The 144179-nt window shown below is 52.3% G+C and overlaps 1 protein-coding gene across 7 annotated transcripts; it reads left to right on the top strand.

The window, feature by feature from the left end:
• Nucleotides 1-24536: 24536 nt before the first annotated feature.
• Nucleotides 24537-138695, top strand: NUP98 (nucleoporin 98 and 96 precursor). 7 transcript variants are annotated; one of them, XM_075580566.1, is made up of 33 exons: nt 24537-24677; nt 43780-43884; nt 44584-44685; nt 47479-47658; nt 49027-49166; nt 56306-56413; nt 57061-57244; nt 58419-58588; nt 58897-59040; nt 65069-65153; nt 67334-67426; nt 68814-68951; nt 69638-69771; nt 70647-70831; nt 72427-72540; nt 85022-85293; nt 86884-86997; nt 88729-88867; nt 89341-89518; nt 91814-91975; nt 93870-94049; nt 96277-96421; nt 97139-97568; nt 109739-109962; nt 117521-117790; nt 118408-118565; nt 119064-119207; nt 120392-120540; nt 127927-128148; nt 130896-131137; nt 134035-134189; nt 134344-134455; nt 136898-138695. In XM_075580566.1, exons 2-33 carry the CDS (start codon nt 43809-43811, stop codon nt 137107-137109), a joined length of 5361 nt encoding a protein of 1786 aa, XP_075436681.1. In that variant the 5' UTR covers nt 24537-24677; nt 43780-43808; the 3' UTR covers nt 137110-138695. The 7 variants fall into 7 exon arrangements, with proteins under 7 accessions (XP_075436681.1, XP_075436680.1, XP_075436679.1 ...); XM_075580565.1 differs by having other exon boundaries at nt 96277-96433; XM_075580564.1 differs by having other exon boundaries at nt 65069-65204.
• Nucleotides 138696-144179: the final 5484 nt, after the last annotated feature.

The raw sequence follows: 144179 nt of genomic DNA, 5'->3' as shown, positions 1-144179 counted from the left end.
TCCGCTCCCCACCGGAACTGCCCGGACACAGCGTCACACAGCCACCCAACTTCCGCTCCCCACCGGAACTGCCCGGACACAGCCTCACACTGCCACCCAACTTCCGCTTCCCACCGGAACTGCCCGCACACAGCGTCACACAGCCACCCAACTTCCGCTCCCAACCGGAACTGCCCGCACACAGCCTCACACTGCCACCCAACTTCCGCTTCCCACCGGAACTGCCCGCACACAGCGTCACACAGCCACCCAACTTCCGCTCCCCACCGGAACTGCCCGGACACAGCCTCACACTGCCACCCAACTTCCGCTTCCCACCGGAACTGCCCGCACACAGCGTCACACAGCCACCCAACTTCCGCTCCCAACCGGAACTGCCCGCACACAGCCTCACACTGCCACCCAACTTCCGCTTCCCACCGGAACTGCCCGCACACAGCGCCACACTGCCACCCAACTTCCACTTCCCACCGGAACTGCCCGCACACAGCCTCACACTGCCACCCAACTTCCACAACCCACCGGAACTGCCCGCACACAGCGTCACACTGCCACCCAACTTCCGCTCCCCACCGGAACTGCCCGCACACAGCGTCACACTGCCACCCAACTTCCGCTCCCCACCGGAACTGCCCGCACACAGCGTCACACTGCCACCCAACTTCCACAACCCACCGGAACTGCCCAGACACAGCGCCACACAGCCACCCAACGTCCACTCCCCACCGGAACTGCCCGCACACAGCGTCACACAGCCACCCAACGTCCGCTCCCCACCGGAACTGCCCGCACACAGCGTCACACTGCCACCCAACTTCCGCTCCCCACCGGAACTGCCCGCACACAGCGTCACACAGCCACCCAACTTCCGCTCTCCACCGGAACTGCCCGCACACAGCCTCACACTGCCACCCAACTTCCGCTTCCCACCGGAACTGCCCGCACACAGCCTTACACTGCCACCCAACTTCCGCTTCCCACCGGAACTGCCCGCACACAGCCTCACACTGCCACCCAACTTCCACAACCCACCGGAACTGCCCGCACACAGCCTCACACTGCCACCCAACTTCCACAACCCACCGGAACTGCCCGCACACAGCCTCACACAGCCACCCAACTTCCACAACCCACCGGAACTGCCCGCACACAGCGTCACACTGCCACCCAACTTCCACAACCCACCGGAACTGCCCGCACACAGCGCCACACTGCCACCCAACTTCCACTTCCCACCGGAACTGCCCGCACACAGCCTCACACTGCCACCCAACTTCTACAACCCACCGGAACTGCCCGCACACAGCGTCACACTGCCACCCAACTTCCGCTTCCCACCGGAACTGCTCGCACACAGCGTCACACTGCCACCCAACTTCCACTCCCCACCGGAACTGCCCGGACACAGAGTCACACTGCCACCCAACTTCCACTCCCCACCGGAACTGCCCGCACACAGCGTCACACTGTCACCCAACTTCCACAACCCACCGGAACTGCCCGGACACAGCGTCACACTGCCACCCAACTTCCGCTCCCCACCGGAACTGCCCGCACACAGCGTCACACTGCCACCCAACTTCCACAACCCACCGGAACTGCCCGCACACAGCCTCACACTGCCACCCAACTTCCGCTCCCCACCGGAACTGCCCGGACACAGCCTCACACTGCCACCCAACTTCCGCTTCCCACCGGAACTGCCCGCACACAGCGTCACACTGCCACCCAACTTCCACAACCCACCGGAACTGCCCGCACACAGCGCCACACTGCCACCCAACTTCCACAACCCACCGGAACTGCCCAGACACAGCGTCACACTGCCACCCAACTTCCACTTCCCACCGGAACTGCCCGCACACAGCCTCACACTGCCACCCAACTTCCACAACCCACCGGAACTGCCCGCACACAGCATCACACTGCCACCCAACTTCCACAACCCACCGGAACTGCCCGGACACAGAGTCACACTGCCACCCAACTTCCACTCCCCACCGGAACTGCCCGCACACAGCGTCACACTGTCACCCAACTTCCACAACCCACCGGAACTGCCCGGACACAGCGTCACACTGCCACCCAACTTCCGCTCCCCACCGGAACTGCCCGCACACAGCGTCACACTGCCACCCAACTTCCACAACCCACCGGAACTGCCCGCACACAGCCTCACACTGCCACCCAACTTCCGCTCCCCACCGGAACTGCCCGGACACAGCCTCACACTGCCACCCAACTTCCGCTCCCCACCGGAACTGCCCGGACACAGCGTCACACTGCCACCCAACTTCCGCTCCCCACCGGAACTGCCCGCACACAGTGTCACACTGCCACCCAACTTCCGCTCCCCACCGGAACTGCCCGCACACAGTGTCACACTGCCACCCAACTTCCACAACCCACAGGAACTGCCCGCACACAGCGTCACACTGCCACCCAACTTCCACAACCCACCGGAACTGCCCGCACACAGCGTCACACTGCCACCCAACTTCCGCTCTCCACCGGAACTGCCCGCACACAGCCTCACACTGCCACCCAACTTCCGCTTCCCACCGGAACTGCCCGCACACAGCATCACACTGCCACCCAACTTCCGCTCCCCACCGGAACTGCCCGCACACAGCGTCACACTGCTACCCAACTTCCGCTATCCACCGGAACTGCCCGCACACAGCGTCACACTGCCACCCAACTTCCGCTTCCCACCGGAACTGCCCGCACACAGCGTCACACTGCCACCCAACTTCCACAACCCACCGGAACTGCCCGCACACAGCGTCACACTGCCACCCAACTTCCGCTCCCCACCGGAACTGCCCGCACACAGCGCCACACTGCCACCCAACTTCCACTTCCCACCGGAACTGCCCGCACACAGCCTCACACTGCCACCCAACTTCCACAACCCACCGGAACTGCCCGCACACAGCCTCACACAGCCACCCAACTTCCGCTCCCCACCGGAACTGCCCGCACACAGCCTCACACTGCCACCCAACTTCCGCTCCCCACCGGAACTGCCCGGACACAGCATCACACTGCCACCCAACTTCCGCTTCCCACCGGAACTGCCCGGACACAGCATCACACTGCCACCCAACTTCCGCTCCCCACCGGAACTGCCCGCACACAGCATCACACTGCCACTCAACTTCCGCTTCCCACCGGAACTGCCTGCACACAGCGTCACACTGCCACCCAACTTCCACAACCCACCGGAACTGCCCGGACACAGCGTCACACTGCCACCCAACTTCCGCTCCCCACCGGAACTGCCCGGACACAGCCTCACACTGCCACCCAACTTCCGCTTCCCACCGGAACTGCCCGCACACAGCGTCACACAGCCACCCAACTTCCGCTCTCCACCGGAACTGCCCGCACACAGCCTCACACTGCCACCCAACTTCCGCTTCCCACCGGAACTGCCCGCACACAGCGTCACACTGCCACCCAACTTCCACAACCCACCGGAACTGCCCGCACACAGCGTCACACAGCCACCCAACTTCCGCTCCCCACCGGAACTGCCCGCACACAGCGCCACACTGCCACCCAACTTCCACTTCCCACCGGAACTGCCCGCACACAGCGTCACACTGCCACCCAACTTCCACAACCCACCGGAACTGCCCGCACACAGCGTCACACTGCCACCCAACTTCCGCTCCCCACCGGAACTGCCCGCACACAGCATCACACTGCCACCCAACTTCCGCTCCCCACCGGAACTGCCCGCACACAGCGTCACACTGCCACCCAATTCCACAACCCACCGGAACTGCCCGGACACAGCGTCACACTGCCACCCAACTTCCGCTCCCCACCGGAACTGCCCGCACACAGCGTCACACTGCCACCCAACTTCCGCTCCCCACCGGAACTGCCCGGACACAGCCTCACACTGCCACCCAACTTCCGCTTCCCACCGGAACTGCCCGCACACAGCGTCACACTGCCACCCAACTTCCGCTCCCCACCGGAACTTCCCACACACAGCGTCACACTGCCACCCAACTTCCGCTTCCCACCGGAACTGCCCGCACACAGCGTCACACTGCCACCCAACTTCCACAACCCACCGGAACTGCCTGCACACAACGTCACACTGCCACCCAACTTCCGCTCCCCACCGGAACTGCCCGCACACAGCGTCACACTGCCACCCAACTTCCGCTCCCCACCGGAACTGCCCGCACACAGCGTCACACTGCCACCCAACTTCCACAACCCACCGGAACTGCCCGCACACAGCCTCACACTGCCACCCAACTTCCGCTTCCCACCGGAACTGCCCGCACACAGCATCACACTGCCACCCAACTTCCGCTCCCCACCGGAACTGCCCGCACACAGCGTCACACTGCCACCCAACTTCCGCTTCCCACCGGAACTGCCCGGACACAGCGTCACACTGCCACCCAACTTCCACAACCCACCGGAACTGCCCGCACACAGCGTCACACTGCCACCCAACTTCCGCTCCCCACCGGAACTGCCCGCACACAGCGTCACACAGCCACCCAACTTACACTTCCCACCGGAACTGCCCGCACACAGCGTCACACTGCCACCCAACTTCCACAACCCACCGGAACTGCCCGCACACAGCGTCACACTGCCACCCAACTTCCACAACCCACCGGAACTGCCCGCACACAGCGTCACCCAGCCACCCAACTTCCACTCCCCACCGGAACTGCCAGCACACAGCGTCACACTGCCACCCAACTTCCGCTCCCCACCGGAACTGCCCGCACACAGCGTCACACTGCCACCCAACTTCCACAACCCACCGGAACTGCCCGCACACAGCGCCACACTGCCACCCAACTTCCACAACCCACCGGAACTGCCCAGACACAGCGTCACACTGCCACCCAACTTCCACTTCCCACCGGAACTGCCCGCACACAGCCTCACACTGCCACCCAACTTCCACAACCCACCGGAACTGCCCGCACACAGCATCACACTGCCACCCAACTTCCACAACCCACCGGAACTGCCCGGACACAGAGTCACACTGCCACCCAACTTCCACTCCCCACCGGAACTGCCCGCACACAGCGTCACACTGTCACCCAACTTCCACAACCCACCGGAACTGCCCGGACACAGCGTCACACTGCCACCCAACTTCCGCTCCCCACCGGAACTGCCCGCACACAGCGTCACACTGCCACCCAACTTCCACAACCCACCGGAACTGCCCGCACACAGCCTCACACTGCCACCCAACTTCCGCTCCCCACCGGAACTGCCCGGACACAGCCTCACACTGCCACCCAACTTCCGCTCCCCACCGGAACTGCCCGGACACAGCGTCACACTGCCACCCAACTTCCGCTCCCCACCGGAACTGCCCGCACACAGTGTCACACTGCCACCCAACTTCCGCTCCCCACCGGAACTGCCCGCACACAGTGTCACACTGCCACCCAACTTCCACAACCCACAGGAACTGCCCGCACACAGCGTCACACTGCCACCCAACTTCCACAACCCACCGGAACTGCCCGCACACAGCGTCACACTGCCACCCAACTTCCGCTCTCCACCGGAACTGCCCGCACACAGCCTCACACTGCCACCCAACTTCCGCTTCCCACCGGAACTGCCCGCACACAGCATCACACTGCCACCCAACTTCCGCTCCCCACCGGAACTGCCCGCACACAGCGTCACACTGCTACCCAACTTCCGCTATCCACCGGAACTGCCCGCACACAGCGTCACACTGCCACCCAACTTCCGCTTCCCACCGGAACTGCCCGCACACAGCGTCACACTGCCACCCAACTTCCACAACCCACCGGAACTGCCCGCACACAGCGTCACACTGCCACCCAACTTCCGCTCCCCACCGGAACTGCCCGCACACAGCGCCACACTGCCACCCAACTTCCACTTCCCACCGGAACTGCCCGCACACAGCCTCACACTGCCACCCAACTTCCACAACCCACCGGAACTGCCCGCACACAGCCTCACACAGCCACCCAACTTCCGCTCCCCACCGGAACTGCCCGCACACAGCCTCACACTGCCACCCAACTTCCGCTCCCCACCGGAACTGCCCGGACACAGCATCACACTGCCACCCAACTTCCGCTTCCCACCGGAACTGCCCGGACACAGCATCACACTGCCACCCAACTTCCGCTCCCCACCGGAACTGCCCGCACACAGCATCACACTGCCACTCAACTTCCGCTTCCCACCGGAACTGCCTGCACACAGCGTCACACTGCCACCCAACTTCCACAACCCACCGGAACTGCCCGGACACAGCGTCACACTGCCACCCAACTTCCGCTCCCCACCGGAACTGCCCGGACACAGCCTCACACTGCCACCCAACTTCCGCTTCCCACCGGAACTGCCCGCACACAGCGTCACACAGCCACCCAACTTCCGCTCTCCACCGGAACTGCCCGCACACAGCCTCACACTGCCACCCAACTTCCGCTTCCCACCGGAACTGCCCGCACACAGCGTCACACTGCCACCCAACTTCCACAACCCACCGGAACTGCCCGCACACAGCGTCACACAGCCACCCAACTTCCGCTCCCCACCGGAACTGCCCGCACACAGCGCCACACTGCCACCCAACTTCCACTTCCCACCGGAACTGCCCGCACACAGCGTCACACTGCCACCCAACTTCCACAACCCACCGGAACTGCCCGCACACAGCGTCACACTGCCACCCAACTTCCGCTCCCCACCGGAACTGCCCGCACACAGCATCACACTGCCACCCAACTTCCGCTCCCCACCGGAACTGCCCGCACACAGCGTCACACTGCCACCCAACTTCCACAACCCACCGGAACTGCCCGGACACAGCGTCACACTGCCACCCAACTTCCGCTCCCCACCGGAACTGCCCGCACACAGCGTCACACTGCCACCCAACTTCCGCTCCCCACCGGAACTGCCCGGACACAGCCTCACACTGCCACCCAACTTCCGCTTCCCACCGGAACTGCCCGCACACAGCGTCACACTGCCACCCAACTTCCGCTCCCCACCGGAACTTCCCACACACAGCGTCACACTGCCACCCAACTTCCGCTTCCCACCGGAACTGCCCGCACACAGCGTCACACTGCCACCCAACTTCCACAACCCACCGGAACTGCCTACACACAACGTCACACTGCCACCCAACTTCCGCTCCCCACCGGAACTGCCCGCACACAGCGTCACACTGCCACCCAACTTCCGCTCCCCACCGGAACTGCCCGCACACAGCGTCACACTGCCACCCAACTTCCACAACCCACCGGAACTGCCCGCACACAGCCTCACACTGCCACCCAACTTCCGCTTCCCACCGGAACTGCCCGCACACAGCATCACACTGCCACCCAACTTCCGCTCCCCACCGGAACTGCCCGCACACAGCGTCACACTGCCACCCAACTTCCGCTTCCCACCGGAACTGCCCGGACACAGCGTCACACTGCCACCCAACTTCCACAACCCACCGGAACTGCCCGCACACAGCGTCACACTGCCACCCAACTTCCGCTCCCCACCGGAACTGCCCGCACACAGCGTCACACAGCCACCCAACTTACACTTCCCACCGGAACTGCCCGCACACAGCGTCACACTGCCACCCAACTTCCACAACCCACCGGAACTGCCCGCACACAGCGTCACACTGCCACCCAACTTCCACAACCCACCGGAACTGCCCGCACACAGCGTCACCCAGCCACCCAACTTCCACTCCCCACCGGAACTGCCAGCACACAGCGTCACACTGCCACCCAACTTCCGCTCCCCACCGGAACTGCCCGCACACAGCGTCACACAGCCACCCAACTTCCGCTCCCCACCGGAACTGCCCGCACACAGCGTCACACTGCCACCCAACTTCCACAACCCACCGGAACTGCCCGCACACAGCGTCACACTGCCACCCAACTTCCGCTCCCCACCGGAACTGCCCGCACACAGCGTCACACTGCCACCCAACTTCCGCTCCCCACCGGAACTGCCCGCACACAGCGTCACACAGCCACCCAACTTCCACTCCCCACCGGAACTGCCCGCACACAGCGTCACACTGCCACCCAACTTCCACTCCCCACCGGAACTGCCCGCACACAGCGTCACACAGCCACCCAACTTCCACAACCCACCGGAACTGCCCGCACACAGCGTCACACAGCCACCCAACTTCCGCTTCCCACCGGAACTGCCCGCACACAGCGTCACACTGCCACCCAACTTCCACTCCCCACCGGAACTGCCCGCACACAGCGTCACACTGCCACCCAACTTCCGCTTCCCACCGGAACTGCCCGGACACAGCGTCACACTGCCACTCAACTTCCACAACCCACCGGAACTGCCCGCACACAGCGTCACACAGCCACCCAACTTCCGCTCCCCACCGGAACTGCCCGCACACAGCGTCACACTGCCACGCAACTTCCACTCCCCACCGGAACTGCCCGCACACAGCGTCACACTGCCACCCAACTTCCACAACCCACCGGAACTGCCCGCACACAGCGTCACACTGCCACCCAACTTCCACAACCCACCGGAACTGCCCGCACACGGTGCCACACAGCCACCCAACTTCCGCTCCCCACCGGAACTGCCCGGACACAGCGTCACACTGCCACCCAACTTCCACAACCCACCGGAACTGCCCGCACACAGCGTCACACTGCCACCCAACTTCCGCTCCCCACCGGAACTGCCCGCACACAGCCTCACACTGCCACCCAACTTCCGCTTCCCACCGGAACTGCCCGCACACAGCGTCACACTGCCACCCAACTTCCACAACCCACCGGAACTGCCCGCACACAGCGTCACACAGCCACCCAACTTCCACAACCCACCGGAACTGCCCGCACACAGCGTCACACTGCCACCCAACTTCCGCTCCCCACCGGAACTGCCCGCACACAGCCTCACACTGCCACCCAACTTCCACAACCCACCGGAACTGCCCGCACACAGCGTCACACTGCCACCCAACTTCCACAACTCACCGGAACTGCCCAGACACAGCGTCACACTGCCACCCAACTTCCGCTCCCCACCGGAACTGCCCGCACACTGCCACCCAACTTCCGCTCCCCACCGGAACTGGCCGGACACAGCCTCACACTGCCACCCAACTTCCACAACCCACCGGAACTGCCCGCACACCGCGTCACACTGCCACCCAACTTCCACAACCCACCGGAACTGCCCAGACACAGCGCCACACTGCCACCCAACTTCCGCTCCCCACCGGAACTGCCCGCACACTGCCACCCAACTTCCGCTCCCCACCAGAACTGCCCGGACACAGCCTCACACTGCCACCCAACTTCCACAACCCACCGGAACTGCCCGCACACCGCGTCACACTGCCACCCAACTTCCACAACCCACCGGAACTGCCCAGACACAGCGTCACACTGCCACCCAACTTCCGCTCCCCACCGGAACTGCCCGCACACAGCGTCACACAGCCACCCAACGTCCGCTCCCCACCGGAACTGCCCGCACACAGCGTCACACTGCCACCCAACGTCCGCTCCCCACCGGAACTGCCCGCACACAGCGTCACACTGCCACCCAACTTCCGCTCCCCACCGGAACTGCCCGCACACAGCGTCACACAGCCACCCAACGTCCGCTCCCCACCGGAACTGCCCGCACACAGCGTCACACAGCCACCCAACTTCCACTCCCCACCGGAACTGCCCGCACACAGCGTCACACTGCCACCCAACTTCCACAACCCACCGGAACTGCCCGCACACAGCGTCACACTGCCACCCAACTTCCGCTCCCCACCGGAACTGCCCGCACACCGCGTCACACAGCCACCCAACGTCCACTCCCCACCGGAACTGCCCGCACACAGCGTCACACAGCCACCCAACGTCCGCTCCTCACCGGAACTGCCCGCACACAGCGTCACACTGCCACCCAACTTCCGCTCCCCACCGGAACTGCCCGGACACAGCCTCACACTGCCACCCAACTTCCGCTTCCCACCGGAACTGCCCGCACACAGCGTCACACAGCCACCCAACTTCCGCTCCCAACCGGAACTGCCCGCACACAGCCTCACACTGCCACCCAACTTCCGCTTCCCACCGGAACTGCCCGCACACAGCGTCACACAGCCACCCAACTTCCGCTCCCCACCGGAACTGCCCGGACACAGCCTCACACTGCCACCCAACTTCCGCTTCCCACCGGAACTGCCCGCACACAGCGTCACACAGCCACCCAACTTCCGCTCCCAACCGGAACTGCCCGCACACAGCCTCACACTGCCACCCAACTTCCGCTTCCCACCGGAACTGCCCGCACACAGCGCCACACTGCCACCCAACTTCCACTTCCCACCGGAACTGCCCGCACACAGCCTCACACTGCCACCCAACTTCCACAACCCACCGGAACTGCCCGCACACAGCGTCACACTGCCACCCAACTTCCGCTCCCCACCGGAACTGCCCGCACACAGCGTCACACTGCCACCCAACTTCCGCTCCCCACCGGAACTGCCCGCACACAGCGTCACACTGCCACCCAACTTCCACAACCCACCGGAACTGCCCAGACACAGCGCCACACAGCCACCCAACGTCCACTCCCCACCGGAACTGCCCGCACACAGCGTCACACAGCCACCCAACGTCCGCTCCCCACCGGAACTGCCCGCACACAGCGTCACACTGCCACCCAACTTCCGCTCCCCACCGGAACTGCCCGCACACAGCGTCACACAGCCACCCAACTTCCGCTCTCCACCGGAACTGCCCGCACACAGCCTCACACTGCCACCCAACTTCCGCTTCCCACCGGAACTGCCCGCACACAGCCTTACACTGCCACCCAACTTCCGCTTCCCACCGGAACTGCCCGCACACAGCCTCACACTGCCACCCAACTTCCACAACCCACCGGAACTGCCCGCACACAGCCTCACACTGCCACCCAACTTCCACAACCCACCGGAACTGCCCGCACACAGCCTCACACAGCCACCCAACTTCCACAACCCACCGGAACTGCCCGCACACAGCGTCACACTGCCACCCAACTTCCACAACCCACCGGAACTGCCCGCACACAGCGCCACACTGCCACCCAACTTCCACTTCCCACCGGAACTGCCCGCACACAGCCTCACACTGCCACCCAACTTCCACAACCCACCGGAACTGCCCGCACACAGCGTCACACTGCCACCCAACTTCCGCTTCCCACCGGAACTGCTCGCACACAGCGTCACACTGCCACCCAACTTCCACTCCCCACCGGAACTGCCCGGACACAGAGTCACACTGCCACCCAACTTCCACTCCCCACCGGAACTGCCCGCACACAGCGTCACACTGTCACCCAACTTCCACAACCCACCGGAACTGCCCGGACACAGCGTCACACTGCCACCCAACTTCCGCTCCCCACCGGCACTGCCCGCACACAGCGTCACACTGCCACCCAACTTCCACAACCCACCGGAACTGCCCGCACACAGCCTCACACTGCCACCCAACTTCCGCTCCCCACCGGAACTGCCCGGACACAGCCTCACACTGCCACCCAACTTCCGCTTCCCACCGGAACTGCCCGCACACAGCGTCACACTGCCACCCAACTTCCACAACCCACCGGAACTGCCCGCACACAGCGCCACACTGCCACCCAACTTCCACAACCCACCGGAACTGCCCAGACACAGCGTCACACTGCCACCCAACTTCCACTTCCCACCGGAACTGCCCGCACACAGCCTCACACTGCCACCCAACTTCCACAACCCACCGGAACTGCCCGCACACAGCATCACACTGCCACCCAACTTCCACAACCCACCGGAACTGCCCGGACACAGAGTCACACTGCCACCCAACTTCCACTCCCCACCGGAACTGCCCGCACACAGCGTCACACTGTCACCCAACTTCCACAACCCACCGGAACTGCCCGGACACAGCGTCACACTGCCACCCAACTTCCGCTCCCCACCGGAACTGCCCGCACACAGCGTCACACTGCCACCCAACTTCCACAACCCACCGGAACTGCCCGCACACAGCCTCACACTGCCACCCAACTTCCGCTACCCACCGGAACTGCCCGGACACAGCCTCACACTGCCACCCAACTTCCGCTCCCCACCGGAACTGCCCGGACACAGCGTCACACTGCCACCCAACTTCCGCTCCCCACCGGAACTGCCCGCACACAGTGTCACACTGCCACCCAACTTCCGCTCCCCACCGGAACTGCCCGCACACAGTGTCACACTGCCACCCAACTTCCACAACCCACAGGAACTGCCCGCACACAGCGTCACACTGCCACCCAACTTCCACAACCCACCGGAACTGCCCGCACACAGCGTCACACTGCCACCCAACTTCCGCTCTCCACCGGAACTGCCCGCACACAGCCTCACACTGCCACCCAACTTCCGCTTCCCACCGGAACTGCCCGCACACAGCATCACACTGCCACCCAACTTCCGCTCCCCACCGGAACTGCCCGCACACAGCGTCACACTGCTACCCAACTTCCGCTATCCACCGGAACTGCCCGCACACAGCGTCACACTGCCACCCAACTTCCGCTTCCCACCGGAACTGCCCGCACACAGCGTCACACTGCCACCCAACTTCCACAACCCACCGGAACTGCCCGCACACAGCGTCACACTGCCACCCAACTTCCGCTCCCCACCGGAACTGCCCGCACACAGCGCCACACTGCCACCCAACTTCCGCTCCCCACCGGAACTGCCCGGACACAGCATCACACTGCCACCCAACTTCCGCTTCCCACCGGAACTGCCCGGACACAGCATCACACTGCCACCCAACTTCCGCTCCCCACCGGAACTGCCCGCACACAGCATCACACTGCCACTCAACTTCCGCTTCCCACCGGAACTGCCCGCACACAGCGTCACACTGCCACCCAACTTCCACAACCCACCGGAACTGCCCGGACACAGCGTCACACTGCCACCCAACTTCCGCTCCCCACCGGAACTGCCCGGACACAGCCTCACACTGCCACCCAACTTCCGCTTCCCACCGGAACTGCCCGCACACAGCGTCACACAGCCACCCAACTTCCGCTCTCCACCGGAACTGCCCGCACACAGCCTCACACTGCCACCCAACTTCCGCTTCCCACCGGAACTGCCCGCACACAGCATCACACTGCCACCCAACTTCCGCTCCCCACCGGAACTGCCCGCACACAGCGTCACACTGCCACCCAACTTCCACAACCCACCGGAACTGCCCGCACACAGCGTCACACTGCCACCCAACTTCCGCTCCCCACCGGAACTGCCCGCACACAGCATCACACTGCCACCCAACTTCCGCTCCCCACCGGAACTGCCCGCACACAGCGTCACACTGCCACCCAACTTCCACAACCCACCGGAACTGCCCGGACACAGCGTCACACTGCCACCCAACTTCCGCTCCCCACCGGAACTGCCCGCACACAGCGTCACACTGCCACCCAACTTCCGCTCCCCACCGGAACTGCCCGGACACAGCCTCACACTGCCACCCAACTTCCGCTTCCCACCGGAACTGCCCGCACACAGCGTCACACTGCCACCCAACTTCCACAACCCACCGGAACTGCCTGCACACAACGTCACACTGCCACCCAACTTCCGCTCCCCACCGGAACTGCCCGCACACAGCGTCACACTGCCACCCAACTTCCGCTCCCCACCGGAACTGCCCGCACACAGCGTCACACTGCCACCCAACTTCCACAACCCACCGGAACTGCCCGCACACAGCCTCACACTGCCACCCAACTTCCGCTTCCCACCGGAACTGCCCGCACACAGCATCACACTGCCACCCAACTTCCGCTCCCCACCGGAACTGCCCGCACACAGCGTCACACTGCCACCCAACTTCCGCTTCCCACCGGAACTGCCCGGACACAGCGTCACACTGCCACCCAACTTCCACAACCCACCGGAACTGCCCGCACACAGCCTCACACTGCCACCCAACTTCCGCTTCCCATCGGAACTGCCCGCACACAGCGTCACACTGCCACCCAACTTCCGCTTCCCACCGGAACTGCCCGCACACAGCCTCACACTGCCACCCAACTTCCGCTCCCCACCGGAACTGCCCGCACACAGCCTCACACTGCCACCCAACTTCCGCTCCCCACCGGAACTGCCCGCACACAGCCTCACACTGCCACCCAACATCCGCTCCCCACCGGAACTGTCCGCACACAGCGTCACACTGCCACCCAACTTCCACAACCCACCGGAACTGCCCGCACACAGCGTCACACAGCCACCCAACTTCCGCTCCCCACCGGAACTGCCCGCACACAGCGTCACACTGCCACCCAACTTCCGCTTCCCACCGGAACTGCCCGCACACAGCGTCACACTGCCACCCAACTTCCGCTCCCCACCGGAACTGCCCGGACACAGCGTCACACTGCCACCCAACTTCCACAACCCACCGGAACTGCCCGCACACAGCCTCACACTGCCACCCAACTTCCGCTCCCCACCGGAACTGCCCGCACACAGCGTCACACTGCCACCCAACTTCCGCTCCCCACCGGAACTGCCCGCACACCGCCACCCAACTTCCGCTCCCCACCGGAACTGCCCGCACACAGCGTCACACTGCCACCCAACTTCCGCTCCCCACCGGAACTGCCCGCACACAGCCTCACACTGCCACCCAACTTCCGCTTCCCCCCGGACATAGCGTCACACCCGCACAGCGTGCCACCCAACTTCCGCTCCCCACCGGAACTGCCCGGACACAGCGTCACACTGCCACCCAACTTCCGCTCCCCACCGGACATAGCGTCACAAGCAACTTCCTCTCCACACCGGAAATAGCGTCACAAGCAACTTCCGCTAACCACCAGACATAGCGTCACACTGCACCTAACTTCCGCTTCCCCCCGGACATAGCGTCACACCCGCACAGCGTGCCACCCAACTTCCGCTCCCCACCGGAACTGCCCGCACACAGCGTCACACTGCCACCCAACTTCCGCTCCCCACCGGAACTGCCCGCACACAGCGTCACACTGCCACCCAACTTCCGCTCCCCACCGGAACTGCCCGGACACAGCGTCACACTACCACCCAACTTCCACAACCCACCGGAACTGCCCGGACACAGCGTCACACTGCCACCCAACTTCCGCTTCCCACCGGAAATGCCCGGACACAGCCTCACACTGCCACCCAACTTCCACTTCCCACCGGAACTGCCCGGACACAGCGTCACACTGCCACCCAACTTCCGCTTCCCACCGGAAATGCCCGGACACAGCGTCACACTGCCACCCAACTTCCACTCCCCACCGGAACTGCCCGGACACAGCGTCACACTGCCACCCAACTTCCACAACCCACCGGAACTGCCCGCACACAGCCTCACACTGCCACCCAACTTCCACAACCCACCGGAACTGCCCGCACACAGCATCACACTGCCACCCAACTTCCACTCCCCACCGGAACTGCCCGCACACAGCCTCACACTGCCACCCAACTTCCACTCCCCACCGGAACTGCCCGCACACAGCCTCACACTGCCACCCAACTTCCGCTCCCCACCGGAACTGCCCGCACACAGCCTCACACTGCCACCCAACTTCCGCTCCCCACCGGAACTGCCCGGACACAGCCTCACACTGCCACCCAACTTCCGCTCCCCACCGGAACTGCCCGGACACAGCGTCACACTGCCACCCAACTTCCACTCCCCACCGGAACTGCCCGGACACCGTATTTCGACTTGAAATTTCTGTAGCCGGCTCGCTACTATTTCTCCAAGAGTATCTTTTGGTCTTTTCAAATTTGCCGCTGCTGTTCTCGCGCTTAGAATCTGGTGTCCGGATTGGCTGAGGCATCCTTATAGTATTTCAGAGTTCATTCATGAAATGCGTCAGGCATTCCGAGCGTGAGAAGAATCCTACCAGCCTATCAGAGCACTGCCAGTCTATCTAAGCTGTGTAAGCGTGGATTCAGATTCTGACAAGGGCATGCGCCAACCTGGCACCTCTGCCACTTGTCAGGCAGAAGCCACCCGCTGAGTTAGGCTCCTCACAGTCTGGACTGGGGCAAATAGTGGTCCGATGACTTCTATTTATCCCAGGACGTGAGTACTTGAGGCTAACTCCGGTACCCAAATGGCTTTCACATCTTGGCAACCTCTGAGGCTTTCATGTCCGGGACCCGAGCAGACTTGATGGCACCAAGCCTGGTAGCCACATGGTCTCTCGGAACCGTGGACCTGGAAGTCCCAGCTCATGTACCGTGCACAATCACATTTGAAACATACCTGTTTAATAAAATATGCTTTACACTGCTATACTGTGTAAGTCTTTTGGTTATGAGAGAGAGAATGAGAATCTTTACTTTTATTCCCACTAGCCATATCCCTCACGCACTGTAAACCTGACTTAGACTTTCAAAATCCGCACAGCCATATGTATAGCTGGAGCACTCCCAGAACCTCTTTACCAGGCTGTGGGTGATCAGGGCATTAACTGGGTATCCCACCTTATACTAGGGACCCCTTTACTGTTCTGAGGATACCTTGCACCCCTATGCCCCACTTACCTTTCTGGTCTGTGCTGAAGCAGGGAATCCTAGAAGTGAGTCGCGCAAGCGTTTTCAAGGCAGGATTTTGACCGGAGCATTGTGCCTATTTGTATCCGGGATTCCAACCTGATTCCCGGGTACATTTTTGGGGTATCCAGTAACTGGCCCCCACTACCTAGGCACAATCTGATAAAACTTTCTCCACAAAACCCACCCTGAAACTCATAGCCCAGCAATCTCTGCTCGCTGGCACCCCCCCCCCCCCCCCCCCAGCGATCTCTGCTCGCAGGCACCCCCCCGCCCAGCGATCTCTGCTCGCTGGCAACCCCCCCCCCCTCCCAGCAATCTCTGCTCGCTGGCACCCCCCCCCCCCCCCAGCAATCTCTGCTCGCTGGCACCCCCCCCCCCCCCCAGCAATCTCTGCTCGCTGGCTCCCCCCCCCTCCCCCAGCAATCTCTGCTCGCTGGCTGACCCCCCCCCGTCCCCCAGGAATCTCTGCTCGCTGGCTCCCCCCCCCCTCCCCCAGGAATCTCTGCTCTCTGGGACTCCAAGAAAGGTAAAACACAGAAAATTATTTATTGTCGCATAATTTTACACAATGCATTGACACTCCCGAACCCCAATACATGAGTCAGGGGTAACCAAACAGGCTTAACCTTTATTGTGAGCCTGGTTACCCCCTCACCGTCACAATACCGCATCAAAAACCACTAATTAATAAAGATCTACCAAAACCACAAATACTGCAAATAACACAGGTGGCGGTGCTATGAGGGAAGGATATGTCACAGCTCAAAAAGAGAGGAAACCCACAGCAAGCTCTCGGAATGATCAATAAGTACATTCAAAATCATTTATTTAAACCAAATCGCAAGAAAAGCAAGTTATAAATGTAGCCACGTGAAAAAGAAGTTAAGCGCTACAGTGAAACATATCAATACGTGTATATCTTAAACCACAATACAAATAATACAAACTTTGTATTGAACAATCTATATAGGGAGGTGTACCCCGTGTCTGACCTTTCCCTGATTAATGCAGCCAATTAGGTCCACGACCCCACAAAAGCCGAGGTGTAGAACTGTGAAAGAATGACGTAGGCGCAGAAAAAAGGGGGGCGGGAAACAAACACAGAGTAGTGTGTCTGGTAAAGTGTCGCGTGTGAATGGTGAGAGGTACACTCGCAATTAGGCTGCGTCCTTAGAGGGGGGGAGCAATGCTGAACAGCGCTGACGCGGAGGCTCGCCTGCTGAAGCTGTGCGATTTCATGCACATGCAGGCGAGCCAGCAGGCGCGATCGGGAGGCGGGGTGAGGTGGGGGGGGGGGGGGGCAGTGATGTTGCTGGGCCAACCGCCCGTGACTTCTATTTATCCCACGGCGCCGTGACGTTGACGCTGCTCTGCGCTGATTGGATGTTTTCAGCCGACAGCGCGCTGAAAAACATCTTGGCTGTCGGCTGAAAAATCCAGCGCCTCAGCACGCCTGCGGACACTTGCGTGAGCCCCCTCTAAAGACATCCTCATTGAGGATGCAGGGGCTCAGCGCTGCTTGTCCTTCTATGGACACAGCCTTAGATGGATAAAATGAGCCTGTATCCAAATTAGTTGGATCTGCAACATTGTCTTGTTGTCAGGAAATTTGGGACTGGATCTTTCTCCTCCACATCTGTCCTTTGCTGTAGGGTCTCCACCATCTTAGATTAACTGGCTCTCAATTGAACACCATGGAGGGATACAGATAATAGGAAACAGATATAGTGTAACACAGTTTATTTTAAATATATAAAACCCTACAAACATATAGGTTATCCACTCACATTTCGTAAGTCATAAAAAGGCAGTTGGAGAGTTTTTAATCAAACTGAGTCTCTCACACTCAGTTTGTGCCCCGATCAGCTAGAGTCCGATCTATATCCTCAGTTTATATCCAGTTTTGAAGATCCGCTGGAGACTTTACTGCTCTGTGTACCGGTGTCTGTTCTCCGTGACCGCCGAACACTTCCTAGGCATGTGTCCTCCAGGTATCGCGAGATCTCGCCTGTACACTGCTCTGCTCCCGGTCTGTTCGTGGTTGGGACTCTCTCTCCTCGATCCTCCTGCTGCGTTATCGCCAATCACTATTCACCCCCAAGCCCTGGTAAGAGCAGGCAGTGTCAGGACCAATTATGGGTTTTCCCCACACAGGCAGCTCCTTTGAGTGACAGGGGAGGAGGTGGGACTAGGTCTGTGTTCTGCCCAATCCTGGGTTCAGACCTGGTGCCTTCCCCCTTGCACCACCCAAATTTAGTAGTGTCTCTACCGTTGAGAGAGACAGGTAACACGCAGGATTGCTGTGCACTGGCATACCCTGTTCCTCTCCCCTTAGTGGGGGAGGGGAGTGATTACATTTCCCCTGGCCCTGCTAGAGGGTCGGGGAAGAGTAGGGACTGCTGCAGGGGCCCTTGACCCATAGTGTAGGTCCAGGGACCATCTGGGCGTTGGAGACCTACAGTGGACTGCATTGGGCAAAGGCCAACGTGTTACTGTGTGAGCAGAAGAACAATAAACCAGTTCCAGTTGAATATGCCTCCTGCCTAGAGTGTGATCTTTCTGGGGGGAGAGGAACTGTTTCTACCGTAGGAGATCGCCTCCACACATCGGGAGCCTGCGGCAGATGGTGTCGCTGTGTACCCAGTGATAAGCAACTATAATGCACCCTAGAAACCAGTCCTGTTCTCCCCAACAACATCGGCAGAGACTCAGATCTACTGTGAGCTAGCAGGTATGCACCAACCTACACCGTGTAATGGCGACATCTCCCAAGGGGTGGGGAAAACAGCGTTACATAAAGAGGACAGTTTAAAAATAAACAGGGACCTCAAAGAAAACCTCCAATGAAAAACATACCCACCAAACAAAGGGAGGTACAAATAATGCAAACCACACTGCAAAACACAAGAGGTAAATGTATGTGAACCTACAAAATATACTCAAGGACTCATCAAAACATGATATCATAGAGCAAAGGAGAAAATATCAAATAACTCTGACAAAATTAGGGGAGCTAAATAGTTCCCTTAAAATGTCATGACCGGCCGGTCAGAGCACAGTTACAGAGGCAAGACCCTTGGTGTAATAGAACTGCCCAAGCCACAGTAAATGTATACCTTAGAGCAGAGGATGAGCAGTGAGCTCTACTCGTGAGTTAGAAAATAGGGAGTTGCTATGTGAAAACCCTATAATGCAGTGCTACGGTCCAAAAATATGAACAGGAAGCATGATAATGCTTTAAATAGGACTGGCTGGTAGGGTAATGAGAATGGCAAGATGTAGATGTACTTGAACACAGATCCCGGATAATGTGCATGTGAAGGCAGTGTGGTTAATACGCAACCAACAACCCCAAGGCTGTGGCAGGCAGGCAGTGACGATACAACTGCTAGCGATCGGACAAAGTGGAGCCCAAACGGAGGAGGCTGAAGATCTTACATCAGGCGTCTGATAAGAATAAGGGCTCAAATGCAGAAGCAGGAATAAAGCCTCAGTATCACGACAACACAGTGTTCAGTGTGGTGCAGAGATAAGCCCTCAGCAGGTCAGGTGTGCCTACAAAAAGTGGTGAGTAGCCGCCGCCAGTAGTACCGCGTGTCCACAGCCTTAGTTACATAGTAGATGAGGTTGAAAAAAGACGTACGTCCATCAAGTTCAACCTATGCTAAATTTAGACAACAGATACTTTATTCTATATCTATACTTACTTATTGATCCAGAGGAAGGCAAACAAAAAACCCCATTAAGGGGAAAAATTTATTCCTTCCTGACTCCAAGAATTGGCAATCGGATTAATCCCTGGATCAACATCCTTCCCATGTATACTTATTTGGTATATCCCTGTATACCTTTCCCATCTAAAAAGATGTCCAACCTTTTTTTGAACAAATCTATTGTATCTTCAGCGAGTAGAGAGTACAGAGCGAGGTGAGGTCCTGGCAGCAAACACCCCAACGACCGTTTCGCCTGTTTTCGGCTTCCAGAAGTGATTCTCGCAGGCAGCAGCAAAAAATGTAAATCATCCGCCTCTCCTGACGTCACAGGTGTGCAATTTTGGCCAACCCAGCTCATGAGAGAGAGTATGTATCCACTCATTGATTCCCTGTGCAAGCCTGTAACTAAATAAAAAGATGTTACACAAGACAAAAAGGACCAGAATTTCCAGCTACGATAAAAATATAACCAAACTCCAAGGTGGCTCAAAGATGACTAAAACTATAGAGAAACATGATTTCTCTTCTACACAGATATAAGATTAAAGCAATAAATGAAGTGCTATATAAAACCATAGATTAGAGGAACATGGCACAGCCTAAGTAGTTGTTAAGACCAGCTGGCATCATGGAGCCAAGCAGGACGATCCACCTACACTCCTTTTTGAGCAGGGATTTTTCCAGGTCACCACCTCTGATGCCCAGCGAGACTTTGTCTATAGCAAATGCAGATAGAAATGGTGGGTCAGAATGATGTTTTATTAGGAAATGTCTTGCGACGGTTGAAATCTTTTTACATGACCCAAGGTCTCGCTTGGCTTCCGTGATATTTCTGGTGGGTTCCAGGACGCGGAACCTAATTTCCCTGGCCGTCATCCCTACGTAGGTGAAATGGTGTCACGGGAGACCAGGTTTATCAACACCTTTTTATACCGGGATCTTTGATTGAGCAAAGCAAGAAGGTAAAATAAATTGTAATTTATTTCAGGAATAGACATACACATAATGTAACACAATTATAGGGTTAACACACTTACTGGGAACGGGGCTAACGAATAAATCTATCCTCTAAACGAAATTCACAAAAAAATGACCTCTTTCCAATGACTGGTAGGTATTCACGAAAGTCCAGGAACTGATTTTGGCATGCAATGCCAGCCGCAACCGCTATGTTCTCAAAAGCGGGACTTAGAAACTTTTCTGAGTTGAAAATCCTTGAAGCCGGCTCGCGTCTATTCAGCACAGAGCATCTTTGAATTTGCTGCTGTTGGTTTGGCGCTTGGAATCTCCTCTTCTCATTGGCTGCATGGGTTTCAGTGTCCCATTCACAGATCTCTACAGCCTATCAGAGCATGGGAATTCTCCTGCCAGCCAATCACCGATTTGCCGGTATTGTAAAGCCGGGTGAGCACCTTTTCTCAGTCTGTCAAGGGGCGTGCGCCAACCTGGCACCTCTGCCTCTTTGCATACTGAGCCCACCAGCTGTCCAGGCTCCACAGAGTCTGGGGTTGGGCAAATGGTGGCCGGATAGCCATGTGTTCGCACAAGATGCGGGTACTCAAGCAGAACTGCAGTACCACTCCTGTTCAACACTTTGGCATCTCTGAGGCTTTCAAGTCAGGACTTCGCATAGACCCATAAGCACCAGGAATGGTAGCCATCTGTTCTCTTGGAATCCATGACTTGGAAATCCCACAGTTCATTTACAGGTTATCAGTACATATGCCTATTAAATACAGTTAGGTCCGGAAATAATTGGACAGTGACACAATTCTCATAATTTTGGCTCTGTACACCACCACAATGGATTTGAAATGAAACAACCGAGATGCAATAGAAGTGCAGACTTTCAGCTTTTATTCAAGCGGTTATAATACAACAAAATATCGTATGAAAGGTTTAGGAATTGCGACCATTTTCATACACAGTCCCCTTATTTCAAATTCACAAATGTAATTGGACAAATGAACACAGTCATAAATAAAATGTTCATTTTTAATACTTTGTCGAGAATCCTTTGCAGGCAATGACTGCTTGAAGTCTGGAACGTATGGATATCACCAAACGCTGGTTTTCCTCCTTTGTGATGCTTTGCCAGGCCTTTACTGCAGCTGTCTTCAGTTGTTGTTTGTTCGTGGGTCTTTCTGCCTTAAGTTTTGTCTTCAGCAAGTGAAATGCATGCTCGATCGGGTTGAGATCAGGTGATTGACTCGGCCACTGCAGAATATTCCACTTATTTGCCTTAAAAACTCATGGGTTGCTTTGGGTCATTGTCCATCTGTAAAGTGAAGCGCCGTCCAATCAACTTCGCTGAATTTGGCTGAATCTTAGCAGACAATATATCTCTATACACTTCAGAATTCATCCGGCTGCTTCTGTCTTCTGTCATATCATCAATAAACACTAGTGACCCAGTGCCATTGTAAGCCATGCATGCCCATGCCATCACACTGCCTCCACCGTGTTTTACAGATAATGTGGTATGCTTCGGATCATGAGCCGTTCCAAGCCTTCTCCATACTTTTTTCTTCCCATAATTCTGGTACAGGTTGATCTTAGTTTCATCTGTCCAAAGAATGCTGTTCCAGAACTGGGCTGGCTTTTTTAGATATTGTTTGGCAAAATCTAATCTGGCCTTTCTATTCTTGAGGCTTATGAATGGTTTGCACCTTGTGGTGAACCCTCTGTATTTGCTCTCGTGAAGTCTTCTCTTTATGGTAGACTTGGATAATTATGTGCCTAACTCCTGGAGAGTGTTCTTCACTTGGCTGGATATTGTGAAGGGGTTTTTCTTTACCATGGAAAGGATCCTACGATCATCCACCACTGTTGTCTTCCATGGACGTCCAGGCCTTTTTGTGTTGCAGAGCTCACCAGTGCATTCTTTTTTTCTCAGAATGTCCCAAACTGTGGATTTGGCCGCTCCTAATGTTCCTGCTATCTCTCTGATGGATTTTCTTTTTTTTTGCAGCCTAAGGATGCCCTGTTTCACTTGCATTGAGAGCAGCTTTGACCGCATGTTGTGGGTTCACAGCAACAGCTTGAAAATGTGAATGCCACACCTGGAATCAACTCCAGACCTTTTACCTGCTTAATTGATGATGAAAGGAATAGCCCACACCTGTCCATGAAAGAGCTTTTGAGTCAATTGTCCAATTACTTTTGGTCCCTTGAAAAAGAGGGGGCTACATATTAAAGAGATGTAATTCCTAAACCCTTCCTCCAATTTGGATGTGAATACCCTCAAATTAAAGCTGATAGACTGAACTTTAAGCCCATATTCATTATGTAACTGTAACTTGAATTTATTTTGGTACACAGCCGAAATAACAAAACTTGTATCAGTGTCCAATTATTTCCGGACCTAACTGTATAACTCTTTAATAAAATGTACTGTTTTATGTGTGCTAAAATATATGTCTCTGTTCTGGTGTCAGGGATGGAGTGGGAGTATAATTTGCCTACACTCACTAGCCTCATTCTTGGCACACTTTATAAATGTGTACGCGCTGCTGGCGCGGGCCCTTTTGTGTATACCCGATCGGCGCGGGCCCGTTTGCGTATACGCGATCGGTGCGGCCCGTTTGCGCACACGTGATCGGTGCGGCCCGTTTGCGCACACGTGATCGGTGCGGCCCGTTTGCGCACACGTGATCGGTGCGGCCCGTTTGCGCACGCGCGATCGGTGCGGGCTGCTGGCATAGGCAAGGCTGGCGCAGGCCTTTTGCGCATGCGCAACAGTTGGCCCGGTTTTTCCCTGGGAATATATGGTCAACCTACTATAGTGAGACGGGGCGCACACGTAGCGGAGCTCCCCCCAGCACCCACCATCCTGCTCTGCACCTCACATTCATCCCGCCCTATTATTGCAGGTGTGAATGGCTTAGTTTAACCCCAATTAAGTGGCCTTCCGGCCTTAGTGGGACTGACTCACAACACTGGAGTGGCCTTCCGGCCTTAGTGGGACTGACTCACAACACTGGCCTGGCTGCGGTTGCTAAGCACCCCGTTACTAAGAGAAAAGGTGATTGACAGCTCTCACGTCACCAATGAGAAGCCAAGTTGCGTGGCGGGAACCAATGGGAGAGGCGGGAGCGCCTTGGTCCCGCCTACTGGAGAAGAAAAAAAACTGCGCAATTTTAAATACAGTGATTGACAGCCAGGAAGGCAAATAGCTTCGCGCCGTTGCGTGGAGGGGCGGGGAGTGGACGCACGTCTCCTGTGCGTGCTGTCCTTGACGTCAGCGCCATATTGATCGATGACGCAGTTGGCTGGTCTGCGAGGAAGCGACGTTACCGGTAAGCGGCAAGAGGGGTGGGGGAGCGGAGTGTCCGGTAAGCGGCAAGAGGGGTGGGGGAGCGGAGTGTCCGGTAAGCGGCACGGGGGCGGGTACGGAGAGGCCCCGTAGTGTGTGTGTGTGTGTGTGTGTGTGTGTGTGTGCGCACGCGCGCGCGCCGCCTGTCCCTTAGTGTGTGTGTGTGTGTGTGTGTGTGTGCACCAGTCCCGCCGCCTGTCCCTTAGTGTGTGTGTGTGTGTGTGTGCACCAGTCCCGCCGCCTGTCCCTTAGTGTGTGTGTGTGTGTGTGCACCAGTCCCGCCGCCTGTCCCTTAGTGTGTGTGTGTGTGCACCAGTCCCGCCGCCTGCCCCTTAGTGTGTGTGTGTGTGTGTGTGTCTCTCTCGCCTGTCCCGTACTGTGTGTGTGTCTCTCTCTCGCCTGTCCCGTAGTGTGTGTGTGCACCAGTCCCGCCCCCTGTCCCTTAGTGTGTGTGTGTGTGTGCACCAGTCCCACCTCCTGTCCCTTAGTGTGTGTGTGTGTGCACCAGTCCCGCCGCCTGTCCCTTAGTGTGTGTGTGTGTGTGCACCAGTCCTGCCGCCTGTCCCTTAGTGTGTGTGCGCGCCTGTCCCTTAGTGTGTGTGTGCGCACCAGTCCCGCCCCCTGTCCCTTAGTGTGTGTGTGTGCGCACCAGTCCCGCCCCCTGTCCCTTAGTGTGTGTGTGTGTGCACCAGTCCCGCCGCCTGTCCCTTAGTGTGTGTGTGTGCACCAGTCCCGCCGCCTGTCCCTTAGTGTGTGTGTGTGTGTGTGTGTGTGTGTGTGTGTGTGTGTGTGTGTGTGTGTGTGTGTGTGTGTGTGTGTGTGCACCAGTCCCGCCGCCTGTCCCTTAGTGTGTGTGTGTGTGTGTGTGTGTGTGTGCACCAGTCCCGCCGCCTGTCCCTTAGTGTGTGTGTGCACCAGTCCCGCCGCCTGTCCCTTAGTGTGTGTGTGCACCAGTCCCGCCGCCTGTCCCTTAGTGTGTGTGTGCACCAGTCCCGCCGCCTGTCCCTTAGTGTGTGTGTGTGTGTGTGTGTGTGTGTGTGCACCAGTCCCGCCGCCTGTCCCTTAGTGTGTGTGTGTGTGTGTGTGTGTGTGTGTGTGCACCAGTCCCGTCGCCTGTCCCTTAGTGTGTGTGCACCAGTCCCGCCGCCTGTCCCTTAGTGTGTGTGCACCAGTCCCGCCGCCTGTCCCTTAGTGTGTGTGTGTGTGCACCACCCCCGCCGCCTGTCCCTTAGTGTGTGTGTGTGTGTGTGCACCAGTCCCGCCGCCTGTCCCGTAGTGTGTGTGTGCACCAGTCCCGCCGCCTGTCCCTTAGTGTGTGTGTGTGTGTGCACCAGTCCCGCCGCCTGTCCCGTAGTGTGTGTGTGTGTACCAGTCCCGCCGCCTGTCCCGTAGTGTGTGTGTGTGTGTGCACCAGTCCCGCCGCCTGTCCCGTAGTGTGTGTGTGTGTGCACCAGTCCCGCCGCCTGTCCCGTAGTGTGTGTGTGTGCACCAGTCCCGCCGCCTGTCCCGTAGTGTGTGTGTGTGCACCAGTCCCGCCGCCTGTCCCGTAGTGTGTGTGTGCACCAGTCCCGCCGCCTGTCCCGTAGTGTGTGTGTGCACCAGTCCCGCCGCCTGTCCCTTAGTGTGTGTGTGTGTGCACCAGTCCCGCCACCTGTCCCTTAGTGTGTGTGTGTGTGTGTGTGTGCACCAGTCCCGCCGCCTGTCCCTTAGTGTGTGTGTGCACCAGTCCCGCCGCCTGTCCCTTAGTGTGTGTGTGCACCAGTCCCGCCGCCTGTCCCTTAGTGTGTGTGTGCACCAGTCCCGCCGCCTGTCCCTTAGTGTGTGTGTGCACCAGTCCCGCCGCCTGTCTCTTAGTGTGTGTGTGTGTGTGTGTGTGTGTGTGTGTGTGTGTGCACCAGTCCCGCCGCCTGTCCCTTAGTGTGTGTGTGCACCAGTCCCGCCGCCTGTCCCTTAGTGTGTGTGTGTGTGTGTGCACCAGTCCCGCCGCCTGTCCCGTAGTGTGTGTGTGCACCAGTCCCGCCGCCTGTCCCGTAGTGTGTGTGTGCACCAGTCCCGCCGCCTGTCCCGTAGTGTGTGTGTGCACCAGTCCCGCCGCCTGTCCCGTAGTGTGTGTGTACCAGTCCCGCCGCCTGTCCCGTAGTGTGTGTGTACCAGTCCCGCCGCCTGTCCCTTAGTGTGTGTGTGTGTGCACCAGTCCCGCCGCCTGTCCCTTAGTGTGTGTGTGTGTGTGTGCACCAGTCCCGCCGCCTGTCCCTTAGTGTGTGTGTGCACCAGTCCCACCTCCTGTCCCTTAGTGTGTGTGTGTGTGTGTGTGTGTGTGTGTGTGCGTGCACGTGTGCACCAGTCCCGCCGCCTGTCCCTTAGTGTGTGTGTGTGTGTGTGTGCACCAGTCCCGCCGCCTGTCCCTTAGTGTGTGTGTGCGCACCAGTCCTGCCGCCTGTCCCTTAGTGTGTGTGTGCGCACCAGTCCCGCCGCCTGTCCCTTAGTGTGTGTGTGCGCACCAGTCCCGCCGCCTGTCCCTTAGTGTGTGTGTGTGTGTGTGTGCACCAGTCCCGCCCCCTGTCCCTTAGTGTGTGTGTGTGTGTGTGTGCACCAGTCCCGCCGCCTATCCCTTGGTGTGTGTGTGCACCAGTCCCGCCGCCTGTCCCTTAGTGTGTGTGTGTGTGTGTGTGTGTGTGTGTGTGTGTGTGTGTGTGTGTGTGCACCAGTCCCGCCGCCTGTCCCTTAGTGTGTGTGTGTGTGTGTGTGCACCAGTCCCACCTCCTGTCCCTTAGTGTGTGTGTGTGTGTGTGTGCACCAGTCCCGCCGCCTGTCCCTTAGTGTGTGTGTGCACCAGTCCCGCCGCCTGTCCCTTAGTGTGTGTGTGCACCAGTCCCGCCGCCTGTCCCTTAGTGTGTGTGTGTGTGTGTGTGCACCACCCCCGCCGCTTGTCCCTTAGTGTGTGTGTGTGCACCAGTCCCGCCGCCTGTCCCTTAGTGTGTGTGTGCACCAGTCCCGCCGCCTGTCCCTTAGTGTGTGTGTGCACCAGTCCCGCCGCCTGTCCCTTAGTGTGTGTGTGTGCACCAGTCCCGCCGCCTGTCCCTTAGTGTGTGTGTGTGCACCAGTCCCGCCGCCTGTCCCGTAGTGTGTGTGTGTGTGTGTGCACCAGTCCCGCCGCCTGTCCCGTAGTGTGTGTGTGTGTGTGTGTGTGCACCAGTCCCGCCGCCTGTCCCGTAGTGTGTGTGTGCACCAGTCCCGCCGCCTGTCCCTTAGTGTGTGTGTGTGTGTGTGTGTGTGTGCACCAGTCCCGCCGCCTGTCCCATAGTGTGTGTGTGCAACAGTCCCGCCGCCTGACCCGTAGTGTGTGTGTGCACCACTCCCGCCGCCTGTCCCGTAGTGTGTGTGTGTGCACCACCCCCGCCGCTTGTCCCTTAGTGTGTGTGTGTGCACCAGTCCCGCCGCCTGTCCCTTAGTGTGTGTGTGCACCAGTCCCGCCGCCTGTCCCTTAGTGTGTGTGTGTGCACCAGTCCCGCCGCCTGTCCCTTAGTGTGTGTGTGTGCACCAGTCCCGCCGCCTGTCCCGTAGTGTGTGTGTGTGTGTGTGCACCAGTCCCGCCGCCTGTCCCGTAGTGTGTGTGTGCACCAGTCCCGCCGCCTGTCCCATAGTGTGTGTGTGCAACAGTCCCGCCGCCTGACCCGTAGTGTGTGTGTGCACCACTCCGCCGCCTGTCCCGTAGTGTGTGTGTGTGCACCAGTCCTGCCGCCTGACCTGTAGTGTGTGTGTGCACCAGTCCTGCCGCCTGTCCCGCAGTGTGTGTGTGTGCACCAGTCCCGCCGCCTGTCCCGTAGTGTGTGTGTGTGTGTGTGTGTGTGTGTGTGTATATGTACCAGTCCCGCCTGTCCCGTCGTGTGTGTGTGCACCAGTTCTGCCGCCTGTCCCTTAGTGTGTGTGTGTGTGTGTGTGTGTGTGTGTGTGCACCTGTCCCGTAGTGTGTGTGTGTGTGTGCACCAGTCCCGCCGCCTGTCCCGTAGTGTGTGTGTGCACCAGTCCTGCCGCCTGTCCCGTAGTGTGTGTGTGCACCAGTCCTGCCGCCTGTCCCGTAGCGTGTGTGTGCACCAGTCCCGCCGCCTGTCCCGTAGTGTGTGTGTGTGCACCAGTCCCGCCGCCTGTCCCGTAGTGTGTGTGTGTGCACCAGTCCCGCCGCCTGTCCCGTAGTGTGTGTGTGGGCACCAGTCCCGCCGCCTGTCCCTTAGTGTGTGTGTGCACCAGTCCCGCCGCCTGTCCCTTAGTGTGTGTGTGCACCAGTCCCGCCGCCTGTCCCTTAGTGTGTGTGTGCACCAGTCCCGCCGCCTGTCTCTTAGTGTGTGTGTGTGTGTGTGTGTGTGTGTGTGTGTGTGTGTGCACCAGTCCCGCCGCCTGTCCCTTAGTGTGTGTGTGTGCACTAGTCCCGCCGCCTGTCCCTTAGTGTGTGTGTGTGTGTGCACCAGTCCCGCCGCCTGTCCCGTAGTGTGTGTGTGCACCAGTCCCGCCGCCTGTCCCGTAGTGTGTGTGTACCAGTCCCGCCGCCTGTCCCTTAGTGTGTGTGTGCACCAGTCCCGCCGCCTGTCCCTTAGTGTGTGTGTGTGTGTGTGTGTGCACCAGTCCCGCCGCCTGTCCCTTAGTGTGTGTGTGCACCAGTCCCACCTCCAGTCCCTTAGTGTGTGTGTGTGTGTGTGTGTGTGTGTGTGCACCAGTCCCGCCGCCTGTCCCTTAGTGTGTGTGTGTGTGCACCAGTCCCGCCGCCTGTCCCTTAGTGTGTGTGTGTGTGTGTGTGTGTGCACCAGTCCTGCCGCCTGTCCCTTAGTGTGTGTGTGCGCACCAGTCCTGCCGCCTGTCCCTTAGTGTGTGTGTGCGCACCAGTCCCGCCGCCTGTCCCTTAGTGTGTGTGTGTGTGTGTGTGTGTGTGTGTGTGCACCAGTCCCGCCGCCTATCCCTTGGTGTGTGTGTGCACCAGTCCCGCCGCCTGTCCCTTAGTGTGTGTGTGTGTGTGTGTGTGTGTGTGTGTGTGCACCAGTCCCGCCGCCTGTCCCTTAGTGTGTGTGTGTGCACCAGTCCCACCTCCTGTCCCTTAGTGTGTGTGTGTGTGTGTGTGTGCACCAGTCCCGCCGCCTGTCCCTTAGTGTGTGTGTGCACCAGTCCCGCCGCCTGTCCCTTAGTGTGTGTGTGCACCAGTCCCGCCGCCTGTCCCTTAGTGTGTGTGTGTGTGTGCACCAGTCCCGCCGCCTGTCCCTTAGTGTGTGTGCACCAGTCCCGCCGCCTGTCCCTTAGTGTGTGTGCACCAGTCCCGCCGCCTGTCCCTTAGTGTGTGTGCACCAGTCCCGCCGCCTGTCCCTTAGTGTGTGTGCACCACCCCCGCCGCTTGTCCCTTAGTGTGTGTGTGTGTGTGTGTGTGCACCAGTCCCGCCGCCTGTCCCTTAGTGTGTGTGTGCACCAGTCCCGCCGCCTGTCCCTTAGTGTGTGTGTGCACCAGTCCCGCCGCCTGTCCCGTAGTGTGTGTGTGTGTGTGCACCAGTCCCGCCGCCTGTCCCGTAGTGTGTGTGTGCACCAGTCCCGCCGCCTGTCCCTTAGTGTGTGTGTGTGTGTGCACCAGTCCCGCCGCCTGTCCCTTAGTGTGTGTGTGCAACAGTCCCGCCGCCTGACCCGTAGTGTGTGTGTGCACCACTCCCGCCGCCTGTCCCGTAGTGTGTGCGCACCAGTCCTGCCGCCTGTCCCGCAGTGTGTGTGTGTGCACCTGTCCCGCCGCCTGTCCCGTAGTGTGTGTGTGCACCAGTCCTGCCGCCTGTCCCGCAGTGTGTGTGTGCACCAGTCCTGCCGCCTGACCTGTAGTGTGTGTGTGCACCAGTCCTGCCGCCTGTCCCGCAGTGTGTGTGTGTGCACCAGTCCCGCCGCCTGTCCCGTAGTGTGTGTGTGTGTGTATATGTACCAGTCCCGCCTGTCCCGTAGTGTGTGTGTGCACCAGTTCCGCCGCCTGTCCCTTAGTGTGTGTGTGTGTGTGTGTGTGTGTGTGTGTGTGCACCTGTCCCGTAGTGTGTGTGTGTGTGCACCAGTCCCGCCGCCTGTCCCGTAGTGTGTGTGTGCACCAGTCCTGCCGCCTGTCCCGTAGTGTGTGTGTGCACCAGTCCTGCCGCCTGTCCCGTAGCGTGTGTGTGCACCAGTCCCGCCGCCTGTCCCGTAGTGTGTGTGTGTGCACCAGTCCCGCCGCCTGTCCCGTAGTGTGTGTGTGCACCAGTCCCGCCGCCTGTCCCGTAGTGTGTGTGGGCACCAGTCCCGCCGCCTGTTCCGTAGTGTGTGTGTGTGCACCAGTCCCTCCGCCTGTCCCGTAGTGTGTGTGTGCACCAGTCCCGCCGCCTGTCCCGTAGTGTGTGTGTGTGCACCAGTCCCGCCGCCTGTCCCGTAGTGTGTGTGCACCAGTCCCGCCGCCTGTCCCGTAGTGTGCGTGTGTGCACCAGTCCCGCCGCCTGTCCCGTAGTGTGTGCACCAGTCCCGCCGCCTGTCCCGCAGTGTGTGTGTGTGTACCAGTCCCGCCGCCTGTCCCGTAGTGTGTGTGTGTGTGTGTGTGTGTGTGTGTGTGCACCAGTCCCGCCGCCTGTCCCGCAATGTGTGTGTGCACCAGTCCTGCCGCCTGTCCCGCAATGTGTGTGTGTGCACCAGTCCTGCCGCCTGACCCGTAGTGTGTGTGTGCACCAGTCCCGCCGCCTGACCCGTAGTGTGTGTGTGCACCAGTCCTGCCGCCTGACCCGTAGTGTGTGTGTGGACCAGTCCTGACGTGTGTGCGCCTGTCCCGCCGCAGGTCCGGGCAGCACGAAGCGCTTCCTTCCCCGGCTGTGAGCGCGCTGTGCCCGGGCCCGGCCTGCGAGGGGCTCTGTGTGAGAGTCTCTATACACTGTGTGTGTGTGTGTGTGTGTGTGTGTGTGTGTGTGTGTGTGTGTGTGTATATTCCGCACATACCTGCTCCCATGCGTATATAGGTGTGTATGTTTGTATGTGTGACATTTTTGCATTCCTACTCCCATGCCTGTATAGGTGTGTTCTTAAGGCTGCGCTTATAGTGACGGCGACATGATACTGTGTCAAAACAAATGCATTGCTGCCGTCGCTTGCGCTTATAGTAGACACGACGGCTTGGTCGCAATCGCTGGAAGTCATCTCAATTTGATTTTTCCAGCGACTGCGGCCTGCCGTCGCCGGCACTATACGCGCGGCCTGCCGGCACTATAAGCGCGGCCTGTCGTCGCCGGCACTTTAAGCGCGGCCTTACTCTCCTGCATTCCTTGACTCTTTTCTGCTGTCACAGAGGAGGATGTCTTTGTTGATCTCCTCTTCTCTCCTCTAGACCTGTGGGGGTGGTGGGATGTTTTTGGGGCGGGCGGTTGCAGAGGCCGCTCTCTTCCCCGTGGCATTTAAATGCATGGGGATTGCGTGAGGCCTCTGCAACTCACTTAGGCTGCGCTTATAGTGGCTGGCGACCGCGACGTCGCTCCAAAACAAATCAATTGGCTCCGTCGCAAGCGCTTATAGTAAGGCCGTGCTTATAGTGCCGGCGACGCGATGTCGCCCAAAAGCATTGCCGCCGCCGCACAAGCGACGGAGCGCCCTCGCGAAAACTTGACGCCGATAGAATTTGATTTTTCAAGGGCCGTCGTGTCACGTGACGGCCCTTGAACAAATCAAATTGTGGGAATCCCGCGATGCCGCCGAGTTGCGAAACACAACTTTCGCCAGTGGCGGCACTATAGGCAAAGCCTAAGAGCGACGGGGCGACCAAAAATGTTGAAGCCGGGTAAATTTGATTTTTTTAATTTTATTATTTTTTTTTTTTAGAGACAGTCGCCACATGTGACTGTCTCCAAACCAATCAAAGAGCGCTGGCCGCCCCCTTCGTGACGTTACTGGCCTTGTCGCTGAAAACCAAATTACAACTTTTGCTAATGGCGACGGTGGCGTCATCGGTCGCGTCGCCGTTGCCTGCACTATAAGCGCGGTCTTAGCGGGGTTCAGACCTGTTGCTGTGACGTGTCACCATGGCAACGCAACATCAAAATACGCTGCGGAGGGACTTTACACATCCATCTCCATGGTGCGGCGTCATTAGACGGCGCCAAACCAGGTGAGGGGGAGCAGGCTGTGGGGTGTAGCTCCAAAAGTTTGCGCTCCCCTGCTCAAAACCCTATTCTCTCCCATCTTCTAAAATCTCTTGCTCCTACTATAACCCCTACGCTCTCACACATTTTTAACTCCTCCCTCTGCTCTGGAACCTTTCCATCCTCCTTCAAACATGCAACAGTTCTACCATTACTCAAAAACAGCAAGCTTGACCCTACCTGTCTTTCTAACTATCGACCTGTCTCCCTCCTGCCTTTTGCCTCTAAACTCCTTGAACGTCTTGAATTCTCTCGCTTGCTCCATTTTCCCAACCCCTATTCTTTCCTAGACCCTCTAGAATCTGGCTTCCGCACTGCTCACTCCACTGAAACAGCCCTCACTAAAATAACTAATGACCTCCATGCTGCCAAAGACAGAGGTCATTACACTCTGCTCATGTTACTCAACCTCTCTGCAACATTTGATACTGTGGACCACCCTCTTCTCCTTCACATTCTCCATACTCTTGGTATCCGTAACAAAGCTCTATCCTGGATCTCCTCCTACCTCTCCCATCGTACTTTCAGTGTCTTTTGCTAACACCTCCACCTCCTCTATCGATCTCTCTGGGGAAGGGATACCCCAGGGCTCTGTCCTGGGACCTTTTCTCTTTACACACTCTCTCTAGGTGACCTAATCACATCTCTGGGGTTCAAATATCACCTCTACGCTGACGACACGCAAATTTACTTTTCAACCCCTGACCTTACCTGTACAGACCAAAGTCTCAGAATGTCTCTCTGCTATATCATCCTGGATGGCCCTCCGCCGACTTAAACTAAAACATGGCAAAAACAGAGTTCATCATACTTCCTCCCAAACCTGGCCTTACTACCACCTTCCACATTACTATTGGAAGTACTATCATTCACCCAGTAGCCCAAAGCACGCTGCCTAGGGGTCACACTCGACTCCTCTCTCACATTCTTCTTTCACATTCAAAACGTAGCTAAAACCTGTTTTTTTTCCCTCCGCAATATTACAGATACGCCCGTTCTTCTGTTGCTCAACTACTAAAACTCTGAGTCAGGCCCTCATGCTCTCCCTTCCCGATTACTGCAACGTCCTGCTGCCCGGCCTTTCTGCCTCTCACCTGTCTCCCCTACAGTCTATTCTAAATGCTGCTGTCAGAATCACTCTACACTCTTCCTATATCTGTCTGTGTCTCCCCTGCTGAAATCCCTCTCCTGGCTTCCTATCAAATTCCGCATCTTGCACTCAATTCTCCGCCACACTTTTAAAGCTTTACACTCCCCTGCCCCTCCCGCCCATCTCGCCCATCTCGGCCCTAATTTCTCGTTATGCACCATCCCGACTCTTGCGTTCTGCTCCAGGATGTCTCCTCTCTACCCCCTTTGTATCTTAAGCCCTCTCCTGCCTTAAACCTTTCTTACTGACTGCCCCGCACCTCTGGAAAGACCTTCCCCTTAATATCCGACTAGCAGTCTCTCTATCCACCCTCTCTATCCACCCTCTCTATCCACCCTCTCTATCCACCCTCTCTATCCACCCTCTCTATCCACCCTCTCTATCCACCCTCTCTATCCACCCTCTCTATCCACCCTCTCTATCCACCCTCTCGATCCACCCTCTCGATCCACCCTCTCGATCCACCCTCTCGATCCACCCTCTCGGCATATAGCCAATAAAGAATATCACTTGTGAGCACATTCTTAGACAGGTCTGCAACCCTGACTTTCACCATTATCACCTAGCATACAGTGCTCCCACTGCAGCAAGGGATTCTGGGAAATGATATCTATCTATTTTTGTTTGTTGTGTAACAATTCTTCGTGTTTACTCCCATTCTTATGTAATTTTACATAAAATGTATAGATGTTTACTTTGTGTCTATATAGAGATTTCTATATCTACAACCATGTCTATGTACTTATATGCTTGTATGTATGTTGGACAAACCTATACAGGTAGTCCTCGCTTTTCCGACACAATGCGTCGGATGCAGGACAGTCGGAAAGCGGGGACCCATGTTAGGCTTTGTCCCCGCTGGCGCTGAGCGCGCTCATGCTTGAAGAGCAGTGGAAGCCGAGCGCGCTGGAAAGCTTAAATAATTTGTTTATTTGAGCGTGTGTGCGCGTGCATCGCGTGAGCAGGGATTTGCATGTATGTGTATGTATGCAAGTCGCATCGCCCGCTCAGCGCTAGTGGGGACGCAGCCTTAACCGGCGGCGTTTTCCATCAGATAAGCGAAACCCGCAGCGAATAATGAGTTTTAATACTGCAATATGCAATGTCAGAAAACGCATCCGACGGAAAGCGAAACGTCGTAAAACGAGGACTACCGGTACATGTGGTATAGGTATGCATGGGAGACTCCGTGTAATAGTAAGAGATCGCCGTAATGTTCTTTCTACAACAGGGAACCGTTTTCAATCTAAACTTAAATCCACGTTCATGTATGTCATGCTTTTGTCACATACCTGAATCCAGTGGCTGCAAAATAATAATAATAATATGCTCTGGAGATATAGCGCTGTGAAGTGACAGGGGTCTCTCTCTAACAGGGAAGCAAGACACTAAACATGTAATATTTATCTCCGAATGAAAAGCCGAACCCTTGGTAACTTGGGTTAGGGCTTCTGTAATGCCACGATTTCCGTAAGATGTTTTACCAGCAAACACACAGCAGGCGTTTAGGGATCTTTAACGCAAGCGTAAATAAATCTCTGGGAGAGAGGAATGGGGCGCTCCCCAGGCCCATCGCAGCACAACGGAGAAGTCGTGAAAGGGGGCGGGCCGCCGTCTCTGGTTTAGAGACAGTCCCATGTGGCGACTGTCTCTAAAAAATCAAATAGACCCAGGCTTCAACATTTTTGGTCGCAGTCGCGCTTACTATAAGCTCGTGCAACGGAGTCAATGTATTTTTTTTCCGGGGCGTCGTCGTCGCGAGGCACTGTAAGCGCGGCCTAATACTTCTATCTATTGCTGCTTGTCCACCAGAGATGATCAATATCTTGTTCTGATTCACTGTGCCATGGCAGGACTCCTTCAAGCTTTTTCGTGCTAATTATTTATACAATGTGTTACCAGGAAGCAGTACATTGAGTTACCGCTCGTTTTCACGTATATGTCCTGGGCACAGAGTTATGATGACAAATTAATGGTGTGACCAGTTCTTTATAAGGTTTGTATGGTATTTGTTCGAGCACTTTGTGGCCCTTTAAGATGGGTTCTGTTTTACAGTTACGTGGTAGCTTAGGATTTCAGATGGATGTACTGTAATAGTGGGACTTTGACTTCTTCCTATAGGAACGTTGTGTGATGCGAGGTACTATTGTACGGTAATAGTGGGACTTTGACCTCTTCCTATAGGAACATTGTGTGACGCGAGGTACTACGGCTTTGACCTCTTCCTAGAGGAACGTTGTGTGATGCGAGGTACTATTGTACGGTAATAGTGCGGCTTTGACCTCTTCCTATAGGAACGTTGTGTGATGCGAGGTACTATTGTACGGTAATAGTGGGACTTTGACCTCTTCCTATAGGAACGTTGTGTGACGCGAGGTACTATTGTACGGTAATAGTGCGGCTTTGACCTCTTCCTATAGGAACGTTGTGTGATGCGAGGTACTATTGTACGGTAATAGTGGGACTTTGACCTCTTCCTAGAGGAACGTTGTGTGACGCGAGGTACTATTGTACGGTAATAGTGCGGCTTTGACCTCTTCCTATAGGAACGTTGTGTGATGCGAGGTACTATTGTACGGTAATAGTGCGGCTTTGACTTCTTCTTATAGGAACGTTGTGATGCGAGGTACTATTGTACGGTAATAGTGGGACTTTGACCTCTTCCTATAGGAACGTTGTGTGACGCGAGGTACTATTGTATGGTAATAGTGAGACTTTGACCTCTTCCTATAGGAACGTTGTGTGACGCGAGGTACTATTGTACGGTAATAGTGGGACTTTGACCTCTTCCTATTGGAACGTTGTGTGACGTGAGGTACTATTGTACGGTAATAGTGCGGCTTTGACTTCTTCCTATAGGAACGTTGTGTGACGCGAGGTACTATTGTACGGTAATAGTGGGACTTTGACCTCTTCCTATAGGAATGTTGTGTGACGCGAGGTACTATTGTACGGTAATAGTGGGACTTTGACTTCTTCCTATAGGAACGTTGTGTGATGCGAGGTACTATTGTACGGTAATAGTGGGACTTTGACTTCTTCCTATAGGAACGTTGTGTGATGCGAGGTACTATTGTACGGTAATAGTGGGACTTTGACCTCTTCCTATAGGAACGTTGTGTGACGCGAGGTACTATTGTACGGTAATAGTGGGACTTTGACCTCTTCCTATAGGAACGTTGTGTGATGCGAGGTACTATTGTACGGTAATAGTGGGACTTTGACCTCTTCCTATAGGAACGTTGTGTGATGCGAGGTACTATTGTACGGTAATAGTGGGACTTTGACCTCTTCCTATAGGAACGTTGTGTGACGCGAGGTACTATTGTACGGTAATAGTGGGACTTTGACCTCTTCCTATAGGAACGTTGTGTGATGCGAGGTACTATTGTACGGTAATAGTGCGGCTTTGACTTCTTCCTATAGGAACGTTGTGATGTGAGGTACTATTGTACGGTAATAGTGGGACTTTGACCTCTTCCTATAGGAACGTTGTGTGACGCGAGGTACTATTGTACGGTAATAGTGGGACTTTGACCTCTTCCTATAGGAACGTTGTGATGTGAGGTACTATTGTACGGTAATAGTGGGACTTTGACTTCTTCCTACTGCTGCGGCACAGTTTATTCGAGCATTTGCCCGTTCTGTGCCGCAGCAGTAGCCTGGCGCGCGCCCGAGTGTGACGGGCGCGCGCCGAAGCAGCGGAAGAGCGCCCTCCGATCGGGGCGCTCTCCCTACCGCTGCCGGGTCCGCCGGGTCCCCCGGAACCCCCTGCCGCTGTCCCGCGATCGCGGGACACCAGGGCTCCCTCGGGGAGCCCTGGACGCGCGTGCAGGGGGCGCAGGCTCCTGAAGACGCGTGACCGCGCGTCTATGACGCGCGGCACGCCGAGGGGCGGCCACTAGCAAGCCGGGAAATCTCCCGGCTTGCGGATCTGGCCGCACTGCGATAAAGTGTGTCGCCAGTGTATAGGAACGTTGTGTGACGCGAGGTACTATTGTACGGTAATAGTGGGACTTTGACCTCTTCCTATAGGAATGTTGTGTGACGCGAGGTACTATTGTACGGTAATAGTGGGACTTTGACTTCTTCCTATAGGAACGTTGTGTGATGCGAGGTACTATTGTACGGTAATAGTGGGACTTTGACCTCTTCCTATAGGAACGTTGTGTGACGCGAGGTACTATTGTACGGTAATAGTGGGACTTTGACCTCTTCCTATAGGAACGTTGTGATGTGAGGTACTATTGTACGGTAATAGTGGGACTTTGACTTCTTCCTATAGGAATGTTGAAGACCTTGATTTTAGTTAAATATTGCATTTTAACAGTAAAATAACTAGTGGGAATATTTGGCTCAGTCTTTGCCCACTTCACCCTATCCGCCAACAAGCCGGATGCTTGCAAGAGTTCTTAGTGCTGCTCTATACGGCGTCTCTTATACATGTGACCTAAGGGTAATAACTTTATTTCATATAGCGCTTATCTCCCAATGGGACTGGAAGCGCGTCAGTTACAGTACAGCGCGTTACGCAGCACGTAGGATGTTAGACAGTCCCTGCCCAGATAATCTCCCAATCTGTGTGTTTTGGTGCCTGAGGCACAGGGTGAGAAAGTGACTTGCCTAAGGCCACAAGGATCCGACATCAGCACTTGATCCAGGTTCCCCTGATCCAAACTCTCATTGTTTACATCAGCGGTGCGCAAACTGGAGGGCGGGAGATTTTTCTGTGTGACGCGTCGCCATGGCAACGCGGCGTCAAATGACACAGCGGGGTCATGGTGTGACGTCATGACCCCCGCACGCTGGAAAGGAAGGTCGGGGGGGGGGGGAGGTGTTGGACGCGAGCACCGTGGGGAGTAGGTGTGGGTGCAGCACGAATAGTTTGTGTACCCCAGGTTGCAGGGGCAGTGTCTCTGCTCACTGAGATCCTGTTCAACATTTCTGGGTTTAATACTTATAAAAAATGTTTAATGCTGGATGGTTTGCAGTATTTTGTAGTCTTGTAGTAGCCCAGGAAGTACTGAAAGTAGCGTTGCTGTGAGCAGTTAACTCGCCCTTAGGCCGCGGCAATGCTGAGAGCGACACTGTGCTGCTAACAAAAGGCCGCACCTCAATGAGGATGGCATGGAGAGCGACACTGTGCCGCTAACAAAAGGCCGCACCTCAATGAGGACGGCCATAGAGAGCAACACTGTGCCGCTAACAAAAGGCCGCACCTCAATGAGGACGGCCATAGAGAGCAACACTATGCCGCTAACAAAATTCCGCACCTCAATGAGGACGGCCACGGAGAGCGACACTGTGCCGCTAACAAAAGGCCGCATCTCAATGAGGACGGCCACGGAGAGCGACACTGTGCCGCTAACAAAAGGCCGCACCTCAATGAGGACGGCCATAGAGAGCAACACTGTGCCGCTAACAAAAGGCCGCACCTCAATGAGGACGGCCATAGAGAGCGACGTTTTTTTTGTGACAAAATATTCGATTTTGTCACATGAGCGGTTCCGCCAATGAAGTCGAACCAGCTCTGTGACGTCATGGCCACGCCTCCGCCGCGTCTCCCCCTTGGCCGCAAATCTCCTATATGGCGTCGTTGTCGCCTGAGAAATCCTTGCACTGTGATCCGAGGTAACGGAGTCGTGACCGTGACATCACAAGGCTGGTTTGCTCTCATTGGCTGAACCGCTCATGTGACAGTCGCCTGAAAAGACAAATGAATTTGTCTTTTTAAAAAAAAATCTGTTGTGCGCACTATGGGCGGCCTCATAGCAGTCTTGCATTTTGTTTGGCCTGTCTCGCCGGCAAGTGGGGGAATTTTAAATTCCCCTACGATCTGCACTTCCGGAAGCGCAGGTGAGCCCCTACTAAAGCCGCTCTAATTGCGGCTGTAGGGGCTCAGTCAGTGCTGAGCGGGAGCGCGCCTCAGCACGCTTCCGCCAGCAAGCACTTAACATGGCCGAGGCCTAACATTGTTGCACTTGATTTTGAGCATCTTTGTGAACATTGCACTGTGTGATTACACAGAGCAGAGGGTTTTTTTTTAACTTATTTTTTTAATTTTATATAAGGTAACCTATAATTATATTGTGACATTCTGAGCAACCCCAACCCTCTCTAATAGCGCTTCTGAGATCAGATACATTGTAAGGAACCCCAACCTTCTCTAATAGCGCGTCTGAGATCAGATGCATTGTAAGGAACCCCAACCCTCTCTAATAGCGCGTCTGAGATCAGATGCATTGTAAGGAACCCCAACCCTCTCTAATAGCGGGTCTGAGATCAGATGCATTGTAAGGAACCCCAACCCTCTCTAATAGCGGGTCTGAGATCAGATGCATTGTAAGGAACCCCAACCATAGACACAAACATTGAAAAATAAATAAATGTGTGAACCATGTCGGAGCGATCTTTCCTAGCTGTGCTCCAGCCATTCCTCTTTCCTTTTACAGGTTTATATATGCTCATATTTTGGATATACACACTTGATATAATGGAGCGCAGACTATTGCCCGGCAGTGCGTTTTATGCTCTGCGTGGAAAAGTGAATAGCGTCAGTTTCATGAATCCGTCTTGGTTTTTCCGTTTTACAGCACTAAACCCGGGAACACCTGCTCTTTATTAAAGTATTACTGTCGCTGCGTGACCAGTCCAGGGGTGGGCGTGTGATCCGGCTGAAGCCGGCGGTTCTCACGGTAGCAGGGTTGTGTACGCTGAACTTGCGTCCTGCTGTGCAGCGCCATTTTATTAGCTAGGTTAATGGGGTGATTGTAATCATGACCTGGATTGGTGTCTTGGCCGTACTAAGCGCCACATTGTACTTTCACCTAATGTGAGTAGCTAATAATTATAGCCGTGGAGCATTAGAGCCTGAATTAATACAAAAACAACAATTTCAACTGTTTAAATCTAGTGTGGAGACTATATTAATTTCTGCTGAGTATGTATGTTTTCTATGTAGAACTTAAGCTGTTTTGACCTGTTATCAGAATATCATACGATCCATCACAGTATATCTGCGGTATTACTGTCGTGATATCTGATTAGAGATGTTCTTCATGGTAATAACGATTACTGATTCTAGTGTTGCTATTGTTTTGGTTGTTTTATTAATGCTAGGTTACATCCTACTTTTTTTTTTAACTCTAGGATGTAACCTAGCAGTAACAAACGTCCAAAACAAAGTGTTTAACATTAGTAGCGCAAAGAGATGAATCCAGTTCATGATTACAATCGCTCTGCCTCAATAAAATGGCGCGGCAAGTTCAGCATACACAAACCTACTACCCTGGCAATATCAGTCGGAGCACACGCCCATCCCCGAAGAAGTCCGGGTTGGACGAAGCGCCCGTCGGGTTATTCTAACGTCCACGAGTTTGGGACGCAGGGAGTGCGACTAGCTCGAGCAGGGGCAGCGTGTGGAGGCCCATGTATGCCCTTGTATTAACCACCCGAGGTCTGCACAATGCCAGCACTAGTATGGCACGAGCGCCGGCACCTCACAGTATCCACTCTTGTGGATATATTAATATATTCCCACCTGTTTTGTTCACTTTCCACTATTCACTGATGTTTCTTCCTTTTGTGCTTGTTCACTTTAATCACTTGTGTCCATAAGGACTTTATGCTACATTGCTGAGCACTTTATTATAAGTTTCACACCTAGTGTCCTAATATTGAAGTGGTCCCTCATTACTATAAGAGCAGAGGTCCTCTCCAGGTGAGACACTGAGATTTCTCCTTTTCATTAGCTCTACGTTTGGTTCCTGCACCAATGTTCGGTAACACTTATTAAATATAAGTGTTATTGTTTTATAGCGGTACCTGGGGTGCTGCAGTAGGGATGTAGCTTTTAGAGTTTGCTAATCATCCCTGACAGCGCCCCTGTAGCAACTGCACCAATAGGTAAACTTCATTTCCTACATAGTCCAGGGTTGGGCAGCTCCAGCCCTCAAGACTCCCCAACAGGTCAGGTTTTCAGGATATCCCTGGGGCTTCAGCACAGGTGATGCAGTCTTCGACTGAGCCACTGATTGAACCACCTGTGCTGGAGCCTGGAAATCCTTAACCTGACCTGTTGGTGGCCCTTGATGACTGGAGATGCCCATCCCTGGACTAGTGGGCGAGTCCTTGCAGTTGTCATAATGTGTCATCCTTGTCACTTGGTAACGTGATGTGACCAGCAGGCTGGTGCTCTGAGTTCAGCTCACTTGTGCGAGCTTGTGCGAGCCTGTGCCGTGCACGCAGAGCACAGTGCTGCAAACCAGATCTGCAGCCTTAGTCTCTAGAAGGGTTGCTGTGAAAACCTCTCCACCAGACTGAAATAACGTCCACCTTAAATATTTGGGAACAGTTAAAGCACTCACTTGCCAAAAGGGGAGTTCTGTATGTGGAGTGTAGCTTTCGGCGTGTAATATAGTGCGCGCACGCGTCAATTACAATTGGCTGTGGGAGGCTGACGTTGATAGTCGAGACGCGCGGGCGCGGCTGGGCGGTGGCGCAGCAGATCACAGCAAACACATGAAAATTTTAATTTTCGCGCTGCTGCTGCTGCGCCAAGTGACACTGCCAAGCCAATCACAGTATGGCTGGGTGGGGGGAGGGGGAGTGGTTCCCGGGCTATGGAGGAGCAGGGCAAGTTCTGCATCTTGAGGTGTAAAGGTCTGTGGTAGTCGGTCCCGAGTCCCGGACATGACAGGTGGGGTGTGAGAGGAGGCAACGCAAGGAAGAAAAATACATCTGATAGAATGAGACGCACAGTGAGCAGGTCTCTACCGCCGGGATTCACTAACCGCCGACGCAGCTTGATTCATCTACCCCTTGGGGGTGGAGGCATCGAAGGGGTGGTAGGAATCAGAGGGAGAAAGGGGGAGAAGAGGTTGTAAAGAGTGGGACTGGTATTGATGTGCAGGTTGAGCTTGTGGTTGTGTGAAGCCGGGTGTGACGTCATAGCCACGCCCACCTGTCGCTCACAGCACAGACCTCTACACACACCGTGTGCTGCATGAGCGAGCGTGCCAACTATAAACAAGCCTTGGGTATCAGTTTCTGTAAATAGTTTGCCATCCCTCCCAGGGAGTGAACTAATTCCCCTGACATGGTTAAGGGATTGCATCTGGTTTTATTTTTTATACTAACTGCTACATGTAAAAAAAAAATGTTTTTGTTTTAAGGTTAGACTTGGGAGGGGTTTAATTTCCTCTGGCTACTTCCCTTTTTGTGTGTCCCTACATCAGAGGTGTGCAAACTGGGGGGCGGGGGGCGCAAGATTGTTTAGGGGGGGCACAGGCAGCGGGGGCGATTTTGCAGAGAGAAAAGCAGACGGTAGCTGCAATTTCTCGTGTGTGTGTTCTCATTACAAGGCCCTCTGGCAGGAATTATTAGTACATATTGGTTTCTTGGTTCATCACAGCCACCTCATACAGAGAGTATGTAAAGGAAGTGACACTTCTCCCCATGTTTCAGGCTGCCTTGTGGCCATTGTGTCGCTGTAACATTGAGAAATGTCAAATGCTTAGTCAGACTTACATTTATTGCATAAAATAGAAGCGTCCATCACAAAGCTGCTGCGGTTATAGGTTTCCCTGACTGCTGCAGGCGAGGGCACTGGTTTTATATACCTACTCTATATACATCGAGACAGAATGTGCCGGAAGATCAGAACTGTCTGACCATATACGTATCCAAATGCTTTCCTTTGTATCGCATGTCCGCTTTCTGACCTGAAATCTGCAAAAACACGACTGTGATGTTTCATTTCCACTTGTTTCCTTTAGTTTTATGAAGCTTTGTGTACCCTGTGAAGATGTTCAATAAATCATTTGGAAGCCCTTTCGGAGGAGGTACTGGTGGGTTTGGTGCCACTTCAACCTTTGGACAAAGTAAGTGGTTTCTTACCCTCTTGCAGAAATATTGACTTATTCCAATGTAAATTAAACCCGTGCAGATCTACAAAGTGCACACGTGCTCAATAAGCAGCATTACTGCAGCACAGTGGCACTTCTCACACAGCTCAGCTAGGCTTCACTTGCTTATTTCTCTGTTATACAGAACAGGTGACAATTCTATGCCATGGAATATTTTGTACTATTCTATGTGACTGTATAAAACGTTTAGCGCAGGACTCATACTGTACTAATGTGGCCAATAAATCAGAACGTGTGCAGATCAAAAATAAAATTCACCAACAGCATCTTAATATAGCACTTACGTGTCTACACAACACGATTTTGCTCCCTGTTATGAAAGGAGCTGGTTGGATGAACTAGAAATTATTTTATTTTTTTAAGTCTTCCTTATTTTAACCAAGTGGCGAACATTTTGGAGTATTTCAAATATTCCCATTTGTCGTTTATTTCCCTAATCACATGCATCAGTGTGACTGGAGCCTCTGGGATTGGTTCCCCGGTTCATGTCCATTTCTGAACAAATACTAAAGTGCTAAATATCATCAGCAAACTTGTCTTTACCGCAGTAAGGCTGTGCCAAAGATTGCTCGCTATATCATGATAGTAATACATGGACCCAAAGCTTTTTCTCTTGAATGCTCTTTGTGAATGCTCTGAACCTTATTTTAACAGCTGCCGGCTTTGGCACTACTCCTGCAACTGGTTTTGGAACTTCAGCCTTTGGCACAAACAATAATAGTGGTGGTCTTTTTGGGAATACACAGAACAAGCCAGGTACGAGTTATATATCTAATTGGGATCCATTTCTGTGGATGCCGTTAGTTTTCTGGTGTAAAGGGTATGTGCTAATACTGGCACTTTCTGATGCCACCATGTCTGCCTTTCTACTTTAACCATATTTGCAGGGAGTCAAAAGGCCTGTTTGGGTGACCTATTTCTGAACAACTTTTGTTTGCTCAAATGTACTGGGCAGCTTTAGGTCTCTGCTTCTTTACTTGTGGAGTTTCCAAGCAACTTGAAAAGCACGAGACGGATTTCAGAGAAGCGATTGTAACCCTGGGGGGCTCGACCTCAGTCCCTAAGAGCCCCAACCCCACCCAGGTTTTAAGGATATCGCGGATTCAGCACAGGTGGCTCAATCGGTAGCTCAGTAGAAAACTGCATCGCCTGTGCTGTAGCAGGGATATCCTTAACTTGGCCGGTTTGGGGGAGTCTTAAGGATGGAAGTTGAGCACCGCTGCTCTAACTAAGTACATTTCCTTGAAGGGGCAGTGCCCTTAAGACCAAAGTGAGCTTATGGCAATGGCATGTTTCAGAGGTTATGTGCAGGTCACTGATTTCTTAAAAGAAAAGTCAGAGAAGTAGAAGTGTTTTTACGTGTTGTGATTTCTCTGGAGTGCTTTTATTATCTTTCCAAACGTTACGGGAGATGGGAATCTCCTCTCTATACAGACTGTTAATCCACGCTGCTTTTGCATTGTATAAACTAATTATGCACACAGTGGAAATAACTGATTACCGGATAGGATACATCCTACCGTTCTTACTTTGGAGATTCAGTCCTTACCATGGACGCTAGTTTGTATTGGCTCTTGTATTTTCTTAAAGGAGATGTCCTTTCTAGAGCGATTGTAAACAAACGATGGTGGCATGTTTAATGAATTAAAATTAGGACACTGCCATCATGACTGTTTGTACTATATTGTATAGAAGTCTTTTAGTGATTAGTTTGTCCTTCAAATTGCGGGCCAACAGTGTGTTTATTTTTGGCAAAGTAATTATGAAGCCAGTCACCTTTAACCATAAGCTTAAGACACTAATGTGATATTTATACAACCCAATATAATTACCAATTAGGTGGGGAATACTCGGGGATAGATTAGAACATAAGAACCAACGTGGTGCGTAATTCCCACAGATACGCACTCTTCCTTTTAGTATATTTTATTAGTATTAATAATTTAATATGGTTGCGTGCAGATGCACATTAATTCACAGCGGCGAGCGTTTGCTATATGAAGAGCGTTTGCTAAATGAAGAGTGCATATCTATGAATCTCTGGTTCATAATTATGAAGCCAGCCAGCATTGTTCAGAGCGCTGCTGTATAAGCAGCTGCTGGGCCGGCGGCGCTCAGGGCACCCCCGAGAGGACACCTTTCCTTAGAAGATGGTTACAGTAAGAGTGGCTGCGTCTTACTGCTGAGAAGTTAATTTAAATAACGATCTGTTGTGTCACTGTCCTGGATGTCTTAACCTTTTTAATAAAAAACAAACCTGCAGAGCAAATTGACCTCATCCTTACGTATTCCTATTTGTTTTATTTAAAACATAATGTAGATTTGGTATAGATAATGAAGCCTTTTTTAAGGAACACTGTTTTAGGTGTCTAGCTTTTCAAACCAATGCACAGTGTGTGCCTGCATTGCTTCACCACATGGGGCACTCCCGAGTTGTCCTGTATGTGAATGAGTTGTAATGTATTTAAACATCATAAAACAGTGAGTTTAGCAAACGTTCATCTCATTTATATATAAGAATGGCAGCAATGCGGCTTTAACCCCTTCAGTGCTAATGGTAGCTGTACTAGTGCCCCCAGCCCTTTTAGCACGGAGGGGTATATCTGATCACACTGCCGTACGAGGGTGGCACACCGCGGCCCCCGATTATTCCTTTGTCTTTGTTTTGGTGCTTCCATGTGTGGTAACGCTTCTCTCCGTGAGGTGGAATTGAAATCCTATTTAACTATCCCTACTGTATTTTGTGGTTAGGGCTGAGAACACGTACCAACTACATGTTTTGTGATTGGGGCTGAGAACACGTACCAACTACATGTTTGGTGATTGGGGCTGAGAACACAAACCAACTACATGTTTTGTGATTGGGGCTGAGAACACGTACCAACTACATGTTTTGTGATTGGGGCTGAGAACACATACCAACTACATGTTTTGTGATTGGGGCTGTGAACACATACCAACTACATGTTTTGTGATTGGGGCTGAGAACACATACCAACTACATGTTTTGTGATTGGGGCTGAGAACACGTACCAACTACATGTTTTGTGATTGGGGCTGAGAACACGTACCAACTACATGTTTGGTGATTGGGGCTGAGAACACGTACCAACTACATGTTTGGTGATTGGGGCTGAGCACACAAACCAACTACATGTTTGGTGATTGGGGCTGAGAACACGTACCAACTACATGTTTTGTGATTGGGGCTGAGAACACGTACCAACTACATGTTTTGTGATTGGGGCTGAGAACACGTACCAACTACATGTTTTGTGATTGGGGCTGAGAACACGTACCAACTACATGTTTTGTGATTGGGGCTGAGAACACGTACCAACTACATGTTTTGTGATTGGGGCTGAGGACACGTACCAACTACATGTTTTGTGATTGGGGCTGAGAACACGTACCAACTACATGTTTTGTGATTGGGGCTGAGAACACGTACCAACTACATGTTTTGTGATTGGGGCTGAGAACACGTACCAACTATATGTTTTGTGATTGGGGCTGAGAACACGTACCAACTACATGTTTTCGTTTCAGGTGGACTATTTGGGGCAACTACATTTAGCCAGCCAGCGACCTCTTCTGCGAGCTCGGGTTTTGGCTTTGGCGCAGCAACTGGTACGACAAGCAGCTTATTTGGGACTACGAACACTGGAGGAAGTCTCTTCTCAGCCCAAAACAATGCCTTCGCACAGACCAAGCCGGCAGGCTTCGGAAGTGAGTACTGTTCTTGCCATGTTGCCTAACTTCGATGCAAGTTTTTGCTGATTTTATTATCACATAACTAACAAACATGACTTCAGACTTTACTTGCAGCTTAGACCGTACCATTTCTAGGTGGGATTTCCAATCTGTATTTCATTCTTTCATGTATTCATCTGTGGTGCAATGATCTGCTCCATTATTGTGCTTGCTTATCCCTTTATAGCACTTGCGGTGCAATGATCTGCTCCATTATTGTGCTTGCTTATCCCTGTATAGCACTTGCGGTGCAATGATCTGCTCCATTATTGTGCTTGCTTATCCCTATATAGCACTTGCGGTGCAATGATCTGCTCCATTATTGTGCTTGCTTATCCCTATATAGCACTTGCGGTGCAATGATCTGCTCCATTATTGTGCTTGCTTATCCCTATATAGCACTTGCGGTACAATGATCTGCTCCATTATTGTGCTTGCTTATCCCTATATAGCACTTGCGGTGCAATGATCTGCTGCATTATTGTGCTTGCTTATCCCTATATAGCACTTGCGGTATGTGTTGCCATATTGCTATGTTTTGTCAGAGCTAGTTGCCTTGTTGCTCTCAATTGGTTTGACTGTTTTTTGCCTTTTATTTGCTTGCATGTGACCCCCTTGAGCTGTCCTTGTGGTGACTCCTGTACGGCCGGCCACGGGCCCTTCTGCCGTTCTGGGAATGTAATGCTAGCTTCCTAGGGGAGAACACATTCGCTGCTCCGAAGGGATGGAAGTGGGACCCCTTAACATCAGTTTGTTGGTGGGGCCAGTTGTGACCACGTAGTCTCCATTTTCCGGCAGAGGATTTATGCCATGTATGAGCGATGCTAAATCCGTGTACAGGGTGTTCCCGCTGTGCTGTAAATACAAACACGTTGCTGCTTTTATTTCGGTGTTAAGGAGTGCTCATTCAAGGGCTCCATTGTTCCTTAATAGTTATGAAGCTGCGGTCCCCCCGTTCTGTGTTTCTGCAAGTGGTGGCACCTTTGGCGGTATTTTAAGCATGGATGTGTGTTGGTGTGTGTTTTTTAAAGTTGCATCATTTCATTAAACCTATTTTTCGGACACCCGGTTGAGAATCTTTGCCTTTTTACTCAAGCTTGTGCATGAAATCCTCTAATGGCAACCCAACTGCAACACTTACTTCTTTATTTTAATTTTTTTTTCTCTTCCCCTCCCCATGGGGGGAAACAATCTGTTAGAAATGATGCCCACTTCATTGCCACAGAGCCAGCAGTGTGCAGCGGTACTGGGAAGGCTCAGGCCAGCAATCTGACTTTCCTGTTACTAGATTTAATCCTCTGGGAAAGATGTCCCTAATTGTTTGTTCTGCGCTCTGTAATGCAGATTTTGGGACGAGTACAAGTGGTGGAGGTCTCTTTGGAACCACACAAACCACCTCAAATCCATTTGGTGGGACCTCAAATTCCCTCTTTGGGCCAACTACGTTTACTGCCGCACCGTCTGGAACCACAATCAAGTTTAATGTAAGTAGTATATCAATTACACTGGAGTCCAATCTCATTTGTGAAGTTATCTTTATGCTATGTCTACCTACTACATGTCTGTATTTCCTGTGCCCGTAGTGCTGCTGCCTCCTCAGAGAACCTTTTTATATGGGCGCTCTGAATATTATTTCATATTTCCTCTAGTCTACGTCAGAAAGCGATGTTGGAGGTAGCACCTTAATTTCCAGTAACGCTTGTAACATCTTCAGCCCAGGCTGTGATTTAATGCGGCAGGCATAAGCTTCTAGGGGGTCCATGTTAAAATGACAGACGCAAAGAGGCACACATTTCCCCATTAACCCCCCTCCCCCCCATGCCTTCTGCTACCAGCCCAGCTATACGGTTTTGTAAGGAACAAGTTAAATAGATTTCGTATAGACGATATTTTGTGCTGTAGCGCCTGAAGGGTCTCGTTTGGAAGTAGCTTTGCTGTCCTTTCTGTATTGAAGGCTGTCTAGTACGGCACACCTGTCTGCATGTGACCTGCATACATGACAAGGGTTAATACACAGCTCGCAAGCTGTCCCACTGCAGCTTCACAAAGGGCCCTCAAATGAACAATATCCCCCCTCAATCCTTCCCCATATACCACCCGTCACGAACAGCGCACAAGTGAGCATGTGACTTAGATATGCAACCAGGGTTAATACACACGGCTTTTTCCTGCGCAAGGTACTTTCAGTGAGTTAATATTGCCCCGTACTAAATTACAATCATAACTACATGCTTCCACCACCCAAGAAATGCAAATAAATGTGAAATTTATATGCCAGGGTCTCGGGTCCCTGTTTATTATAGAAAAAAGTATGCAGTTAACACGCACCGTGTGTGTTTACAGTTGTCACGGTAGACCAGGTCTCTTAACACGCTTATATTTTTGGGATCATTCAATAGGCAAAACAAGGCAGTGAACTAAAATAAGGTTTATTTGAATAAAACCTTGGAAATACAACACCACAAATACAGAAATATACACATGGTCTGGGGATTGAGATCTAGCCTTTCCTAGGTGCAGCCTAGTGAGCAGGAAATATGATTAAGTCAATGGGAGAAGCGCCTACGAGCTGTATCTCCCCCAGCTAACTCATTGCCACACGCTGGGCAGGCGCCACCAAGTCTGGCAGATACAAAAGGTTTCCTCACAGGCTGCCCTTTGTTCTCTTGACTTGGCAATTCGACCTTCCGCGCCCACCACAAGGTCTTCTCGCCCTCTGGACATCCTCTGCTCTTTGAACTTCGGACTACACAGACATGCCGGCGTCTATGAATCTCGCTAGGGAAACCTACCCTAGAGAAAATCCATATCCGAGCTACTGCCACCTTCTCAGCTTTGATCTAGGACAGTGCCACAGCCTCAGGGTATCGTTGTCGCAAAGTTGACCACCGTGAAGATGTAGCACTTTTCCGTCTAACTAGGGACCAGAAGGGGTCCCACAATCGACCGCTACCCTCTGTAAAGATTCACCCATCACCAGCAGTGGTTTCAGAGGGGACCCTCACATGGTCACTCGACTTGCCTCCCCACTGGCAGCCATCACAGGAGCGACTAAAATCTGCCACTGTCCGCGATACCCCCGGCCAGTTGAAACGTGCAATTGCCGGGATCTGGTGCGGGCGGCCTCCTGATGCCCCGCTAGTGGGATGGAGTGGACTACCTGCAAAAACTGCTGCCTATACTCCCTGGGTACCACGAAGTGTCTCCTACCAGTCCATACCCTTTCTGGAGCACCAGGAGCTTGCCCACGATACCAGAGATACCGATCCGACCCCCTCTCAGAGGCAGACTTGGACACCCGAAGTCTCATGCCCTCTAAGCTGGGATCGGACCGCTCTGCTTCTCTGAACAGTGTACCCAGCTTCGCCCACTCATCGACAGTCATTGTCAGGGGATGGGGAAACGGGGACGTTGGCAGGGTGGTCAGGACACAGTACAGACTCGGTATGGCTTACCTGGTTGGTCTCCGCAGGAATCGGTGGTCCCAAATGCAGGGGGATGGTGATCGCCTCAGTGGGCTAGGGTACCAAAGGCTCCCGTGCCTGGGCAAGTGCCCGACTGGCTCCTTGTGACTGCAGCCACTGGAGCATCTTCGTGTCCAAAAGAGCAGGTGAGGTGTCCCAGGTCGTTAGAGTAGCACCTCAATTTCCAACCCTGGCAAAAAATACACACCTCTTATTCCTCGACCAGCACCCCAGTCAAACACCCGGGAAACCTGGATTGACAGAGGTCCACTGCTATGCTGCCCGTAGATGCGGTCCGCTGGTGGACGGCTGCTTGCTGCTCCTCAGTTGGTGCCAGGTCCACGGAGGCTAATGGTTTTGCTGCAGGAGTGAGTTGCCCCAGAGGGGGATAACTGGAATGCCGCAGGTCGGGGCAATCTGGCTTCAGGTGCATGTTGCAGTGGTAGCACCGTGCTTCATGCGCAAATCCTGCAGGCTTGTCTGCATTCTCCCCAAGGAGAGTTCGGGACAGCATTGGAAGTCGCTGTTCGCTTACCTGCTCGACTGGCAGGAGCCGCAGTAGGTAGTGCCACCCGCGTCCTATGCTCAGGTCGGGTGGTCACAAAATCCTCTACCAGGGCGGCTACTTCCTCACGTCTGGCTTGTGGTTCAGGACCCACTCCCGGACTTCTGACAGACACCTTTGGTAGAAGTGCTTGCGAAAGATCAGGTTGTGCAGCTCCTTGTAGGTACGGACATTGCACCCCTCTAGCTCCTTGTAGGTACGGACATTGCACCCCTCTAGCTCCTTGTAGGTACGGGCATTGCACCCCTCTAGCTCCTTGTAGGTACGGGCATTGCACCCCTCTACCCACAGAGTAACCCAGTGGATGATCCGGGCCATATAGTCCGTGTGAGTCTCGAGCAGTCTTGTTCTCTGACCAGAAACGCTCCCGGTAGGTCTCGGGAGTAATGCGTTACCGTCTTAGCAGGACCGTTTTCACATTTTCGTTCTCACCCTCCTTGGGGTTGTTCGCCTCGGTGCCCGTCTTTTCAGCTGTGGGGACAGAAACTTGACCCATTCGGCTGACGGGAGACGGTACTGCCGGCATTGCTTCTCAAAGCTCCGCAGGTACCCATAGATGTCCGTGACGCTATCTGTAAACTTAACAAAACTTTGAGTTATCTTGGGGGGACGGTACTGAGTAGTCCCGAGGTGAGCTGGGCATGGGTGATGCCGGGGGGTGAACAATGGACTACATCAGGTGCATTTTCTCTGCTACAGTAGCTCCTGGCCCCAGGAGTGCTATCATAGCTGCAGTGTCCCCAGGGGAACGAACCGGGGTCCCCTGAGACCACGGGTACCCCCTCAGCCACCGGGGCGACTTGGACCGGTCCCCCGGGCTCCGTTCCTCGACTCCGCAAAGGCAACAGCTCCGCCAGGTTAGCACTGGCAAGGGCATCTTCATGTTCCTCCAGTATGACTTCCAGCTCCGCTTTGCTGCGGCTGTCCATTTGCAGACCGAAGGTATCACACCTAGCAGCTATTGCTGCACGATTATAGGACCAATACCGTCCTGAACGTTGAGACATCTTCGCCTTGTGGCACTAAACTGAGTGACACGAAAGTGATTCCTGATGGTGTATAATGTGTTTTCTGACACCACTTGTTTTGAGAGCTTGCAATCCCACAAGCTCACTTTGTCCTATAATTCTCCGTGGGAAGTTACAGTCCAAAGCCCTATGATCCCACTGCTGCCACCAGAGAAAAGCCTGTCACGGTAGACCCGGTCTCAACACATTTATATTTTTAAGATCATTCAAAACAAGGCAGTGAAATAAAATGGGGTTTATTTGGATAAAACCTCAGAAATACAACAAAACACAAAATACAGGAATATACACACTTCCTGGGCTCTGGGGTATGAGATCGAGCCTTTCCGAGGTGCAGGGCGCCTGCTTGCAAGGGCTAACCCTGATCAGAACCTTGTTCCGGACGTCCTGGTCCGAGATTCAGCAGAAAATCTTAACCGGGACCTAGTCCCGATACTCCTGGAACTGTTTTCGGCAGGAACTCCTGACCAGGACCTAGTCCCGATACTCCTGGGACTGTTTTCGGCAGGAACTTGCGACCGCTCCGTTCTAAAGTGAGACCTTGGTCCTCGCGTTTGACTTGACCTCCGCGGGGCGGACTTTCCTAGCTTCCAAACCAAGCCGGCTGCTCTGCTATGTGGGACCGAGCAACTTTGAAAAGCCGCCCTAGTTTCATCGACTCAATCCACAGAATCGTCTGGTTCTCTGACTGGGGCTTCTCCTTACATACCCTCCGCTGAGCTAGGTTCAGCATGGAGTAAGGAGGAGCGACCAATCATAGCGTGGTAATTCCTCCCCGCCAGCCAATGGAAACAAGGGCTCGTCTCTGGGCTGACGTCCGAGGAGGCGGTGTGCCAAGCCGGGTGAGCGGGAAATATGATTTAGCCAATGGGAGAAACGCCTACGAGCTGTATCTCCCCCAGCTAACTCATTGCCACCCGCTGGGCAGGCTCCACCAAGTCTGGCAGATACAAACTGTGTCCCCACTGGGAGCCCTTTGTTCTCCGGACATGCAATTCGACCTTCACCCACCAAAAGGTCTTCTCACCTCTGGACATCCTCTCCTCTTTGAACTAAGTTCTCTATACAGACATACCGGCGTCTATGCTGATGCCCTGGCTGACTGTATAGAGCCTTATAGTAAATGTCTAAAACATTATAAAGTATGCTTTAATACAGTATACACATTGGGGGACCTTATACTTATAAGGGAAATGGATTTGGGATATTTGGGCTCTATCCAGGAGTCTGGGGGACACTGGGTTGCCCCGGTGTAATTCACCCCGCGTACCGGCAAATCATGCTTGCTCACCGGGGGGAATTAAAGGGCTACCGGTAACTTCGGCCCCCGAACTCATGCAAACAAAATAATTATTTCTACCCAAATATCCCCCCTAAAACTGACACACAAGAACTAGGGCCCAAGGGAGCATGAAAACAGAAGAAAGCTGGGGTCACTTTATTTTCCACATGTATTATCCCTGGCCCCTGGCTTATGGTTATGTAGCTACCAGGGACCCCACGGTTTCAGGGGTAACCAGGGCTTAACCTTTTATGTAGCCTGGTTACCCGCTACCGTCACACACAGTGCTTAGATTAGAATAAAATGAACAAGAACATACAATTACAGTGAATGCAGGACCGACCGTTTCTTAAAATAAAAGAATAAATCAAAACCAGAAATCCCTATACACTGTTACCATGCAGTGTGTCGGGATTGTCTCCCAGAGAGGTCACTGGCGCAGGAAAGAGACTTAATGTTTTTGCTCCAAACACACCCCTGTTGAAATCTGATTTTCATAATACTTTGCTCAGGCTTAAGTACAATCTCCCCGCCCCCTCTCCCCCTCCCCCCCCGTCCTCCATTGAAACATAAGCCCACCCCTGTCGTAAATCAGCTCTGAGATTTACATTTTTATGACGAGTAAAAAAACTTCTACAAAACGTTTAAACTTTCCCTCAGTGTAGAGACACATTCATTCCCTCTGTATATAAACGCACTGATAACTTCCCTTTTAATGCTTATACACATGTAAGCTACAAGGAATATATTCAGGCGGTTATGACTGACAGAACGAGACCAAGTATGAGTGAGAAATGGATATCTGTCCTTGGCACCTCTTACCCATGCAGTGTGGTCTCATTACATGCCACTCTGTGCCACAATTACAGATCTGTAACTCGTAGTATGTACTGTAGATGACCTCACATGATCTCATATATTTAATAAAGCCTTCCAAAGAAAGCATAAACTGTCACCTCTCTGGAATGTACCAGTAATTATTCACCAATGTTGAGCCTTACAGGATTGTATCTGGTTAGTGTTTATGGCCTTCTAAAACCCACATGCCACTGTTAGTGGGCTCTGATAGGCCCCTCAAATTAAGTCCTCTTTGAAGATGAGCACAGACCCAGAAAGAGTCTAGTCCTGTTATAAACCCGATACAATGTATGTTTAAACACCTTGTTGCACCATTAACTCCTGAAGCACTAGATTGATTAAAAAAAGATATATCATGATATCATGACAAAGGCGCTGAATAGAAATCTATTAACGTTGGTGTTCCTGGGGGAGGCTTGTGTGTAAAAGATTCCTCAGTCTTGCTGCCTAAACTAATGCTGCGCTTATAGTGACGGTGACGCTGCGGTCGCTGGAAATATCAAATTGAAGTGACTTCCAGCTATCGCGACCAAGCAGTCGCATCGCTCCTACTATAAGCGCACGCGACCGCTCCAGTGCATTTTGTTTTGAAGCGACGTTGCTGTTGCCGACACTATAGGCGCTGCTTAAGCCTTTCCCCGTCCTGTTTAACCTGTTACGGTGGGGAGATCCTGTGCGTGTTTATGGGAAGAATGAGGGTCGTTGTTATTATTCCAGTGTAATGTGTAAGGGCTGTTTTATATACAGTGTGCGTGCGTTTTATTATTTATTTAAAAAAAATTGCATACACACACACACACACACACACACACACACACACACACACACACACACACACACACACACACACACACACACACACACACACACACACACACACACACACACACACACACACACACACACACACACACACACACACACACACACACACATATATATATATATACACACACACACACACACACACACACACACACACACACATATATATATATATATACACACACACACACACACACACACACACACATATATATATATATATACACACACACACACATATATATATATATATACACACACACACACACATATATATACACACACACACACACATATATACACACACATATATACACATACACACACACATATATACACACATATACATATACACACACACACATATACATACACACACACACACATATACATACATTCAGAGCCGGTAGCGGCGCGAAAAGATGAATTTCCTCATCTTCGCCGCTTTCTGTCGGCTCCCCTCTCCCTGGCGCGTGCGCGCCCCTTGTATAGAAAGGCTGACGTCAGCCACCTAAAATTCCGCCCGCGCGCCCGGCACTTTTGAACGTGCCTAAGGCCTCGGTGCACACTAACGTCTCTCCTGTCTCTGTTCCTATTCCAGCCTCCACCTGGCACAGACACCATGGCTAAAGGAGGCGTTACCACCAATATCAGCACCAAGCACCAATGTATCACTGCGATGAAGGAATATGAGAGCAAGTCCCTGGAGGTGGGTGCTGCTCCGCGTCCGTATCTTCACTTGCAAACAGTCGTGTTAGATCAAGGGTTGGGAGTTATACCGCGGTAATAAAACTGGACGGTAACGCTGTAATATCATGGTAATCGTGGCAAGTACAGTCTCCCGGCTGCTTGGAGCTGTGAAGCTGCAGCATGTCTGAGCCGCGTCCATGGGTAGCGTGACGGTACGCGCCGCACACAAGCCTTTAAGGCAATGCGCACGGCCATAGAGCACGCATGCACGAGTGTGATTGCCAGATCACGTGCGCAGCTCAGCCAATGGGGGCGAACTGCTCACGTGACACTACGAGCACGCTCCCAAACATTGGATTAGAGCTGCTCTTGGTCGAGTCTCCTCCAGACCCCCCAGGCCACGGCGGGTGTGACGACACTCTTCCCCTTCCTCTCTGTGCTGATGGTTACACGTAGCGCGGCTTCTCCTCCTCGCTGTGCTGATGGTTACACGTAGCGCGGCTTCTCCTCCTCGCTGTGCTGATGGTTACACGTAGCGCGGCTTCTCCTCCTCGCTGTGCTGATGGTTACACGTATGGCGGCTCCTCCTCCTCGCTGTGCTGATGATTACACGTAGGGCGGCGGCTCCTCCTCCTCGCTGTGTTGATGGCGGCGTCTTGTTTTTAGGAGCTGCGTCTGGAAGATTACCAGGCCAATAGGAAAGGCCCCCAGAACCCTGTGGCAGCTGCTGCTGGGACTGGTTTATTCGGAGCCACAACAGCCACGGCCAGCGCGTCCGCAGGACTGTTCGGCACGACACCTGCCAGTACCGGCTTCTCATTTGGTGGAAATAAAACAACATTTGGCGCAAGTATGAATTTGCTCTGCTTCCGTTGAATATTTTGTGGATTGTTCTAGTTGCCTATGAATGAGTTTAATTTCATGATGCACGTTCTGTAAAGGTATGAGTGGTTATACGTTCCTTGTGTACTCTGCAGTTTTATTCTTCTGGCAGGGGCTATCCTTTTTACCTTCACTCTATCCTCACACTGGATGTGCGTACAAATACTCAGTGCCACGATTACACTTACACACAACCTTTTATTAGGGAAATTAAAATAGCCCAAATCTGCATAGCCTCATCCCAGACATGTTCTGTTTTTTGGCTGCCTTCTAACCCCCCTTTATAGCCGATTCCTTCCCCATGTTGAGCGTGTGGTGGACAGGAACTTTTATGGACAACAGTGGAAAACTCTTGTTTACCAAGTATTTTAAAATTTAAATCGGTATCCATGGCGTTCAGACTAGATTTAAAACCCCAATTGGGACCCTGACTGCACTTCAGACGGACAGTCTGCGGATGATTTTATCTGGGGGATCCCATGTTTAAAGCATGGCTTATGGCTTGCTCCCCTTCACCTGAAAGCTGCTGGTCACCAGGGATCCCGGCACATTCTGCTCCAAACAGCCACCAGCTTTCTTTAATCTTAATGTAAAAACCTTTTCTTTCAAAGCCAAATACAAACATTGGGATGTAATATACAGAGCAAATATCCCACACGCTGGGAAGGGCGGGTGCCTCGGCTCTCACGCATGAACGTGCTCCTAATATAGAATATTTCTGCAGAATGGGTAACCCCGGAGCACCTGCAGGAGTCCTGCTCGGTCTGACCAGTGCAGGGAGTGTTTATTTTCACTGAACACTACTCAATGTGCAGGAATAGAAAGTACTTATGTGTTGGTATATCATTTTTATTTATTTCTCCAGGGCTTGTTATACACCATGGCTCAGAACTATTTGCTGTATATATCGTTTAGTGTCAGGAGCGTTCTTTCCCCAAACCTGCCAAGTTTATATACATATATGTAAAATGTTACAGCATCAATGTTCGTCCTTCTGCAGAACTTCGTTCTGTTCGAAGGGGACATAATCACCATGTTTTTCCAGAACAGAGGATGGTGCTTTTCAAACTCTCTCCCTGTAGATGTGTTGGCAGAAGTAGTTCGCGTGGTCTGATACCACACTGGGTTCCTCTTTCTTGCAGGCACAGGAGGCGCTTTTGGAGCGAACACAGGAGGACTTTTTGGCCAGCCAACAGCTCAGCCAGCAAACAGTCTGTTCAACAAACCCTTTGGTCAACCCACAACTACCCCCAGCGCTGGCTTCTCCTTTGGGAACACAAACACCATGGGACAGCCGCAGACTAGCACAATGGTGAGTATGCACATGCTGTGCAGCACAGAGTATTCCCTGCCCAGGCACGACCACCTCAAATAGGGCCCAAATCTCTTCCCATCTGTGTTTCCCATACACACTTCTGTCTGAAAATGGCGGCTATTCCCAGACTTTAGTGCCACCCTCTTGCTGCCAGTGTCCCGCATGGCGAGGCTACGGGCCCCTCTACAAACTCTTCTCTGGATTATACCATACAATTTCTCTCGCCTTCCCTTTGTCAGCGAGTGTTCAGTGATTCCCCTCTTGGGATGCGGGGCTTGATTCTCAATGGCTTCTGTACTTTGTAGGGCCTATTTGGAGCCACCCAACCCACACAGTCCGCTGGCCTTTTTGGAACCGCCACCAACACAAACGCTGGCACTGCATTTGGAACTGGAACTGGCATGTTTGGACAACCTAATGCCACCCCCTTTGGTGGTGTGGGCGGTGCGGTATGTAATAAGACAACACAATTTATAACTGTATAGTGTGGTAAGCACAGTTCTGATTCATTCACATGGGGTGTGTAGGGCGGGCCTCCAGCTAATGTGCGCACTTGTTTCCGTGCGAGCGGCCCGTGAAGCTTTGCTCTGCAGAGGCCCCGTTCACACTGAGCTGCCATTTAACATTCAGAGTTGGACAAGGCTTGGTGCAGTCTCATTAGCATCAGCACTTGTAGTAGCCACCCAAAGGCTAACTACTACTAGGGGTAAATACTTGACCTAGTTCTGAATGTCCAGGAGAAACTATGGCCCTGGGTGTTACTTCTCTGCACGAGTGGCCCCTTAGTTTTGGGTGCTGGTATTCCTCTCCGGGGACACCTGGACAAAAAAATACAATGAGATACTTGGTTTTGGGGTGGATTGCTTATTTTTCTTAACGCAAACAACCCTGTAAGAAATCCAGTAAACGAGGTTAAAGCATGTTAGTGATCAGTATTAGAATCTGTTAATGTTCTGCGTTTAGTAACGAGACCAAAATGCCAGTCTGGGCATGTGATAAAGATTGTATGCGATGCATTAGTTTGTCATCCAATTGAACCTATAAGAAGCGGGTCTCGTATCTGCATCCACACTGAAATCGCGCGTGTAGTAATGTCCTCCCAGGGGACTCGCACGTGTAGTAATGTCCTGCGGGGGAATCGCACGTGTAGTAATGTCCTGCGGGGGAATCGCGCGCTTGTAGTAATGTCCTCCCAGGGGACTCGCACGTGTAGTAATGTCCTGCGGGGGAATCGCGCGCGTGTAGTCATGTCCTGCGGGGGAATCGCGCGTGTAGTCATGTCCTGCAGGGGAATCACACGTGTAGTCATGTCCTGCGGGGGAATCGCACGTGTAGTAATGTCCTGCGGGGGAATCGCACGTGTAGTAATGTCCTGTGGGGGAATCGCACGTGTAGTAATGTCCTGCGGGGGAATCGCACGTGTAGTCATGTCCTGCGGGGGAATCGCGCGTGTAGTCATGTCCTGCGGGGGAATCGCACGTGTAGTCATGTCCTGCGGGGGAATCGCACGTGTAGTAATGTCCTGCGGGGGAATCGCACGTGTAGTAATGTCCTGCGGGGGAATCGCACGTGTAGTAATGTCCTGCGGGGGAATCGCGCGCTTGTAGTAATGTCCTGCGGGGGAATCACACGCTTGTAGTAATGTTCTGCGGGGGAATCGCGCGCTTGTAGTAATGTCCTGCGGGGGACTCGCGCGCTTGTAGTAATGTTCTGCGGGGGAATCGCGCGCTTGTAGTAATGTCCTGCGGGGGAATCGCACGCTTGTAGTAATGTCCTGCGGGGTAATCGCGCGCTTCTAGTAATGTCCTGCGGGGGAATCGCGCGCGTGTAGTAATGTCCTGCGGGGGAATCGTGCGTGTAGTCATGTCCTGCGGGGGAATCGTGCGTGTAGTCATGTCCTGCGGGGGAATCGTGCGTGTAGTCATGTCCTGCGGGGGAATCGCGCGCTTGTAGTAATGTCCTGCGGGGGAATCGCGCGCTTGTAGTAATGTCCTCCCAGGGGACTCGCACGTGTAGTAATGTCCTGCGGGGGAATCGCGCGCGTGTAGTCATGTCCTGCGGGGGAATCGCGCGTGTAGTCATGTCCTGCAGGGGAATCACACGTGTAGTCATGTCCTGCGGGGGAATCGCACGTGTAGTAATGTCCTGCGGGGGAATCGCACGTGTAGTAATGTCCTGTGGGGGAATCGCACGTGTAGTAATGTCCTGCGGGGGAATCGCACGTGTAGTCCTGTCCTGCGGGGGAATCGCGCGTGTAGTCATGTCCTGCGGGGGAATCGCACGTGTAGTCATGTCCTGCGGGGGAATCGCACGTGTAGTAATGTCCTGCGGGGGAATCGCACGTGTAGTAATGTCCTGCGGGGGAATCGCACGTGTAGTAATGTCCTGCGGGGGAATCGCGCGCTTGTAGTAATGTCCTGCGGGGGAATCACACGCTTGTAGTAATGTTCTGCGGGGGAATCGCGCGCTTGTAGTAATGTCCTGCGGGGGACTCGCGCGCTTGTAGTAATGTTCTGCGGGGGAATCGCGCGCTTGTAGTAATGTCCTGCGGGGGAATCGCACGCTTGTAGTAATGTCCTGCGGGGTAATCGCGCGCTTCTAGTAATGTCCTGCGGGGGAATCGCGCGCGTGTAGTAATGTCCTGCGGGGGAATCGTGCGTGTAGTCATGTCCTGCGGGGGAATCGTGCGTGTAGTCATGTCCTGCGGGGGAATCGTGCGTGTAGTCATGTCCTGCGGGGGAATCGCGCGCTTGTAGTAATGTCCTGCGGGGGAATCGCGCGCTTGTAGTAATGTCCTGCGGGGGAATCGCGCGTTTCTAGTAATGTCCTGCGGGGGAATCGCACGCTTCTAGTAATGTCCTGCGGGGGAATAGCGCGCTTCTAGTCATGTCCTGCGGGGGAATCGCGCGTTTCTAGTAATGTCCTGCGGGGGAATCGCGCGCTTGTAGTAATGTCCTGCGGGGGAATCGCGCGTTTCTAGTAATGTCCTGCGGGGGAATCGCACGCTTCTAGTAATGTCCTGCGGGGGAATAGCGCGCTTCTAGTCATGTCCTGCGGGGGAATCGCGCGTTTCTAGTAATGTCCTGCGGGGGAATCGCGCGCTTGTAGTAATGTCCTGCGGGGGAATAGCGCGCTTCTAGTAATGTCCTGCGGGGGAATCGCACGCTTCTAGTAATGTCCTGCGCGGGAATCGGCGCTTGTAGTCATGTCCTGCGGGGGAATCGCGCGCTTGTAGTAATGTCCTGCGGGGGAATCGCGCGCTTGTAGTAATGTCCTGCGGGGGAATCGGCGCTTGTAGTCATGTCCTGCGGGGGAATCGGCGCTTGTAGTCATGTCCTGCGGGGGAATCGGCGCTTGTAGTCATGTCCTGCGGGGGAATCGCGCGCTTGTAGTAATGTCCTGCGGGGGAATCGCGCGCTTGTAGTCATGTCCTGCGGGGGAATCGGCGCTTGTAGTCATGTCCTGCGGGGGAATCGCGGGCGTGTAGTCATGTCCTGCGGGGGAATCGCACGTGTAGTAATGTCCTCCCAGGGGACTCGCACGTGTAGTAATGTCCTGCGGGGGAATCGCGCGCTTGTAGTAATGTCCTGCGGGGGAATCGCGCGCTTCTAGTAATGTCCTGCGGGGGAATCGCGCGCTTGTAGTAATGTCCTGCGGGGGAATCGCGCGCGTGTAGTAATGTCCTGCGGGGGAATCGCGCGCTTGTAGTAATGTCCTGCGGGGGAATCGCGCGCTTGTAGTAATGTCCTGCGGGGGAATGGCGCGCTTGTAGTAATGTTCTGCGGGGGAATCGCGCGCTTGTAGTAATGTTCTGCGGGGGAATCGCGCGTGTAGTCATGTCCTGCGGGGGAATCGCGCGCTTCTAGTAATGTCCTGCGGGGGAATCGCACGCTTCTAGTAATGTCCTGCGGGGGAATCGGCGCTTGTAGTCATGTCCTGCGGGGGAATCGCGCGCTTGTAGTTATGTCCTGCGGGGGAATCGCGCGCTTGTAGTAATGTCCTGCGGGGGAATCGGCGCTTGTAGTAATGTCCTGCGGGGGAATCGGCGCTTGTAGTCATGTCCTGCGGGGGAATCGCGCGCTTGTAGTAATGTCCTGCGGGGGAATCGCGCGCTTGTAGTAATGTCCTGCGGGGGAATCGTGCGCGTGTAGTCATGTCCTGCGGGGGAATCGCGCGTGTAGTCATGTCCTGCGGGGGAATCGCACGTGTAGTAATGTCCTGCGGGGGAATCGCGCGCTTGTAGTAATGTCCTGCGGGGGAATCGCGCGAGTGTAGTAATGTCCTGCGGGGGAATCGCGCGCTTGTAGTAATGTCCTGCGGGGGAATCGCGCGCTTGTAGTAATGTCCTGCGGGGGAATCGCGCGCGTGTAGTAATGTCCTGCGGGGGAATCGCGCGCTTGTAGTATTGTCCTGCGGGGGAATCGCGCGCGTGTAGTAATGTCCTGCGGGGGAATCGCGCGCGTGTAGTAATGTCCTGCGGGGGAATCGCGCGCTTGTAGTAATGTCCTGCGGGGGAATCGCGCGCGTGTAGTAATGTCCTGCGGGGGAATCGCGCGTTTCTAGTAATGTCCTGCGGGGGAATCGCGCGCTTGTAGTAATGTCCTGCGGGGGAATAGCGCGCTTCTAGTAATGTCCTGCGGGGGAATCGCACGCTTCTAGTAATGTCCTGCGGGGGAATCGCGCGCTTGTAGTATTGTCCTGCGGGGGAATCGCGCGCTTCTAGTAATGTCCTGCGGGGGAATCGGCGCTTGTAGTAATGTCCTGCGGGGGAATCGCGCGCTTGTAGTAATGTCCTGCGGGGGAATCGCACGCTTCTAGTAATGTCCTGCGCGGGAATCGGCGCTTGTAGTCATGTCCTGCGGGGGAATCGCGCGCTTGTAGTAATGTCCTGCGGGGGAATCGCGCGCTTGTAGTAATGTCCTGCGGGGGAATCGTGCGTATAGTCATGTCCTGCGGGGGAATCGCGGGCGTGTAGTCATGTCCTGCGGGGGAATCGCGCGCTTGTAGTAATGTCCTGCGGGGGAATCGCGCGCTCGTAGTAATGTCCTGCGGGGGAATCGCGCGAGTGTAGTAATGTCCTGCGGGGGAATCGCGCGCGTGTAGTAATGTCCTGCGGGGGAATCGCGCGCTTGTAGTATTGTCCTGCGGGGGAATCGCGTGCTTGTAGTAATGTCCTGCGGGGGAATCGCGCGCGTGTAGTAATGTCCTGCGGGGGAATCGCGCGCTTGTAGTAATGTCCTGCGGGGGAATCGCGCGCTTGTAGTAATGTCCTGCGGGGGAATCGCGCGCTTGTAGTAATGTCCTGCGGGGGAATCGCGCGTTTCTAGTAATGTCCTGCGGGGGAATCGCGCGCTTGTAGTAATGTCCTGCGGGGGAATAGCGCGCTTCTAGTAATGTCCTGCGGGGGAATCGCACGCTTCTAGTAATGTCCTGCGGGGGAATCGCGCGCTTGTAGTATTGTCCTGCGGGGGAATCGCGCGCTTCTAGTAATGTCCTGCGGGGGAATCGGCGCTTGTAGTCATGTCCTGCGGGGGAATCGCGCGCTTGTAGTAATGTCCTGCGGGGGAATCGCGCGCTTCTAGTAATGTCCTGCGGGGGAATCGCGCGCTTGTAGTAATGTCCTGCGGGGGAATCGCGCGCGTGTAGTAATGTCCTGCGGGGGAATCGCGCGCTTGTAATAATGTCCTGCGGGGGAATCGCGCGCTCGTAGTAATGTCCTGCGGGGGAATCGCGCGCTTGTAGTAATGTCCTGCGGGGGAATCGCGCGCGTGTAGTAATGTCCTGCGGGGGAATCGCGCGCTTGTAGTATTGTCCTGCGGGGGAATCGCGCGCTTGTAGTAATGTCCTGCGGGGGAATCGCGCGCGTGTAGTAATGTCCTGCGGGGGAATCGCGCGCTTGTAGTATTGTCCTGCGGGGGAAACGTGCGCTTGTAGTAATGTCCTGCGGGGGAATCGCGCGCTTGTAGTAATGTCCTGCGGGGGAATCGCGCGCTTGTAGTAATGTCCTGCGGGGGAATCGCGCGCTTGTAGTAATGTCCTGCGGGGGAATCGCGCGCTTGTAGTAATGTCCTGCGGGGGAATCACGCGCTTGTAGTAATGTTCTGCGGGGGAATCGCGCGCTTGTAGTCATGTCCTGCGGGGGAATCGCGCGCTTGTAGTCATGTCCTGCGGGGGAATCGCGCGCTTGTAGTAATGTTCTGCGGGGGAATCGCGCGCTTGTAGTAATGTCCTGCGGGGGAATCGCGCGCTTCTAGTAATGTCCTGCGGGGGAATCGCGCGCTTCTAGTAATGTCCTGCGGGGGAATCGTGCGCTTCTAGTAATGTCCTGCGGGGGAATCGCACGCGTGTGGTCGCGCCCTCCGGGGGTCTCGCGCGTATAGTCGCGCCCTCAGGGGAACTCGCGCGTATAGTCGCGCCCTCCGGGGGAGCAGGCCAGGGATCATGTGACACTGTCTTACACTGGTGTTTTTCTTGCAGACCCCGTTTGGTAACAAAACTGCTGCGTTTGGGACCACGACGACCACGGCCTCTACGTTTGGCACAGCCACTGGCGGGCTCTTCGGTAACAAACCAACCCTGACTTTAGGAACCAATACAAACACTTCCAATTTTGGTACATATGAGCAAAAAGCCATGGATTTAATCCCTAACCGTTACACCGGGTATACCACACACCAAACTGCGCAGTGTGCTTCGTGTTACGCTGCGAGGGGCGAATATCCGTTCATGAATGTGATCTTCAGTACTACTGCTTGTATCGGGCTGCTTTACTAGTACTCCCAGTGCTGGCTGGGTGTGTAACAGTGTAACACCATCTATCCCTGCTCACACTGCATCTCCCTGCTCACACTGCACCTCCCTGCTAAGTGTCTGCATCACACCACGTCTCGTGTTTAGCTTGTGTATGGATGTGTAACACCATCTATCCCTGCACACACTGCACCTCCCTGCTCACACTGCACCTCCCTGCTAAGTGCCTGCATCACACCACGTCTCGTGTTTAGCTTGTGTATGGATGTGTAACACCATCTATCCCTGCACACACTGCACCTCCCTGCTCACACTGCACCTCCCTGCTAAGTGCCTGCATCACACCACGTCTCGTGTTTAGCTTGTGTATGGATGTGTAACACCATCTATCCCTGCACACACTGCACCTCCCTGCTCACACTGCACCTCCCTGCTAAGTGCCTGCATCACACCACGTCTCGTGTTTAGCTTGTGTATGGATGTGTAACACCATCTATCCCTGCACACACTGCACCTCCCTGCTCACACTGCACCTCCCTGCTAAGTGCCTGCATCACACCACGTCTCGTGTTTAGCTTGTGTATGGATGTGTAACACCATCTATCCCTGCACACACTGCACCTCCCTGCTCACACGACACCTCCCTGCTAAGTGCCTGCATCACACCACGTCTCGTGTTTAGCTTGTGTATGGATGATTAGGTTTCCCAATAGTAACACCATTTAACACAACAATGTGTTGTGTTGGTTTTTATAAAATGCAAGGGAAGAAATCTTTGGGGATCATGGTTTAAGCCAGGGGTGCGCAAAACTGATGGAGGTGGGATTTTTGTGGCGGCGTTGCCAGGAGGCCCCACGCTCTTCCGCAGAGCATTTAAATTAAATGCCGGGGGTCGCGTGCAAGGCCTCTGTTTCCTTACCTGGTCTCCGGCAACTTCTGGAGTCAGACGTCGGAGTTCAGGTAAGGGGGTGGGGAGCAGACAGGGGGACGCAGACTGAAACGCTTGTCCACCCCTGGTTTAAGCAATAGAATAGTTGCAGTTTTTTGTTGCCAAAGCTTCAAAAATTGTGCATTGTTGCAATTGTAAAAGTAAGGGAGTTAAATAACACTATACTAATGGAAATGTGACGTACTAAGCACTGCGTTTGTGTGAGTGACTGCTTTTTGTGTAGGTGATTGCACTATGAAGGCTTTGTTGTGCAGGGGGGGGGGTGGAAGAGAGACATTCTCAGACACTGAGAAGGTTCATCGTATGGCCACACTAACCTGTGTGAATCACAGATCTGCTAAGTACTGACCAGCACCAGTGTAACATATCACCTGCTCTGTGTAGCATTGTGTGTGTGAAACTGTGTGGTATACACGGTGTATCCGGGCTCCCTGCCAGAACTGCCTGACAGGCACTATACGCCTGCTTTATCATTCTAGCAGAGGCAGTGTAAGGGAGGTTAGAAGTGTAATCATGACTGGTCAGTTACCAGAGGCGATTGCAATGCATTGTGGGCGCCTCTGGTTTAAGTGACACTTAGTACTGTGACACATAAATGATAGGAAAAATAACCCTGAGCGAAGCTAGCAGCCTTATACTTGTACATTGTCAGATGTTCAGTATCATTGGCCTTTGTTCTTTAACAGATAAAACCGTACCTTCAGTGCTAAGGCCAGCCATAAGTTTAACAAGCCTAGAGGGGGTCCGAAAGCTTGGCCCTTATACATGCACAGTGTCCATTTCACAGGCCCTCTCTCTGGCAGTGTAACGTACCTTTGTTTATATCATTCTGCTGGTTCCCTATAATCGTACCTCTTTTGGTAAAAATGATGTTGAACCAGTTGCAATTTGCTCTTCACATACAAATACAGTAACCAGAGGTGCATTTATTCCCATGGTCGTGCAGCCAGGTGTACACACAGCCATACTTCTTGCCTTTACATTTCACTTGTCATTGATACCTGTCTTGCACCTTATTATTGTTCGGTCTGCTGTCTCCATAGGCTTTGGTACAAACCCTGCTGGGAACAGTCTGTTTGGGAACAAGCCGGCCACTGGTACTCTGGGAACTGGGCTTGGAACGGCGTTTGGAACAGGTAACAAAACCATCTGAAATGGGCCCTTCAACAGTTCCTCCGAGGGACGGTCCTAATCCCCACAGTATGTGGCCATTCCTGTGTACACAATCACACAATCTTTCCTAAAATATTTTGTTCTACTATATGGATCTTTTGACTTGAGGTTTGAGGAGTGAATTTGTGGCCCAGAATGCCTTGTTTACATAAATTGGCGGCTTTCGTCTAAAATGCCTTGTGTGTAATGAATGGTGGTTACTTGGGAGCCACTTTGGCTATGGAAGCTCAGGTAAAGGTGGGGCTACTACAAGTGGCCTGAAGTGACAGCGTGCCCTTTATATGCCACAACTGTCTGCAGCTGTCCCTGTGTATGACATGGAAGGGATCGGGCAGTGATCAGCCTGTCTCCTCAACCCCTACAAACGGCCAATTTCCACCCATCCCCCTAATTACAGGAACATGGGGCTGTGGGACACCTGCTCTGTCTGGCCGCTGAGAACACTTTAGGATTCATATTTACTTAAACTTTTATTTTTATATAGAATCCTCTAAAACAAGTCACTGAATGAGATGAACAATAAATTCATCGCAGGTATATCCTCTCATTCGGGTAAATACATTGCTGATTTTGTTTTACAGCGTGTTTTTAGGAAGTTTTGTGGCCAAAAACATTAAAATCATCACAGATCTATTCTTTGACCAGAAATATCGCGATCCCCTGGCATTAATTTAAATGCCTTGGGGGAAGAGTGCGGGACCGCTGCAAAATGTTGCGTGCCCCCAGTTTGCACAGCCCCTGGTATACATGCTGCTTTACCATTCCCCAGCTGTTCTCTATTCCTGGTGTGTCTCACATTAGAGGGGATTGGTAGCTTTCATGGTATACTCATGTTTCTTTACCATTCCCCAGCTGTTCTCTGTCCCTGGTGTGTCTCACCTTAGAGGGGATTGGTAGCTTTCATGGTATACTCATGTTTCTTTACCATTCCCCAGCTGTTCTCTGTCCCTGGTGTGTCTCACCTTAGAGGGGATTGGTAGCTTTCATGGTATACACACGTTTCTTTACCATTCCCCAGCTGTTCTCTATTCCTGGTGTGTCTCACCTTAGAGGGGATCGGTAGCTTTCATGGTATACACACGTTTCTTTACCATTCCCCAGCTGTTCTCTATTCCTGGTGTGTCTCACCTTAGAGGGGATCGGTAGCTTTCATGGTATACACACGTTTCTTTACCATTCCCCAGCTGTTCTCTATTCCTGGTGTGTCTCACCTTAGAGGGGATCGGTAGCTTTCATGGTATACACACGTTTCTTTACCATTCCCCAGCTGTTCTCTATTCCGGGTGTGTCTCACCTTAGAGGGGATTGGTAGCTTTCATGGTATACACATGTTTCTTTACCATTCCCCAGCTCTTGGTGCTGGTCAGACTTCTCTGTTTGGAAACAACCAGCCAAAACTAGGTGGTACCCTTGGAGCGGGCACCTTCGGAAACGCAGGATTCTCCACCACCACGGGTCTAGGATTTGGAGCTCCTCAGGTTCAAGTGGGTAAGTACTGTTTGCTGGTTCTGATATCACGGAGCACTATGCAATCTGTGGTTAACGTGAGAGCTTCTCTGTAGCTACTAACTGCAGCTGGTAACCGGCAAATGCTTTGTACCAAGAGAACCCGTTACTGAATAGTACTGGCCAACAGGCGAGACCCTTCCAGTAAAGAACCGGTGGTGCATCCATCCACCATGCAAACCGTGGGCACGTGTTCTCTAGAGTAGAAGCCACTTTGGGAGTATGTTGTGGGCACTGTGTTCATTTTCATTGGCAAGAACTGACCCCACTTAAAGATACCAGAGAAATATATTGTCCTGTTACCACAAAGGTAATTTCAGTGCCAGGTTGAGGGCTTGATTTCTCCTCTCGGTGTAAGACTTTCCTTGTGGTTACAGCACGGCATTCTGTATAGAATGATCGGCGTAACGATGACCGGATGGAGTTACGGGTTTTACCTTCCTCACCGCAGAAGGCCCGCCAATGAATTGCAGAAATGTGCTAATCGGTCTGACCGTTGGGAAATGAGCTGGGATTAGTGGGGCTGGCATTATTGATGCTGGTCTCATTATAGATCTGAAGATACAAGTGACTTGCATGAAACGAGCTATGTTTGTGAGTGTTGTACTGTGTGCGCCCCGTGGCTTTGTTCCTCAGTCTGCTTAAGCAGCGCTCCTGTTCCTTTCCAGCTCTGACGGACCCCAATGCTGCAGCTGCCCAGCAGCTAGTACTACAGCAGCAAATTAACACGCTTGCATACTCGCCGTATGGGGACTCCCCTTTATTTAGGAACCCCATTTCTGATCCCAAGAAGAGAGAGGAGGTAAGCACGCTCCTGTGTCTGTACTCTGCTCATGTAAATGGTGTCGCACTTACTTCAGGACTCTAAATGTCCCGGCGCAGCTTGTGATAAAGGTGTAAAGATGTACGTGTATTTGTATAAAGTAGGCGTTCTCGATTCCCAGTGCCCTGTAACAGACGGTGTGTCCGACTTGCTGAGTACATGGGAATAGCCAGTTCAAAGAAGGGAGAAACCTACTTATCATGGGAAGCTAGCTTACTAAACTGACTTCTTTACCATATTTATAAAGTAACTATTTGACGGTTAGAACAGACTTTGGACAAATGAACAGGTGGGGTATTTGGGGGGGAGGGGGGAGAGGGATGCAGTGGGGGAGGATGTGGGTACATAGGAAGGGATGGATGTCTGAGGCCAGTGGCCCAGGGAGAGAAGTGCTGTGAGCGTTCTGTTCCTGTGGCAGCCGTGGGATCACCGTTCAGTACATTAATCAGTAAGTGGCTGTGTAGCAGCAGTGTGCGCTGTGCTGGGATAGATACTGTAATGCATCTCTCTATTTATATGCTCTGTGCTTTGTAAAGGAGTTTGCGGTGCTAGATGTGTGTACAAAATGGGCATTAGAAGACGTATTACAATAAACATATGAAAGCTCACAATAGGGAAAAGGGAGCCCTGCGTCGGCTTCCAATCAGTTAAGCATTTCACAATTTAACCCCTTCATGGTCACGCGCTTACCTTTCTTACAGTGTAACCCCTTCACGGCCACGCGTGTACCTCCTTACAATGTTGCAAAAACAAGTTGACGGGTCCATGCCTTTTGAAAAGTGTGTAGGCTTTTCAGAGTGGTATCCGAGCTTTTCAGAGTGGGGTATCTAACGTAGTGTTCCCTCTTTCCTTAGCGACTTAAACCCACCAACCCTGCAGCCCAGAAAGCTCTGACGACACCCACACATTACAAGTTAACACCGCGGCCTGCAACCAGGGTACGTCCCAAACCTTTGCAAACTGGAACCGCCAAGACTCAACTCTTTGATGGACTGGATGATGATGAACCTTCTCTGTCCAATGGCGCCTTCATGCCCAAGTACGTAGCTTGGAAAATAGCCTCTTCCCCACCGGTGTATTGTAATCTAGTCACTTTCCGCAGCGGGAGTCCCTGCGCATTGTAGAGCGCCGGGTGACATTAAAGGCGCCCTTTTCGCTGCTTACTGCTTTAAACATGTAACACTGTTTTTATTCCTGGAAAAATGAGCTCAGCCTAAATGACTCTGGCTGCTAATCCCGCTCGCTCAGTGATGTTCCTGGACTTCCAGGCCCCTGACCTGAGCAGGTTTAGTAGCTGTATATTGGGGAAGTGAGAATAAGCGGCAGGATCGGCCATGTAATGACTCCTGCAGGCTTTGGGCCTTTATAACGTGGTGTCACTGTAAGCGCTTCCCGTTGCTCTGGCCTTTCAGGCGGCCTCCCCTTTCTGCCAGGAGCCTTGTTGAAGTGAAACTTCTTTGCTGGCGCCTACAGTGTTCATGGGAGAAATGTCTTGCCTTGTAACGAAAAACCGGAACACAAGTGACGTCCCGCTACTAATGGGCGCGTGGCCGTTGTGCTCGCGTATGCGCAAAATATCTGCATTCCAGGCTACACGGCGGTTAAACTAAATGCATGCGCAGAAGATTGGGTTGTGGGCCGCGCACGCATGCGCAGAAGAGGTGGTTGTGGGCCGCGGCACGCATGCGCAGAAGAGGTGGTTGTGGGCCGCGGCACGCATGCGCAGAAGAGGTGGTTGTGGGCCGCGCACGCATGCGCAGAAGAGGTGGTTGTGGGCCGCGGCACTCATGCGCAGAAGATGTGGTTGTGGGCCGCGGCACTCATGCGCAGAAGCCAATAGTCACCCCCACACATGCGCAATACAGCCCTTCACAACAATCACTTACTGCGCATGCGCACAACTACGCTTGCGACCCTCTGCACTAACGGCTGACTTAATGCGCTGGATCCCCTGGCGCGCGCACGCACTCTCTCCCCTCACCGAGCACACGGCGCCCCCGTCACCCACCTCCCCACAGCATCGCGTGTGCACAGGCTCCCCCGAGATCTCCTCTTTGAGGAGGAGGACCTGTGACATGCTCAGCGCATCCTCCACCCCACCACCACACCTGGGCGACACACCGTGGCGCACAAGGAATTCAGTTACTATAAATATAGAAGTGCAACTAGCTAAAACACGCATTCTAAGTCAAACTTTTTTGCGTTTTAGCACTGAAATTGTGTTTTGATTTCATCACAAATACAATTTCTGTGACAAAACAGTGACAAAAGAGACAGGTTTCAATTAAAGTGCGCGTGCTGGGCACACACTCTTCTTAAAGTTTATTTTCAGGCCTCTGAAAAATCCTGTTCTCAACATACAGCAGTTTATAAGTTTTCTATAAACTTCCCTGCGATTGGTAGGATAATTTGCTGGGTCTTGGTAAGAGGGCTTAGTTACTGTGTGTGACCCTCGTGCAGTCTGTGAGCTTGCAGGTTACGTTACCAGGAGGAGCCTGCATGTTATTTAACCCCTCATTACGTGTAATGCTTGTATCTGAGCTAGGTATAGCCTCTCAGAAAGGCTTGGTATTGCTGGCCTGTGCTTGTGTCCACACCAGGAGGTTTGTAACCGCACTTCCTTCCTGCACTTAGGAAGAGCATCAAGAAGCTGGTTCTGAAGAACCTGAGCAGCAGCCTTTATTCTCCAGTGAGTAGAGAGGCCGACGAGCTGGCGTCCCCACCGCTGTACTCTGAGAACGGAGAAAGGTACGCACGCCCCGTCCTAAAGCAGCGCTGCTGCATTCAATCCTGTGTGTCAGCAATGTATTAATGCCTGTAATATATGCCAGGTGGCTGCGTGTGTAAGCAATGTATTAATGCCTGTAATATATGCCAGGTGGCTGCGTGTGTAAGCAATGTATTAATGCCTGTCATATGCCAGGCGGCGTGTGTAAGCAATGTATTAATGCCTGTCATATGCCAGGCGGCGTGTGTAAGCAATGTATTAATGCCTGTAATATGCCAGGCGGCGTGTGTAAGCAGTGTATTAATTCCTGTAATATGCCAGGTGGGGGCGTGTGTAAGCAGTGTATTAATGCCTGAGTATCTGCCTGTAATATGCCAGGTGGGGGCGTGTATAAGCAGTGTATTAATGCCTCAGTATCTGCCTGTAATATGCCAGGTGGGGGCGTGTGTAAGCAATGTATTAATGCCTCAGTATCTGCTTGTAATATGCCAGGTGGGGGCGTGTGTAAGCAATGTATTAATGCCTGTAATATGCCAGGTGGCTGTGTGTGTAAGCAGTGTATTAATGCCTGTAATATGCCAGGTGGCTGCGTGTGTAAGCAATGTATTAATGCCTCAGTATCTGCCTGTAATATGCCAGGTGGGGGCGTGTGTAAGCAGTGTATTAATGCCTCAGTATCTGCCTGTAATATGCCAGGTGGGGGCGTGTGTAAGCAGTGTATTAATGCCTCAGTATCTGCCTGTAATATGCCAGGTGGCGGCGTGTGTAAGCAGTGTGTTAATGCCTCAGTATCTGCCTGTAATATGCCAGGTGGGGGCGTGTGTAAGCAATGTGTTAATGCCTCAGTATCTGCCTGAAATATGCCAGGTGGGGGCGTGTGTAAGCAGTATATTAATGCCTCAGTATCTGCCTGTAATATGCCAGGTGGCGGCGTGTATAAGCAGTGTGTTAATGCCTGTAATATGCCAGGTGGGGGCGTGTGTAAGCAGTGTGTTAATGCCTCAGTATCTGCCTGTAATATGCCAGGTGGGGGCGTGTGTAAGCAGTGTATTAATGCCTCAGTATCTGCCTGTAATATGCCAGATGGGGGCGTGTGTAAGCAATGTATTAATGCCTCAGTATCTGCCTGTAATATGCCAGGTGGGGGCGTGTGTAAGCAATGTATTAATGCCTCAGTATCTGCCTGTAATATGCCAGGTGGGGGCGTGTGTAAGCAGTGTATTAATGCCTCAGTATCTGCCTGTAATATGCCAGGTGGCTGCGTGTGTAAGCAGTGTGTTAATGCCTCAGTATCTGCCTGTAATATGCCAGGTGGGGGCGTGTGTAAGCAATGTATTAATGCCTCAGTATCTGCCTGTAATATGCCAGGTGGCGGCGTGTGTAAGCAGTGTATTAATGCCTCAGTATCTGCCTGTAATATGCCAGGTGGGGGCGTGTGTAAGCAGTGTGTTAATGCCTCAGTATCTGCCTGTAATATGCCAGGTGGGGGCGTGTGTAAGCAGTGTATTAATGCCTCAGTATCTGCCTGTAATATGCCAGGTGGCTGCGTGTGTAAGCAATGTGTTAATGCCTCAGTATCTGCCTGTAATATGCCAGGTGGGGGCGTGTGTAAGCAATGTGTTAATGCCTCAGTATCTGCCTGTAATATGCCAGGTGGCTGCGTGTGTAAGCAATGTATTAATGCCTCAGTATCTGCCTGTAATATGCCAGGTGGGGGCGTGTGTAAGCAATGTATTAATGCCTCAGTATCTGCTTGTAATATGCCAGGTGGCGGCGTGTGTAAGCAATGTATTAATGCCTCAGTATCTGCCTGTAATATGCCAGGTGGGGGCGTGTGTAAGCAGTGTATTAATGCCTCAGTATCTGCCTGTAATATGCCAGGTGGGGGCGTGTGTAAGCAGTGTATTAATGCCTCAGTATCTGCCTGTAATATGCCAGGTGGGGGCGTGTGTAAGCAGTGTATTAATGCCTCAGTATCTGCTGTATGGGATGGAAGAGATCTCGGTTACTAGTTGTCTGCGCTTGCTGCTGTGTGGGATGGAAGAGATCTCAGTTACTAGTTGTCTCTGCGCTTGCTGCTGTATGGGATGGAAGAGATCTCGGTTACTAGTTGTCTCTGCGCTTGCTGCTGTATGGGATGGAAGAGATCTCAGTTACTAGTTGTGTCTGCGCTTGCTGCTGTATGGGATGGAAGAGATCTCGGTTACTAGTTGTCTCTGCGCTTGCTGCTGTATGGGATGGAAGAGATCTCAGTTACTAGTTGTCTCTGTGCTTGCTGCTGTATGGGATGGAAGAGATCTCAGTTACTAGTTGTGTCTGCGCTTGCTGTATGGGATGGAAGAGATCTCAGTTACTAGTTGTGTCTGCGCTTGCTGCTGTATGGGATGGAAGAGATCTCGGTTACTAGTTGTGTCTGCGCTTGCTGCTGTATGGGATGGAAGAGATCTCGGTTACTAGTTGTGTCTGCGCTTGCTGCTGTATGGGATGGAAGAGATCTCGGTTACTAGTTGTGTCTGCGCTTGCTGCTGTATGGGATGGAAGAGATCTCGGTTACTAGTTGTGTCTGCGCTTGCTGCTGTATGGGATGGAAGAGATCTCAGTTACTAGTTGTGTCTCTGTGCTTGCTGCTGTATGGGATGGAAGAGATCTCAGTTACTAGTTGTGTCTCTGTGCTTGCTGCTGTATGGGATGGAAGAGATCTCAGTTACTAGTTGTGTCTCTGCGCTTGCTGCTGTATGGGATGGAAGAGATCTCAGTTACTAGTTGTGTCTGCGCTTGCTGCTGTATGGGATGTAAGAGATCTCAGTTACTAGTTGTGTCTCTGCGCTTGCTGCTGTATGGGATGGAAGAGATCTCGGTTACTAGTTGTGTCACTGCGCTTGCTGCTGTATGGGATGGAAGAGATCTCGGTTACTAGTTGTGTCTGCGCTTGCTGCTGTATGGGATGGAAGAGATCTCAGTTACTAGTTGTGTCTCTGCGCTTGCTGCTGTATGGGATGGAAGAGATCTCAGTTACTAGTTGTGTCTGCGCTTGCTGCTGTATGGGATGGAAGAGATCTCCGTTACTAGTTGTCTGCGCTTGCTGCTGTATGGGATGGAAGAGATCTCTGTTACTAGTTGTGTCTGCGCTTGCTGCTGTATGGGATGGAAGAGATCTCAGTTACTAGTTGTGTCTGTGCTTGCTGCTGTATGGGATGGAAGAGATCTCAGTTACTAGTTGTGTCTCTGTGCTTGCTGCTGTATGGGATAGTTGAGATCTCGGTTACTAGTTGTCTCTGTGCTTGCTGCTGTATGGGATGGAAGAGATCTCGGTTACTAGTTGTGTCTCTGTGCTTGCTGCTGTGTGGGATGGAAGAGATCTCAGTTACTAGTTGTGTCTCTGCGCTTGCTGCTGTGTGGGATGGAAGAGATCTCAGTTACTAGTTGTGTCTGCTCCTTGCTGCTGTGTGGGATGGAAGAGATCTCAGTTACTAGTTGTGTCTCTGCGCTTGCTGCTGTATGGGATGGAAGAGATCTCAGTTACTAGTTGTCTCTGCGCTTGCTGCTGTATGGGATGGAAGAGATCTCGGTTACTAGTTGTGTCTGCGCTTGCTGCTGTATGGGATGGAAGAGATCTCAGTTACTAGTTGTGTCTGCGCTTGCTGCTGTATGGGGTGGAAGAGATCTCAGTTACTAGTTCTGTCTCTGCGCTTGCTGCTGTATGGGATGGAAGAGATCTCAGTTACTAGTTGTGTCTCTGCGCTTGCTGCTGTGTGGGATGGAAGAGATCTCAGTTACTAGTTGTGTCTCTGCGCTTGCTGCTGTATGGGATGGAAGAGATCTCAGTTACTAGTTGTCTCTGCGCTTGCTGCTGTATGGGATGGAAGAGATCTCAGTTACTAGTTGTGTCTGCGCTTGCTGCTGTGTGGGATGGAAGAGATCTCAGTTACTAGTTCTGTCTCTGCGCTTGCTGCTGTATGGGATGGAAGAGATCTCAGTTACTAGTTGTGTCTCTGCGCTTGCTGCTGTGTGGGATGGAAGAGATCTCAGTTACTAGTTGTGTCTGCTCCTTGCTGCTGTGTGGGATGGAAGAGATCTCAGTTACTAGTTGTGTCTCTGCGCTTGCTGCTGTATGGGATGGAAGAGATCTCAGTTACTAGTTGTGTCAGCGCTTGCTGCTGTATGGGATGGAAGAGATCTCAGTTACTAGTTGTCTCTGCGCTTGCTGCTGTATGGGGTGGAAGAGATCTCAGTTACTAGTTGTGTCTGCGCTTGCTGCTGTATGGGATGGAAGAGATCTCGGTTACTAGTTGTCTGCGCTTGCTGCTGTATGGGATGGAAGAGATCTCAGTTACTAGTTGTCTCTGCGCTTGCTGCTTTATGGGGTGGAAGAGATCTCAGTTACTAGTTGTGTCTGCGCTTGCTGCTGTATGGGATGGAAGAGATCTCAGTTACTAGTTGTGTCTCTGCGCTTGCTGCTGTATGGGATGGAAGAGATCTCAGTTACTAGTTGTCTCTGCGCTTGCTGCTGTATGGGATGGAAGAGATCTCAGTTACTAGTTGTGTCTCTGTGCTTGCTGCTGTATGGGATGGAAGAGATCTCAGTTACTAGTTGTGTCTCTGTGCTTGCTGCTGTATGGGATAGTTGAGATCTCGGTTACTAGTTGTCTGCGCTTGCTGCTGTATGGGATGGAAGAGATCTCGGTTACTAGTTGTGTCTGCGCTTGCTGCTGTGTGGGATGGAAGAGATCTCGGTTACTAGTTGTGTCTGCGCTTGCTGCTGTATGGGATGGAAGAGATCTCAGTTACTAGTTGTCTCTGCGCTTGCTGCTGTATGGGATGGAAGAGATCTCAGTTACTAGTTGTGTCTCTGTGCTTGCTGCTGTATGGGATGGAAGAGATCTCAGTTACTAGTTGTGTCTCTGTGCTTGCTGCTGTATGGGATAGTTGAGATCTCGGTTACTAGTTGTCTCTGTGCTTGCTGCTGTATGGGATGGAAGAGATCTCGGTTACTAGTTGTCTCTGTGCTTGCTGCTGTGTGGGATGGAAGAGATCTCAGTTACTAGTTGTCTCTGCGCTTGCTGCTGTATGGGATGGAAGAGATCTCAGTTACTAGTTGTGTCTGCGCTTGCTGCTGTATGGGATGGAAGAGATCTCAGTTACTAGTTGTATCTGCGCTTGCTGCTGTATGGGATGGAAGAGATCTCGGTTACTAGTTGTGTTTCTGCGCTTGCTGCTGTATGGGATGGAAGAGATCTCAGTTACTAGTTGTGTCTGCGCTTGCTGCTGTATGGGATGGAAGAGATCTCGGTTACTAGTTGTGTCTGCGCTTGCTGCTGTATGGGATGGAAGAGATCTCGGTTACTAGTTGTGTCTGCGCTTGCTGCTGTATGGGATGGAAGAGATCTCGGTTACTAGTTGTGTCTGCGCTTGCTGCTGTATGGGATGGAAGAGATCTCGGTTACTAGTTGTGTTTCTGCGCTTGCTGCTGTATGGGATGGAAGAGATCTCAGTTACTAGTTGTGTCTGCGCTTGCTGCTGTATGGGATGGAAGAGATCTCGGTTACTAGTTGTGTCTGCGCTTGCTGCTGTATGGGATGGAAGAGATCTCGGTTACTAGTTGTGTCTGCGCTTGCTGCTGTATGGGATGGAAGAGATCTCGGTTACTAGTTGTGTCTGCCCTTGCTGCTGTATGGGATGGAAGAGATCTCGGTTACTAGTTGTGTCTGCGCTTGCTGCTGTATGGGATGGAAGAGATCTCGGTTACTAGTTGTGTCTGCACTTGCTGCTGTATGGGATGGAAGAGATCTCGGTTACTAGTTGTGTCTGCGCTTGCTGCTGTATGGGATGGAAGAGATCTCGGTTACTAGTTGTGTCTGCGCTTGCTGCTGTATGGGATGGAAGAGATCTCGGTTACTAGTTGTGTCTGCGATTGCTGCTGTATGGGATGGAAGAGATCTCGGTTACTAGTTGTGTCTGCGCTTGCTGCTGTATGGGATGGAAGAGATCTCGGTTACTAGTTGTGTCTGCGCTTGCTGCTGTATGGGATGGAAGAGATCTCGGTTACTAGTTGTGTCTGCGCTTGCTGCTGTATGGGATGGAAGAGATCTCGGTTACTAGTTGTGTCTGCGCTTGCTGCTGTATGGGATGGAAGAGATCTCGGTTACTAGTTGTGTCTGCGCTTGCTGCTGTATGGGATGGAAGAGATCTCGGTTACTAGTTGTGTCTGCGCTTGCTGCTGTATGGGATGGAAGAGATCTCAGTTACTAGTTGTGTCTCTGTGCTTGCTGCTGTATGGGATGGAAGAGATCTCAGTTACTAGTTGTGTCTCTGCGCTTGCTGCTGTATGGGATGGAAGAGATCTCAGTTACTAGTTGTGTCTGCGCTTGCTGCTGTATGGGATGTAAGAGATCTCAGTTACTAGTTGTGTCTCTGCGCTTGCTGCTGTATGGGATGGAAGAGATCTCGGTTACTAGTTGTGTCACTGCGCTTGCTGCTGTATGGGATGGAAGAGATCTCGGTTACTAGTTGTGTCTGCGCTTGCTGCTGTATGGGATGGAAGAGATCTCAGTTACTAGTTGTGTCTCTGCGCTTGCTGCTGTATGGGATGGAAGAGATCTCAGTTACTAGTTGTGTCTGTGCTTGCTGCTGTATGGGATGGAAGAGATCTCAGTTACTAGTTGTGTCTCTGTGCTTGCTGCTGTATGGGATAGTTGAGATCTCGGTTACTAGTTGTCTCTGTGCTTGCTGCTGTATGGGATAGTTGAGATCTCAGTTACTAGTTGTGTCTCTGCGCTTGCTGCTGTATGGGATGGAAGAGATCTCGGTTACTAGTTGTCACTGCGCTTGCTGCTGTATGGGATGGAAGAGATCTCGGTTACTAGTTGTGTCTGCGCTTGCTGCTGTATGGGATGGAAGAGATCTCAGTTACTAGTTGTGTCTGCGCTTGCTGCTGTATGGGATGGAAGAGATCTCAGTTACTAGTTGTCTGTGCTTGCTGCTGTATGGGATGGAAGAGATCTCAGTTACTAGTTGTGTCTCTGTGCTTGCTGCTGTATGGGATAGTTGAGATCTCGGTTACTAGTTGTCTCTGTGCTTGCTGCTGTATGGGATGGAAGAGATCTCGGTTACTAGTTGTGTCTCTGTGCTTGCTGCTGTGTGGGATGGAAGAGATCTCAGTTACTAGTTGTGTCTGCGCTTGCTGCTGTATGGGATGGAAGAGATCTCGGTTACTAGTTGTGTCTGCGCTTGCTGCTGTATGGGATGGAAGAGATCTCGGTTACTAGTTGTGTCTGCGCTTGCTGCTGTATGGGATGGAAGAGATCTCGGTTACTAGTTGTGTCTGCGCTTGCTGCTGTATGGGATGGAAGAGATCTCGGTTACTAGTTGTGTCTGCGCTTGCTGCTGTATGGGATGGAAGAGATCTCAGTTACTAGTTGTGTCTGTGCTTGCTGCTGTATGGGATGGAAGAGATCTCAGTTACTAGTTGTGTCTCTGTGCTTGCTGCTGTATGGGATAGTTGAGATCTCGGTTACTAGTTGTCTCTGTGCTTGCTGCTGTATGGGATGGAAGAGATCTCGGTTACTAGTTGTGTCTCTGTGCTTGCTGCTGTGTGGGATGGAAGAGATCTCAGTTACTAGTTGTGTCTGCTCCTTGCTGCTGTGTGGGATGGAAGAGATCTCAGTTACTAGTTGTGTCTGCGCTTGCTGCTGTATGGGATGGAAGAGATCTCGGTTACTAGTTGTGTCTGCGCTTGCTGCTGTATGGGATGGAAGAGATCTCAGTTACTAGTTGTGTCAGCGCTTGCTGCTGTATGGGATGGAAGAGATCTCGGTTACTAGTTGTGTCTGCGCTTGCTGCTGTATGGGATGGAAGAGATCTCAGTTACTAGTTGTGTCTGCGCTTGCTGCTGTATGGGGTGGAAGAGATCTCAGTTACTAGTTCTGTCTCTGCGCTTGCTGCTGTATGGGATGGAAGAGATCTCAGTTACTAGTTGTGTCTCTGCGCTTGCTGCTGTGTGGGATGGAAGAGATCTCAGTTACTAGTTGTGTCTCTGCGCTTGCTGCTGTATGGGATGGAAGAGATCTCAGTTACTAGTTGTCTCTGCGCTTGCTGCTGTATGGGATGGAAGAGATCTCAGTTACTAGTTGTGTCTGCGCTTGCTGCTGTGTGGGATGGAAGAGATCTCAGTTACTAGTTCTGTCTCTGCGCTTGCTGCTGTGTGGGATGGAAGAGATCTCAGTTACTAGTTGTGTCTGCTCCTTGCTGCTGTGTGGGATGGAAGAGATCTCAGTTACTAGTTGTGTCTCTGCGCTTGCTGCTGTGTGGGATGGAAGAGATCTCAGTTACTAGTTGTGTCTGCTCCTTGCTGCTGTGTGGGATGGAAGAGATCTCAGTTACTAGTTGTGTCTCTGCGCTTGCTGCTGTGTGGGATGGAAGAGATCTCAGTTACTAGTTGTGTCTGCTCCTTGCTGCTGTGTGGGATGGAAGAGATCTCAGTTACTAGTTGTGTCTCTGCGCTTGCTGCTGTATGGGATGGAAGAGATCTCAGTTACTAGTTGTGTCAGCGCTTGCTGCTGTATGGGATGGAAGAGATCTCAGTTACTAGTTGTGTCTCTGTGCTTGCTGCTGTACGGGATGGAAGAGATCTCAGTTACTAGTTGTGTCTCTGCGCTTGCTGCTGTGTGGGATGGAAGAGATCTCAGTTACTAGTTGTGTCTGCTCCTTGCTGCTGTGTGGGATGGAAGAGATCTCAGTTACTAGTTGTGTCTCTGCGCTTGCTGCTGTGTGGGATGGAAGAGATCTCAGTTACTAGTTGTGTCTGCTCCTTGCTGCTGTGTGGGATGGAAGAGATCTCAGTTACTAGTTGTGTCTCTGCGCTTGCTGCTGTATGGGATGGAAGAGATCTCAGTTACTAGTTGTGTCAGCGCTTGCTGCTGTATGGGATGGAAGAGATCTCAGTTACTAGTTGTCTCTGCGCTTGCTGCTGTATGGGGTGGAAGAGATCTCAGTTACTAGTTGTCTCTGCGCTTGCTGCTTAAGGCCCCGGACATGTTCCCTGCGTGCTTGCGGAAGCGTGCTGACGCGCGCTCCCGCTCAGCACTGAGCCCCTACAGCCGCAATTAGAGCGGCTTTAGTAGGGGCTCACCTGCGCTTCCGCGCGCTTGCGGAAGCGCAGGTCTTAGGGGAATTTAACATTCCCCCGCTTGCCGGCGAGACAGGCCGGTCACGTGAGCGGTTCGCCCAATGAGGGCGAACCAGCTCCGTGACGTCACTGCCCGCCCCCGGTCAGTGACGCGCCCGCTCCCGGCCCGCCCCCTGACGGTCTGTCCCCCTTCTGCCCGATTCCTGCCCCCCTTCTGCCCGATTCCTGCCCCCCTTCTGCCCAATCCTTATCCCCCTTCTGCCCGATCCCTGCCCCCTTCTGCCCGATCCATGTCCCCCTTCTGCCCGATCCCTGCCCCCCTTCTGCCCGATCCCTGTCCCCCTTCTGCCCGATCCCTGTCCCCCTTCTGCCCGATCCCTGTCACCCTTCTGCCCCGATCTATGTCTCCTGTGTGTGTGTGTGTGTCTGTGTGTCTGTGTGTCTGTGTGTCTGTGTGTCTGTGTGTCTGTGTGTCTGTGTGTCTGTGTGTCTGTGTGTCTGTGTGTCTGTGTGTTTGTGTTTGTGTGTGTGTATGCATGCATGCGTGTGTGTGTGTGTGTGTATGCATGTGTGTGTGTATGCATGTGTGTGTGTATGCATGTGTGTGTGTATGCATGTGTGTGTGTATGCATGTGTGTGTGTATGCATGTGTGTGTGTGTGCATGTGTGTGTGTGCATGTGTATGTGTGCATGTGTATGCACGTGTGTGTGTGTATGCATGTGTGTGTGTGCATGTGTATGCACGTGTGTGTATGCATGCGTGTGTGAGTGTGTGTGTGTGTGTGTGTGTGTGTGCCTTTGTGCGTGCGTGCGTGCGTGCGTGCGTGCGTGCGTGCGTGTGTGTGTGTGTGTGTGTGTGTGTGTGTGTGTGTGTGTGCACGTGTGTGCGTGTGTGAATATATTTATCAACGTTGCACAATGTTAATAAATAATTTATTCTCACAACATGTCTTTTTTTTAATTTTTAAAATATTATATAATATACACACACACACACACACACACACACACACACACACACACACGTTCCCCAGTGACACACACACTGACAGCTACCAAGTGACACACAGTGATACACACCAAGCGCTTGCTGTCTCCTCTGTAAGGACAGCAAAAAGCTCCTGGTAGAGCGAGCGGCAGCAAGCGAGAGCAAGCAAGCGCCAAACATGGCCAAGGCCTTATGGGGTGGAAGAGATCTCAGTTACTAGTTGTGTCTGCGCTTGCTGCTGTATGGGATGGAAGAGATCTCGGTTACTAGTTGTCTGCGCTTGCTGCTGTATGGGATGGAAGAGATCTCGGTTACTAGTTGTGTCTGCGCTTGCTGCTGTGTGGGATGGAAGAGATCTCGGTTACTAGTTGTGTCTGCGCTTGCTGCTGTATGGGATGGAAGAGATCTCAGTTACTAGTTGTCTCTGCGCTTGCTGCTGTATGGGATGGAAGAGATCTCAGTTACTAGTTGTGTCTCTGTGCTTGCTGCTGTATGGGATGGAAGAGATCTCAGTTACTAGTTGTGTCTGCGCTTGCTGCTGTATGGGATGGAAGAGATCTCGGTTACTAGTTGTCTCTGCGCTTGCTGCTGTATGGGATAGTTGAGATCTCGGTTCCTAGTTGTCTCTGTGCTTGCTGCTGTATGGGATGGAAGAGATCTCGGTTACTAGTTGTCTCTGTGCTTGCTGCTGTGTGGGATGGAAGAGATCTCAGTTACTAGTTGTCTCTGCGCTTGCTGCTGTATGGGATGGAAGAGATCTCGGTTACTAGTTGTGTCTGCGCTTGCTGCTGTATGGGATGGAAGAGATCTCGGTTACTAGTTGTGTCTGCGCTTGCTGCTGTATGGGATGGAAGAGATCTCGGTTACTAGTTGTGTCTGCGCTTGCTGCTGTATGGGATGGAAGAGATCTCGGTTACTAGTTGTGTTTCTGCGCTTGCTGCTGTATGGGATGGAAGAGATCTCAGTTACTAGTTGTGTCTGCGCTTGCTGCTGTATGGGATGGAAGAGATCTCGGTTACTAGTTGTGTCTGCGCTTGCTGCTGTATGGGATGGAAGAGATCTCGGTTACTAGTTGTGTCTGCGCTTGCTGCTGTATGGGATGGAAGAGATCTCGGTTACTAGTTGTGTCTGCGCTTGCTGCTGTATGGGATGGAAGAGATCTCGGTTACTAGTTGTGTCTGCGCTTGCTGCTGTATGGGATGGAAGAGATCTCGGTTACTAGTTGTGTCTGCACTTGCTGCTGTATGGGATGGAAGAGATCTCGGTTACTAGTTGTGTCTGCGCTTGCTGCTGTATGGGATGGAAGAGATCTCGGTTACTAGTTGTGTCTGCGATTGCTGCTGTATGGGATGGAAGAGATCTCGGTTACTAGTTGTGTCTGCGCTTGCTGCTGTATGGGATGGAAGAGATCTCGGTTACTAGTTGTGTCTGCGCTTGCTGCTGTATGGGATGGAAGAGATCTCGGTTACTAGTTGTGTCTGCGCTTGCTGCTGTATGGGATGGAAGAGATCTCGGTTACTAGTTGTGTTTCTGCGCTTGCTGCTGTATGGGATGGAAGAGATCTCGGTTACTAGTTGTGTCTGCGCTTGCTGCTGTATGGGATGGAAGAGATCTCGGTTACTAGTTGTGTCTGCGCTTGCTGCTGTGTGGGATGGAAGAGATCTCGGTTACTAGTTGTGTCTGCGCTTGCTGCTGTGTGGGATGGAAGAGATCTCGGTTACTAGTTGTCTCTGCGCTTGCTGCTTTATGGGATGGAAGAGATCTCGGTTACTAGTTGTGTCTGCGCTTGCTGCTGTGTGGGATGGAAGAGATCTCGGTTACTAGTTGTGTCTGCGCTTGCTGCTGTGTGGGATGGAAGAGATCTCGGTTACTAGTTGTCTCTGCGCTTGCTGCTGTATGGGATGGAAGAGATCTCGGTTACTAGTTGTGTTTCTGCGCTTGCTGCTGTATGGGATGGAAGAGATCTCGGTTACTAGTTGTGTCTGCGCTTGCTGCTGTATGGGATGGAAGAGATCTCGGTTACTAGTTGTCTGCGCTTGCTGCTGTATGGGATGGAAGAGATCTCGGTTACTAGTTGTGTCTGCGCTTGCTGCTGTGTGGGATGGAAGAGATCTCGGTTACTAGTTGTGTCTGCGCTTGCTGCTGTATGGGATGGAAGAGATCTCAGTTACTAGTTGTGTCTGCGCTTGCTGCGACCTGTAACATTTATCGGGGTTTGCTGTAAGATTTAATCAGTTTTCCCATGTCTAAAGGCTGACACCAGGGTGCGTTTAAGTGTATTACAACGGATTATTTGCCTTGGGATCGCTGTCCCTGTAACTCTGTATTGATTGTCATTAGATTGTAGTGTTGACATATGGAGTCATTCACATCCCTTCTCTCTGCTCAGATCCATTGAAACCAGACCCGATGTCGACAGACAGGACCAAGAGGAGACCACAACCAGCTTCTACCCGATTCACTTTTCCAAGCCCCTCCCTCAAGGCCAGGAGAACAAGCACATGAACAGCCTGGACGACACCATCGTGGCCCTGAACATGCGCAGTGCGCAGAGGAACAACGGGCTGGAGGGCAGCAGCGAGGAGGCCTCGTACAACGACGAGTCGCTGCTTGAGGACAGAGAGGAGGAACTTGTGAGCAGTGCTCCTCCCCACCCCGCAGGTAAAAGCAGCCAGCCCACGTGGGACCTGCTCATTAACCCCTATACTTTAGGGGTTCCTCCTGTAATGACTTCCGACTCCCCATGGAACCCAGGAGATTATTTTGAGTTTTCCCCTTTGTTCATTTGGTTTATTTTCTTCTAATCTTAGTATAATTCTGCCGGCTGCATGTGTGGCTCGAACTGTTCTGTAGATGTCTGATCTTTAGGTGCCTGTAAGACCTGCTGCTGCTGTTAGTGTAGTGAGGACTTCCCCGGCGGACGCAGCGTGGTACGTGTTGCAGGCACTAGGAGCGTGCCGATGTTTCCCCTTTATGCAGCGTGTCCCTGGCAGTATTTCTGTCCGGCATAATGTGCTGCGAATGTGCCTTTGTAAAGCAGGGCCAGTTAAATCCAGTTGAGTAACGTCCGGGGGTGCGGCAGTTTTGGAACGCGTGTGTCTCTCCGGCAAGCGGTTTTGCTTTTATGATGAAACTAAAGTGAGGCGGTGGGGGCACACGCGTGTGTCATGCTTCTCCAAGCTGCTGTAACAGTGCAGACTGCCACCCTGTGTCCTTAATACATGTTTACGAACATATAATGAGTTAACAGAAATGTATAACTGTATTCAGCGACGTACGCTGTGTAACCCCTCGACTGCCCGGCGAGCCAGCAAAAGCCATTGCAAAGCAGCAGTGGGGTGGGGGTGGGTTTCAGTGGGGGCTTCCTGAGCCTGCATTGGATGTCATTTAGTCGTGCTCTGACACGCGGACAATAGTGTACATTCGGATCCTAACCTTTCTTTCAGCGGGTACAGATACCCTTGTATAGAGCTCTGCTTTCTTTCAGCGGGTACAGATACCCTTGTATAGAGCTCTGCTTTCTTTCAGCGGGTACAGATACCCTTGTATAGAGCTCTGCTTTCTTTCAGCGGGTACAGATACCCTTGTATAGAGCTCTGCTTTCTTTCAGCGGGTACGGTTACCCTTGTATAGAGCTCTGCTTTCTTTCAGCGGGTACGGTTACCCTTGTATAGAGCTCTGCTTTCTTTCAGCGGGTACGGTTACCCTTGTATAGAGCTCTGCTTTCTTTCAGCGGGTACGGTTACCCTTGTATAGAGCTCTGCTTTCTTTCAGCGGGTACGGTTACCCTTGTATAGAGCTCTGCTTTCTTTCAGCGGGTACGGTTACCCTTGTATTGAGCTCTGCTTTCTTTCAGCGGGTACGGTTACCCTTGTATAGAGCTCTGCATTCTTTCAGCGGGTACAGATACCCTTGTATAGAGCTCTGCTTTCTTTCAGCGGGTACGGTTACCCTTGTATAGAGCTCTGCTTTCTTTCAGCGGGTACGGTTACCCTTGTATTGAGCTCTGCTTTCTTTCAGCGGGTACGGTTACCCTTGTATTGAGCTCTGCTTTCTTTCAGCGGGTACGGTTACCCTTGTATAGAGCTCTGCTTTCTTTCAGCGGGTACAGATACCCTTGTATAGAGCTCTGCTTTCTTTCAGCGGGTACGGTTACCCTTGTATTGAGCTCTGCTTTCTTTCAGCGGGTACGGTTACCCTTGTATTGAGCTCTGCTTTCTTTCAGCCATTTTCCTGTTACCGCATTTCTAGGCATTATCCTGAGAAGAGCCGGCTATTACACCATCCCGGCCATGGAGGAACTGGAGAGATACATAAATGAGGAGGGCGAGTGCATCGTGACCGGCTTCACCATTGGCCGCAGAGGTGGGTATAGTTCGCTGGCCTCCGGCTTTGTCCTGCTGCTGGGTTACAGGGTTAGGTGCAGTTTGGGGGTGGGGCAATGCTCATTATTACTGCTGCTATTCAGGGGATTGTAACCCAGGGGTGGTATGTAGCAGGCAGCTAGTCAGGTCAGGGGTACGTGTCTTCCCTAAATATCTCCACACATACACTAGTACCGAGTTTCTTGGTGAGGAGCACATTAAACAGCCTGTCATAGTTTTTCTAATGCCTTTTCTGCCAGAGCAATGTATTGCATGACTGGCAAATGGGTTAAAGCAGCAATGCCCCCCCCCCCCCCCCCGCGCACTATATATTTTAACGGATCAGAACCAGGGGGTCTCCTTTTGGGCTGATCTGCGCTATCTTCAACTCGGGGGGGGGGGGTAGGGGGGGAAACCACTGGTTCCCAATATACTTGGTTCTGACCTTATCGGCTTAAATCTCCCAAGTCCCAAATCTCTGGCCAATGGGAAGCTGATGTCCATGATGACCGCTTCCCATTGGACAGCTATTTAAACAGGAAGTGTTCGCGTAAATTCACCAAGCAGTATCTCTGGAACCAGGGGTTTCCTGGAGCGTAAAATAGTGCCGTTCAGCACAGAAGGGACCCCAGTGAGAAAATGCTGCTTTAAATACGACCTGCATGGGTGCACTTGGATTTAATTTAGTGACGATAATGGTACATTGTAAACGCGCACTAATGTATAATGCATTCACTGTGAGACGTGCGGCGTCGCATAGGGCATTACTGCCCTGCTTATACTGTCATTCTCCTGGCTTCCACTAGAGGGCGCTGAGTGATTTGTAGCTCGAGACATACAGGAGGAGCAGCACTGATACGAGGGGGACCCTTAAAGGACGGGCTGTCCATATAGTCTATTAAAGGAGCAATCCAAGCCTGCACGTATTATTATTTAGATGGGATTGAAGCAGGGGGTCTCCTGAGCTGAACCCCATTCATTTCAGTTAAGGAGACCCCTGCTTCCAAAGATACTTGCCTCTGAAGTAGGTGTCCGTAGCTGCTCCGGCTGAGCAAGCAGGGCCTTAACGCTCCCGGGTCACATGGGCCAATAGGAAGCCGCACCCGATGTCTCTGCTTCCAAATGGCCCGCAGGACACAATCTTCCAGCAGCGGGCATGCTGGGAGCACTGGCAGGTGCGCAGAGCGGCTCCCGGCACCTTATTCGGAGGGGAGTGTCTGGTAAAGCAGGGGGTCCCTACGCAGAAGTTAATGGGGTTCTGCCCCGGGGGCCCCCTGCTTCAGTCATGTATGGAATGAAATAATACAAGCTGCCTGGAACCTGCAGGCATGGGGGGGGGCTCTGTGAGGGGGGCTCTGTGAGGGGTCGCGGTCACTTCAGTCCCAGCATTCTGTGTGAATGTCGCGTGTTTCCCACTGGTTTTGATTTGTACTCTGTTTCTCGAGCGATGTTGCGGAGTGAGATGTTTACGCTGACAGAGGGCCCCGCAATGCAAAGATTAGGTGCCGTTTATGCAGCAGTAATGGATTGCCCGCTCCAGTGCCGGCGTTAAACCGAAGCAGCAGCTTCCAGTCTCGGCACGACGCCGGAGACCTGACCGCAGCTCACTTCTGCAGTCAGCCCTGTAGGGGGATAAGTGTAGTTGGTTCTGGGTTTAAGGTGGGGTGGGATAGCTTTTGGGGTGCTGCAGTAGGTTGCCTGTTGATGATTAATTCTGTTCATCCCATTGCAGGTTATGGATCAATTTACTTTGAAGATACTGTGAACTTGACCAACTTGAACCTTGATGAGATTGTACATATCCATAGGAAGGAGGTTATCGTTTACACGGATGACAATTACAAGCCCCCTATAGGGGAAGGCTTGAATAGGTAATTCTCCCTCCCATTTACCCGCCACTAGACATGACCATCTTAAATGACCGCTCTCAATGAGCACATTCCCACTTACTGTGCGTTACAAATGGCCACGTTAAATGGGATGTCGTGTACTAGATTATAGACCCGGGGTAACCACTCCAGCACTCAAGGGCCACCAACAGGTCAGGTTTTAATCTTATTCCTGCTTCAGCACAGTTCTTTGACTGAGCCCCCTGTGCTGAAGCAGGGAAAACGTGACCTGTTGGTGCCCCTTGGGGACTGGAGTTGGCCACCCCTGTTGTAGATATATCCTTGCTTCTGGCGTGGGACTGGTGTTTGTCCTCAGAAACCAGAAGATATTGTCGGCTTCTGATGGCTTTAATACTTGGTGAAGAGGACCACTGTGGCCAGCATGGAGACATGGCTGCTCTGCATATTTACATTCTGACATGCTTCCCCTCTCTATGCGTTCCTTTGTACACTAGGCGTGCAGAGGTGACCCTGCAGGGAGTCTGGCCAATGGATAAAACCTCCCGTTCTTTAATAAAGAGTCCCGATCGGCTGATTGAAATGAACTACGAAAGCCGGCTGGAGTCTGCATCGCGGAGGCAGGACGCCGACTTCAAGGAGTATCGGCCAGAGACTGGCTCCTGGGTTTTCAAGGTATGCAGCTCACCTCTAGGCAGTGCAGACACAGGTATGCAGCTCACCTCTAGGCAGTGCAGACACAGGTATGCAGCTCACCTCTAGGCAGTGCAGACAGGTATGCAGCTCACCTCTAGGCAGTGCAGCAAGGTATGCAGCTCACCTCTAGGCAGTGCAGACAGGTATGCAGCTCACCTCTAGGCAGTGCAGACAGGTATGCAGCTCACCTCTAGGCAGTGCAGCAAGGTATGCAGCTCACCTCTAGGCAGTGCAGCAAGGTATGCAGCTCACCTCTAGGCAGTGCAGCAAGGTATGCAGCTCACCTCTAGGCAGTGTAGCAAGGTATGCAGCTCACCTCTAGGCAGTGCAGCAAGGTATGCAGCTCACCTCTAGGCAGTGCAGCAAGGTATGCAGCTCACCTCTAGGCAGTGCAGCAAGGTATGCAGCTCACCTCTAGGCAGTGCAGCAAGGTATGCAGCTCACCTCTAGGCAGTGCAGCAAGGTATGCAGCTCACCTCTAGGCAGTGCAGCAAGGTATGCAGCTCACCTCTAGGCAGTGCAGCAAGGTATGCAGCTCACCTCTAGGCAGTGCAGCAAGGTATGCAGCTCACCTCTAGGCAGTGCAGACAGGTATGCAGCTCACCTCTAGGCAGTGCAGCAAGGTATGCAGCTCACCTCTAGGCAGTGCAGACACAGGTATGCAGCTCACCTCTAGGCAGTGCAGACACAGGTATGCAGCTCACCTCTAGGCAGTGCAGCAAGGTATGCAGCTCACCTCTAGGCAGTGCAGACAGGTATGCAGCTCACCTCTAGGCAGTGCAGCAAGGTATGCAGCTCACCTCTAGGCAGTGCAGCAAGGTATGCAGCTCACCTCTAGGCAGTGCAGCAAGGTATGCAGCTCACCTCTAGGCAGTGCAGACAGGTATGCAGCTCACCTCTAGGCAGTGCAGACAGGTATGCAGCTCACCTCTAGGCAGTGCAGACAGGTATGCAGCTCACCTCTAGGCAGTGCAGCAAGGTATGCAGCTCACCTCTAGGCAGTGCAGCAAGGTATGCAGCTCACCTCTAGGCAGTGCAGCAAGGTATGCAGCTCACCTCTAGGCAGTGCAGCAAGGTATGCAGCTCACCTCTAGGCAGTGCAGACAGGTATGCAGCTCACCTCTAGGCAGTGCAGACAGGTATGCAGCTCACCTCTAGGCAGTGCAGCAAGGTATGCAGCTCACCTCTAGGCAGTGCAGCAAGGTATGCAGCTCACCTCTAGGCAGTGCAGCAAGGTATGCAGCTCACCTCTAGGCAGTGCAGCAAGGTATGCAGCTCACCTCTAGGCAGTGCAGCAAGGTATGCAGCTCACCTCTAGGCAGTGCAGACAGGTATGCAGCTCACCTCTAGGCAGTGCAGCAAGGTATGCAGCTCACCTCTAGGCAGTGCAGACAGGTATGCAGCTCGCCTCTAGGCAGTGCAGACAGGTATGCAGCTCGCCTCTTGGCAGTGCAGACAGGTATGCAGCTCAGCTTTTGGCAGTGCAGACACAGGTATGCAGCTCACCTCTTGGCAGTGCAGACAGGTATGCAGCTCGCCTCTTGGCAGTGCAGACAGGTATGCAGCTCAGCTTTTGGCAGTGCAGACCCTCTGCTGCTGATCAGGGATGGGAAGAACCTTCTCCCTTTGCTATATTGTAACGTGTAACATTAGATATTTTCAGGCACGTTGGATAGTTTCGTTGCGTTCTTGCCCAGAGAAAGCGCGTAGAGCTGGATGTGCATTTTCACACTTTCTCCAGTCTTTCTATTGAGCAGCTTGTCTGTCGGCGTACACCGCATGGATACGTTTATTTTCTCTTGTATGCATGTTTGTGGCAGCAGTATATTCAGCGCTTTCCAGAAACCGTTATTAGATCTCCCTGTATTTTAAGTGCATTAAGCACCAAATCATACAATAGGAAGGAATCCCCGACCTTGAGTTTGCATTGTAAGTGCTACAAATGAGCCAAGGTTATTTCTTACCTGTGGCCTTAAGGGGAGAGATGATTTATTGTGCGTTCCCACGGCCATTAAATGGTGTGGGAAATGATAGTGCCATCAGTAAGCAAGATGAACCTGGCTACATCCTTCTGTTAGGAGACTTGGAGACAGCAAGAGACGGTGTATGTGCTGTGGGATTAGAAGTAGAAAGTAAAGCGTGAGATGAGCGGCAGTATAGTGTTATATTAAGGCTGAGAAGGGGCGGGGAGAGAAAAAGGGTTTAGAATTTGGGTATGAAGCCCGTTGCGTCCCCGTTGAGTCCCCGTTACTTCCCCACTGTTACCATTTGCAGGTGCGGCACTTCTCCAAGTATGGACTACAGGATTCCGATGATGAGGATGATCAGCCGGCCAGCACGGAGGCAAAGAAGCTGAAAGCTGCTGCGGTCCCTCCACAGGGCCAGCAACTCCTACAGCAGGCGACCCTCAACGGGAAACTAACCCCTCCCCCCCAGGTACAGCGCTGCAAACCGGAACCCAAGTTATGCCACATGCCTGCGGATAGTGCGCCACAGGAGACGGGATGTGCCGGGCAGGCTTGCACCTTCCCTTTGGGGAGAGGCCGCCCCAATTTAGAGCACACATGGCACCCACATACAGGGGTGTGCAGTGACTTATTACAGCAAAGCATTGGTCCTTCCAGTGTGATATCATACCCGGTATAGTCCTCCAAGCCCAAGCGTGGCTGCTTTCCGCGTCTATGTGAATGTTAAGCAGAGGGTGTCCCCTGTGTCCCCTGTGTCCCCTGTGTCCCCTGTGTCCCCTGTGTCCCCTGTGTCCCCTGTGTCCCCTGTGTCCCCTGTGTCCCCTGTGTCCCCTGTGTCCCCTGTGTCCCCTGTGTCCCCTGTGTCCCCTGTGTCCCCTGTGTCCCCTGTGTCCCCTGTGTCCCCTGTGTCCCCTGTGTCCCCTGTGTCCCCTGTGTCCCCTGTGTCCCCTGCGTCCCCTGCGTCCCCTGCGTCCCCTGCGTCCCCTGCGTCCCCTGCGTCCCCTGCGTCCCCTGCGTCCCCTGCTGGCTGAGGCTTCAGGTCCTGACCGCAACGTGTAAATGTAACCATGGTTGGCGAAGGCTTCGCTAAAGCAACTGCTGCACCCATTACATAACACGGGTGCGCTACCCCGTGCGCACTCCTGCCTGGTCATCGGCGCTCTGCCTGGGCGTCAAATGACGTGCGGGATCATGTGACCCCGTGGCGTCATTTGATGCCGGGTTACCATGACGACGCGTCGCTAGAAGGGAAGTGTTTTATAGAGGCCTCGCGCGGGAGAGCGCAGGACCGCTAAAACTATCGCGCCCCTGCCCACAGAAAATCTAGCGCCCCCTAGTTTGCGCACCCTGACATAACATATGCGAACTGTGTTGCCACTTTAAGATCCCCAGTCATTGGCCCCAAATTCCCAGCCATGGAGGAGTTCTTTGAAGTTGCAGGATTAGGTTGGCAGAGAATGACTGATGGTGAGTGCGGTAATCCCAAACCAACCGCTGTAACCTGGCGTGAGACGCTCTAACACTTAAGGGGGCTCCTACAGTGATGGAACTTGATGTGACGGTCAGTGCCTGTATTGATTAATGTCCCTTTTAGCTGAAACGTGAATCTTTTACAGATCCCATCAATAGCCTCACATACCTAATACCGGTATATTCAAACGGTCGCACTTTGCTCCGTGCTGTGTTAGAGACGCCTTCTGTGGGTACGATATGGAGGGGGGACAGCCGGCCTTTTGTATATGTACAAGACAGACCAGTAGAGGCTTTAGTTTGTGACTCTGCACGTGCTTACAATGGTCACTGTTGAAGTATTGAGATGTGTTTTTACTTGCGTTTGATCTCAGTTCTTTGCTAAATGCACTTCCAATAAAACCAGCAGATGCAGCCGATCTGCCCAGGGGAGAATATAGGGAGTTCTGTTTATAACGTGCCCTGTTAAGCACTTGGGTTGAACCATTGGCCTTTTTGTTTCAATGTAACCTAAATTCCCGGACTGGAATTTATCGCCAGTAAATTCAGCCTAACGTAGGATGCAGGGGTACGGACTATCACACGGTCATTTCTGGACCACTGCTAGTTCCCTGTTTCTTTGTGGTCTTGATGCCATTCCAAGCTCACGGCCTCTGTGTCTAGCGACAGTCTTCCAGCAGTGCCAGGATATTCGTACTGACGCTGCATGGTAGATTCAGCTCTGGTATGTAATTGTTACACACATAATTGAATCGATTACACTGGAAATTCTCTGTAGATGTCAAGTCTTTGGTTTTTCCAGATATTGGACTGCGCCTGTGCTTTCCCTGCGTGTTTATGCCCCGTTTGCATGTGGGTAGGATTGCTATAACGTGTTACTGTGTGTTGTCCAGAGCCCGGTGGTTGAACAGCTGGGGCGGGTGCTGGAGTTGGACAGCGACATGGCCGATATTACCCAGGAGCAGTCTCTGGACTCTGCCATTGAGGATCAGGACATCACAGAAGAACAGGAGCCTGTTTCTGCATCGTCTCACATCGCTTCTTCCCTGGGTATTAACCCGCACGCCCTGCAGGTCAGTCCCTTCCCTTCCTGCTCTAGTCTGTGCCTCGTGTGTTTGGGGAGGAAGTGGCCGGGGGTGCAGGAGGGGGGGATAAGGCGCCCGTAAGTGTTATTTTCTGCACAAAGGAAAAATACTGTTCGTGTAGAGACTTTTTTTTTTTGTGTGACTTAAACCTTCAGTTAATTTAAAAAAAAGATATGGACGTGTTTGCAACGTGGGACGCTCAGAAATGGGGCTTCCTGATTTGGTTGAAATTCCGGGCATCAATAAGAAATATACCTAGAAATGGGAACTTGTAACAGTTGTAAAGATTAAAATGTGCGCATTACAGTTAACACATGTAGCCCGTAATAGGCCGAGCGTCTGGGCTCCGGTCTTCCAGGCGTTACTTGGATATGAATGACACGGGGTGAACATAAGACTTATTTTTTTCTGAAACAAGAAAACCTTGTAAACTTATTTGGTGATAAATTGTAGCGATAAAGTACATTTAGCGCCACCCAGTTTAAGTGCGTTGTAGTAGCGTTGATTCCAAACTAGGATTTGACTCCTTCGGTGCAGTTTGTTAGAGCGCTCCGGTGGCAGGGAGGCGGTTCTGTGTTATCCGCCTGCGACTCCCGGCTGCATAATAAGTGAGGCGGCGGCTTCTCTCCGCTGGGCCTTTGCTGAACTCATGGGGGATTCAGATTCATGTCTGGAGGTCTGAGATCCAGGCTGACTTTCTGAAATAACTGTGACATTCATGACTAAAGAATCGCGTACGGGCAACGTTTTTTTGATTGTGAGCATGGGATTCAGTTGATCTCTTTTGGATGCCAAACTAGATGCATCATTTAGTCGGTTATCCGTCGGAGTGGTTGTCCTGAAATCTACAATAGAAAGTAGGAAAGTGTATCTGCAGGGCCAGGTCGGCCCTGGTCGGCCCTGGTTTTTAGCATTACACAGCGAACGTGTGCGTGTGCCACTCTGGTTCTTAGCATTACACAGCGAACGTGTGCGTGTGCCACTCTGGTTTTTAGCATTACACAGCGAACGTGTGTGCGTGTGCCACTCTGGTTCTTAGCATTACACAGCGAACGTGTGTGCGTGTGCCACTCTGGTTCTTAGCATTACACAGCGAACGTGTGTGCGTGTGCCACTCTGGTTCTTAGCATTACACAGCGAACATGTCTGCGTGTGCCACTCTGGTTCTTAGCATTACACAGCGAACGTGTCTGCGTGTGCCACTCTGGTTCTTAGCATTACACAGCGAACGTGTCTGTGTGTGTGTGTGCCACTCTGGTTCTTAGCATTACACAGCGAATGTGTCTGCGTGTGCCACTCTGGTTCTTAGCATTACACAGCGAACGTGTCTGTGTGTGTGTGCCACTCTGGTTCTTAGCATTACACAGCGAATGTGTCTGCGTGTGCCACTCTGGTTCTTAGCATTACACAGCGAACGTGTGTGCGTGTGCCACTCTGGTTCTTAGCATTACACAGCGAACGTGTCTGCGTGTGCCACTCTGGTTCTTAGCATTACACAGCGAACATGTGTGCGTGTGCCACTCTGGTTCTTAGCATTACACAGCGAACGTGTGTGCGTGTGCCACTCTGGTTCTTAGCATTACACAGCGAACGTGTCTGCGTGTGCCACTCTGGTTCTTAGCATTACACAGCGAACGTGTCTGCGTGTGCCACTCTGGTTCTTAGCATTACACAGCGAACGTGTCTGTGTGTGTGCCACTCTGGTTCTTAGCATTACACAGCGAACGTGTCTGCGTGTGCCACTCTGGTTCTTAGCATTACACAGCGAACGTGTGTGCGTGTGCCACTCTGGTTCTTAGCATTACACAGCGAACGTGTGTGCGTGTGCCACTCTGGTTCTTAGCATTACACAGCGAACGTGTGTGCGTGTGCCACTCTGGTTCTTAGCATTACACAGCGAACGTGTGTGCGTGTGCCACTCTGGTTCTTAGCATTACACAGCGAACGTGTGTGCGTGTGCCACTCTGGTTCTTAGCATTACACAGCGAACGTGTCTGTGTGTGCCACTCTGGTTCTTAGCATTACACAGCGAACGTGTGTGCGTGTGCCACTCTGGTTCTTAGCATTACACAGCGAACGTGTCTGCGTGTGTCACTCTGGTTCTTAGCATTACACAGCGAACGTGTCTGCGTGTGTCACTCTGGTTCTTAGCATTACACAGCGAACGTGTCTGCGTGTGCCACTCTGGTTCTTCATTTGTCTCTTCTGGTTTCAGGTGATGAAAGCGTCTTTCCTTATGGAGGAAGAAGATGGGGACATCATTTGCCATTACAGCTCCTTCCCCTCCAAGATGGACACAGACGTCTGGTCACCCCGTCTCCTGCTCCCCTCATCTCAGACGCAGAGAGCTCGCTCATCCGGTAAGATCAGAGGTACAGGACGTTGCATACGGTATCCACGTGCGCACCCTGAGAGTGGGCGAGGAGACCTTACAGACACTCGCATGTACCACGGATATTCCACGCTGCAGATGTAGAGAACGGCTAGAACCTCTGAAGCTGGGAGGGAGAGTCAGGTTCTGGATGTAAAGCCGCCTTTCAGGAAAGATGGTGTTGGCAAAGTACTGTAATGCACTTGGGTAGAGACTGAGGAATTAGAACCTACAGCAAAATGAGGTGCAGATTAAGTTTAGCTTGTTTTAGTAGCCCAACATAAAAGCTCGTCCATATATTCTAGTTTTTCATAAGTGAATTCTAAAAGTTACCTACATCCAACATGGCTACTTGGACTACCTCAACTGGATGTCACAGCGATTTGCAGTCTTTCCTTTTCCAATTCTGTGTACCAATAGTCCCTAAATGATGAGTAAAAAGGCCAGATATAAAATGTCTCTGAATTTAATGCCGTGGGAGAATGAGTGAGATGTTTTCTGATGCAGCTTATGGAACTGATTAATCCAGTTTAAAAACCCAGTATGAGCGCCTTTTACTTTAGTAACTTGGAAAATCTGCTGGACTAGAAAAGGTGTTTTATCTGCTGTCACTTGAATTGAAATCCTGCATCGGGTCCTTTACTCCGGACTTGGTCATTGTGTAAATGTTTGTGGCTCTGACACTTTGTCCTGTTCTTGTCAACAGTTAGTGGTCTTCTGCAGTCCAAGTTCTCAGGAGCCGCCCTACTCAAGTCAAGTGACTCTGTACAGGGCTCCCGCAGCCCCAGAGTGTCATCCTCTGCCCTTACTCCATCTCTGCCTTCCTGGTCGTCTTCAGGCCCTCTAGCTTCTGCTTTCATAATGCCCAGCCCTGCGCCAGAGGCTCAGCTGAAGACCGTGGGTACCCGCAGGCAGCAGGGCCTGGGGCCACTGGATAAGTCGGTGGCAGCCGTGCGCGGGCAGCTGCTGATGGATGTGGCACTCTTCATGGGGAGATCGTTTCGCGTTGGGTGGGGTCCCAACTGGACTCTGGTTCATAACGGAGATAAGCTGAGTGAGTTCAGTGAGCCAGAGGACACGAGAAGTGTGGAGACGATGGATTACGGATTCCTGCCCAAGCCCACCTCTGCAAAATCGTAAGTAGATCAGGCACTTTAATTATTAGGGTTTTATTCCATATCCGCTGAAGCGGCCAACTTGGCTGTTTTTTGCCAGATATTTCCATTGAAGTCCGGCGTATAATCCGAAGAATGGCCCTGTTGGCCGATTCGGCGTATATAGACCAAGCCCTTTATCGGTTTCTTTTTATTTGGGTGTAGTTCCACCGTGCCGCCTGATGTATGCTGGGTAATAGTACTGTCAAAGCGTAGAAATAAAATCAATGAGTAAAGGGTTCAAAAAGTAACAACATGAGTTTATCTGTACCAAGGCACAATTGAGAGAAAAGAATTCCAACAAGGTACTCAGGCCTCTGAAAACATATTGCTTTGATCACATTTTTATACATTTCAAAATGAGTAATACACCCTTTAAGGGGGCTGGCTTAGAGATAAAAAATATGATGACATACAAAAATACATATTGGTTGATACATAAGAATATAGCGTATGCAGCATATTTATCGATAATTTACCATAATGTGGGCCTCTTAACCTTGTGACATAAGGGAGTTACTCTGTCCAGCCCTGTATGCACTGTAGCTGTCAGATAACAGATCCTACGGTCAGCAGAAATGATCTAGGGCAGGAAAAACCTTACGAATGCTATTTCAATTTATTACATGACTCGTAGTAATTACACAAGGGTGGGTTACATCCAGAAGCGATACTCTGCAGAATCAAACATTCACAGTTCATTCACGAATGAAACAAATTGGCATAAATACAAGCAAATGCTCAAAATGGCGGTTAGGTCAAAATGGAGGTGATGATAACCACACACATTATCTCTATCTTCACAGTCCTCTCTTTTTATTCTTGAAAACATAGTCTTTTAAGGATAATTCAGATAAAACTCAGAAGCGTTGCACTGGCCTGGAGGGCCCAAGTTTGCATGGCTTTGATAGTTCTGGAAACTCACAGAGCTGCTGGCTATCATATCAGCCAGGTTGGTCTTTCTGCCATCATCTTCATCTGTATTCCATTGAGGAGGACTGACTTTTCCTTCTGAGATTGCATCTTCCGTAGTCTGTGATCAGTGGCATGGCCTGGGTAGAGGGTGTTACACACCTTTGCAGTATGGTTTTACTGCACATGGCACAGACATACAAAACAATCAGAACTGCAAGCACACAGACAAATCCATTCATCAGTTTCGCTTCTAGAAAACCAACCAACATGGTAATTCCTAACAAAACCCACCTCTTATCTCCACCTTTCCTTAATCTCTCCTGTATCTCTGCGATCTTCTCTACCTCATGCTCAATCTTACCATTTTGATCTCTAAAAAAAACACAACATTGCTCTTTAACTAGGGCACACACGCTAAAATATAGTCCAGAGCCATTCTATTCTGTAAGGCCATTAATCTAATCTGTACCAGTTCTTGATTAAGTAAATTAATGAATGTAGTTGTATGATTGAGAACATCATCCAGTACATCCGTAAGTACATTGAGCCTGTCATATAGCAACCCAACTCCTACATTGGGAAATAAGCTAGCCCAAAATTGTTCTTTCCATAGACTACTTTTCAACCCCTGTGTGTTGGAAGTGGCTCTGCTATTCCTGATCCTGCCAGTGGGTCATTGTAAAGGCAGGCACAATTGTACCTAGATAGCATGACCCCGTCCAACCACATGGTAATACTCTGTAGGCCCATTTTCCACAAAGCCAATACACTCCCCTAGGTAAACTAGAATTTGTGCAAGCAACTTTTACTATCTTAATTAAAACGGAAAAATTAAGGCCACATCCTCCCTGTAAATTTTTAGTTCCAGGCTGTAAATATATGTTTACACAAGTTTCATTAGTTGGTGGAGACACCTGACCCATAAATTGATTTGTTGTTCCCAGTGCAAAATCCACCTAAAGGAACCTCATTTACCAGTGGAATTCGGTTTAAAAGTTTTAGAAAAAGTTCCCTGTAAACAAATTCAAATTAACATTTCATTTTTTAAATTCGGCATTAGTGTAAGGTATCCCAACTCAAGGGGTTAAATGTAATTCTCTCTTACGTCATTGGGGGCCACTAGAGTATGGCAGGGATTCATTGTATATATTCCCTTGTGACCCATTAACCTGTGTAGCATTGTGCGAGATTGTATGATTGTCTGCAAAATGATGTGACAATAAACATTACACATATTTCAAAACTGATCATCCCTTGTCATCATCTGGATGGCGTAGGCTGATCTTGCCTAGCGGGGCAGACATCTTAAAAACACACTCTAAAGCATAAAAAAAATAATATTGAGTATTGAAAAAACAAATTGTTTGTTTAAGACCGGGCCTTGCCTGAAGTCTTAATTCCTCGGTGGTTAAATGTTCTAGGATTATTGTGCCTAGATACACTAACTGTTGGTCAAAAACACTGGCTTGATGATTCTTTGTCTTTGTTAGCTGTTTACGGTGGTGCCGGCACTTTTTTCTTGCGATGATGCTGCTTTGTATTCTCCTTGGTAGACTGTGTAGGCTGCACCTAAGTTTGGAGAGACTTAAACATTTCATTAATAAAAGCACAAGGAGAGTGCTTTTAGCCACTATAATTTAGTATCAGCACAATTTTTGTTTTGTTTTTCACCACTATCTTGGCATCCGCGTATAAAATTAACACAAAAATACCTTGCTCACCAACTACAAAAGAAAGAAATCAACGGTGCATAGGGAAGTATCGTAAGAGAACACTGATAAGTGACAAGAGGTTGTCACTAAAAGTCCCTAAAGCTTGCACTCATTGTAAACTGTAAAATATACATAAAGTACCAGTTAAATAACTAATACCACTAATATCAAATTTATTATAGACCAAATGGGAAATATCCACATAAACCTAACTATAACACAACTAAAACGTATACAACTTTTTTACAAGCTAACAACTGACGAAATGCATAAAATGACAACTACTAAACCATAAATAAGAGTCCCCATGTGAACTAAACGGACTGTATACGGTAAACAAAAATGCTAATATGAACACGAGTGTAAAGCCCTATCAGAACATGAGGGGCCAGTGTCCATAATATACTAACAATGCTAATTAGCTTCACCACAAAACACTGCGTAGTAGCAGCTTATCACATTAATACTTAGTTCCCAAACAGGCTCAAAATAAAGCTATCCAATAGTTATGCTGGAAAATGTAAAGAGGAGGGGTATAAATAACAAAACACACAAGGTAAAATCTAGATTGCCTACAGTTGCATTCTTTAAAATGAGAGGCTATAGATCAGGGTTCAAATTAAGACACCTTTTGGAGGGAAAGGAGAGGTAATGGTTAAAAGTTATAAAAATACATCACATATGCAGTTAACTTTATAGGAAAAATTATTTAATATCTGATTTTATGCTTACTTGTTTATATTGTACACTATGTGAAGTACTGAGTATACTTTTGACACTATTCAAATACGGAAATACATATTAAATATTATTGTATTGTTAATAAAACAATTATAACAAATAGAATTAAAAAAACATCTCCTAATTAGAACGAATAGAATTTAAATGTGTTTACTGGTTTCTGCGTAGAGGTAATTTGGATACTGCATGTGGGGATTATAACCCCTTCTTCTAATAATTCCTACATAATAGGGGCTATGCCATCTAAAGCATTTCTGCTGAGTGGGTATTGGCCAATTAACTTAGTCCAAAAATAAATACATTACAGAATCATTCTCTTTCCCCATACTATAACTAAGCTGCTTTTAAACATTTTTTTCTTCTTCTCAGCTTCTAGTTAACTTTTCATGTCTGGAACGTGGTCTTTGTACATTCCTTAAGCTGGAGGAGGGGGGCCAGCCCGCTTGGCTGCTTTTAACCTTCCCTCTTTTAAATGACTGCTGTTCAAAAATCAGACGAGCAGTGTATTTTTAAGAAAACAAACCGTTAGTTTCCTATTATAAGTTTGAGCAGAGAAACCTTGATAACTAAAAAACAAAAACGAAACCATCTCTGCAACCCTTCCTTTAAAACAAAAATCTTATTGTTTTATTTACTATTAATTCCTTATCTTTCTTACACACACACACACACACACACACATATATACACACACACACGTTCTCTGAGTTTATCTTCCATCAACATTCATTCTCCTTTCTACGGGCAATTAACAAAACTCCAACATGATCTTAATCTCGTGGGCCAGAGTAAAACTTAATAAAGCTTCCTTACTCCATAAGATCAGACTCTTTCTTTTTGTTTAAATAAAAAAAAATAAACATTTACTTTTTAAAACTTTGCATTCTATATATACCTTGCTTTTAGTCCTGACTCATCTAAATCAGCACATACAATATTTAAATGAAGTTTTAAATTTAAATTTTAACACAGTATCTCCTACGCCCAGGAACAAAAATGTGCTACAGTAAAAAATACAAATTCATACTTGAGTCAGGGTGTAAAGAATTATTTTTACAACTGCCAGATTTTCATTCTCTTTTAAAATATTACACTAACAGACTTTAACATACAATACGTCCTAGGTTTATTTTATATGCTACTGTCATGCCTTGTAAATGGCAGCAGGCTTAATACACTTTGACAAAAGAGTTTAAACTTAAATGACCCTTTTATAAGAGATTATTTGTTATTTTTATGATTAGTACTGACGTGACACTGTACGTGACAATGTAAAGCGCTATGTACACTAATGGCGCTATATGAATAAAGACATTCATACATACATTAACTATCAGAGTGACACACAAACACTTCACTCCATGACATGTATATTATTATGCCATCAAACTACAGCTAAACCCCGTTATAACGCGCCTCGCTATACCGCGATTCGGTTATAACGCGCGTTTCCCGTTTCGGTTATAACGCGGTGACAGGGGGAAGCCGGGACCGCGGGGTAAATATGCACTGATGCGGCGGCCATTTTTTTTTTTTAAATTAGCGCGACCCCGTTAGTAACGCGGTGGTCTCGGGGTGGACCCCGAGGACCGCGTTATAACGGGGTTTAGCTGTAGTTTCTATGAGCTTTCTAAGATAAAAACAAAAAACATTTAAAGAGGATGTCCCCTTCTTTTTCCATGCAGTATTAATGCATTCATTCCTAAAAAACTACTTTAACATTTTTAAATTCAAGCCATTTCTTCCTAGGTTAATAATTAACTTCCATGTCTCAGACATGCAACTCCTGTGCCTCACAGACATGCAACTCCTGTGCCTCACAGACATGCAACTCCTGTGCCTCACAGACATGCAACTCCTGTGCCTCACAAACATGCAACTCCTGTGCCTCACAGACATGCAACTCCTGTGCCTCACAGACATGCAACTCCTGTGCCTCACAGACATGCAACTCCTGTGCCTCACAGACATGCAACTCCTGTGCCTCACAAACATGCAACTCCTGTGCCTCACAAACATGCAACTCCTTTTCAGTGAGAAAAGGGAGATTAGAAAAAGGGGGGTCCACTAATGCTGCAGTTATTTTTAAAACAGAGCCTGATATGTTTCACTTTCCTTCTTATTTAATATATTCTGCATCACTAAATATTCATTTTTAAAACATTTCCCCATAATTCTCCTGTATTACACCGATCAACGTTAGCTGACCATGTACCAATATTACACCGATCAACGTTAGCTGACCATGTACCAATATTACACCGATCAACGTTAGCTGACCATGTACCAATATTACACCGATCAACGTTAGCTGACCATGTACCAATATTACACCGATCAACGTTAGCTGACCATGTACCAATAAGGTGCCCACCACTTGGTATAATATAAGTAGAATATAGAGTTAAGGACCAGTGGCCTTAAAAACAGTTACCTGCTGTTCCTTAACAATAGTTCTCTCCCCAAGTTCTAGGAGACTTATCACCTTATTAACTATTACACCTTCTGAGCCCTGAATTGGCCCTGCCATTTGGCATAAGGTGTAACCTGAGTTTATGGCAATAATATAAAAACAACAACAATACCTGATCAGTATAATATTGATAAACGCACGTGATACAGGGTGTCCCGTCACTCAGGTAGGTTGCCCATAAAGAACAAACTGTCTACAGATTACTCAGACAATTAATCTAACGGCTTTTTTTGTTAAAAAGGATAAAGCCATACCTTATTCCAAGTGTGCACGTTTGAGTAATGTAGGCAGCTGCTCCGTCTGGGTTTTCCTGCTCCCGAGGTGTTGGGTCCCTATTCAAGGATGCGCCATCTGTCAAAGCGTAGAAATAAAATCAATGAGTCAAGGGTTCAAAGTAACAGGTGAGTTTATCTGTACCAAGGCACAAGTGAGAGAAAAGAATTCCAACAAGGAACTCAGGCCTCTGAAAACATATTGCTTTGATCACATTTTTATACATTTCAAAATGAGTAATACACCCTTTAAGGGGGCTGGCTTAGAGATAAAAAATAATATGATGACAAACAAAAATACATATTGGTTGATACATAAATATGCTGCATACGCTATATTCTTATCGATAATTTACCATAATGTGGGCCTCTTAACCTTGTGACATAAGGGAGTTACTCTGTCCAGCCCTGTATGCACTGTAGCTGTCAGATAACAGATCCTACGGTCAGCAGAAATTATCTAAGGCAGGAAAAACCTTACGAAAGCTATTTCAATTTATTACATGACTCGTAGGAATTACACAAGGGTGGGTTACATCCAGAAGCGATACTCTGCAGAATCAAACATTCACAGTTCATTCACGAATGAAACAAATTGGCATAAATACAAGCAAACGCTCAAAATGGCGGTTAGGCCAAAATGGAGGTGATGATAACCACACACATTATCTCAATCTTCACACTACGTTAATATGTTGTAATGGTTTTATAGCAGTGAAGCCGCGTCCTCCTGGTATAGGAGAGGCACATTGGGGCCGCTGGGTAACATTAATACCAAACAATGATTGGATGAGGATGTAGAAGCACATTACACAATGGGACATGCCTGCATACTGCGGCCTCTTCGGGCCTTCCAGCAGCACGAGACCACGATCTCTGGGTCATGTTATTGCATTTAGTTCTGTACTTTTTCCCTTGGATGTATCTACTTATATTTTGCCAACACTGCACTTTAAATTCATCTAAACAATGCGGATGAATGGAGCTGGAAATGCTTCTTGGTAGCAGTACTATTAAAGGCTTGATTGCAAGCAGCAATGTAAATACTTTTGTATAAATTGGGGGGGCATGTCTCGGTAAACCCAGTTTTCAAATGGTTTTATGGTATGTTCATAGCCGAAGATCAGAGACCTGTTTTCAGTGATAATAGGTAATCGTTATGGGAGACCGTTCTGCTAGATGTGGACAGGTGCGCGTCTTGCCGGTTCCGCCAGAAGCCGGCACTGCCTGGATTCCTTGTAAAGTTGCGGCTCGCAAGCGCTTGTTGAGACTTCATACTTGGCAATGGAGACAGAGTATCCCCCTTCCTCTGAGTGAGAACGTGGGTTCCACCGATCATCGTCTTGTGAGAACGTGGTTCCACAGATTGTTCCGAGTGGCCTGAGTGAGAACGTGGGTTCCACCGATCATCGTCCCGTGTGGCCTGAGTGAGAACGTGGGTTCCACCGATCATCGTCCCGTGTGGCCTGAGTGAGAACGTGGGTTCCACCGATCATCGTCCCGTGTGGCCTGAGTGAGAACGTGGGTTCCACCGATCATCGTCCCGTGTGGCCTGAGTGAGAACGTGGGTTCCACCGATCATCGTCCCGTGTGGCCTGAGTGAGAACGTGGGTTCCACCGATCATCGTCCCGTGTGGCTTAGTATAAAGACGGAGTCTGAGTCATCCCACGCAAACACTAAGGTTTGATATATTAGGAGGGCTGACTTTTCGGATATGGGACATTATATGTCATGTTTTGGCTGGGGGAGCTATTTGAGGAGTGCAGAAGCAGTGGGAAACACTAAAAGATGCAGCAGCCCTTTGTATCAGACAGGTTCGTAATCATACAAGTAAATAACAAACAATATGGTCTGAAAGGAGGTGGCAGGTACAAGCAAAAAGGACAGACAGGTTTTAGGAAATATAAGCAAGCTCGGAGGGAGGAGGATTGGGAACTAGATCAGGATAGGTATGAGACCAAGCATATAATCAGATGTGCAAAGTCTCAAGCAGAAGAGGGGTTGTCCATAAAGCAGGACAACCTTTTTTATGTACACAAGTGAAAGGCGCACAACAAGAGCAGGGACAGTAAGACTAGAGAGAAGGGAATTGTCTGTCTCCCACGGTATTGCAGACCACCGTCATTATTTTAGGGAGGGGCGATAAAAACAATCAATGTGACGTGTATGATATAAACTAGGCGCCTGTGGGGGCAGATCGGGGGGGAGCAGGGGGTGTAGTTACACAGATATTAGGAAGGCATTTGACACTGTCCCACGTAGAAGACGGATAAACACGTTGAAATACTTGGGATTGGAGTCGGAGGTTTTGAGGATAAGACATTGGTTGAAGGATAGGCGACAGATTTGTGGTTAAGGGAGAATATTCCGAGGGGAAGTTAACCAGCAAAGTGCCTCAGGGATCTGTACTGGCACCTAGTGCTCTTTAATATCTTGGTGACCGTGCAAATGATTCCGAGGGGAAGTATTCCATAGTGTACTGTTCCATTCAGCATGCGGAAATATATTGGAGATTATGCCACAAAGGGCTCAGAATATGGTGGATGATCTATAGCAGAAGACTTGTCTGCAAGGTACAGAAACCTGAGCTACGAGATACCACCTTATACTGCAGGGTCTGCTGGTGCCAACGTCTCCGTTCTAGTGGTACAGGAACCTGAGCTACGAGATACCATCTTATACTGCAGGGTCTGCTGGTGCCAATGTCTCCGTTCTAGTGGTACAGGAACCTGAGCTACGAGATACCACCTTATACTGCAGGGTCTGCTGGTGCCAACGTCTCCGTTCTAGTGGTACAGGAACCTGAGCTACGAGATACCACCTTATACTGCAGGGTCTGCTGGTGCCAACGTCTCTGTTCTAGTGGTACAGGAACCTGAGCTACAGATACCACCTTATACTGCAGGGTCTGCTGGTGCCAACGTCTCCGTTCTAGTGGTACAGGAACCTAAGCTTCGAGATACCACCTTATACTGCAGGGTCTGCTGGTGCGAACGTCTCCGTTCTAGTGGTACAGGAACCTGAGCTTCGAGATACCACCTTATACTGTCGGGTCTGCTGGTGCCAACATCTCCGTTCTAGTGGTACAGGTACCTGAGCTACGAGATTCCACCTTATACTGCAGGGTCTGCTGGTGCCAATGTCTCCGTTCTAGTGGTACAGGAACCTGAGCTACGAGATACCACCTTATACTGCAGGGTCTGCTGGTGCCAACGTCTCCGTTCTAGTGGTACAGGAACCTGAGCTACGAGATACCACCTTATACTGCAGGGTCTGCTGGTGCCAATGTCTCCGTTCTAGTGGTACAGGAACCAAAGCTACGAGATACCACCTTATACTGCAGGGTCTGCTGGTGCCAACGTCTCCGTTCTAGTGGTACAGGAACCTGAGCTACGAGATACCACCTTATTCTGCAGGGTCTGCTGGTGCCAACGTCTCCGTTCTAGTGTACAGGAACCTGAGCTACAGATACCACCTTATACTGCAGGGTCTGCTGGTGCCAACGTCTCCGTTCTAGTGGTACAGGAACCTGAGCTACGAGATACCACTTTATACTGCAGGGTCTGCTGGTGCCGACGTCTCCGTTCTAGTGGTACAGGAACCTGAGCTACAGATACCACCTTATACTGCAGGGTCTGCTGGTGCCAACGTCTCCGTTCTAGTGGTACAGGAACCTGAGCTACGAGATACCACCTTATACTGCAGGGTCTGCTGGTGCCAACGTCTCCGTTCTAGTGGTACAGGAACCTGAGCTACGAGATCCCACCTTATACTGCAGGGTCTGCTGGTGCCAACGTCTCCGTTCTAGTGGTACAGGAACCTGAGCTACGAGATACCACCTTATACTGCAGGGTCTGCTGGTGCCAACGTCTCCGTTCTAGTGGTACAGGAACCTGAGCTACGAGATACCACCTTATACTGCAGGGTCTGCTGGTGCCAACGTCTCCGTTCTAGTGGTACAGGAACCTGAGCTACGAGATACCACCTTATACTGCAGGGTCTGCTGTTGCCAACGTCTCCGTTCTAGTGGTACAGGAACCTGAGCTACAGATCCCACCTTATACTGCAGGGTCTGCTGGTGCCAACGTCTCCGTTCTAGTGGTACAGGAACCTGAGCTAGTAGATACCACCTTATACTGCAGGGTCTGCTGGTGCCAACGTCTCCGTTCTAGTGGTACAGGAACCTGAACTACGAGATACCACCTTATACTGCAGGGTCTGCTGGTGCCAACGTCTCCATTCTAGTGGTACAGGAACCTGAGCTACGAGATACCACCTTATACTGCAGGGTCTGCTGGTGCCAACGTCTCCGTTCTAGTGGTACAGGAACCTGAGCTACAGATACCACCTTATACTGCAGGATCTGCTGGTGCCAACGTCTCCGTTCTAGTGTTACAGGAACCTGAGCTACAGATCCCACCTTATACTGCAGGATCTGCTGGTGCCAATGTCTCCGTTCTAGTGGTACAGGAACCTGAGCTGCGAGATACCATCTTATACTGCAGGGTCTGCTGGTGCCAACGTCTCCGTTCTAGTGGTACAGGAACCTGAGCTACAGATCCCACCTTATACTGCAGGGTCTGCTGGTGCCAACGTCTCCGTTCTAGTGGTACAGGAACCTGAGCTACAGATACCACCTTATACTGCAGGGTCTGCTGGTGCCAACGTCTCCTTTCTAGTGGTACAGGAACCTGAGCTACGAGATACCGCCTTATACTGCAGGGTCTGCTGGTGCCAACGTCTCTGTTCTAGTGGTACAGGAACCTGAGCTACGAGATACCACCTTATACTGCAGGGTCTGCTGGTGCCAACGTCTCCGTTCTAGTGGTACAGGAACCTGAGCTACGAGATACCACCTTATACTGCAGGGTCTGCTGGTGCCAACGTCTCCGTTCTAGTGGTACAGGAACCTGAGCTACGAGATACCACCTTATACTGCAGGGTCTGCTGGTGCCAACGTCTCCGTTCTAGTGGTACAGGAACCTGAGCTACGAGATACCACCTTATACTGCAGGGTCTGCTGGTGCCAACGTCTCCCGGACATTCAAATAACAATTACAAATAGAGGCTCATCACCGCTGGATACGTCTTCGTAAAGCAGTTTATTAAACATGTGGTTTTTGTACTACTTTTGTGCGCATATCTGAAAATGTATCCAATCCTGATAGTCGGCTGTGGAAGCCAGCTTACATTCTCCCTAAACTGGTGGCATGTGATCTAATGATCTGATATTTGTTTTTAACTTGAGATGTGAGCCTGAATACATTTCTGTATTGCAGTATGTGTCTCCCACACTAGTAGTACAAGTCCTGTGCTGCGTTGCACCCGGTTCTGACGACGCGCACGCGCGGCAGCGAGGCAGACGCCTAGAAATCCCACTCTTCTCTGCATGAATGCTATGGTTTACCTGCTCGGGTGTGTCCTGCATCCAGGGCCGCTTTTAGGATTTTGTCTCAATAGGCATTTACCTTATTGCATCCCTGGTCCCCTCATACAGCGTTGTGGCATCACGTGTCAATGCGTTTCCATGACAACGAGACGCCATGGCAGCACGTCGTCGTGACGCGGCAGGAGGAGGGAGGACCGTTACAGATTCCCACGTTCTCCCCCGCCCAATCTGTTTCATGGTTGTGGGGAAGAGAGCGGGGCCTCCGTAACCGCTGCATCGGCCGGCTAAGAAATGTGCCGCTGCCCTGTGCCCCGGCGTCCTTTATCTCTGTGCGGGCTTCATACTGCTGGGTGGAACAGGTGAGCATGCAGTGCAAAGTGTAAACCTGTTGGTCCCAGTTTAAACCTGTGGCTTTATGAATGGGGAATTAAAGCTGCCGGTCAGTTCCGGTCTGAGGGAGAGAAAGAGAGAGAGGCTATAACTGCTTTTACCCCTTTGCTGTGTGACAGGAGCAGGATGCTTTTGTTGACTGCAGACCATGCTGTCATACTTTAAAGGCTGTTAATCCCGTCGCATGTGGTAAAGGGCGAGACGTAACACATGGCTGGTGTAAGATGCGTTGTAGTAACTCCTAACCATGTCTCCTCAGGCTTTCCGAGACGCAGTTTAAAGTTTGCATGGAGAAGCTGAGCCTGGAGCAGAAGACACAAGACCTGCAGTCCTACTTGATGCCTCTGGAGATACAACTGAAGCACAGCACTGTGCACACAGCTGAGCGTTGTCCTCGCCTTGTCCCTAATCCCGGAGTCGCTGCCATTCATGACTATGCAGACTGGGCCCGAGCTGCATGTAGGGAGCCAGCGGAGCTGGAGAGTGAGTATAGAGCAGTGATACTGAGCCTGCGGAGCGAGTATAGAGCAGTGATACTGAGCCTGCGGAGCTGGGGAGTGAGTATAGAGCAGTGATACTGAGCCTGCGGAGCTGGGGAGTGAGTATAGAGCCGTGATACTGAGCCTGCGGAGCTGGGGAGTGAGTATAGAGCAGTGATACTGAGCCTGCAGAGCTGGGGAGTGAGTATAGAGCAGTGATACTGAGCCTGCGGAGCCGGGGAGTGAGTATAGAGCAGGGATACTGAGCCTGTGGAGCCGGGGAGTGAGTATAGAGCAGGGATACTGAGCCTGCGGAGCTGGAGAGTGAGTATAGAGCAGTGATACTGAGCCTGCGGAGCTGGGGAGTGAGTATAGAGCAGTGATACTGAGCCTGCGGAGCTGGGGAGTGAGTATAGAGCAGTGATACTGAGCCTGCGGAGCTGGGGAGTGAGTATAGAGCAGTGATACTGAGCCTGCGGAGCTGGGGAGTGAGTATAGAGCTGTGGTACTGAGCCTGCGGAGCGAGTATAGAGCAGTGATACTGAGCCTGCGGAGCCGGGGAGTGAGTATAGAGCAGTGATCTGAGCCTGCGGAGCTGGGGAGTGAGTATAGGGCAGTGATACTGAACCTGCAGAGCTGGGGAGTGAGTATAGAGCGGTGATACTGAGCCTGCGGAGTGAGTATAGAGCAGTGATACTGAACCTGCGGAGCTGGGGAGTGAGTATAGAGCAGTGATACTGAGCCTGCGGAGCTGGAGAGTGAGTATAGAGCAGGGATACTGAGCCAGCGGAGGCGGGGAGCGAGTATAGAGCAGTGATACTGAGCCTGCGGAGCTGGGGAGTGAGTATAGAGCAGTGATACTGAGCCTGCGGAGCTGTGGAGTGAGTATAGAGCCGTGATACTGAGCCTGCGGAGCTGGGGAGTGAGTATAGAGCAGTGATACTGAGCCTGCAGAGCTGGGGAGTGAGTATAGAGCAGTGATACTGAGCCTGCGGAGCCGGGGAGTGAGTATAGAGCAGGGATACTGAGCCTGTGGAGCCGGGGAGTGAGTATAGAGCAGGGATACTGAGCCTGCGGAGCTGGAGAGTGAGTATAGAGCAGTGATACTGAGCCTGCGGAGCTGGGGAGTGAGTATAGAGCAGTGATACTGAGCCTGCGGAGCTGGGGAGTGAGTATAGAGCAGTGATACTGAGCCTGCGGAGCTGGGGAGTGAGTATAGAGCAGTGATACTGAGCCTGCGGAGCTGGGGAGTGAGTATAGAGCAGTGGTACTGAGCCTGCGGAGCGAGTATAGAGCAGTGATACTGAGCCTGCGGAGCCGGGGAGTGAATATAGAGCAGTGATACTGAGCCTGCGGAGCTGGGGAGTGAGTATAGGGCAGTGATACTGAACCTGCAGAGCTGGGGAGTGAGTATAGAGCGGTGATACTGAGCCTGCGGAGTGAGTATAGAGCAGTGATACTGAACCTGCGGAGCTGGGGAGTGAGTATAGAGCAGTGATACTCAGCCTGCGGAGCTGGAGAGTGAGTATAGAGCAGGGATACTGAGCCAGCGGAGGCGGGGAGCGAGTATAGAGCAGTGATACTGAGCCTGCGGAGCTGGGGAGTTTGTATAGAGCAGTGATACTGAGCCTGCGGAGCTGGGGAGTGAGTATAGAGCAGTGATACTGAGCCTGCGGAGCTGTGGAGTGAGTATAGAGCAGGGATACTGAGCCTGCGGAGCTGGGGAGTGAGTATAGAGCAGTGATACTGAGCCTGCGGAGCTGGGGAGTGAGTATAGAGCAGTGATACTGAGGCTGCGGAGCTGGGGAGTGAGTATAGAGCAGTGATACTGAGCCTGCGGAGCCGGGGAGTGAGTATAGAGCAGTGATACTGAGCATGCGGAGCCGGGGAGTGAGTATAGAGCAGTGATACTGAGCCTGCGGAGTAGGGGAGTGAGTATAGAGCAGTGATACTGAGCCTGCGGAGCTGGGGAGTGAGTATAGAGCAGTGATACTGAGGCTGCGGAGCTGGGGAGCGAGTATAGAGCAGTGATACTGAGCCTGCGGAGCTGGGGAGCGAGTATAGAGCAGTGATACTGAGCCTGCGGAGCTGGGGAGTGAGTATAGAGCAGTGATACTGAGCCTGCGGAGCTGGGGAGTGAGTATATAGCAGTGATACTGAGCCTGCGGAGTAGGGTAGTGAGTATAGAGCAGTGATACGGAGCCTGCGGAGCCGGGGAGTGAGTATAGATCAGTGATACTGAGCCTGCGGAGCTGGGGAGTGAGTATAGAGCAGTGATACTGAGGCTGCGGAGCTGGGGAGTGAGTATAGAGCAGTGATACTGAGCCTGCGGTGCTGGGGAGTGAGTATAGAGCAGTGATACTGAGCCTGCGGAGCTGGGGAGTGAGTATAGAGCAGTGATACTGAGCCTGCGGAGCTGGGGAGTGAGTATAGAGCAGTGATACTGAGGCTGGGGAACGAGTATAGAGCAGTGGTACTGAGCCTGCGGAGCTGGGGAGCGAGTATAGAGCAGTGATACTGAGCCTGCGGAGCTGGGGAGTGAGTATAGAGCAGTGATACTGAGCCTGCGGTGCTGGGGATTGAGTATAGAGCAGTGATACTGAGCCTGCGGAGCTGGGGAGTGAGTATAGAGCAGTGATACTGAGCCTGCAGAGCTGGGGAGTGAGTATAGAGCAGTGATACTGAGCCCGTGGAGCTGGGGAGTGAGTATAGAGCAGTGGTACTGAGCCTGCGGAGCTGTGGAGTGAGTATAGAGCAGGGATACTGAGCCTGCGGAGCTGGGGAGTGAGTATAGAGCAGTGATACTGAGCCTGCGGAGCTGGGGAGTGAGTATAGAGCAGTGATACTGAGGCTGCGGAGCCGGGGAGTGAGTATAGAGCAGTGATACTGAGCCTGCGGAGCTGGGGAGTGAGTATAGAGCAGTGATATTGAGCCTGCGGAGCTGGGGAGTGAGTATAGAGCAGTGATACTGAGCCTGCGGAGCTGGGGAGTTAGTATAGAGCAGTGATACTGAGGCAGCGAAGCTGGGGAGTGAGTATAGAGCAGTGATACTAAGCCTGCGGAGCTGGGGAGTGAGTATAGAGCAGTGATACTGAGCCTGCGGAGCTGGGGAGTGAGTATAGAGCAGTGATAATGAGGCTGCGGAGCTGGGGAGTGAGTATAGAGCAGTGATACTGAGCCTGCGGAGCGAGTATAGAGCAGTGATACTGAGCCTGCGGAGCTGGGGAGTTAGTATAGAGCAGGGATACTGAGCCTGCGGAGCCGGGGAGTGAGTATAGAGCAGTGATGCTGAGCCTGGGGAGCTGGGGAGTGAGTATAGAGCAGTGATACTGAGCCTGCGGAGCTAGGGGAGTGAGTATAGAGCAGTGATGCTGAGCCTGCGGAGCTGGGGAGTGAGTATAGAGCAGTGATACTGAGCCTGCGGAGCCGGGGAGTGAGTATAGAGCAGTGATACTGAGCCTGCGGAGCTGGGGAGTGAGTATATAGCAGTGATACTGAGCCTGCGGAGCTGGGGAGTGAGTATAGAGCAGTGGTACTGAGCCTGCGGAGCGAGTATAGAGCAGTGGTACTGAGCCTGCGGAGCTGGGGAGTGAGTATAGAGCAGTGGTCTGAGCCTGCGGAGCCGGGGAGTGAGTATAGAGCAGTGATACTGAGCCCGTGGAGCTGGGGAGTGAGTATAGAGCAGTGATACTGAGCCTGCGGAGCTGGGGAGTGAGTATAGAGCAGTGATACTGAGCCTGCGGAGCTGGGGAGTGAGTATAGAGCAGTGATACTGAGCCTGCGGAGCTGGGGAGTGAGTATAGAGCAGTGATACTGAGGCTGCGGAGCTGGGGAGTGAGTATAGAGCAGTGATACTGAGCCTGCGGAGCTGGGGAGTGAGTATAGAGCAGTGATACTGAGCCTGCGGAGCTGGGGAGTGAGTATAGAGCAGTGATACTGAGGCTGCGGAGCCGGGGAGTGAGTATAGAGCAGTGATACTGAGCCTGCGGAGCTGGGGAGTGAGTATAGAGCAGTGATAATGAGGCTGCGGAGCTGGGGAGTGAGTATAGAGCAGTGATACTGAGCCTGCGGAGCGAGTATAGAGCAGTGATACTGAGCCTGCGGAGCTGGGGAGTTAGTATAGAGCAGGGATACTGAGCCTGCGGAGCCGGGGAGTGAGTATAGAGCAGTGATACTGAGCCTGGGGAGCTGGGGAGTGAGTATAGAGCAGTGATACTGAGCCTGCGGAGCTAGGGGAGTGAGTATAGAGCAGTGATACTGAGCCTGCGGAGCTGGGCAGTGAATATAGAGCAGTGATGCTGAGCCTGCGGAGCTGGGCAGTGAGTATAGAGCAGTGATGCTGAGCCTGCGGAGCTGGGGAGTGAGTATAGAGCAGTGATACTGAGCCTGCGGAGCTGGGGAGTGAGTATAGAGCAGTGGAACTGAGCCTGCGGAGCTGGGGAGTGAGTATAGAGCAGTGGTACTGAGCCTGCGGAGCTGGGGAGTGAGTATAGAGCAGTGGTCTGAGCCTGCGGAGCCGGGGAGTGAGTATAGAGCAGTGATACTGAGCCTGCGGAGCTGGGGAGTGAGTATAGAGCAGTGATACTGAGCCTGCGGAGCTGGGGAGTGAGTATAGAGCAGTGATACTGAGCCTGCGGAGCTGGGGAGTGAGTATAGAGCAGTGATACTGAGCCTGCGGAGCTGGGGAGTGAGTATAGAGCAGTGGTACTGAGGATGCGGAGCTGGGGAGTGAGTATAGAGCAGGGATACTGAGCCTGCGGAGCCGGGGAGTGAGTATAGAGCAGTGATCTGAGCCTGCGGAGCTGGGGGAGTGAGTATAGGGCAGTGATACTGAACCTGCAGAGCTGGGGAGTGAGTATAGAGCGGTGATACTGAGCCTGCGGAGTGAGTATAGAGCAGTGATACTGAACCTGCGGAGCTGGGGAGTGAGTATAGAGCAGTGATACTGAGCCTGCGGAGCTGGGGAGTGAGTATAGAGCAGGGATACTGAGCCAGCGGAGGCGGGGAGCGAGTATAGAGCAGTGATACTGAGCCTGCGGAGCTGGGGAGTTTGTATAGAGCAGTGATACTGAGCCTGCGGAGCTGGGGAGTGAGTATAGAGCAGTGATACTGAGCCTGCGGAGCTGTGGAGTGAGTATAGAGCAGGGATACTGAGCCTGCGGAGCTGGGGAGTGAGTATAGAGCAGTGATACTGAGGCTGCGGAGTGAGTATAGAGCAGTGATACTGAGCCTGCGGAGCCGGGGAGTGAGTATAGAGCAGTGATACTGAGCATGCGGAGCCGGGGAGTGAGTATATAGCAGTGATACTGAGCCTGCGGAGTAGGGGAGTGAGTATAGAGCAGTGATACGGAGCCTGCGGAGTGAGTATAGAGCAGGGATACTGAGCCTGCGGAGCCGGGGAGTGAGTATAGAGCGGTGATACTGAGCCTGCGGAGCTGGGGAGTGAGTATAGAGCAGTGATACTGAGCCTGCGGAGCCGGGGAGTGAGTATAGATCAGTGATACTGAGCCTGCGGAGCTGGGGAGTGAGTATAGAGCAGTGATACTGAGGCTGCGGAGCTGGGGAGTGAGTATAGAGCAGTGATACTGAGCCTGCGGTGCTGGGGAGTGAGTATAGAGCAGTGATACTGAGCCTGCGGAGCTGGGGAGTGAGTATAGAGCAGTGATACTGAGCCTGCGGAGCTGGGGAGTGAGTATAGAGCAGTGATACTGAGCCTGCGGAGCTGGGGAGTGAGTATAGAGCAGTGATACTGAGCCCGTGGAGCTGGGGAGTGAGTATAGAGCAGGGATACTGAGCCTGTGGAGCCGGGGAGTGAGTATAGAGCAGTGATACTGAGCCTGCGGAGCTGGGGAGTGAGTATAGAGCAGTGATACTGAGCCTGCGGAGCTGGGGAGTGAGTATAGAGCAGTGATACTGAGGCTGCGGAGCCGGGGAGTGAGTATAGAGCAGTGATACTGAGCCTGCGGAGCTGGGGAGTGAGTATAGAGCAGTGATATTGAGCCTGCGGAGCTGGGGAGTGAGTATAGAGCAGTGATACTGAGCCTGCGGAGCTGGGGAGTTAGTATAGAGCAGGGATACTGAGCCTTCGGAGCCGGGGAGTGAGTATAGAGCAGTGATACTGAGCCAGCGGAGCTGGGGAGTGAGTATAGAGCAGTGATACTGAGGCAGCGAAGCTGGGGAGTGAGTATAGAGCAGTGATACTGAGCCTGCGGAGCTGGGGAGTGAGTATAGAGCAGTGATACTAAGCCTGCGGAGCTGGGGAGTGAGTATAGAGCAGTGATACTGAGCCTGCGGAGCCGGGGAGTGAGTATAGAGCAGTGATACTGAGCCTGCGGAGCTGGGGAGTGAGTATAGAGCAGTGATAATGAGGCTGCGGAGCTGGGGAGTGAGTATAGAGCAGTGATACTGAGCCTGCGGAGCGAGTATAGAGCAGTGATACTGAGCCTGCGGAGCTGGGGAGTTAGTATAGAGCAGTGATACTGAGCCTGCGGAGCCGGGGAGTGAGTATAGAGCAGGGATACTGAGCCTGCGGAGCCGGGGAGTGAGTATAGAGCAGTGATGCTGAGCCTGGGGAGCTGGGGAGTGAGTATAGAGCAGTGATACTGAGCCTGCGGAGCTAGGGGAGTGAGTATAGAGCAGTGATGCTGAGCCTGCGGAGCTGGGGAGTGAGTATAGAGCAGTGATACTGAGCCTGCGGAGCCGGGGAGTGAGTATAGAGCAGTGATACTGAGCCTGCGGAGCTGGGGAGTGAGTATAGAGCAGTGATACTGAGCCTGCGGAGCTGGGGAGTGAGTATAGAGCAGTGGTACTGAGGATGCGGAGCTGGGGAGTGAGTATAGAGCAGGGATACTGAGCCTGCGGAGCTGGGGAGTGAGTATAGAGCAGTGATACTGAGCCTGCGGAGCTGGGGAGTGAGTATAGAGCAGTGATACTGAGCCTGCGGAGCTGGGGAGTGAGTATAGAGCAGTGATACTGAGCCTGCGGAGCTGGGGAGTGAGTATAGAGCAGTGATACTGAGCCTGCGGAGCTGGGGAGTGAGTATAGAGCAGTGATACTGAACCTGCGGAGCTGGGGAGTGAGTATAGAGCAGTGATACTGAGCCTGCGGAGCTGGGGAGTTAGTATAGAGCAGTGATACTGAGGCTGGGGAGTGAGTATAGAGCAGTGATACTGAGCCTGCGGAGCGAGTATAGAGCAGTGATACTGAGCCTGCGGAGCTGGGGAGTGAGTATAGAGCAGTGATACTGAGCCTGCGGGGCTGGGGAGTGAGTATAGAGCAGTGATACTGAGGCTGCGGAGCTGGGGAGTGAGTATAGAGCAGTGATACTGAGGCTGCGGAGCTGGGGAGTGAGTATAGAGCAGTGATACTGAGGCTGGGGAGTGAGTATAGAGCAGTGATGGGGCTTTTCTTTCGGCAGATCTCTGCAGTTGGGTTACTGTGATGGGAGCTTTAGAACAGGACAGGCATTTTCATTGTGGGCAGTTAACCAATGCTATCCCTGATGTGTATGACGGAAGCTTCCCAGAGCAGTGCTCATGTCCTTCGGCGTGTTTCCTCTGCAGCGGTGGTGAAGCAGTGGTGTTTAACGTGGACTCTGTGTGAAGCGCTCTGGGGCCAATTAAAGGCACTAGAGACCAGCCTGACTGAGCCAAACGAGTACGTTGTGAGCCTGGAGCGGAGGAAGGCGTTCTCCTGCTGGCTGGCCGAGACTGCGGCAGAGCGCATTGAGGAGGAGGTCTCGCTGTGCCGCCACGAGCGTCACACAGAGGCAGTCTTCAGCTACCTGACGGGGGGCCGGATCAGTGAGGCGTGCCGGCTGGCACAGAAATCCGGTGAGTTATATTTATTAGGTCTACACCACAGTGACCATAAAGCTCCTGAGTGTGGGTGCCACGGCCACGTGAGGACCTTGCATTAAAAAATACGGGGTTTTGGGTGGGGGTCGCAAAACGTGGATTTTGATCTACACAGACTGATTGCCCAGCTGGCAAAAGGGTTAATTATTGGGAATACGGCAAAGGAAACGCATAAATCCTATTCTCGCTTGGTTGCAATGTATGTAACATGGGGCAGCAGCGTTAAGCTGCATCTGCTGGTGTTAGAAGAACAATGGAAGTGCAGAGAGCTCGGTTTGCTAAGACCTCTCTTCTCTCCTCTCTTCTCTCTCTCTCTCTCTCTCCCTCTCCCTCTCCCTCTCCCTCTCCCTCTCCCTCTCCCTCTCCCTCTCCCTCTCCCTCTCCCTCTCCCTCTCCCTCTCCCTCTCTCTCTCTCTCTCTCTCTCTCTCTCTCTCTCTCTCTCTCTCTCTCTCTCTCCCTCTCCCTCTCCCTCTCCCTCTCCCTCTCCCTCTCCCTCTCCCTCTCCCTCTCCCTCTCCCTCTCCCTCTCCCTCTCCCTCTCCCTCTCCCTCTCTTCTCTTTTCTTCTCTCCTCCTCTCTCCTCCTTTCTCTAGGGGATCACCGTCTCTCCATGCTGCTGTCCCAGTCGGTTGGCAGCCAGCCGGTGAGGGAGTTGCTTACCATGCAGCTGGTGGATTGGGAAAAGCTGCAGGTTGACTGCTTCATCCAGGAGGAGAGGATGCGGGTCTTCACCCTGCTCTCTGGCACACCGGTAAGTCTGGCCCATTGGGCCCTAATCTGATCAGTATAATGGAAGTACAACCCCATCCTACCTGTAAATATCGCAGCACATCGTTTCACGTGTTCAGGTGTCGTGGGGCGCGGCATTACTACCCTGCAGGTGTCGGGGCGCTGCATTACTACCCTGCAGGTGTCGGGGCGCTGCATTACTACCCTGCAGGTGACGGGGCGCTGCATTACTACCCTGCAGGTGTCGGGGCGCTGCATTACTACCCTGCAGGTGTCGGGGCGCTGCATTACTACCCTGCAGGTGTCGGGGCGCTGCATTACTACCCTGCAGGTGTCGGGGCGCTGCATTACTACCCTGCAGGTGTCGGGGTGCTGCATTACTACCCTGCAGGTGTTTCTCTCACAGTAACAGGCTGCTTTGTTTGGTACAGTCTGTGGAGAGTTGCAGGGATCTGGCTGGGACCTGTAGCTCCCTTGTGCAGGGCCTTGTCATACGGTTACGTTTTGCTTCTCCTTGTAGGTGTGGCACTCCTCGGATAAGAGAAGTATAAACGTCTGCTCACAGCTGGACTGGAAGCGCACGGTCGCCATCCACCTGTGGTACATGCTCCCTCCCACTGCCTCCATCGCTCAGGCCCTGACAGTGTACGAGGAGGCGTTCCAGGTACGGCCCTTATCTCCCCCACACTGTCGCCATCCACCTGTGGTACATGCTCCCTCCCACTGCCTCCATCGCTCAGGCCCTGACAGTGTACGAGGAGGCGTTCCAGGTGTGGCCCTTATCTCACCACACTGTAACCATCCACCTGTGGTACATGCTCCCTCCCACTGCCTCCATCGCTCAGGCCCTGACAGTGTACGAGGAGGCGTTCCAGGTGCGGCCCTTATCTCCACCACACTGTCGCCATCCACCTGTGGTACATGCTCCCTCCCACTGCCTCCATCGCTCAGGCCCTGACAGTGTACGAGGAGGCGTTCCAGGTGCGGCCCTGATCTCCACCACACTGTAACCATCCACCTGTGGTACATGCTCCCTCCCACTGCCTCCATCGCTCAGGCCCTGACAGTGTACGAGGAGGCGTTCCAGGTGCGGCCCTTATCTCCACCACACTGTAACCATCCACCTGTGGTACATGCTCCCTCCCACTGCCTCCATCGCTCAGGCCCTGACGAGGAGGCGTTCCAGGTACGGCCCTTATCTCACCACACGGGGCTTCTTTCATACAGGGATGTGTTCTGCGTCAGGGCCATGTGGGCACTAGGTTAATGTCAGAGAAAAACTTTTGGTATCTGATCATACTTAGGCCGCGCTTATAGTGCCGGCGACACCACGGCGGCCGAAAACATACATTGCCGCCACCGACGGCGACAAGCAATGCCGCGAAAATCTGAAGCTGGCAAAATTTGATTTTTCAAGGGCCGTCACGTGACGGCCCTTGAACAAATCAAATTGCCGGAATCCCGCGACCCCGCCACCCAGCGAAACATGACTTTCGCCGGTGGTGATGGGTGACGTCACCCGCCGCGTCGCCAACGGCGGCATTATAGGCACGGCCTTATCCATGATTACAACGCAACCCTTGAGGGATTGCTGCTTTTTCTTACTCTCTACCTTCTGAGGTTATCATCTTACACTAAAGACTTCACTGGGCTCCGGGGAGAGCTCCATGTTTAGTCTCGCGGACACGTAATATTATTTCAAGCGTTCCCCCCTGAACGGAGCTCCAGATTTAAACTTGGGAATGGGAAGAAGTCTTAAAGCCGTAGTCCACGGTTTGCATGTTTATTTTTTACTGTATAGAAAGGAGAAATGTAAGCGGTCGCATTGCTTTCTCTGGCGTTTGCTAGGTCTCGGAGGCGGAGAGATATGCCTGTATGCCTCTCCCTCCTTATCTGGAAGACTCGGGTATCCGTTTGGAAGAAGACTTTGAAGATGAGAGGAGCAAGAGGCCACGGAGGGATGTCTGCTTCCATCTACTGAAACTCTACAGTGATAGGTGTGTATGGTCCGTCCAGACACGGCAGCGTGAAACTCCTCGCCGTTCCCTGCGCTCGCTGCCCGTTCTTCCCTTAGAAACTCCTCGCCGTTCCGTGCGCTCGCTGCACGTTCTTCCCTTAGAAACTCCTCGCCGTTCCCTGCGCTCGCTGCCCGTTCTTCCCTTAGAAACTCCTCGCCGTTCCCTGCGCTCGCTGCCCGTTCTTCCCTTAGAAACTCCTCGCCGTTCCCTGCGCTCGCTGCCCGTTCTTCCCTTAGAAACTCCTCGCCGTTCCCTGCCCTCGCTGCCCGTTCTTCCCTTAGAAACTCCTCGCCGTTCCCTGCCCTCGCTGCCCGTTCTTCCCTTAGAAACTCCTCGCCGTTCCCTGCGCTCGCTGCCCGTTCTTCCCTTAGAAACTCCTCGCCGTTCCCTGCCCTCGCCGCCCGTTCTTCCCTTAGAAACTCCTCGCCGTTCCCTGCCCTCGCTGCCCGTTCTTCCCTTAGAAACTCCTCGCCGTTCCCTGCCCTCGCCGCCCGTTCTTCCCTTAGAAACTCCTCGCCGTTCCCTGCCCTCGCCGCCCGTTCTTCCCTTAGAAACTCCTCGCCGTTCCCTGCCCTCGCCGCCCGTTCTTCCCTTAGAAACTCCTCGCCGTTCCCTGCGCTCGCTGCCCGTTCTTCCCTTAGAAACTCCTCGCCGTTCCCTGCGCTCGCTGCCCGTTCTTCCCTTAGAAACTCCTCGCCGTTCTCTGCCCTCGCTGCCCGTTCTTCCCTTAGAAACTCCTCGCCGTTCCCTGCGCTCGCTGCCCGTTCTTCCCTTAGAAACTCCTCGCCGTTCCCTGCGCTCGCTGCCCGTTCTTCCCTTAGAAACTCCTCGCCGTTCCCTGCCCTCGCTGCCCGTTCTTCCCTTAGAAACTCCTCGCCGTTCCGTGCCCTCGCTGCCCGTTCTTCCCTTAGAAACTCCTCGCCGTTCCCTGCCCTCGCTGCCCGTTCTTCCCTTAGAAACTCCTCGCCGTTCCGTGCCCTCGCTGCCCGTTCTTCCCTTAGAAACTCCTCGCCGTTCCCTGCGCTCGCTGTCCGTTCTTCCCTTAGAAACTCCTCGCCGTTCCCTGCCCTCGCTGCCCGTTCTTCCCTTAGAAACTCCTCGCCGTTCCCTGCCCTCGCTGCCCGTTCTTCCCTTAGAAACTCCTCGCCGTTCCCTGCGCTCGCCGCCCGTTCTTCCCTTAGAAACTCCTCGCCGTTCCCTGCCCTCGCTGCCCGTTCTTCCCTTAGAAACGCCTCGCCGTTCCCTGCGCTCGCTGCCCGTTCTTCCCTTAGAAACTCCTCGCCGTTCCCTGCGCTCGCTGCCCGTTCTTCCCTTAGAAACTCCTCGCCGTTCCCTGCGCTCGCTGCCCGTACTTCCCTTAGAAACTCCTCGCCGTTCCCTGCGCTCGCTACCCGTTCTTCCCTTAGAAACTCCTCGCCGTTCCCTGCGCTCGCTGCCCGTTCTTCCCTTAGAAACTCCTCGCCGTTCCCTGCCCTCGCTGCCCGTTCTTCCCTTAGAAACTCCTCGCCGTTCCCTGCCCTCGCTGCCCGTTCTTCCCTTAGAAACTCCTCGCCGTTCCCTGCCCTCGCTGCCCGTTCTTCCCTTAGAAACTCCTCGCCGTTCCCTGCGCTCGCTGCCCGTTCTTCCCTTAGAAACTCCTCGCCGTTCCCTGCCCTCGCTGCCCGTTCTTCCCTTAGAAACTCCTCGCCGTTCCCTGCCCTCGCTGCCCGTTCTTCCCTTAGAAACTCCTCGCCGTTCCCTGCCCTCGCTGCCCGTTCTTCCCTTAGAAACTCCTCGCCGTTCCCTGCGCTCGCTGCCCGTTCTTCCCTTAGAAACTCCTCGCCGTTCCCTGCGCTCGCTGCCCGTTCTTCCCTTAGAAACTCCTCGCCGTTCCCTGCGCTCGCTGCCCGTTCTTCCCTTAGAAACTCCTCGCCGTTCCCTGCCCTCGCTGCCCGTTCTTCCCTTAGAAACTCCTCGCCGTTCCCTGCGCTCGCTGCCCGTTCTTCCCTTAGAAACTCCTCGCCGTTCCCTGCGCTCGCTGCCCGTTCTTCCCTTAGAAACTCCTCGCCGTTCCCTGCGCTCGCTGCCCGTTCTTCCCTTAGAAACTCCTCGCCGTTCCCTGCGCTCGCTGCCCGTTCTTCCCTTAGAAACTCCTCGCCGTTCCCTGCCCTCGCTGCCCGTTCTTCCCTTAGAAACTCCTCGCCGTTCCGTGCCCTCGCCGCCCGTTCTTCCCTTAGAAACTCCTCGCCGTTCCCTGCGCTCGCTGCCCGTTCTTCCCTTAGAAACTCCTCGCCGTTCCCTGCGCTCGCTGCCCGTTCTTCCCTTAGAAACTCCTCGCCGTTCCCTGCGCTCGCTGCCCGTTCTTCCCTTAGAAACTCCTCGCCGTTCCCTGCGCTCGCCGCCCGTTCTTCCCTTAGAAACTCCTCGCCGTTCCCTGCGCTCGCTGCCCGTTCTTCCCTTAGAAACTCCTCGCCGTTCCCTGCCCTCGCCGCCCGTTCTTCCCTTAGAAACTCCTCGCCGTTCCCTGCCCTCGCCGCCCGTTCTTCCCTTAGAAACTCCTCGCCGTTCCCTGCGCTCGCCGCCCGTTCTTCCCTTAGAAACTCCTCGCCGTTCCCTGCGCTCGCTGCCCGTTCTTCCCTTAGAAACTCCTCGCCGTTCCCTGCGCTCGCTGCCCGTTCTTCCCTTAGAAACTCCTCGCCGTTCCCTGCGCTCGCTGCCCGTTCTTCCCTTAGAAACTCCTCGCCGTTCCCTGCCCTCGCTGCCCGTTCTTCCCTTAGAAACTCCTCGCCGTTCCCTGCGCTCGCTGCCCGTTCTTCCCTTAGAAACTCCTCGCCGTTCCCTGCCCTCGCTGCCCGTTCTTCCCTTAGAAACTCCTCGCCGTTCCCTGCCCTCGCTGCCCGTTCTTCCCTTAGAAACTCCTCGCCGTTCCCTGCGCTCGCTGCCCGTTCTTCCCTTAGAAACTCCTCGCCGTTCCCTGCCCTCGCTGCCCGTTCTTCCCTTAGAAACTCCTCGCCGTTCCCTGCGCTCGCCGCCCGTTCTTCCCTTAGAAACTCCTCGCCGTTCCCTGCGCTCGCTGCCCGTTCTTCCCTTAGAAACTCCTCGCCGTTCCCTGCCCTCGCTGCCCGTTCTTCCCTTAAACTCCTCGCCGTTCCCTGCGCTCGCTGCCCGTTCTTCCCTTAAACTCCTCGCCGTTCCCTGCCCTCGCTGCCCGTTCTTCCCTTAGAAACTCCTCGCCGTTCCCTGCCCTCGCTGCCCGTTCTTCCCTTAAACTCCTCGCCGTTCCCTGCGCTCGCTGCCCGTTCTTCCCTTAGAAACTCCTCGCCGTTCCCTGCCCTCGCTGCCCGTTCTTCCCTTAGAAACTCCTCGCCGTTCCCTGCGCTCGCTGCCCGTTCTTCCCTTAGAAACTCCTCGCCGTTCCCTGCCCTCGCTGCCCGTTCTTCCCTTAGAAACTCCTCGCCGTTCCCTGCGCTCGCTGCCCGTTCTTCCCTTAGAAACTCCTCGCCGTTCCCTGCCCTCGCTGCCCGTTCTTCCCTTAAACTCCTCGCCGTTCCCTGCGCTCGCTGCCCGTTCTTCCCTTAAACTCCTCGCCGTTCCCTGCCCTCGCTGCCCGTTCTTCCCTTAAACTCCTCGCCGTTCCCTGCCCTCGCTGCCCGTTCTTCCCTTAAACTCCTCGCCGTTCCCTGCCCTCGCTGCCCGTTCTTCCCTTAAACTCCTCGCCGTTCCCTGCGCTCGCTGCCCGTTCTTCCCTTAGAAACTCCTCGCCGTTCCCTGCCCTCGCTGCCCGTTCTTCCCTTAGAAACTCCTCGCCGTTCCCTGCCCTCGCTGCCCGTTCTTCCCTTAAACTCCTCGCCGTTCCGTGCCCTCGCTGCCCGTTCTTCCCTTAGAAACTCCTCGCCGTTCCCTGCCCTCGCTGCCCGTTCTTCCCTTAGAAACTCCTCGCCGTTCCCTGCCCTCGCCGCCCGTTCTTCCCTTAGAAACTCCTCGCCGTTCCCTGCGCTCGCCGCCCGTTCTTCCCTTAGAAACTCCTCGCCGTTCCCTGCGCTCGCTGCCCGTTCTTCCCTTAGAAACTCCTCGCCGTTCCCTGCCCTCGCTGCCCGTTCTTCCCTTAGAAACTCCTCGCCGTTCCCTGCCCTCGCTGCCCGTTCTTCCCTTAAACTCCTCGCCGTTCCGTGCCCTCGCTGCCCGTTCTTCCCTTAGAAACTCCTCGCCGTTCCCTGCCCTCGCTGCCCGTTCTTCCCTTAGAAACTCCTCGCCGTTCCCTGCCCTCGCCGCCCGTTCTTCCCTTAGAAACTCCTCGCCGTTCCCTGCGCTCGCTGCCCGTTCTTCCCTTAGAAACTCCTCGCCGTTCCCTGCGCTCGCCGCCCGTTCTTCCCTTAGAAACTCCTCGCCGTTCCCTGCCCTCGCTGCCCGTTCTTCCCTTAAACTCCTCGCCGTTCCCTGCCCTCGCTGCCCGTTCTTCCCTTAAACTCCTCGCCGTTCCCTGCGCTCGCTGCCCGTTCTTCCCTTAGAAACTCCTCGCCGTTCCCTGCCCTCGCCGCCCGTTCTTCCCTTAGAAACTCCTCGCCGTTCCCTGCGCTCGCCGCCCGTTCTTCCCTTAGAAACTCCTCGCCGTTCCGTGCCCTCGCTGCCCGTTCTTCCCTTAGAAACTCCTCGCCGTTCCCTGCCCTCGCTGCCCGTTCTTCCCTTAGAAACTCCTCGCCGTTCCCTGCCCTCGCCGCCCGTTCTTCCCTTAGAAACTCCTCGCCGTTCCCTGCGCTCGCCGCCCGTTCTTCCCTTAGAAACTCCTCGCCGTTCCCTGCCCTCGCTGCCCGTTCTTCCCTTAGAAACTCCTCGCCATTCCCTGCCCTCGCTGCCCGTTCTTCCCTTAGAAACTCCTCGCCGTTCCCTGCCCTCGCTGCCCGTTCTTCCCTTAGAAACTCCTCGCCGTTCCCTGCCCTCGCTGCCCGTTCTTCCCTTAGAAACTCCTCGCCGTTCCCTGCGCTCGCCGCCCGTTCTTCCCTTAGAAACTCCTCGCCGTTCCCTGCCCTCGCTGCCCGTTCTTCCCTTAGAAACTCCTCGCCGTTCCCTGCCCTCGCCGCCCGTTCTTCCCTTAGAAACTCCTCGCCGTTCCCTGCGCTCGCCGCCCGTTCTTCCCTTAGAAACTCCTCGCCGTTCCCTGCCCTCGCTGCCCGTTCTTCCCTTAGAAACTCCTCGCCGTTCCCTGCGCTCGCTGCCCGTTCTTCCCTTAGAAACTCCTCGCCGTTCCCTGCCCTCGCCGCCCGTTCTTCCCTTAGAAACTCCTCGCCGTTCCCTGCCCTCGCCGCCCGTTCTTCCCTTAGAAACTCCTCGCCGTTCCCTGCGCTCGCTGCCCGTTCTTCCCTTAGAAACTCCTCGCCGTTCCCTGCCCTCGCTGCCCGTTCTTCCCTTAGAAACTCCTCGCCGTTCCCTGCGCTCGCTGTCCGTTCTTCCCTTAGAAACTCCTCGCCGTTCCCTGCCCTCGCTGCCCGTTCTTCCCTTAGAAACTCCTCGCCGTTCCCTGCCCTCGCTGCCCGTTCTTCCCTTAGAAACTCCTCGCCGTTCCCTGCGCTCGCTGCCCGTTCTTCCCTTAGAAACTCCTCGCCGTTCCCTGCCCTCGCTGCCCGTTCTTCCCTTAGAAACTCCTCGCCGTTCCCTGCGCTCGCTGCCCGTACTTCCCTTAGAAACTCCCCGCCGTTCCGTGCGCTCGCTGCCCGTTCTTCCCTTAAACTCCTCGCCGTTCCCTGCGCTCGCTGCCCGTTCTTCCCTTAAACTCCTCGCCGTTCCCTGCCCTCGCTGCCCGTTCTTCCCTTAGAAACTCCTCGCCGTTCCCTGCGCTCGCTGCCCGTTCTTCCCTTAGAAACTCCTCGCCGTTCCCTGCCCTCGCTGCCCGTTCTTCCCTTAGAAACTCCTCGCCGTTCCCTGCGCTCGCTGCCCGTTCTTCCCTTAGAAACTCCTCGCCGTTCCCTGCCCTCGCTGCCCGTTCTTCCCTTAGAAACTCCTCGCCGTTCCCTGCCCTCGCTGCCCGTTCTTCCCTTAGAAACTCCTCGCCGTTCCCTGCCCTCGCTGCCCGTTCTTCCCTTAGAAACTCCTCGCCGTTCCCTGCCCTCGCTGCCCGTTCTTCCCTTAGAAACTCCTCGCCGTTCCCTGCCCTCGCTGCCCGTTCTTCCCTTAGAAACTCCTCGCCGTTCCCTGCCCTCGCTGCCCGTTCTTCCCTTAGAAACTCCTCGCCTTTCCCTGCCCTCGCTGCCCGTTCTTCCCTTAGAAACTCCTCGCCGTTCCCTGCGCTCGCTGCCCGTTCTTCCCTTAAACTCCTCGCCGTTCCCTGCGCTCGCCGCCCGTTCTTCCCTTAGAAACTCCTCGCCGTTCCCTGCCCTCGCTGCCCGTTCTTCCCTTAGAAACTCCTCGCCGTTCCCTGCCCTCGCTGCCCGTTCTTCCCTTAGAAACTCCTCGCCGTTCCCTGCGCTCGCCGCCCGTTCTTCCCTTAGAAACTCCTCGCCGTTCCCTGCGCTCGCTGCCCGTTCTTCCCTTAGAAACTCCTCGCCGTTCCCTGCCCTCGCTGCCCGTTCTTCCCTTAGAAACTCCTCGCCGTTCCGTGCCCTCGCTGCCCGTTCTTCCCTTAGAAACTCCTCGCCGTTCCCTGCCCTCGCTGCCCGTTCTTCCCTTAGAAACTCCTCGCCGTTCCCTGCGCTCGCTGCCCGTTCTTCCCTTAGAAACTCCTCGCCGTTCCCTGCGCTCGCTGCCCGTTCTTCCCTTAGAAACTCCTCGCCGTTCCCTGCCCTCGCTGCCCGTTCTTCCCTTAGAAACTCCTCGCCGTTCCCTGCCCTCGCTGCCCGTTCTTCCCTTAGAAACTCCTCGCCGTTCCCTGCGCTCGCCGCCCGTTCTTCCCTTAGAAACTCCTCGCCGTTCCCTGCCCTCGCCGCCCGTTCTTCCCTTAGAAACTCCTCGCCGTTCCCTGCCCTCGCTGCCCGTTCTTCCCTTAGAAACTCCTCGCCGTTCCCTGCCCTCGCTGCCCGTTCTTCCCTTAGAAACTCCTCGCCGTTCCCTGCCCTCGCTGCCCGTTCTTCCCTTAGAAACTCCTCGCCGTTCCCTGCCCTCGCTGCCCGTTCTTCCCTTAGAAACTCCTCGCCGTTCCCTGCCCTCGCCGCCCGTTCTTCCCTTAGAAACTCCTCGCCGTTCCCTGCGCTCGCTGCCCGTTCTTCCCTTAGAAACTCCTCGCCGTTCCCTGCGCTCGCTGCCCGTTCTTCCCTTAGAAACTCCTCTGTGTACTAAATGACTGTGGGTGATGAGAGCCCCTGAGATCCGTCCCAGGTAGCCGTTAATCATTTCCTGCTCATGGGTTTGCTACAGATATAATCACTCCCAGTTGAATGTGTCCTGGTTCCTTTACAGACACTATGACCTGCATCAGCTGCTGGAACCAAACAGTGTGACGCCCGATCCTCTGGACTATCGCCTGAGCTGGCACCTGTGGCTGGTCCTGCAGGCCCTGAATTATACCCACCTGTCCGAGCAGTGCAAAGGAGTGCTGCATGCCAGTTATGCTGCCCAGCTGGAGAACGTAGGGCACTGGGAGTGGGCCATATTTGTACTGCTCCACATCACCGACTCAAAGTAAGTGATCACGGCAACAGTCGGCTCTGATTGAACAGCTGTGGGTGTGATGCAGCGGGCACCAGCTTCGCCAGCACTTGTATGTAACTTTGGGGTATATTGTTCTTGCAGCCAAACTCCCAGTTCTTGGCTTCCTCGTGCAGCTGTGTTTAGAAGAGCAGAGCTCCCTGTGTGAGCGGCTCTGGGGCACAGGAGGAGCAAACTCTGACTTAAAGCACGTTTATGGGCGCATATTGTTCACACGTGTGCTCATAGCGTCTGGTTTATACAGCGTGCTAGTCTTCATATGGCAAAAGTGCGCCTGGATTTTCAGTGAACCCTAAAATGTTACCTTTTACTGATGACTTTGACCTACTTACTACAAAAAAACTTCTCCTGGGCAAGTTCTTGCACAGTAAAGCCCCCCATGTTCTTTCTAACACCGGTGGGGCTTGGAAACCAAAATGGACAAATTGGCTCAAATCTATCCATATAACAATGCATCTGTAGAACCAGAAGAACTAGGGATTTTTGCGCCGGGGCAAGTGCCACCAACTGCCCCGCCCCCTCAATTCGTACAACCAGGGCAAAACTATCCCGTAATTGTGAATCTTTTGTATGTTGGTGGGCCCCACCACGCTCCTCACGGCCATCGCCCCCGCTCCAGCCCCAAGCTCGAGTGGAGCCCCTCCTGGCGGCAGACACCGGAAAACACATCCGACTTCCGGGTAGGTCAGCTGGGGGGTTTCTTCCATCTGCCACCACCATCCTTCTCCGGCGGGCACTGCCAGCCTGACCTGTGCCCCCTAAGCTGCTGCGCCTGAGCCCACTGCCCCACTTACAGCCCCTAGTTTCACCTTGGGGAACACTATCTTTCTTTCAGTACCTTAGGCGTGCTGCCAGAGATGGGGAATGGGACATTTCTAGGAAACGAATACAAAAACCCTGAGCTTATGTTACAAACCGGCTGGCAATTTATATCTTAAGAGATTTGGGATCAAAAATGTAAAATATCCCTCATTGCCAGCCGGTTTGTAACGTAGCTCAGGGTTTTTGTATTTGTTTTCCAGAAATGTCCCATTCCCCATCTCTGGCAGCACGCCTAAGGTATGGGTGGATACATAGTGCTGCTGATGCAGTGTTATATGGCGGGGGGTTTGAGCTCACCTAATTCTGTTTTTGGGATGTCTGACCTCTCCGTAACTGAACGCGTTGTCAATTTTCCAATTGGCAGAAAAGTATAAAACACTATTACCAGTTTTAATTGCATTAATTCAATAGCAGAGGGCAAACATGCTTCATTCATTTAACCCGTGAGGCAGTTTGACATTGCACACAGTCCCGGGTTGCTTCTGCCTCTTGTAATGTGAGCATGCTTTGTCACAAGACAATAAGGAGTATCCTGCTTCAGCGGCATTTACCTGGATGGGTCGCGGCTTCACTCCTTTTCCTGGTCCAAAGATGCAACCACATGACTCCTTTGTTGAGACTTGGGATGTGAAATGGCATTACTTTGCAAGTCAATCTGCACAACGGACGTTCCTTTGTGAAACATGACTTTGCAATACTTTGCTAGATGTTCTTATTGTGACTTTAAAACAGTCACACGTTGGATGTTATAGAACCCGCAATGCCGATGTTTTCGCTGCCTTGGTGTTCCCTTCTGTTCCGATCACGTACTTCCCAAACCTGCCAATTATTGACTATGGAGACATAGTATATGGCTCGGCACCTCAAACCCACCTTAGCAAACTTGACACCCTCTACAATTCAATTTGTCGTTTTGTTCTCCAATGCAACTACAACACACATCACTGCGAAATGCTCAAAGAACTAGATTGGTCATCACTAGAGTCTAGGCGCAAAGTTCACCTTTCCTGTCTCACCCTCAAATACTTTCTGGGCAAGCTACCCAGCTACCTGAACAAGCTCCTCACCCCTACCACACGCAGCACCTATCACCTGAGATCAGACTCCAAAAGACTGTTCATGGTCCCAAGGCTCAACAAAGTATCCGGCCGTTCCTCCTTCTCTTACCGTGCACCCCAAAACTGGAACAACCTACCAGAGACTCTCATATCCACCACCAGCTTAAGTTCTTTCAAATCTAAGGCTGTCTCACATTTTAATCTGGTCTGTAACTGTTAGATACGCCTATAATATACATCTTCTCTAACTGTGCATGCAATGTCTTGTATATAATGTATACCCTGCTCATTTACTTGTAACCATGTACTATTTGTTTTACTCTGTGCCCAGGACATACTTGAAAACGAGCGGTAACTCTCAATGTATTACTTCCTGGTAAAATATTTTATAAATAAATAAAATACCAGCTGCTCCCCCCGTGCGGGATATAGATGGATGTGAAGCTGTTGCAGCCCGACCCGAGCTATTTGGATGTAACCAATGAAGCGTTTGGGTTTCTGCTGTATTGTTTCCCATTTAGTCCTGAACACAAACACCAATATATCATGTGCCATATTACTTATTGGGGTTCCTGAAGCGGGGTACATGTGGAGCTAATTACCATTCCCCAGATGATGCATATTAGCTGCATGTAGTCACCGTTACACTGAGCAGCACGGGCGCTTGTGTATTGCTACTGCAATAAGAACCCACAGCATCACGTCTTTGTTCTGTACATTATGAAATGACATAAATAATACAAAACGTTACAGTATTGAGGGGTTACTGAAATGACACCTGAATATGGTGCTAAATAGGGTTTCTTAGGCTTTAATCTCCTCCTCTCCCCTTCCCACTAGTGTGCGTGAGCGAGCTGTCCGCGAGCTTTTAATCCGCCACTGCGTCTTGCAGGAGACTCCGGAGTCACTGGCAAAGGAGTCCTTCCTCATACAGCGGCTCCACATCCCAGCGGAGTGGCTCCACCAAGCAAAGGCTGTGCGCTCGAAGAGAGAGGGCGACAAGCACAAGGAGGCTCTGTATTTATTTAAGGCCTGCCAATGGAATCGGTGTCACAAACTGGTGACACGGCACCTGGCCTCAGGTGAGGAGACGGTGATCGTGCACACATACTGCCTCCTTCTGCACTTGCATGATCTCAGCGCCCCTAAACATGAGGAACCAGGCGGCATGGGGAAGCATATAGGTGTTGTCTGCGCACACCACATCCCTATGGGATTTGTGATGCTGGAAACCTAAACATTGGTGAAAAAAATAAATATGAACTATGGTCCTAATGTCGTTATCCCAGGGAGTGTTCTCCCATAGGTTTAAATATCACTCATAACCTGGAGACCCCGCAACCAAAGCATTATAGCGCTACTGGGTCAGAGGCGCATACAAAGTCATACCGCTTTCACTGCAATAAATCTATTGTAATGCAACGTGTGAAACGAGTAGGTAACCAGTATGCAGCGACGCGCCAGCCATGAGATATGTAGCAAGACCCGGTGGGCAGTAGAGACAGGCGGAAATGATTGGGTGGGTCTGAATCTGCCGCAGATCAGCCAATGGCAATGCTTTACTAGCCACAACGTTTATATTAACCACTTAGTAGCCCTTTCTGGTCAGCTAGTTTTGGAAACTTGACCTGTGGGCGGCTAGTAAGGGGTTAATATGTAATGTATTAATTACTATCATCACGGTAGACCGGGTCTTTTAACACATTTATATTTTTGGGATCATTCAACAGGCAAAACAAGGCAGTGAAATAAAATGGGGTTTCTTTGGATACAACTTCGGAAATAAAACAAAATACAGGAATATACACACTTCCTGGGCTCTGGGGTATGAGATCGAGCCTTTCCGAGGTGCAGGGCGCCTGCTTGCAAGGGCTAACCCTGATCAGAACCTTGTTCCGGACGTCCTGGTCCGAGATTCAGCAGAAACTCCTGACCAGGACCTAGCCCCTGGAACTGTTTTCGGCAGGAAATCCTGGCTGCGCCCGCTGCTTCGATGTGTAGAACTTGGCCGCAGAAGTCGGGACTTGGTCTCTGCCAGGCAGGCTTTTCTAGCTCCACAACGAAATAGCAGAGCGACCGGCTTCGAACAGAGCAAATGTGAAAAGCCGCCCTAGCTTTGTCGACTCAAGTCACCAGATGGTCTGGTTCTCTGACTGGGGCTTCTCCTTACATACCCTCTGCTAAGCTATCCTTAGCATGGAGGTAGGAGGAGCGACCAATCAGAGCGTGGGAATTCCTCCCCACCAGCCAATAGGAATAGGGGCTCATCCTTTGGCTGACAAAGAGGTGTGCCAAGCCGGGTGAGCGGGAAATATGATTTAGCCAATGGGAGAAGCGCCTACGAGCTGTATCTCCCCCAGCTAACTCATTGCCACCCGCTGGGCAGGCGCCACCAAGTCTGGCAGATACAAACTCTGTCCCCACTGGGTGCCCTTTGTTCTCCGGACATGGCAATTCGTCCTTCCTCACCCACCAAAAGGTCTTCTCACCTCTGGACATCCTCTCCTCTTTGAACTAAGTTCTCTATACAGACATGCCGGCGTCTATGCTGATGCCCTGGCTGACTGTATAGAGCCTTATAGTAAATGTCTAAAACATTATAAAGTATGCTTTAATACAGTATACACATTGGGGGACCTTATACTTGTAGTATATTCTAGGGAAGGGGGAAGAGAAAGGGAACCCTCGCATCTGCCTCACATATATATGTGATCTATACAACGGTGCAATAAGGGGAGAGAGAGAACAACATTAATACTAGGAAACAAAAGCACCCTTTTTGACAGCACTCGTTGTATGTGATAGTGTAAAGATGAATGATTTAAAATGTAATCTTTTAATTCAACCGATTAAAATAATTGTCAAAACATTAGAACCAAAAATCCAACTGACATTGGTGACAAAACACAAAAAACAGACAACATTAATTAGTCCTTCAACTGCAAACTAGGTGGTTGATCAAAATCTAGCCAGACTGACTAATGGCAGTTGGATTTTTGGATCTAATGTTTTGACAATTATTTTAATCGGTTGAATTAAAAGATTACATTTTAAATCATTCATCTTTACACTATCACATACAACGAGTGCTGTCAAAAAGGGTGCTTTTGTTTCCTAGTATTAATGGGGACCTTATACTTATAAGGGAAATGGATTTGGGATATTTGGGTTTGAAATCCAGGCGTCTGAGGGACACAGGGAAGCCCCGGTGTAATTCACCCCGCGTACCGGCAAATCATGCCTGCTCACCGGGGGGGAGTAAAGGGCTACCGGTAACTTCGGCCCCCAAACTCCTGCAAACAAAATAATTGTATTTCTACCCAAATATCCCCCCTAAAACTGACACACAAGAAACCTCACAGTTCTAGGGCCGAGGGAACATGAAAACAGAAGAAAGCCGGGGTCACTTTATTTTCCACATGTATTGTCCCAGGTCCCTGGCTTATGGTGCTTATGGAGCTACCAGGGACCCCACAGTTTTAGGGGTAACCATAGGGTTTAGCCTTTATTATGTAGTCTGGTTATCATCCCCTCCAGTCACAACTATAAAAACAGAGACAGCACTCAAATATACGCTGAAAAGATCATGTGCAGGGTGCACAAGGGAACAGGGAGGACCCTTTTTTGCTCCAAAATATAAAAGAGAGAGGGGTGGGGGGTTCCCTGCACTCACTGACGAATAGAGATGAAGACGGTCAAAATAGAGGATATGCCAAAAATAATTGAATAAATGAAACCAATGAAGCAAACTAGGAGTCATGAAACATGCACAGACAGGACATAAGAGAGGCACCAAGTGAATCACCGTAAATGGGGGAAAGGGGAGAACACAGGGATAGGGGGGGGGGGAGGTGTTTCGGACTGTTCGGCCCATCTCTAATGAGCAGGGGTTGCATGGTTAAAGAAATGACACATGCTGAGGTTGTGATATATCCTTCAGTGACACCAGCCTTCACCTCACTTCCATTTCTATATTCAGACGCCATCATTAATGAGAACTACAGATATCTGAAGGGCTTCCTGGTTGACTTGTCCTTACCGGAGCGTAGCCAGCACATTCAAGACTGGGAGAGGGCGGGCCTGGTGTATCTGGATTACATCAGCGTGGTTGAGATGCTCAAAAGGATCCAGCAGGTAATTTGCTTCCAAGTTTGTACGGCTGGGAAAGGCATGAGGTTTCTGCACAGCATTGACTCTTCCTACCCGTTTGGAAACAGTGAGGAGACAAATAGTTGAAAACCTGATGAGCGTCAGGACGAGTAAATAACCTCTTGCTTTCTGCTGTTAGGCTGAAGGTTCGGGGTGCGAACTGGAGAGGTTACACACCAAAGTGACATCTCTCTGTAACCGGATTGACCAGATCCAGTGCTACAATGCCAACGATCACTTGGCACAGTCTGGTAAGCGATCCCTTAACCGTGCCCTGCCAGAGGCCACCAGTGCGTTGCTGCGGGTTGTAGGCCCCTCTTGCAGAAGCGTTAAATTAATTCTTCAGCGATGTAGTGTTCATATGAAGTTAAATATTCTATTCCTTCCTGAACCAAGTCCGTTAAATGTTATCCCTTGGCTTGTGTAGCCCATCCCCCTCTTCTGTTCCAGTCCTGTTACTTTCAGATATTTGCAGAAAGGGTGATAACTTTTTTTTAGGCTGTTCAGTGCTAGAGAAGCCTGTCCCAGCGGCACCGACTAGTTTGTACTGTTTTCCTTTAGCCCAAATGATCATAGAAATGTTGGTGTATAGCTTCATACAGTGATGGGTAACCAATGGGTAAATGGTGTGTGCTGGAAAGGAAGCTTACCTAGCAGTGCAGTGTGGGACGGCTATGTTAGCTGTGTGTTTTATTGGGATGCTCCTGCTAGGCTGTTCGGGGTATGTATGTAGTATGATGCACAGTTCATTCTGAACCTGGGTTCTTCACAGAGAGGTTTCTAGACCCTCCTAACCCCACATTCCCATTCCCCAAGCTTCTCTGCTGGGCCGTGTAGTCCTTATTCCGTCCATCGCTTTATTACTCCCCCACATTCCCATTCCCCCAGCTTCTCTGCTGGGCCATGTAGTCCTTATTCCGCCCATCGCTTTATTACTACCCCACATTCCCATTCCCCCAGCTTCTCTGCTGGGCCGTGTAGTCCTTATTCCGTCCATCGCTTTATTACTACCCCACATACCCATTCCCCCAACTTCTCTGCTGGGCCATGTAGTCCTTATTCCGTCCATCGCTTTATTACTACCCCACATACCCATTCCCCCAACTTCTCTGCTGGGCCATGTAGTCCTTATTCCGTCCATCGCTTTATTACTACCCCACATACCCATTCCCACAGCTTCTCTGCTGGGCCATATAGTCCTTATTCCATCCATCGCTTTATTACTCCCCCACATTCCCATTCCCCCATCTTCTCTGCTGGGCCATGTAGTCCTTATTCCATCCATCGCTTTATTACTACCCCACATACCCATTCCCCCAACTTCTCTGCTGGGCCATGTAGTCCTTATTCCGTCCATCGCTTTATTACTACCCCACATACCCATTCCCCCAGCTTCTCTGCTGGGCCATGTAGTCCTTATTCCGTCCATCGCTTTATTACTACCCCACATTCCCATTCCCCCAGCTTCTCTGCTGGGCCATGTAGTCCTTATTCCGTCCATCGCTTTATTACTACCCCACATTCCCATTCCCCCAGCTTCTCTGCTGGGCCATGTAGTCCTTATTCCGTCCATCGCTTTATTACTACCCCACATTCCCATTCCCCCAGCTTCTCTGCTGGGCCATGTAGTCCTTATTCCGTCCATCGCTTTATTACTACCCCACATACCCATTTCCCCAACTTCTCTGCTGGGCCATGTAGTCCTTATTCCGCCCATCGCTTTATTACTACCCCACATTCCCATTCCCCCAACTTCTCTGCTGGGCCATGTAGTCCTTATTCCGCCCATCGCTTTATTACTACCCCACATTCCCATTCCCTCAGCTTCTCTGCTGGGCCATGTAGTCCTTATTCCGTCCATCGCTTTATTACTACCCCACATTCCCATTCCCTCAGCTTCTCTGCTGGGCCATGTAGTCCTTATTCCGTCCATCGCTTTATTACTACCCCACATTCCCATTCCCCCAGCTTCTCTGCTGGGCCATGTAGTCCTTATTCCGTCCATCGCTTTATTACTACCCCACATTCCCATTCCCCCAGCTTCTCTGCTGGGCCATGAAGTCCTTATTCCGTCCATCGCTTTATTACTACCCCACATACCCATTCCCCCAGCTTCTCTGCTGGGCCATGTAGTCCTTATTCCGCCCATCGCTTTATTACTACCCCACATTCCCATTCCCTCAGCTTCTCTGCTGGGCCATGTAGTCCTTATTCCGTCCATCGCTTTATTACTACCCCACATTCCCATTCCCCCAGCTTCTCTGCTGGGCCATGTAGTCCTTATTCCGTCCATCGCTTTATTACTACCCCACATTCCCATTCCCCCAGCTTCTCTGCTGGGCCATGAAGTCCTTATTCCGTCCATCGCTTTATTACTACCCCACATACCCATTCCCCCAGCTTCTCTGCTGGGCCATGTAGTCCTTATTCCATCCATCGCTTTATTACTACCCCACATTCCCATTCCCCCAGCTTCTCTGCTGGGCCATGTAGTCCTTATTCCGTCCATCGCTTTATTACTACCCCACATTCCCATTCCCCCAGCTTCTCTGCTGGGCCATGTAGTCCTTATTCCGTCCATCGCTTTATTACTACCCCACATACCCATTCCCCCAGCTTCTCTGCTGGGCCATGTAGTCCTTATTCCATCCATCGCTTTATTACTTGCTTATGATGTCATGTTTGATTTTCAGAAATGGCGAAACATGTTGCTAACATACTTCGGGTGGTTCTGAGCCTGCAGCACTCCCCGGAATCCCTGTCCTTCTCCGACCTCCAGCATGTACCCCTCAGACTGCTTGCACCCCACATTGGACGCCTCCCCATGCCAGAGGACTACGCCCTGGAGGAACTCCGCAGCCTCACACAGTCTTATTTAAGAGAACTCACCGTGGGCAGCCAGTAACTGCGCCCCCTCTCTGTGGCTTATGGGCTGTCCAACCTTTCCGATGGTATATTATCAGGGGATGACCTAATACTTGTTTTTCAGGTGTGGTTTTCATCTTGGCTCTAGTACACCATGGAATATGTAAGCAGGGGTGTATTAGGCTGTCAGAACTTCATTGTTTTAACTTATTCATTGCTGGAGAAGCCAGTACTGTCTAATCCAGAGGTGGAGGAGTTAAGTCTTCAGGAGATCAGTTATCCTTGTATATTGCTGGAGTATAAACCCATTATTCTCCCTGTGATTGGGATCGGGCATGTGTAATCTGCAGAAGCGCAACTCTCCTTCACAAACTGGCCCGGTTTGTGTGAAATCTGCCTTTAAAATGTACAATTTTGTGATACAAAAGGGATTTTTTCAAGGGGTGCAGGTTGTCACAGTTAAGAAATATAAACCGATGTTCATAAGATCCTAATGTTTTTGTATAGAGCCTTCACATGTACAAAGCGGGTTACTTAATGCGGTGTGTAGAATTGTAAAGCTGTTCCCTTCCTATTAGAACTGCTCCAGGTGGACACGTTCTGCCTTACCTGCGATGGCGGCACATGGGCTGAACCGGGCTGAACGTGATTCTCTAATCTACCCATCACCATATTGTTTCCTGGTCCAATCTTACCATGCATTGTCTCATTACTTTGTGACACATTCTCCAAGTGAGAGGACTTGTAACCTTTCAGTGGGATTACGTGAAATTACATCGCTGCATTCAACCTGAAGGATACGACCTGGCACTATATACAATGCTGTCTCCCATAACGGGCATCGGTGCCTACATGCCACTCGCACTGTAACCGTCTGAAAGGTTTCCTGTGTACAATCACAGACCCTGAATGTGACCGGCAGGAACAGGCCACGATGCACTTGGGATCGCCGTTTGCTTTGGAAGAGTCTTTCCATGTACTGTCACCGTACACCATTGCTCCCATTTATGCAAACCATCAAGAGAAGGTGCCACTTTCCGAAGGACAAGTCCTCTTTCACGTGTCCAGCCCACGGTGCTGGCGGGTGCGGTTTTGTTGAAATGATTTCTTGAAAAGCATCTAGTTCAGTGCTTTTATTATATTTTTAGGCTCTGCAAACTAAACACAATGTTGATGGGGTTTTTCCTTGTTCAGAGCGTCACGTGAGTTTGAGATTTAGTCTTTAACCTCTGCTGCCAGAGGCGTCTCAGCACATTGCTCTGCAAACAGCAACGGGGTAGCCCCTTGTGTTTGCATGGCAGCTGCAGTGACAAAGGGGTTAACAGCAGCTGAACTCCATGCTGCTCCTGTACAGTAATCTTTATATAAGTCTCTTCTCTCGCGTTTGAAAGTGAGTGCTGTGCCCAGTTAGTCCCTGCGGATTCAGCAGCTCTAGCTCCTGCGCTCTGCCCATCGCCTGCAGATCCGTGTGGCAGCTTTGCTCGCATCGTGTCGCATCCTGGGTGTTTGTGCATGAACATTGTCCTGAGGTTTTTATTCACAGCTAAAACAAATATGAATAAATGATATAGAATTTTTTTTCCTGTCTTCTGAAAACATTTTTTTAAATAAAACATTTATATTATGCTTTTTCGTTGTTTCTTTACCTAAAGAAGGAAGCGGTGGTTGCATGCTTCAGAACTGGCCACAAATTACTACAGGCCAATAAAAACGTGGTTCAGTGACCTTTATTACACGTGAGCAAATGGCCTTTATAAAATAAAAATCACATATAGCTACATTTATGGCTGCTCAATAGGTAAAAATAGTCCCACATCTGACGCAAGCTGATATCCTTGTGTTGGATGTCCATGTCACGGACAGGCTGACCTGGCCAAAGTGTGGCGCAGTCTGCAGGAACCCTGTCCCAGGCTGTTTGCGTTATACTGCAGTGTGGCGCAGTCCCAGGTTTGTGTTATGCTGCAGTATGTGGCGCAGTCCCAGGTTTGCGTTATACTGCAGTATGTGGCGCAGTCCCAGGTTTGCGTTATGCTGCAGTGTGTGGCGCAGTCTCAGGTTTGCGTTATGCTGCAGTGTGTGGCGCAGTCTCAGGTTTGCGTTATGCTGCAGTGTGTGGCGCAGTCCCAGGTTTGCGTTATACTGCAGTGTGTTGCGCAGTCTCAGGTTTGCGTTATGCTGCAGTGTGTGGCGCAGTCCCAGGTTTGCGTTATACTGCAGTGTGTTGCGCAGTCTCAGGTTTGCGTTATGCTGCAGTGTGGCGCAGTCTCAGGTTTGCGTTATGCTGCAGTGTGTGGCGCAGTCCCAGGTATGCTACAATAACATGACGGTGTGCCTATGCGAATGAGATTTATTTAGTGTTTGCATATAATTGGCTATAGTAATGATACTTTCCCTACACACCCACACCCCAAGAACAGTCCCAGACAATCAGGTCCCTGTAGATGTCGCTGTTGACCATGAAATTGTAACACTCAGTCGGCCTCCATTATTCATCTGTTCCATTAACAGATCCGTTCAGATTAGCGGGGGTCAGTCTTGTTTCATAATCACCGGACCACGAACTTATCCACAAGTGCTGGCTGTATCTATGAAAGGCACATTGGATCCGCTCAGCCTCTCCTGCTTGTCCCGAGGAATCCGGTTTCCCGGCTTCTCGTCCGGGAATCCAGCAGAAGTTACAGGAATACCATGACAAGCAACGTGTGTTGCATTAGAAAACTGTAATATAGATAGATATAGTAAAAGATACAGAATACACTCATTTATTTCAATAACACTCATTTCTGATTTAGGTAAACACATTATGAGCCCTGATTTAACAGGTGTAATATAATATCGCTACATAATAGCGCAGTATGTATCTTTAGGGGCAGGAATGTGCTTCCCTGTATACATGTGAGGAGCAAGCAAGATTGTGTTTTGATTTTCCAATATTTACAGCAACATAAGATTTGTGGTTTTTTTTTCCCCTTCTCCTACAGGCTTTTAATTACCACACACTTTGAAAATATATTAACCCACTGCACACTGGGGTGGGGGAGAGAGAGAAAAAGAGGAGGAGGATGGGGGAGTGAGAGGGAAGAAGAGGAGGAGGGTGGGAGGATGGGGGCGTGAGAGGGAAGAAGAGAGGAAGGTGGGTGGATGGCGGAGTGAGAAGAAGAGGAGGGTGGGAGGATGGGGGAGTGAGAGGGAAGAAGAGAGGAGGGTGGGAGGATGGGGGAGTGAGGGAAGAAGAGGAGGGTGGGAGGATGGGGGAATGAGAGGGAAGAAGAGAGGAAGGTGGGTGGATGGGGGAGTGAGAGAAGAGGGTGGGAGGATGGGGGAGTGAGAGGGAAGAAGAGGAGGGTGGGAGGATGGGGGAGTGATAGGGAAAAGAGGAGGGTGGGGGAGTGTCACGGGAAACAAGGGTTATTAACACCTTTTCCTACCGGGATCATCTGATTGAACAGGACACAGCTGTAAAATACATTGTAATTTATTCTAGTAATTGACATACACACAAAGTAACACAATTTACACGGTTAACACACTTACTGGCAACGGGGCTAATGAATAAAATCTTCCTTTAAACGAAATTGTCACAACCGACGTCTGTAGGAGCCCTTTCCAATGACCGGTAGGTACTCAAGAAAGTCCTGGGACGCAATGCCAGACGCGACCGCTACGTTCTCAAAAAGCGGGATTTAGAGAATGTTCTGAGTCAAAATCTCTGAAGCCGGCTCGCGTTTATTCTTCACAGAGCGTCTGTGAATTTGCCACTGATGGTTTGGCGCTTGGAATCTGAGGCCCTGATTGGCTGCAAGGTTTCTTATAGGTTTTAGCGTCACATTCAGAAACCACTACAACCAATCAGCGCGTGGGAATTCTCCTGCCAGCCAATCACCGATTTGCTGGTATACTGAGGCCGGTGGGCACCGCTTTGGATTCTGCTAAGGGGCATGCGCCAACCTGGCACCTCTGCCTCTTAGCATATCGAGCCCACCCGCTGTGCAGGCTCCGCAGAGTCTGGGGCAAATGGTCGCCGGATAGCCCTGTGTTAGCCCAGGATGGAGGTACTCAGGTATTTCCAGGGTAGGATTTTGCTGGAGCACTGAGCTTCAATGTGCCCGAGAATCTTACCTGATTCTGGGTACATCTTTGGGGTATTCCATAACTCCCCACTACATAGCCACAATCTGATTAAAGATTCTCCGCAAAACCCCCCCTCAAACTCCCAGCCTCGTGAGCCCCGCTGCCCAGCACCCCTGGAAAGGCAAGAACACAGAAAATACTGAGTGGTCGCAATTTATATACAGTCTCAGTGATGTATATACGACAACTGGGTCCAAGAGCTGACACTCTAGGACCTTTACACATGGGTCAGGGGTAACCAAGTGGGCTGCCTCGAAGTAAGGACAAGGAAAGAGATCGCATGTCAGGCTCACTGACCCGGCGTCCCACAGCCGGACAAGAAGAAGTCAGCGGCGCAGGGGTCAGTGTCTGCCGGACACACACCCCCTGCAGCATTAATCCTGCGGAGTGACCCCCGCGGGTGTGAGCGCAATAAGGTCAGTTACATGTGTATACAGGAGATAGATCGGGAGGTAGAAGAAGGGGCAAAAGGCAGGCGTGCTGTCAGGGGTAAGAACAAGAGGTACTCAAAACAGAGCAATGGGGCAGAGCATGAGCCTCGGGGGACCCCGATGTACAGACAGATAGAGAAGCAGAGGAGAAAGTAACACAACCATGAGATGCACAAGAGATGAGAGAGAGAGAGAGAGAGAGACAGACAGAGACAGAGACACAGACAGACAGATAGAGAAGCAGAGGAGAAGGTAACACAACCATGAAATGCACAAGAGATGAGAGACAGAGACAGAGAGAGAGACAGTCAGATAGAGAAGCAGAGGAGAAGGTAACACAACCATGAGATGCACAAGAGATGAGAGAGACAGAGAGAGAGAGAGACAGACACAGACAGACAGACAGACAGACAGACAGACAGACAGATAGAGAAGCAGAGGAGAAGGTAACACAACCATGAGATGCACAAGAGATGAGAGAGAGACAGAGACAGAGAGAGAGACAGAGACAGACAGATAGAGAAGCAGAGGAGAAGGTAACACAACCATGAGATGCACAAGAGATGAGAGAGACAGAGAGAGAGACAGACAGATAGAGAAGCAGAGGAGAAGGTAACACAACCATGAGATGCACAAGAGATGAGAGAGAGACAGAGACAGACAGAGACAGACAGACAGAGACAGAGAGAGAGACAGACAGATAGAGAAGCAGAGGAGAAGGTAACACAACCATGAGATGAACAAGAGATACAGGAGAGAGGGAGAGAGAGAGAGTAAGTGCAGGTGAGAGGAGGAGAGAGAGAGAGAGAAAGGTGTAGGTGAAAGGAGGAGAGAGAGTAAGTGCAGGTGAGAGGAGGAGAGAGAAAGGTGGAGGTGAGAGGAGGAGAGAGAGAGTAAGTGCAGGTGAGAGGAGGAGGAGAGAGAGAGAAAGGTGCAGGTGAGAGGGGGAAAGGAACAAGAGGAGGCAGAGAGGGAGAAGAGAATATGCGATACAGGGGAGGAGAGATAAGGGATTAGAGAGGGGGAGAGCAGACTTGAAGGAAGGGAAGGAGAGAGCAATAGCAGGAATGGGACTGATACACAGACTAACACTAACACAGTGAGTGATATAAGGACATGATTAGAGAGGGGGGAGGGACACAGACAGATACACAGAAAGGCAGCATGAGGATTAGAGAGAGAGAGAGAGGGGTGGATAAAAAGAGAGGGAAGGGAAGAGAGAACTGCACCGAGGTGGGGAGGGATAAAGCTGAGAGAGAAGAGCAGAGTGAGGAGGGCAGAGAGAGAGAGAGAGAGACTGACAGAGAGAGTGAGGAGGACAGAGAGAGAGACACTGACAGAGAGAGAGGAGGGCCGAGAGAGAGAGAGACTGGCAGAGAGAGAGGAGGGCAGAGAGAGAGAGAGACACTGACAGAGAGAGAGGAGGGCAGAGAGAGAGAGAGAGACTGGCAGAGAGAGAGGAGGGCAGAGAGAGAGAGAGAGACTGGCAGAGAGAGAGAGAGAGAGAGAGAGAGACACTGACAGAGAGAGAAGGTGGCAGAGAGAGAGAGAGAGAAAGAGAGAGAGAGAGAGACACTGACAGAGAGAGAAGGTGGCAGAGAGAGAGAGAGAGAGAGACTGGCAGAGAGAAAGAAGAGGGCAGAGAGAGAGAGAGACTGGCAGAGAGAGAGAGGAGGGCAGAGAGGGAGAGAGACTGGCAGAGAGAGAGAGGAAGGCAGAGAGAGAGACACTGACAGACAGAGAGGGTGGCAGAGAGAAAGAGACTGGCAGAGAGAGAGAGGAGGGCAGAGAGAGAGAGAGACACTGACAGAGAGAGAGGGTGGCAGAGAGAAAGAGACTGGCAGAGAGAGAGAGGAGGGCAGAGAGGGAGAGAGAGACACTGACAGAGGGGACAGGCACAGGGCACGAGCTATGATTGCTGGTGTCCGTGTACACTCAGGATACCTGACGTGTCCCCCACCTGTCCTGGTTCCCAGAACTCTTCTCCTCCCAAGTCCCAGGCAGGGGTGATCCTGCCGTGTGCTGGGGATGAATCGTATACCTCTCCCTGCTCCGGAATCTCTTACACAAGCAGATCCTGGAATCTCCCACAGATCACAGCTCTGCATCTAACGTGTCCCCAGGGTGCTGGGAGCTGAGTGCGGCTCATCATGCAACTTCACACACTGCTCCTCTGCTGCGTCCCCCTCCTGCCAGGTAAGACCCTAACGCTGGGCTCCTATCCTCTGCTGTGTCCCCCTCCTGCCAGGTAAGACCCTAACGCTGGGCTCCTATCCTCTGCTGCGTCCCCCTCCTGCCAGGTAAGACCCTAACTCCGGGCTCCTATCCTCTGCTGCGTCCCCCTCCTGCCAGGTAAGACCCTAATGCTGGGCTCCTATCCCCTGCTGCGTCCCCCTCCTGCCAGGTAAGACCCTAACGCTGGGCTCCTATCCTCTGCTGCGTCCCCCTCCTGCCAGGTAAGACCCTAACGCTGGGCTCCTATCCCCTGCTGCGTCCCCCTCCTGCCAGGTAAGACCCTAACGCTGGGCTCCTATCCTCTGCTGCGTCC

Source organism: Ascaphus truei (genome assembly GCF_040206685.1).
Source record: "Ascaphus truei isolate aAscTru1 chromosome 3 unlocalized genomic scaffold, aAscTru1.hap1 SUPER_3_unloc_2, whole genome shotgun sequence".
NCBI classification, from domain to species: Eukaryota; Metazoa; Chordata; class Amphibia; order Anura; family Ascaphidae; genus Ascaphus; species Ascaphus truei.
Note: the sequence above shows the minus strand (reverse complement) of the source record. Positions and strands in the feature narration are given on the sequence as shown.

Bases quoted from the DNA above. Each gene is read 5' to 3' on its own strand.
- NUP98 (XM_075580562.1), top strand. From the start codon at position 43,809: ATGTTCAATAAATCATTTGGAAGCCCTTTCGGAGGAGGTACTGGTGGG. The intron at 59,041-65,068 runs GTATGTAATAAG...TTTTTCTTGCAG, and splicing joins TTGGTGGTGTGGGCGGTGCG to ACCCCGTTTGGTAACAAAAC. The intron at 65,205-67,333 runs GTACATATGAGC...CTGTCTCCATAG, and splicing joins TACAAACACTTCCAATTTTG to GCTTTGGTACAAACCCTGCT.